Raw genomic sequence first — 121,871 nt, 5'->3', positions numbered from 1 at the left:
GGACTCATCTGTCACCACTGATGGACTTGCCTCCTCCCCGGGGACTGAGGGTACTGTCCTGTCTACTAGGTCTCTTCTTTTCCCAGTTTAGCAGGCAAGGATGCCCTGATGAAGCAGTCTTAGCCTCACCTGCCTTCCAATCATGTACATTACAAAAATGCATGCTTCTAAAGACAGGATTAGTAACCGAGGCTGAACAGTTATTTTCCTTCTGGCCTCTTCCGTGTGTGCAGCTAAGCAGATCTCATTTGGTTTGAACGAAGATTTCAAACAAGTCTTATTTTAAAAAATCAACCCTATTGTCCCTGCTTTATAATTTCCCTCCCCTTTGAAGCCACGGTATTGCTGTCTGTGGCACTTGTTCAGAGCAGGCTCTATGCACATATCAAATCATCTTTCTCCACCAGCAAACAGTATTGCCCTCTCTGAGATGGCAGCAAACCTCTGCTTCATGTTGTCATGTGCACACAAAGAAACAACAATGCCATGGACCTAGCAATGCCAAACCACTCTCTGCTCTAGACCAAAGCTGGAGGCACACTGAGAGATATGTGTGCTGTCCCATCACCTGCCTGGGACTTGAACCCCACCCTGGGACTCATGGGCACTTGGTTATGAATGGGCAAGGAAGGGTGAGTCTTGCCTTTACTGTGTTTACAGAGAATCAAAGCCAAGATGCTGGGCTGAGTGCTGGGGCTACTGAAGCCTCATCATCAGTGAGGGGAGCACATGTGGGTTCCCAAGACTTGAAGGACCTTGGTGGAGTAGGGCCTGCTTCCTTCCCTCCTGTAGCTGTAGAGGGATATGTCCCTGAGAGTTATGTCTGGCAGGGGAATCTCTGGGTGATCACATGTACTGAAGGGCCTGGAGTGGCCAGTGATGCAACTGGAAATGAGATGATCGAGTTTCCCAGCTCTCTTGGAGGTTAAGAAGGATCTTCCCCTTTGTGTGACCATCCATGACCACTGTTCTCTGCAGCACCCCCTGGGAACGTACAGAAGACATTTCAGCCCAGGAAGGCAAAGCTTCTGAAAGTCTTGCTTCCACAGGGATGGCATCTGTACTCCTCGGTGCTAGCCTTTTGAATCTGTCTACATCTTCATCTCCTGTATGATTCTCTAATCCTGTATGTTTTTCTAATGAATAAGGAAAGATTTTTTGGTGCCAATTTAAATAGTTTTATTATTCCATGTTGCTTGTTTTGGGTCCCTTTGGAACAATGCTATACCCTCTACTTTGACTTAATTCACCTCTTCAATGGTGGGGCCTGAAGAACCACCACCAGATGGAGGAGCTCCTCCACCAGGGAAGCCACCAGGCATTCCTCCAGGCTTGCCACCAGCACTCTGGTACAACTTGGTGATGAGAGGGTTGCAGACCTTCTCCAGTTCTTTCTGCTGATGCTCAAATTCTTCCTTCTACGCAGTCTGGTTCTTATCCAGCCAGCTGATGATTTCATTGCACTTGTCAAGAATCTTCTGTTTGTCTTCATCATTTATCTTGCCTTGAAGTTTCTCATCCTCAACAGTTGCTTTCATGTTGAAGGCATAAGACTCCAGCGAGTTCTTCTATAGACATGACTTGAAAATTGTCCATGAATTCTGCTGTTGAGGATTCAGCCAACATCAGAATGAAAATATGTGAGAATTGCATCTAGGATGAACATTTATGCCTTGCCTTCTGATTATTCTCAAAAAATAGAGCATAACAACTATTTATAAGGCATTTCTTTGACATATTACAAGTAACTTAAATATAGTTTAACTTACATAAGAGGCTATATGTATGTTATATGTAAATACGTCATTTTCTAGAAGGGATTTTTAATATTCATAGCTTTTGGTATTCATGGGATGCCTGAAACCAACCTCCAATGAATACTATGGAGAACTATTATTTATGTATGAGGATCAATAAAACCCCTGGGCATTATATATTTGTGACCAATATATACTACGAAAGAAATTCTTGGAGCTGTAATATTTTAACTCACACCCATATACTACAAGAATGAATCCACTAGGAATTTCTTAAATTACTTGAATAAGAAGGGTAATACCTAAATTAAGTTGGGATAGAAAAAAATGAAATGCCCAGAGATATCAAGCATTTATATTTGGTAATAGACTTAGAACTCTGGTGCTAGAACCAGATTAAGGAAGCATGCCATATGTCTATTACTACATAGACTTCACATTAGAGTTAATAAAAATTTCATAGACTATCCTAATGTAAACATTAGGATAACCCTCTAACCCTGAATGAACCGTGCCCTAGTTTGGTTTCTATTGCTATGATCAAACACGAAACAATATAGCACTTTCAAAAAATGGCACTGGTTCAACTGGGGATCACCATGTAGAAGAGTGCAAATCGATCCATTCATATCACCCTGTACCAAGCTCAAATACAGGGGGATCAAGGACCTCCACATAAAACCAGATACACTCAAATTAATAAAAGAAAAAGTGGGGAAGAGCCTCAAACACATGGGCACTGGGAAAAGTTTCCTGATCAGAATACCAATGGCTTCTGCTCTAAGATCGGGAAATGAGAAATGGGACCTCATAAAATTGCAAGGCTTCTGTAAGGCAAAGGACACTGTCATTAGGACAAAACAGCAAACAACATGTTTGGAAAAGTTCTTTACCAATCCTATCCAATAGAGGGCAAATATTGAACATATACAAAGAACTAAAGAAGTTAGACTCCAGAGAGTCAAATAACCCTATTAAAAATGGGGTGCAGAGCTCAAAAAAGAATTCTCACCTGAGGCATATTGAATGGCTGAGAAATACCTAAGGAAATGTTCAACAGCCTTAGTCAACAGGGAAATGCTAATCAAAACAATCCTGAGATTCCACCTCATACCAGTTAGAATGGCTAAGATCAAAAACTCAGGTGGCAAAAGTACCCGTTGAGGATGCTGAAAAAGAGAAACACTCCTCCATTGTTGGTGAGATTGCAAGCTGGTACAACCAATCTAAAAATCAGTCTGGAGATTCCTCAGAAAAATGGACGTAGTACTACCTGAGGACCCTGCCATACCATTCCTGAGCATATACCCAAAAGATGTTCCAACATATAAGAAGGACACATGCCCCACTATGTTCATACCAGTCTTATTTATATAATACCCAGAAGCTGGAAAGAAGCCAGATGTCCTTCATCAGAGAAATGGATACAGATAATCTGGTACATTTACACAATGGAATACTACTCAGCTCTTAAAAACAATGACTACATGAAATGCTTATGAAAATTAATGGAACTAGAAAATATCATCCTGAGTGAGGTAACCCAGTCACAAAAGAACACACATGGTACCACTCACTGATAAATAGATATTAGCTCATGAGCTCAGAATATGTTAGAAACGAGTCACAAACCATATGAAGCTCAAGAAGTGGGAAGATCAAAATGGTGATCTTCATTCCTTCACAAAAGTGAGAACAAAAAACTCATGGGAGGACATACAGGGACATAGAGTGTATCAGGAACTGAAGAAAAGGTCATCCAGAGACTGCCCCACCTGGGAATCCTTCCCATATTCAGCCTCTAAATCCAGTCACTATTGCTGATGACAAGATGTGCTTGCTGACAAGAGACAGATATGGGTGTCTTTGAGACGCTCTGCCAGAGCCTGACTGATACAGATGGGCTAACCTTTGGGTTGAACAATAGGACCCCAATTATGGAGTTAGAGAAAAGACAGAAGTAGGTGAAGCGGCTCGCAACACCTTAGGAAGAACAAAAATATCATCCAATGAGACCTCACAGATGAGCTTCCAAGGACTAAACCAGCAACCAATGAGTACACATGGAAGGACCCATGACTCCAGCCACATATGTAGCAGAGGATGGCATTGTCCCCATCAATAGGAAGGGAAGCCCTTGGTCCTGTGAAGGCTTGTTTCCTCAATGTAGGGAAATGCCGATGTTGAGTTTGGAATGGGTGGGTGGGAGTTGGAGCGTCTTCATAGAATCAGAGGGAGGGGGAGGGGATGGCCGAGGCTGGGAAAGGGAGTAACATTTAAAATGTAAATACATAAAATATCCAAGAAAAAATACAGTTGAAAAAACCAAATACACATAGTGATACCCTAACAACATGAAGCATTTATGCATTTGGTTTTGAAGCACTGAATTTGGACAATGGAACTTTGTAATACAAAGAGTAGATGGTTAAATATTCCCAGCTACCAGACTTGTTTCTATTTTTATTCTTTTTTCCCCTTACTCCATTTAATATTCTTTCTTTGTTTTCATTACTGTTTGGATTATCACATTGTTAATGCTCTTCGCTTTAGCTGTACGTACAATATTATTCAAGAGTAAAAAGGGTGAACAATCGGGTTGAAAAGTATGCAGTTTACTCACAAATGGTGTGTGGAATAGACAAAGATGAGCATGTAGATCTGGATCCTTTAGGTGTGTGGGGTGTGCAGGGCTTGCTGTGATGGGAGAACTGGGTTCTGATGTTGCCAAGTATTAACAGTTTCTGTTGCTTATGTCCTTGTGCTTGAGTGCTGCCATCTGTATATCTCTGGGTTTGATTGATCTAGCTGTCTCTCACTGGAGCCTGTCCCTACTGCAAGCCTGTTGACCTGTGAGCCTGTGATTCTGTGATGCTGGATACATCAGAACTTCTTGAGGGTCAAGCTGCTTCTACGGGTGGACTCAGTGGGGTCATCTAAAATTGTAAAAGCATTAATAAAAATATTAGTTTTCAAATTACTCTGTTCATATATAGAAGTAAATATTCATAAATACATACACACATATATAAATAAATAAATAATTAGACTCCAAATATCAAATGTGTTCCCACAATTTTATATCTCTTTTTTATCATTTTTAATTTAACCTGTGTATTATCCTAATTTTTAAACAGCCTTAAACTTCCTTGACCAATCTAGCAATTAGTTACAAAGTTTCTAATGGGAGAAATTGAGGAGAATACTCTCTGGCAACATTCCAGACCCCACTTGAAAATGCCTAGTGTCATCTGTGCCCTCTGAACACAGGGATCTAGGAGCATTCAGGGGCACGACCCTTCTAGTTCCTGCCCTCCCTGAGAGCTGAAAATCAGCTGCCAGGAGCAACTACAACCCTGAGAACAGAACACTCTGTTCTTGGAACTGGCTGAAAGTGAACAGGAAAAGAGGTCCACAGGAGTGCAGACACACGGGCCTACACGAGAATCAAGCCACAGCCAGAAACAGCAAGACAAGCTAACATCAGAGACAAACTGATGATGAGAAGTAAGCACAGGAAGACAAACAACAGAATCTAAGACTACTTGGCATCATCAGAGTCCAGTTCTCCCTTCAAAGGAAATATTGGATATCCAAACACACTGGAAAGGCAAGACTTAGATTTTAAATCCCGTTTTTATCATGACGATGGGGGACTTAAAGAAGGTCAGAATAACTCCCTTAAGGAAATACAGGACAACACTGGTAAACAAGTACAAGCCCTTAAAGAGGAAACACAAAAATCCCTTAAAGAATTACAGGAAAACACAACCAAGCAGTAGAAGGAATTAAACAAAACCATCCATGAGTGAAAAATGTAAATAGAAACAATAAAGAAAGCAAAAAGAGAGACAACCCTGCAGAGAGAAGATCTAGGGAAGAGATTAGGAGTCATAGATGTGAGATTCACCAACAGAATACAAGGAAGAGAAGATAGAATCTCAAGGGCAGATGATACCATGGAAAACATCAGAAGAACCGTCAAAGACAATGGAAAAAGCAGAAAGTTCTCAGCCCAAAACATACAGGAAATCCATGGAAGAATGAGAAGCTCAAACCTAAGGAATATAGGTATAAAGAGAGAGAAGACTCCAACCTTAAAGGGGCATTAAATATCTTCAACATATTATAGAAGAAAACTTCCCTAACCTAAAGAAAGAGATGCGCATAAAGATACAAGAAACATACAGAACTCCAAACAGACTGGAACAGAAAAGAAATTTCTCCTGTCACATAATAGTCAAAATACCAAATGCAGAAAACAATGAAAGAAATTTCAAAGAAGTAAGGGGAAAAGGTCAAGTAACATATGAAGGCAGACCTATAAGAATTACTCTGGACTACTCACCAGAGATTATGAGAGCCAGAAGTTCCTGGACAGAAGTCATACAGAACCTAAGAGAACACAACTGTGAGCCCAGGCTATTATATCCAGCAAAACTCTCAATTAACATAGAAGAAGAATCCAAGATATTCCATGACAAAAACAAATTTATAAAATCTCTTTCTACAAATACAGCCCTACAAAGGATATTAGGTGGAAAAGCCCAACACAAGGAGGGAAACCACACCCAAGGAAAAGCAAGAAAGTTAATCTCTTTGCAACCAAAATAAAGAAGAGAAACACACAAACATAATACCACCTCTAAATACAAAAATACCAGAAAGCAACAATCACTATTCCTTAATATCTATCAACAACAATGGACTCAATTCTCCAATAAAAAGATACAGACTGACAGATTGAATATGTAAAGAGTACCCAGCATTTTGCTCCATACAGGAAACACATCTAAGAGACAAATATTGACCCTACCCCCGAGTAAAAGACTTGAAAACGACTTTCCAAGCAAATGGTCCAAGGAAGCCAGTGAGAGTAGCCATTCTAATGTTGAATAAACCAAAAGTCAGTAAAAAAGATAAGAAAGAAAACGTCATATTCATCAAAGGAAAAATCCACCAAGATGAACTCTCAATCCTAAACGTCAATGCTCCAAATGCAAGGGCATATACATTCATAAAAGAAACCTTACTAAAGGTCTAATCACACCTTGTACCTCACACAATAATAGTAGAAGGGTTCAACACAGCTCTCTCATCAATGGACAGACCATGGAAATAGAAATTAAACAGAGACATAGAGAAATTAACAGAAGTTATGACCCAAATGTACTTAACAGATATTAATAGAACATTTCATCCTAAAACAAAAGGATACATCTACTTCTCAGCACCTCATGGTATCTTCTCGAAAATGAACCATTTAACCGATCATGGAAACAGAAATTCAACAGAGATGTAGAGAAACTAAAAGAAGTTAGGAAACAAATGGATTTAACAGATATTTATAGAATATTCCATCCTAAAAAAAAAGGTTATACCTTCTTCTCAGAACCTCCTGGACCCTTTTCCAAAATTAACGATATAATCAGTCACTGAACAGGCCTGAACAGATACAGGAAGATAGAAATAGTCCCATGCATTCCGTCATATGCCCACAGACTAAGGCTGATCTGCAATAACAACAATAACGAAAGAACGCCCATATATACATGGAAGTTGAACAACGCTCTACTCACTTATAACTTAGTCAAGGAAAAAAATGAAGAAATTAAAAGACTTCTTAGAGTTTAATGAAAATGAAGGTAAAACATATCCAAACTTTGGGACACAACAAAAGCTGTGTGAAGAAGAAAACTCATAACTGTGACTGACTGCAAAAAAGAAAAAGACAGGGGAGAACACACACCAGTTCCTTGACAGCACACATGAAAGCTCTAAAACAAAATGAAGCAAATGCACCCAAGAGCAGTAGAAGGTAGGAAATAATCAAACTCAGGGCTGAAATCAACCAAGTAGAAAGGAAAAAGGTCTATACAAAGAATCAACAAAACCAAGAGCTGGTTCTCTGAGAAAATCAACAAGATAGATAAACCCTTAGACAGACTAACCAGTGGGCACAGAGAGTGTGTCCAAATTAACAAAATCAGAAATGAAAAGGGAGACATAACAACAGAATCTGAGGAAATTAAAAAAATCATCAGGTCCTACTAAAAAAAAAGCCTATATTCAACAAAACTTAAAAATCTGGAGGAAATGGACAGTTTTCTAGACAAATATCAGGTACCAAGGTTAAACCATGAACAGATAAACCATCTAAATTACCCCATAACTCCTAAAGAGGTAGAACCAGTGATTAATAGTCTGTGAATCAAATAGAGCCCACCATGAGATTGGTTTAATGCAGAATTCTATCAGACTTTCATAGAAGACCTCATACCAATATTCTCCAAACTATTCCACAAATTAGAAACAGACAAAGCACAACAAATGTCTTCTATGAAGTCACAATTACTTATACTACAGAAAGACCCAAAAATGAAAGAGAATTATAGACCAAATTCCCTAATGAATATCAACACAAAAATACTCAATAAAATTCTAGCAACAAGATCCAAGAACACATCAAAATGATCATCCATCATGAGGAAGTAGACTTCATCCCAGGAATAGAGGGATGGTTCAATAAATGGAAGTCCATCGACATAATCCACTTTATAAGAAAACTCAAAGATAAACACTACATGATCATTTCATTAGATGCTGAGAAAGGAATTGATAAAATTCAATACCCTTGCATAATAAAAGTCCTGAAAGATGAGGAATTCAAGGCCCATACCTAAACACAGTAAAAGCAATATACAGGAAACCAGAGCCAACATCACACTAAATGGAGACAAATGTTAAACAGTCCCACTAAAATTAGGGAATAGAAAAGCTGCCCATTCTCTCGCTATTTAATACTAAATATAGTTTTTGAAGTCTAAGCCAGAATAATCAGAAAACAAAAGAAGGTCAAAGAGATAGAAATTGGAAAGTAAGAAATCAAAATATCACTATTTGCAGATGATATCATAGTATACTTAAGTGATGACAAGAGTTCCACCAGAAAACTACTAAGCCTGATAATGAGCAAAGTGGCTGGATATAAAAATTAACTCCAAGATATCAGTAGCCATCCTCTACTCAAAGGTTAAAGAGGCTGAGAAAGAAATCAGGGAATGATACCCTTCATATTACTCCCAAATAATACATAATACCATGGTGTGACTTTAACCAAGACAGGGAAAGATCTGTATGACAAGAACTTCCAGTCTCTGAAGAAAGAAATTGAAGAAGATCTCAGAAGATGGAAAGACCTCTCAAGCTCATGGATTGGCAGAATTAATATGGTAAAAATGGCCATTTTGTCAAACGCAATATACAGATTCAATATACTCTCCAAAATACCAACTGAATTCTTCATAGAGACAGTATGAGCAATTTGCATATTTGTTTGGAATAACAACAACAACAAACAAAACAAAACCAAACAAACAAACAAAAAGGAACGAAGGTAGTTAAAAGTACTCTCAACAATAAAAGAAAAGACCTTCTGGTGGAATCTCCATCCCTGACTTCAGCAGTATTACACAGCAGAAGTTATGAAAACTGCATGTTAGTTGTACAGAGACAGACAGATAGATCTGTGGAATTTAATTGAAAACCCAAAAATGAACCCACACACCTATGGTCACTTGATCTTTGACAAAGGAGCTAAAGCCATTCAATGGAAAAAAGATAGCATTTTCAAGAAATGGTGCTATTTCAACTTGATGTCAGTATGTAGAAGAATGCAAATAGATTCATTCTTATCACCCTGTACAAAGCTTAAGTCCAAGTGGATCAAGGACCTCCTCATCAAACCAGATACACTCAAACCAATAGAAAAAAAGTGGGGAAGAGTCTGAAACACATGGGCACTGGGGAAATTTTCCTGACTAGATCACCAATGGCTTATGCTCTAAGGTCAAGAATCTACAAATGGGACCTCATAAAACTACAAAGCTTCTGTAAGGCAAAGGACTTTATCATTAGGACAAAAAGGCAACCAACAGATTGGGAAAAGATCTTTACCAATCCTACAACTGAAAGAGGGCTAATATAAAAATATACAAAGAATTCAAGAAGTTAGACTCCAGTGAGTCAGAGAACCCATGAAAAAATGGGGTACAGTGTTAAACAGAGAATTCTCAGCTCGGGAATATTGAATGTCGGAAAAGCACCTAAAGAAATGTTCAACATACATCTGTAGTCATCCAGGGAATGCAAATTGAAACAACCGTGAGATTCCACCTCACACCAGTCAGAATGACTAAGAAAAAAAAACTCAGGTGACAGCAGATGCTGGCAAGGATGAGGAGAAAGAGGAACACTCCTGCATTGATGGTGGGATTTTAAACTGGTACAACCTCTCTGGAAATCCCTGGGTAGGTTCTTCAGAAAATTGAAAATTGGACTCTCTGAGGTTCCTGCTATATTTCTCTTGGCCATATTCCCAAAAGATGTTCCAACATAAAACAAAAACCCCAAAAGAACAACAATTCCAACCAACCAGAGCTCCTAGGGGGTAATCCACTACCCACAGAGTACACATAGACTGACCCATGGCTCTAGCTGCATATGTAGCCAAGCATGGCCTTGTTGGGTACCAATGGGAGGAGAAACCCTTTGTCCTGCCATGTCTGGACCTCCCACTGCAGTGGAATTTCAGGGCGGGGAGACAGGAAAGGTAGATATTTGGGGAGGGGGACAAGCTTATAGAAGAAGGGGGAGGGCAAATGGGATGGGGGATTATGAATATGATATCAGGAAAGAGAATAACATTTGAAATCTAAGTACAATTAAAAAAATAGAAAAGAAAAGAAAAATAAAGAAAAATTATCCAGTAAAAATAAAATAAAATAAAATAAAAAATATAAAAAGAGCAAACTACAAAAATACAGTTACATACAATCAGCCTTAAGGGAACTAGCTCGGTGTATATGGGTGTTTGCTGGGCAAATATAGACATGAGTTTAAATCTCCATAAAAATCACATCTGACTACATATGTGCCTCTAAACTAAGCCTTGAGAGCAGCAGACAAAATATTGGTGCTGGCATGCCAACCTAGCTTCAAGTTCAGACACCATCTCAAAGGACTAAGCAGGACAATGATAGAGCAGGACACCTGAACTCCTCCTCTAGACTGTGCATGCGAACAAATGCTCACAACCAGGTGTACACACACACACACACACACACACACACACACACACACACACACAAACACACACACACACGCATAAAATATTCTTTGAAGAGTATTGAAGACAATGTTAACATAACTAAGGTAAAGAGAGGAGCCAATAAAACACCCGGTGTAGTCTCAGAGTGTCTCCTCAACACATCACATTGCAAAGACATCATGTCTGGATTCAGCCTCCTTTACCAAACTCACTCCAGAGAGCTGCTGCAATCCTCCAGCCACATGAGGATGCAACAAAAGGCACAGCCCACAAGTTAATGTCCTGGCTGACTGGCCTGTGGCATTTTGTTGTAACCCATGAGTCTCATGCAACAACCCCAAAGCCACACTGTCAGGCTCTCTCACTGAAGCTCAGGCTTGCTGGCAGCTCCTGCTGAGACTAGTTTTCTGTTCTTTGATATTTCATGAGTGATACTCTAATTCATGCTCGTCTATACCACACACAGAGGCTGCATGCAAAACTCCTACGTTAGGTTGACCTCCTGAGCTGTTCAATAAGTTGCAAAATAGTGTTATGACTGAACATCTCACAATCCTCTGAGTTTCCCTCAGATGATGATGTGAGTTTGGTAAGCTCAAACATATGATTTCCTTGTTCTTTTACCAATAAAATGAATTATAGTTATATCAGATGTCTTCATAATATGTACCCCAAACCAAAAGTATACAGAAGAGACAAATACCCACGTTTTACATAAATAACAATGCAGCCCACACCCGCGGATCCCGGCCCGCAGCAGCTCTCTGCTCCCAGACCCGGTGAGAGAGAGACCCAACCGCCTGGTCAGGTGGGCACTCCTGAGGCTGCAGAGCGGAAGAGACCACCAACACTGCTCACCCCTGCCCACATCCCTGGCCCAAGAGGAAACTGTATAAGGCCTCTGGGCTCCCGTGGGGGAGGGCCCAGGAGCGGCAGGACTTCTGCGCCTGAGACATCGCCGGAACCTGAAAGAAACAGACCGGATAAACAGTTCTCTGCACCCAAATCCCGTGGAAGGGAGAGCTAAACCTTCAGAGAGGCAGACAAGCCTGGGAAACCAGAAGAGACTGCTCCCTGCACACACATCTCGGACGCCAGAGGAAAAGCCAAAGACCATCTGGAACCCTGGTGCACTGAAGCTCCCGGAAGGGGCGGCACAGGTCTTCCTGGTTGCTGCCGCTGCAGAGAGCCCCTGGGCAGCACCCCATGAGCGAACCTGAGCCTCGGGACCACAGGTAAGACCAAATTTTCTGCTGCAAGAAAGCTGCCTGGTGAACTCAAGACACAGGCCCACAGGAACAGCTGAAGACCTGTAGAGAGGAAAAACTACACGCCGGAAAGCAGAACACACTGTCCCCATAACTGACTGAAAGAGAGGAAAACAGGTCTACAGCACTCCTGACACACAGGCTTATAGGTCAGTCTAGCCACTGTCAGAAATAGCAGAACAAAGTAACACTAGAGATAATCTGATGGCGAGAGGCAAGCGCAGGAACCCAAGCAACAGAAACCAAGACTGCATGCCATCATCGGAGCCCAATTCTCCCGCCAAAACAAACATGGAATATCCAAACACACCAGAAAAGCAAGATCTAGTTTCAAAATCATATTTGATCATGATGCTGGAGGACTTCAAGAAAGACATGAACACACTTAGGGAAACACAGGAAATCATTAATAAACAAGTAGAGGCCTACAGAGAGGAATGGCAAAAATCCCTGAAAGAATTCCAGGAAAACACAATCAAACAGATGAAGGAATTAAAAATGGAAATAGAAGCAATCAAGAAAGAACACATGGAAACAACCCTGGATATAGAAAACCAAAAGAAGAGACAAGGAGCTGTAGATACAAGCTTCACCAACAGAATACAAGAGATGGAAGAGAGAATCTCAGGAGCAGAAGATTCCATAGAAATCATTGACTCAACTGTCAAAGATAATGTCAAGCGGAAAAAGCTACTAGTCCAAAACATACAGGAAATCCAGGACTCAATGAGAAGATCAAACCTAAGGATAATAGGTATAGAAGAGAGTGAAGACTCCCAGCTCAAAGGACCAGTAAATATCTTCAACAAAATCATAGAAGAAAACTTCCCTAACCTAAAAAAAGAGATACCCATAGGCATACAAGAAGCCTACAGAACTCCAAATAGATTGGACCAGAAAAGAAACACCTCCCGTCACATAATTGTCAAAACACCAAACGCACAAAATAAAGAAAGAATATTAAAAGGAGTAAGGGAAAAAGGTCAAGTAACATATAAAGGGAGACCTACCAGAATCACACCAGACTTCTCGCCAGAAACTATGAAGGCCAGAAGATCCTGGACTGATGTCATACAGACCCTAAGAGAACACAAATGCCAGCCCAGGTTACTGTATCCAGCAAAACTCTCAATTAACATTGATGGAGAAACCAAGATATTCCATGACAAAACCAAATTTACACAATATCTTTCTACAAATCCAGCACTACAAAGGATAATAAATGGTAAAGCCCAACATAAGGAGGCAAGCTATACCCTAGAAGAAGCAAGAAACTAATCGTCTTGGCAACAAAACAAAGAGAATGAAAGCACACAAACATAACCTCACATCCAAATATGAATATAAAGGGAAACAATAATCACTATTCCTTAATATCTCTCAATATCAATGGCCTCAACTCCCCAATAAAAAGACATAGATTAACAAACTGGATACGCAACGAGGACCCTGCATTCTGCTGCCTACAGGAAACACACCTCAGAGACAAAGACAGACACTACCTCAGAGTGAAAGGCTGGAAAACAACTTTCCAAGCAAATGGTCAGAAGAAGCAAGCTGGAGTAGCCATTCTAATATCAAATAAAATCAATTTCCAACTAAAAGTCATCAAAAAAGATAAGGAAGGACACTTCATATTCATCAAAGGAAAAATCCACCAAGATGAACTCTCAATCCTAAATATCTATGCCCCAAATACAAGGGCACCTACATACGTAAAAGAAACCTTACTAAAGCTCAAAACACACATTGCACCTCACACAATAATAGTGGGAGATTTCAACACCCCACTCTCATCAATGGACAGATCATGGAAACAGAAATTAAACAGTGATGTAGACAGACTAAGAGAAGTCATGAGCCAAATGGACTTAACGGATATTTATAGAACATTCTATCCTAAAGCAAAAGGATATACCTTCTTCTCAGCTCCTCATGGTACTTTCTCCAAAATTGACCATATAATTGGTCAAAAAACGGGCCTCAACAGGTACAGAAAGATAGAAATAATCCCATGCGTGCTATCGGACCACCACGGCCTAAAACTGGTCTTCAATAACAATAAGGGAAGAATGCCCACATATACGTGGAAATTGAACAATGCTCTACTCAATGATAACCTGGTCAAGGAAGAAATAAAGAAAGAAATTAAAAACTTTTTAGAATTTAATGAAAATGAAGATACAACATACTCAAACTTATGGGACACAATGAAAGCTGTGCTAAGAGGAAAACTCATAGCGCTGAGTGCCTGCAGAAAGAAACAGGAAAGAGCATATGTCAGCAGCTTGACAGCACACCTAAAAGCTCTAGAACAAAAAGAAGCAAATACACCCAGGAGGAGTAGAAGGCAGGAAATAATCAAACTCAGAGCTGAAATCAACCAAGTAGAAACAAAAAGGACCATAGAAAGAATCAACAGGACCAAAAGTTGGTTCTTTGAGAAAATCAACAAGATAGATAAACCCTTAGCCAGACTAACGAGAGGACACAGAGAGTGCGTCCAAATTAACAAAATCAGAAATGAAAAGGGAGACATAACTACAGATTCAGAGGAAATTCAAAAAATCATCAGATCTTACTATAAAAACCTATATTCAACAAAATTTGAAAATCTTCAGGAAATGGACAATTTCCTAGACAGATACCAGGTATCAAAGTTAAATCAGGAACAGATAAACCAGTTAAACAACCCCATAACTCCTAAGGAAATAGAAGCAGTCATTAAAGGTCTCCCAACCAAAAAGAGCCCAGGTCCAGATGGGTTTAGTGCAGAATTCTATCAAACCTTCATAGAAGACCTCATACCAATATTATCCAAACTATTCCACAAAATTGAAACAGATGGAGCCCTACCGAATTCCTTCTACGAATCTACAATTACTCTTATACCTAAACCACACAAAGACACAACAAAGAAAGAGAACTTCAGACCAATTTCCCTTATGAATATCGACGCAAAAATACTCAATAAAATTCTGGCAAACCGAATTCAAGAGCACATCAAAACAATCATCCACCATGATCAAGTAGGCTTCATCCCAGGCATGCAGGGATGGTTTAATATACGGAAAACCATCAACGTGATCCATTATATAAACAAACTGAAAGAACAGAACCACATGATCATTTCATTAGATGCTGAGAAAGCATTTGACAAAATTCAACACCCCTTCATGATAAAAGTCCTGGAAAGAATAGGAATTCAAGGCCCATACCTAAACATAGTAAAAGCCATATACAGCAAACCAGTTGCTAACATTAAACTAAATGGAGAGAAACTTGAAGCAATCCCACTAAAATCAGGGACTAGACAAGGCTGCCCACTCTCTCCCTACTTATTCAATATAGTTCTTGAAGTTCTAGCCAGAGCAATCAGACAACAAAAGGAGATCAAAGGGATACAGATCGGAAAAGAAGAGGTCAAAATATCACTATTTGCAGATGATATGATAGTATATTTAAGTGATCCCAAAAGTTCCACCAGAGAACTACTAAAGCTGATAAACAACTTCAGCAAAGTGGCTGGGTATAAAATTAACTCAAATAAATCAGTTGCCTTCCTCTATACAAAAGAGAAACAAGCCGAGAAAGAAATTAGGGAAACGACACCCTTCATAATAGACCCAAATAATATAAAGTACCTCGGTGTGACTTTAACCAAGCAAGTAAAAGATCTGTACAATAAGAACTTCAAGACACTGAAGAAAGAAATTGAAGAAGACCTCAGAAGATGGAAAGATCTCCCATGCTCATGGATTGGCAGGATTAATATAGTAAAAATGGCCATTTTACCAAAAGCAATCTACAGATTCAATGCAATCCCCATCAAAATACCAATCCAATTCTTCAAAGAGTTAGACAGAACAATTTGCAAATTCATCTGGAATAACAAAAAACCCAGGATAGCTAAAGCTATCCTCAACAATAAAAGGACTTCAGGGGGAATCACTATCCCTGAACTCAAGCAGTATTACAGAGCAATAGTGATAAAAACTGCATGGTATTGGTACAGAGACAGACAGATAGACCAATGGAATAGAATTGAAGACACAGAAATGAACCCACACACCTATGGTCACTTGATTTTTGACAAAGGAGCCAAAACCATCCAATGGAAAAAAGATAGCATTTTCAGCAAATGGTGCTGGTTCAACTGGAGGGCAACATGTAGAAGAATGCAGATCGATCCATGCTTATCACCCTGTACAAAGCTTAAGTCGAAGTGGATCAAGGACCTCCACATCAAACCAGACACACTCAAACTAATAGAAGAAAAACTAGGGAAGCATCTGGAACACATGGGCACTGGAAAAAATTTCCTGAACAAAACACCAATGGCTTATGCTCTAAGATCAAGAATTGACAAATGGGATCTCATAAAACTGCAAACTTCTGTAAGGCAAAGGACACTGTGGTTAGGACAAAACGGCAACCAACAGATTGGGAAAAGATCTTTACCAACCCTACAACAGATAGAGGCCTTATATCCAAAATATACAAAGAACTCAAGAAGTTAGACCGCAGGGAAACAAATAACCCTATTAAAAAATGGGGTTCAGAGCTAAACAAAGAATTCACAGCTGAGGAATGCCGAATGGCTGAGAAACACCTAAAGAAATGTTCAACATCTTTAGTCATAAGTGAAATGCAAATCAAAACAACCCTGAGATTTCACCTCACACCAGTGCGATTGGCTAAGATCAAAAACTCAGGTGACAGCAGATGCTGGCGAGGTTGTGGAGAAAGAGGAACACTCCTCCATTGTTGGTGGGATTGCAGACTGGTAAAACCATTCTGGAAATCAGTCTGGAGGTTCCTCAGAAAATTGGACATTGAACTGCCTGAGGATCCAGCTATACCTCTCTTGGGCATATACCCAAAAGATGCCTCAACATATAAAAGAGACACGTGCTCCACTATGTTCATCGCAGCCTTATTTATAATAGCCAGAAAATGGAAAGAACCCAGATGCCCTTCAACAGAGGAATGGATACAGAAAATGTGGTACATCTACACAATGGAATACTACTCAGCTATCAAAAACAACGAGTTTATGAAATTCGTAGGCAAATGGTTGGAACTGGAAAATATCATCCTGAGTGAACTAACCCAATCACAGGAAGACATACATGGTATGCACTCATTGATAAGTGGCTATTAGCCCAAATGCTTGAATTACCCTAGATCCCTAGAACAAACGAAACTCAAGACGGATGATCAAAATGTGAATGCTTCACTCCTTCTTTAAATGAGGAAAAAGAATACCCTTGGCAGGGAAGGGAGAGGCAAAGATTAAAACAGAGACTGAAGGAAAACCCATTCAGAGCCTGTCCCACATTTGGCCCATACATATACAGCCACCCAATTGGACTAGATGGATGAAGCAAAGAAGTGCAGACCGACAGGAGCCGGATGTAGATCGCTCCTGAGAGACACAGCCAGAATACAGCAAATACAGAGGCGAATGCCAGCAGCAAACCACTGAACTGAGAATAGGTCCCCTATTGAAGGAATCAGAGAAAGAACTGGAAGAGCTTGAAGGGGCTCGAGACCCCAAAAGTACAACAATGCCAAGCAACCAGAGCTTCCAGGGACTAAGCCACTACCTAAAGACTATACATGGACTGACCCTGGACTCTGACCCCATAGGTAGCAATGAATATCCTAGTAAGAGCACCAGTGGAAGGGGAAGCCCTGGGTCCTGCTAAGACTGAACCCCCAGTGAACTAGTCTATGGGGGGAGGGCGGCAATGGTGGGAGGGTTGGGAGGGGAACACCCATAAGGAAGGGGAGGGGGGAGGGGGATGTTTGCCCGGAAACCGGGAAAGGGAATAACACTCGAAATGTATATAAGAAATACTCAAGTTAATAAAAAAAAAAAAAAAGAAAAAAAAACATTAAAAAAAAAAAAAAACAATGCAGATGCTTCTGAAAAGCCTGACTTTTAAGTAAGGACACCTTTACTATTGGTGACATTTTTTTTCAATTTTTGTGTTTATTAACTTGAGTATTTCTTATTTACATTTCGAGTGTTATTCCCTTTCCCAGTTTCCAGGCCAACAATCCCCTAACCCCTCTTCCTCCTCCCCTTCTTTATGGTTGTTCCCCTCCCCATCGTCCCCCCTTTGCCGCCTCCCCCCAACAATCACGTTCACTGTGGGTTCAGTCTTAGCAGGATATTGGTGAATTTTGAAAATGTTTTGAAAAGAAATATTTGAATATAACAAAAGATTCTTAATTTTTGTTTTCTACTATATTTCAAAATCACCATAGTACTTTAACTTTTATACTCTATCTTATTAAATATGATTGAATAAATTTTTTCATACTTTGTCCTTTTCATTGGAAGTTTTCTTTGAAGACCTACAAAAATATAATATACTTTCTGATGAATATTAAATTTGTAAAATAAAACAGAAAAATGTTTATTTCTCCTATTCATAAAATTTACCAGCTATTAGAAATAAAATAATTTTCTACAAAAGAAATATGCGGTAGACAAGAAGGGGAACATTAATATACAATGAATACCATGACTGCAATCATAAAAAGATTGAAATTAAGACTGGAACACAGCTCAGGTTGACAGAAGGCACTGCTTGTGCACAGGAGTTGAGTTCAGTGGCCAGAAGCCATGCTGTGTGTCTCACAACCAACTCTAACTCCAGATCTACAAACACGTAAAACCTGTGGCTTCCACCACCAACTCTAGTCATGTCTGCATACAACTACAAGCACAGACATGTACATGTTATTTAAAATAATGATGATAATATTAACATTTTTAAAAATAATATATTTTGTTCAAATATTAAAGGCATTAAGACAAGGGAAAATGTCCTTCCTCATTTGTTTGATACAAGCAAATACACTAACATTTCCATTGTCATTTCCAGTAAGAACTTGGAATGAGGTAGACACAAACTGTACCAGGATTTTAAATCCAGAAGTGTTCAAAACACAATACAGAGCTAAGATCACAAAAGGGGTCAAGGGAGCTCCACTGGCCCAAACCTGCTCAGGGAAGACATGAGCAGTTGCTTTAGCCTGGAAATGTTCACTAAATCTTCATTTATGTCTTCACAGTTTTGGTTGGTGTGTGGTTGAGAACTTTTGCTCTATTTATCAAATCTTGGCGAAGAAAATCTTGTTTTGTTTAACAAACCATGTGTGCCTCTGCCTTCGGGGTTGAGGATTCTAAGATGACTATTGATCAGTTATTTTCTCTATCATTTAGAAACTATCAATCCTAGCTTTCTGTCTGGTGAGAAACTGGATGAAGACTCTATGGGAAAAACATGGGAAAGTCTCACCCCTAGGGATGGTAGTCACAGTGCAGTTTGGTCAAAGTATGCCAGGGTCAGTGAGAAGTTAACATTTTGTTCTTATGTGAGTCCAAGAAAATGATCTACTTTTCTCAAGTGCAGATGGGATAGCTTCCACAAACCAACAGTTGTTACAGAATGTTAGGGTCTAAGTGAAAAAATGAACCATGTTATCCATTGACTAATATATGAATGTTTCTGTGTGCCCTTTAGCTTGTGTCATATTAAATGCAAGCTGGAGTAATTTGAGAAAAAACTGAATTGAGTTTAGGTAAGGTCATGGAACCTTTTAATTGATTGATGACATTGGGTATAAGGTCATGGCTCCACATAAGTACGTAACTGTATAATATTACAAACAATAAAGCAAACTAATACACTGTCCATAAACCAGTGTTGGATATCAGTTGTGAATCGCTTATTATAATTCATATGATACCACTCATTATTTTTAAAGTAGAAAGAGGCTTTATTGGGGTTTGGATATCTACTATCAAGAGAGGATCCTGTGCTTGAACATTGGTCTCTGGCATGTGACCCTGTTTTCTGAGGTTGTAGAAAATCTGAAAAACATAACCTAGCAGAAAGAAGTAGGTCATAGGAGATATAGGGACTGCTAACTGGGTGTAACCATCTTCCTCAAGTCTCTACTGCCTCACTGACCTTAATTCTTTCCTGTCTGGAGGACAGAAAATAAAGAAAACAAGTGGACTGTGCCCAACCCTCATTGGTCCATTTCAGCTCTGACCTCAAAAGGAACCATTGTGAGGTCATTTACTTCCTTAGTTACTGAAAACACATCCTGTCTGTACAGGGCATTAGCTGTTGGTTGGTGGCTGGGTTAGTTGGTTGGTTTGGTTGGTTTGGTTGGCTGGTTGATTGGATGGTTGGTTGGTTGGTTGGTTGGTTGGTTGGTTGGTTGGACAGCAATTGCATTTATTCAGTTAGCCACTGAACTTGGATATTCATGAATTGTTGAATCTGAACACAGTGAGTTTTCCTCTATATTCCTATGTCTCACTTTAGACTTGTTTGTTTTCTGTATTTAAACTAAGTCTCTGTTCCTGTATATTTTTGTTTGAATATTGAATAGGTGAATTTTTCTTTGTTGATTTGATTTATCACCCGATTTTGCATTGTCATATTTTACATGTATTTATTCCATGAACTAATTTTGAACAATAGTTTATGATAAGAAAACAGCACGAACAATCTCCTAATGGCATTTCCAGACATGTACATAAAGAACTTTGACCATATTCCCATGATCACACTTTCCCTGGCTAGTCCCTTTCAGGTTCCTCAGTTTTTCCCTTTTAGTTTGTTCCCTTTCTTTCCAAGTACTGGCCCAATTGTTCAAGTTCTCCTATTCAGAGGACTGGTAGGCTACATTGGGTGGTCTATTAAGAAAAGGCACCAACAGATCTCTGTGATCTAGCAGGAAGCCTCCCCCTAGCGGGTTAACTTGGGATCTTCCTTGCAGTGCAAACTCATGACCCTATGCAAGCTACAAGGCAATGCTTAGATCCTAATTTTTTGACGATAACTATGAAAGTAGGTAGATGAATAGAATTCAAGGACAGAATAGATATAAGTCTAAGAAGATCCAGTTTTATACTGCCAAGAAGAACTTTCCAAAGTGAGACATATGATACTATGACCCTTCATTTACCTGGGTCATTCTGTTGGCAGCTGTCATTCCATTGAATTGCTATCTTCTATCTTCAGGAGAACAAATGTGACTCTGAAGCTAGTGTGGTACCAGGCACAGGAGGTCGGGCCAATAATGAACTTGAAGCAAAGGAACAAGCATGGGCCTTTGAGTCTTGCTGGCAAAACAGCTTAAAGTACACGTCCAGGAAAAAAAGTGCATAGTGCTGGAATGGTCTGCCCAGCATTCCACTGGACTCACTCAAACAACATTTAGAGAAAGAGAGGGAATTTTATATTGACAATGTGCCTCTCCAAATTTCCAAACCTAGGCTTGAATAAAACTACTTCCACCATTCCTATAGTTTTTATCTGCTAGTGGAATGGGAGTGCAGAACAGAACCTTCATAGTCAAGCAACAAAGAGCCTTTCAGGATCCTTTTTGCTTTCCATGACATTGCTGAGGAAGGAGGGTTGTATTCCCTGGGACATTCAAAAATCCAACATCTGATTAGAGACCTAACAAGTAGGACTTTGAAGCCCATGGCTGGACCATACCTGTACCTCTGTTTCATTGTTTGAAGGTTTAGCTTGTTAGCATTGCTAGGAAATGCTTTGTGTGCAATGTGTACACATGTGGTGTTTCTACATGACTATGAACATTTCAAGAGGGAATGTCCTTCCTTGACCTCTGCTAAACTGCAGTCCATTTCCTTTGGCATCTGTCATGGAGTTGGTTCTTAGTGAGTCCTGTCAGATTCCTTTAATGTGTAAAACTGATGAGTTGTGGTGAGAGGGGATAGCAGCATACATTCAAACACATGCAAATGGCTCACAAAAGCCCTTGCACCTCTGTCATTAATGTCATAATCTCATGTGTAAGCCCAATGGGTCTAAAGTTACTTTCTAGAGCTTTGGGAACATAGATCAAGCAAAAATACATAGCAGCCACTTCTTTCTTTCATTTCGCATGTTTGTTTTTGTTCCATGACACAGACGCTCCTGGACCACAGGCTGGAATCATCATTTCCGAGTAGCCAAAGATTACTTGAAGTGATGATCTTCCTCCTCCACTTTCACAAATTTTATAATTAACATGGGCTCATCTTTATGAGACTATCCTGACTTTAACTTTGTCCTATGTCTGTCAGAGGACCCTGAGGAACTCTCATCACTCTGGGTCCAGGTAGCTTACCCAAGTCTAGATTTTTCTTATCTGACTGTTTTGTGCCAATTCCTACTTCAACTTTCAACCCCAATTCAACAGCAGTAAGATGTGGATACACAGGAAACTGCTACAGGGCACAACATGTCACCTGCACCAAAGATACACTGATCTCATACTTTTTCTTGACTTTACTTTCTCTGGGAATACATACACAGGGCCAGTTAGAATTAGAAAGCAGCCTTGGTACATAATTAATTTGTTGGGTACTTGTCCTTGCCTTGCTAACATCCTGATGCACAAGTAATCAACTTCTGTTGTTTTGAAGGTCAAACAGAAGGCATTTTGTTTGAGAGCAGAAGGACCCAGAGTTCCAGAACAAGGCACCATCTACTACATCAGTTGTTTATAGGTTCCTGGCTTAGGGGTGTTTACTTGATCATTTGGAACATATCAGCTCACTGTTTCTAGATCTTGAGGTTTGTTCAGAAGTCTCAAGCCTGAGGGCAGGCAATATGGGATTAATGGTGTCATATTCCTCTCAGCCCCCAAAATGGTAGTCTCATGCCCAGGGGTGCAATGAGTAATAGCATTTTGTCACAACAATCAAGGTAGTCAGGACTTACAATCCTTTAGCAACCACTTGTCGGAGTTCAAAAAGTAAATAGAATACATTGAATATGGACATGAATTATTACAAACTTATGAAGTCTGGGGTCCATGTGAAAAGCAAGACAATGTCCATCAACTTGCCATTGAATATCAGAATCCATTAAAAACTGGAGTGCCAAAGCTCTGGCGTCCATTGTCATTCTCAGGATTCCTTGTTTGATTATTAATGACAAAAGTGTCCTTGTTAAAGATGGAGTGTTAAGTGTTTGAACATTGTTCCCATTAGGTGGTGTAATTTGGGGTTAATTATGGTCCTTGGGCAGGGGTACAAGTAGGAAGAAATGGGTCACTGGGTAACACTGGGGACAGACTCTTGAGTCAAACCTGCCCTCTAGTGCTCCAATGACCAAGACTAGCCTTCCTGTCCATGGAGACAGAAGCAGAGGAGAAGCAATGGACCGTGCCTAGCCACAGTGTTGGCTGCTCTTTGCTCTAACCTCCCAAGGAACCCTGTGACAATGGATAGACACCTGTCTACTTACAGCTCTGATTGAGGTTGCATTCTGTCCTTACAGGTACAGAAGCTGTTGCTTGGCTGGAAAGAAATTAGAGTTTGAAGACACAGAAATTAGACTTGGACAGTCAGGAGCTGTTGGACCCTGACATAGTGAGTTTCTCCAACTTTGGACACTTCAACTTGCTCTTTTTGACTTTGGTTTCTGTATTTGCTGGCTTGAGTTATGCATTTACATTTCCATGTTTTTTATTATCTTCTATTTCACGTTTTATTAAATTATGTTTGCTATGTTAGAGTATTGTATTTTTTCACTTCATATGTATGACAGATTTGCATCCTCATATGCCTTGAGTACCATATCCCAGATGCATTCTGTGGAGGTCAGAAGAGGGAGTCAGGTTTTCTGGGTCTGGAGTTACAGGTGGTTGTGAGTCTCTCACACCATCCCTAAGATTGATACAATAACATATTCACATAGCATAACTCAGTTGTGTAAGAAAATACAATCTCTCTATACCTGTCTATAGTTCCACTTCCCCGAAATCTGATTCCGTTGCTAACCTGACAGCTCATACTAATAAAATTATATAGAAAGACTTGTATCACTATTTTAAGTGGTGTATACCACCTGTGAGTGTGCTGTATAGGTGTGCTTAGAGTCGAGAGGTGTAGTAACCTCTGGAGCTGGAGTTAGGGTAGCTGTGGGCACCTGTGTTCTGAGAACCATCTACAGGTCCTCTGCCTGAGTAGCCAAATTTGGGAACTCCAGACGCAGATCGCCATCCTGCACAGTATAGGTTTTCGGGGATCCGTTCTCTTTACACCTTCTCTTGAAGCTGATATTCTAGATGCCTCTACTCAAAGAGAATGCTGAGATCAGGAGAGAGGATGGTGAGCTTTTCCAATTTAGTGGCTTTTAGTGTCTAGGATTCTCTCAGTTTGCAGTTGGACCCTGACAACCGCCTCTATGTCATATTTTGCATCTGCTCCTTTGCAGTAGGTCCTTGTCCTTCCCTTCCCAATATGTAAAGTACATGTCTAGATTGTCTGATGTTTTTCTGAGCTTTTTTTCTCATCTCTTTAATGTAGGAATTTGAGCGTATCAACATGTTCTGGGGCCTGTTTTTAAATGTCTGTTTTATTTCTCATTGCAAGTTTGCTTCTAGCCATATAAAGGAGGGCCTGATCATGGAGCAGGACCCAGAGAGCCGAGACTCTATCGAGAACTTTACCACTGACTATAAGATCATAAGAACCCTGGGAAGGGGACGATTTTCAGTGGTAAAAATGGCCTATCACGTCCCAACCCTCACCTGTGTAGCTATAAAAGTTCTCAAGAACACCGAGAAGTGCTCCTCAGTGATGAGCAGGGAAGTTGACATTCTAAAGTCCCTGGGCCATCCTAATATCATCAAGGTGGTCGAAGTGGTCCAGACAAGAGAGGCCACCCACCTGGTCATGGAGCATGCCTCTCAGGGAGACCTACTGGACCGAATCCGGGAATGTGGATATTTAAAATCGTGGGAGGCCCGAAGAATGTTTAGACAGATATTAGAGGCAGTACAATTCTGCCATGACAATAATATTGTCCACCGAGACATAAAGGCCAACAACATTTTGATAGACGGAAGGTCGAATGCCAAGCTCTGTGATTTTGGCCTAGCTGCTAAAACACTTCCTGGGCAGAAGCTGATTGATTTCTGTGGCACGCTGCCATACTGTGCGCCAGAATTCTTTGAAGCTGAGGAATATGAGGGCCGCCCATTTGACGTATGGAGTGTAGGTGTCCTCCTCTTCTTCATGGTGACTGGGCACTTGCCTTTCCTAGGCAAGTCATTTGCAGAGGTGAGGAGACAAATCAGTTCAGCCAATTTCAGCATTCCGCCTCACGTTGCCAACGATATTTTCAATGTTATAGTGGAAATGCTGATGATAAATCCCAGCAGGAGGCCCAGCATCCAGCAAATTATGATGCGCCCCATGATCAAAGACAGCCAGGCCTACTCACCACCGACATCCATACAGACGTTCACAGGAACACCAAGCCCTAGCACCATCAAAGCCATGAGAGTCATGAGGCATACACCTGAGAAAAGCACTGAGTCTCTGATAGACCAAAATATCAACGAGGTGCTGGCAACATACTTGATTCAACAGCACAAGCCACTCAGGAAAGTCTGCACACACCACCAAGTGGAGTCAGGTCTAGAAGATCTTCACTCCTTCCCTCGTTTTCTTAAGAGAAAGGGACCTCTTCTCTCCTCCTTCACCTTGTCCTCACATTCATCCAATATTCGGGAGAAGGAGGATAGGAAGAATTCCAGGAAGGTTGTCAGAAGGCATGCTGTAGGCTACCAGCAAACAAGGACCAACACCCTCCAGCTCGATCTCCTGGACTGTCCTATAGCTGAAGAATTCAGGGATAACAGGCTGCAAATCAGGAAGACATTCTCAGACTCCAAGACTGTGTTGTCTTGTAGTCTAACTGAACATATCCAGTCACCTCGACTTCAATACACCTATTCCACTACAGCAGACAGGAATGTGTCCTCCTTCATACCGCCACATGATTTCTGTGCATCACTGCAGACACCTAAGGGGATAAGCCTTGCAGGCTGCTCTGGAGATACCTGGCAGAGAGAGACACTCGTGGACAAAAACACCTTCATCAAGGAAGAGGCCATGGTTCATGAAGATACCGTCACTAGTGGCCAGCCACAAGTTCCTTGCCCAGCTTCCCGTCGGGGATGGCGTCACCACTGGAAGGGGTTTAAAAAGACAATTAGTAGAAGCCTTCGAAACCTGTGCTGCTGTCTGCCACCACCATCAGAAAATCAAGTCTCCTGCAATAACTTGGCTCTCAGGAAGAGAGGAGAACATTGTGTCACCCACAGAACCAGGTGGGTGCATGTCCTCATTCATTTCATCCATATTCCCTCCTGTCCTTTGTGACAAATGAGGATGGTCCTTGAGGCACACAGAAACTTGACAAACTGTAACTTCAGAAAGATTAAGTCCATAGACACCCCTGAAGGGTGATCTGATGCTTTGTGAGTCATAAGGGGAATCAGAGACACTGATTAAAGCAGGATGAGAGGGAGGTGGGGGCATGCCCAAAAGGGGCAGAGAGTCCTAAGACAACCAGTGGGGTGCTATGACTCTTTATGGAAAGCACAGGAAGTTCTCTGTTTTTCAGACACCAAGAGCCTCTTTTCTGTCTTTTTCTTTTCAAGTCCTGAAGAACAGCAGCCTCAGCTCCCTGGCTTTTAAGCCAGTGGTGGGGGTTGGCCTGGCTGAAAATTATACAGTCTCAGAGGAGCCAGGCCAGACGTCCAGGTGCTGTGTGCTTGCAGGCCCCTTCTCCAGAGGAAGAGCTGTCCACACCACAGCAAGGTCTCTCCAGGTAAAGCCCCAGGCAGGAAGGCCTGCCTTTTCACTGTGTCTTGCTCAGAAGGGAGGGATGAAGTAGAACAGTGCCTAAAAGTGTCAGTGGATCAGTAGCCCTCTGCCCTCTCTTCTAGCAGAGGTAAACATCAGAGATTGTTCTGTGGGACTGTACTGTTCTTTGCTTCCTGTTTCTTGCAGAGAACATGGTCTTCATCATGAAGTAGACTTCTCAGAAAAGTCTCCCTAGTCAGCCCATCAGACCTGAGCTAAAATGGGTTCCCAGGTGGAATATGAGACCTCTATGTCTCCTCTGAAGGGAATTCTCCAGTCAAACTTTGACCAGACCCTCACCCATCCCCACTGCCCTGCAAATGATATCACAGTTTATATTGCTTAAGTCCTCACACCCAACTCAGGGTAAAGCTTACAAAACCCATACTGTGGAGTGACTCCCAAGGCAGCTGTGCCCTCGCTCTCACCAGTTCTGCCCTGTAATTACTCACCTCTCTCTGTTTGCTCCCTCAAGGCCAACTTTCAAATGTCTAACTGGATTCCTACCTGTGTCACAGCCTCCTCGAAGGAGGAGGGACAGGTGTTATGAGCAGAGTCAAAAGAATAACTTAATGATGGAGAAGCAAACTGGTGTGGCCCTAGCTCATGACAGCTTCAGGCCTCCACTGGAGTATGCATCCCACTGGATAAATCTACCCAGGCTGCTTCCATTAACCTGAGAATTTGCACACTGCTTTTTTATGCCCAGTTAAACAGCCTTGCAATTCCTTTGTGAGAGCTTCTGGGAAGCTTTCCCTGTCCCTCCTACTGTTACATTTGTTAAGATATCATCTCCTGTGTTCTTTTTAACTAGACTGTATCAACATCTTCCACAGCATGAGGTGTACAGAATACCATATGACTGACATGGAGGGTCCCTCTGACCCAGTGTCTCTCTTAATTTGTTCAAAGGACATCAAGGATCCTGGCATAGTAATCCTGCAGTGATATGTGCTGAGTTTAACAGCATGTCCCTATAGTACTCCACCATTGTGATCACATACATATTTCTCATGTGCTTTATCCCCTGAGCTACAGGAAATTCTCTTACGACAGACAATCGTTTCCTGTCTAATTTGAGTGGGAAAGCATATCATATTCCACTCTGGAGCAAGAAGAGCACTATATGAACTCGTGTATCTGAACCCACAATGCACAAGTTTGGGAAAGTTCATTAAAGGGGTTCTTTGCTGGCCTCTAGCACTGAACCAGGTTAGCTACTCAGACAAAACCAAGGAAAACCTCTCACAGACACTGGCCAGCCTAGGTTTTAAGAGTTGGCCTCACACCCTGATGATTCCTTGTCATCCATACCCTGATATGTAGAAGCCCTGGAGTCTATATCTCTGTCAGTGTGTCTGTCTTTACTTTTACATGAACTACTTCCATGCAGGTGGGTCTCAATGGATGTTTCTTATACTGGACTCCTAGAGAGCCATGTACCCCTCAGGATGGTCTTAAGTGGAAAACACAAAATAGAAACATCAAGTATAAAATCCCAATTGATGGAAATAGATTCACAAAATTAAAAACCAACAGATGAAAAACACTAACCACTCCAATAAAAATCCTTAATATATCACTCTTAATTCTAACAGACTCACAGGTGTATGCTAAGGGAACATATTCCATGTACAATAGACAGAAGAAATTGGTTCTTATTTTCTGATATGTTTATGTAAATTAAGCATACTTTCATTTTTTTTCTTCTTACATTTGTTTTGTTTTTTTTTTCCTATTTTGGAATAGTGTTGCTATGCTGGTTTTAGTGTTCACACAGTCAAACCTAAAATTCAGAGAGAATACCACTCGGGATAGAATGAAAGCCCAGGCTACCTTTGTCTTCCTCTTGATCTTGCTGCCTCTGTTCCTCCTTTAGTGTAATGCTATGCTGTGAACATTTCTGTTTTCATCAAGGTCTCTTAAATCCCAACAGGCCACCTTGTAGCTAAAGATTACCTTGAGCACGATCCTCTTCTTCCTGTCTCTAATTCTGCAATGTAGAAGTTTCAGTTCTGAGCCACTCTACCCTGTCAAGTAACACAACTTCAAGGCCAGTATAGGCAAGAGGAAGTACCAGGCTGAGTGCAATCCTGTCAGAAAAAGGACATTCTAAATATTTTTACCTGGCAGATCTGGTCTCTGCAGCTGGGGAGATGGATGTTGGGTAAAGTGTCACAGTGCAACAAAAGGACTCTGGAAATCAGACAAGGAAGAATCATGGTGTCATCTTAGGCCTTGAGCTTAACAGAGGCAGGTGTGGCAGACTGATGAGCTGAGATTACTGACATATTACTCTGTCTCAATATTGAGGTAAAAAAGCATTTGATGATTATTCCTGGCCTTCAGGTATGAGGACAAACAGACAGACACCAACACACAAACACACACACACACACACACACACACAAACACACACACACACAGAGAGAGAGAGAGACAGACAGACAGACAGAGAGACAAAGAGACAGAGAGACAGAGAGAGACAGAGAGAGAAAGGGAGAGAGAGAGAGAGGGGTAACTCTGAGGTAATGTATGTATCATGCACACATTAACTCTTTATAGATCTATCTAGACTTTTCCAACTATGGACTGTCTAAATTTTATAGTCATGTCTGTCTATTTCTTGGCCAGTGAACATAAACCTATGTCCCGTGGCAAAAAACCTACTAGGGTTTGCTAGTGATGAATATTTTTTCTTTCTCTTGTTTAACTCCAGTTTTCTTTATGCAGTCCAGGCAGCCAAGGACTTTTGATGATGCTGGACAATGGACTGGACACAATGAGTGGCCTGATGAGTGGACCGTTGGACCATTTGGGACTCACCTGGACTAAAATCCATGTATAACAAAAGGGTCTCCAACATCCTGCTCCTTCCACTAGGAGGGCAGATGAAAGGAAGATGCTCCGAGATATAGATTTATTGTGGCTTTTTTTTTCTCTGTGTTTTCTTTTGAGCTTGTAAGGTTTGCTTTTCATTCCTCTTATTTGTATATAATTTTGTTCATACATTTGTATTTATCTAATATTTTAATGTTTTAATTGAAGCAGTGACATCACCTCCCTCTTTTGTGCCTGCTCTCCAAACTCTCCCAGCTATCCTATATCAAACATTTCTCATGCCTCACTCTTAAGTTGATGGACTCCTTTACGTGATTAAATTTGTTATATATTTTTACATATCTTGTGTATCCAGAAATAAATATAAATATACCTGCAGAGCCCATATTTGTTGCTTGTGTATATATTTGTTCAAGACTGACTACTCTGTATTTGACAACATGGTAATTTGTATTTTTACCTTTTGATATTTTCTCTTCCCCATCTTAAAATTCTTTTTCTGGCTAATGGTTTCTTGCCACTTTTATTTAACCTAAATTATTTATTTTCTTCTTTTGCCTCCTTTCTATACTCCCCCATCTTTTATTCTACTACAACAAAGACCACTGCCTGTGGGAAGGAATCACTCTTGAAAGAGCCGGAGGTGTGGGTCAATTGAAGACCAGTGGGAAAGTTCCACTGCCGACCTTCAAGCACATTGACCCATCCCATCCAGGGAATAGTCAGTTCCCACAAAACTGCAAGCCAAACTGTTAAACAAAGCTACCTGTGATTTCCAACTCACCTCTCCTTCCCCTCTGGAAAAGCAGGAATGGTTCATTGATCACTAGTCAGTAGGAGGTCACTTCGCCCCATCAATAATACCCTGCCTAGTTACCAACTGCTTGAATTCTGCCCCAATTCTTAGCAAGGTATATAACACCCTGTCAGAATCTGCCCAGGGTCATCTCCCTTTAAGCAGGAAGGCCTCAATAAGGCAGAATTATGCTATTGTATAGATCACTGTCTCCATGAATGTCAATCAAGAGGTCCTGGAATGGGTTCAGTTTGAACCTCACATTGGTGCATTCATCTGGAAACTTGCTTCTTCTGTGGGACCCATGGGAGAGTGGTGAAAGGGAGGAGTGGCAGTTACAACTAGGTACTGAGGTTGACTTCTCTGTGCTCTCTCTATCTAGCTTCATTGTGTTCTGCTTTTGGCTCCTTTCTTTCTTGCAAGCATCAGGAGGGCTCACAGAGGCTAGGTAACAGGGCTTTGACCTGTCCAGAGGCCAGCAATGTCAGAGAACTTTGATCCAGGGTGAGGCCAGCAAAGTCACCAGAACCTGTGTGCATCTCACTTCTGGCAGGAGCAGATAGTCTGAGTTATCCCATCCACAGCAGTGATGGGTTGGTCTGTGTACTTTGCCCTTAAAAAGGGACACTTGGTTTGTGTGTTAGTTGTTCTTTTTTTTGCATTCTTGTTTTCATGTTTTGGACTTGGACTGATGAAAATTTTGGACATGGGACCAGTTGTTTTCTCACCTTAATCTTATTCTGAGTCATTTTCAAGAATTTAGGACTAAGGACCACTTAATGAAACTTGGAGTGGCCTGCTTTTGATGTTAAATGGCACCAGGAGAGAGACCTTTTAACTCTCCAAGGTGTCAGCAATAGAAGATAAAATGTTTCAGACATTTTCCCTCCTCCTCAACCCCTACCTTCTAAACACTTCTTCTTCACTAGAAACAACAAAAGCCTACTTCAGCCCAGCAGCCAGCTCCTTCCTTATTGACAGTATCAGCCTTAGGGCTGGAGACATGGCACAGAGGTGAAGAGAACTGAGTGCTCTTCCAGAGCTCCCGAGTTTAATGCCCAGCAGACACTTGTTGAATTCTCTTTTTCTTCAGGATTGGTTCAGAGTTTCATGGCTCACAAGGTCACAAGGATTTAACCCCTTTTTCCCTGCTCCTCTGCTCATTGCTGACACAGTGCAAACTGGCATCCAGGATCGCTGACAGGAGAGGCTCCATGTGGGCAAAAGTATATTTCAACAGAGCTTACAAATGGCTCCTGGCCCCAAAAGGAACCCACCCAGATTAGGGCTTCAATTCAGTAAGGGGTAGGGAGTGTCTCCAGATTTGCCACCAGGTTCTATAAGCATATCTCAATATAATTTATCCCAGGCTCACATATGATATTAAATAAGAGCAAAGAGAAAATTCTCATATGATAGCCCTGACTTTCATCAATTAAGTTCGTACCAAATGTTAGAGAAAAGTTAAGTTGCAGGGAGATTGTAGAACAGTGCAGATCATGGCAGTAAGAATTAATTAGACCACTTCCAGCCAACACCCGATCCAGGACAAAAGAAATTCCAAGCTTCAATATATTTACATTGACACTCATGACTACCCCTACAATTCTGACTGATGATTCAGTAATGCCTACAGGTTTCATTATCAGAGTTTTCCCTGGCTGAGATGTTTTCTACCACCTGTTTTCCTAAACCTTGCAACTCTCCCACCTGACCCTGACTTGGGACTGTCCATTCCATCAATGTGACGAGGTTGTGGCACAGGTGTTCAGTACCTGACCTGACTTGAGGAACACACCTTTGTCAGAAACAGAACAGACCTGGGTTATGGACAGAAGCAGCTTCATCCATGGGGGTGAGAGGAGGGCAGGGGCAGTGGTGACAATACAAATGGAGGGAATCTGGACTCAGTGTCTTCCTCCAAGCACTTCATTTCAAATGGTCAAACTAAGAACATTAAAACAGGCCCTCATCATGGGAAGAGGACTGGTTGTTAACATCTTCAGGGACAGCCAGATAGACATTTACAACTGCTCATGTGCATGGAAACCTTTGCCAAAAGATCCAATGGCTAGAGATAACAGCTGGGCTGATAAGGCTGTTTAGGATGCAACCTTAAAGTAAAGAGTCATCTCTAGATTGGCCACTGTCCTAGCAAAACTGCCCAGAACAGCTGATATATGTAGAAAAAGAAATTAAATGGACTCATGACGATCGACTAAAGGTAAGGTAATAGTACCCACCTCTTTAACAAGAAGTGTTCCCAGAAAGATCCAGAGTCACGAACATGACAAACTTGAATGCTTGCCAGGTGACCCAGGTTTAGAGCACTTAAGGTAATAGGATCAGATAATGGGGACTGCCTTTGTATTTCAGGTAAGTCAGGGACTTGCTACGGTCTTGGGGCCTAGTTTGAAACTCCACTGTGTATATATATCGTCCCCGGAGTTCAGAAAAGTTAGAAAAGATTAATAAAATTCTAAAAGAGACCTTAATTAAAATAGCCTTGGAGACTGGTGGGGACTGCATGATGCTCCTTCCCTCTGCCCTATATTAGATATAGATGGCATTCTAGCCCCCATTGTGTCCAACCTATAGTTGACAGCTATTACAGATCTGAAAAATGATAATTTAATATTTAAGGTCAGAGCTCCCCAATAGGCTCATGAATATGTTTGGCCTAAATTATGTACCCTCTATGAAGTAGGCCTGGTTCCAAAAGCTCACAAGTTAAGATTTCACCAAGCTGAGCCTAAACCGAAGTGAAAAGGACTTTTCATCATCCTGTTGAACACAGTCACCACCTGGGTGCACTACAACCATTCCCGACCTGCTCCTCCACTGAAGAAGACTACCTGGCTCTAGCTGTAGGAAAATAAAGGTTCAAACGCACACCAACCCCGTCAAGTCAAGTTGACTCAGTCTCAGTCCTGACTCTATTCTCCCTGCTAACTATATGTCTGTATGGGCTGTGTGTCTTAATTTCCCCTGTTATGAAGGTACTCTAGCTGGACCCTTGCTAAGTGAATATAGTCCAGTTAATCATCTTAAGACAACACTAGGTGTAGCTGCAAATAGGGAGGCAAAATACAAGCTGGAGGACTGTAAGCTTCAAGATGGAAGCTGTGCTAAAAGACAATGGGGGAATGAAAGAGTTATAGTTGGAGTCGATCTAAGGCCAGTGGGAAAGTTTACCCTCAAACCTCCATGCACACAGACCCCTCCCTTCCAAGGAGTAGTTAGTTTCCTGAGCATCTATAAGCCAGACTGTCAGACAAACCCACCTGTAACTCCACAGACCTCCTTGACTCCCAACTGTGCCCGCTGGAAAGTCCACAATGGTCCACTGATCACGAGTCAGCTTGAATGTCACTTCACCCCATCATTAATGCCCTGCCTAGTTACCAATGTTTGAATTCTGTCCAATAGTTTTCAAGGTATATAACTCCCTATCAGAGACTGCTCAGGGTCATCTCCTTTGAACTGGGAAGACCCAGGCATGCCAGATTAAATTAAATTACTCTTGCTACTGCATAGATCACTGTTTCCATGAGTCTCACTGTAGGGACCCTGAAGAGCTTCATTTCGGACCTCACAAGATGAGGTGCAAGTATGATCAGGGAACACTACAACACATTACAATGAAGACAATGAAATTCAATATGATAAAAGTGGACAGTCAAAACTTTTAATACTCTTAAAAATGTGAAGCCCAACAAAATAGTCTCTACATGGACACTCAACATGCACACATCCACACAAATAAGTGCATACATATCTATTGTGGCTATTCCTAGTTGTCAACTTGACTATATCCGGAATGAACTACAATTCAGAATTGAAAGGTTCACCTTTGATACTGATCTTAAGGCTAGGAGATAGAAGTATTTGACGTGTATCTTGGCATGGAGATCTTGGGGCATAGTGCCTATGAATTCCAGGAGACTAAGGCTAGGCGATCTCAGAGTTCAAGGTCATCTGGGACAAAGCAAGTTCCAGACACCTTCTGGTGGAGACCTATATAAGGACTTTGGAATAAGGAAGGTTCTCTCTTCTTAGCCTGCCTGTCTTGTGGGACTAAGACACTGCTATATCCTTGGACAACATTTACAGCTGATGCTGATCATGGTTGGGGAGTTGGACTACAGACTGTATGTCATCAACAAGTTCCCTTACTATACAGAGACTACCTATAAATTCTGTGAGTCTAGAGAACTCTGACCAATACATAAGTTGGTACCTGGAATGGTTCTAGAGGAGCAGATGTGTAAATACGAGACTTTTAAGAATGTGGAGTTGGTTAATAATTCACCAGCTCCTTCAACTACTGAAACCTCCACTCATACTCTGTCTTCTGGGGGTCAGAAAATATTGAAGATCTGTGGTTGATACTGTCTTTCAAACTTAAAGAAGCCAATGCCTTTGATTATCTTCATGACTTTGGTGATTAGGTATACAAAATTTTCTACAAGTTGGGGGAAAAATCAGAAAATGATTTTGCTGGCTTGATGCTCTTAGTACCTCTGGACAAATGGATGAAGGAAATGAATGAGCTGCATGATAAAATTAAATGGCTCCAGATGCAAGTAAACAGTGTAAAATTTACTAAGTGTGTCCTTGGAGAGAAGTTATCTCTAGCAGTCATAGATCTTGAGTTGCAGAACATCAAACTTCAGCCCTCTTTAGTTTGGCTGAATTGGAGTGAAAATTCAAGCTTCAGCAGTTACAGTAAAGACATTAACTGACAAAGAATGGGATCCTATCACTTGAAATGGGGTGTGTGGAAGGACCCTGTTGAAGATGAGAATTTTGAATCTTCAGATTCTCACGGTTTGACCACACCAGTGGAAGTGGTAACCTCACCCTTGAAATAAAGCCTTTTTCACATGAGGAATTTAGTCCTACAGAGTGTGATAAACCAGCAGTGACTTTCACTGAAGAAAATGTCAGACAGACTTTCTGCCTCTACCTTTCTGCAGGGACAGACTGCTAGCTAGTCTGCTTCCTGGAAGATACTATATCTTGAGGCTTAACAGAGGATCCACTGCACTCTGAACATTAGGCGTAATATCCTGAAGTGTATCAGAAGAACTACTGCACTCAGAACATTTGATACCGCATGCTGAGGCATCCCAGGAAATCTGCTACAATCAGGGCATCTGACAACACAATTTGAGACATCCCAGGAGATGTAATGCACATAGGACACCACAGTTGAGGGCATCCCAAGAGGTCCTCTTTATACAGGGCAACTGGGTAATTGACACCACAATCTGGAGGCCTCCCAGGGTCTCTGTGACAGGCAGGGCAGTTGCCAAAATCAATAAAAGGCCTCCCTGTCCTGTGGCTGCCCTCAAGGAAAGAGAAACCACAGTCCATTGTCACCCCTCTCCATCTGTGTCCCCAGAACAGCTTCACAGAGGACACATTTTGAATGTTCCTCTGAAGAAGCCACAGTCTGAAGGCCTCCCAGGAGATCTACTGCAGGCTGGGCAACATATCAGCAGCTTCTCTGCCCCTTTGAATATCCTCCAGTTGGAAGGCCCTCACAGGAGGTCTGCTACAGACGGGACCACAGTCCTGACAGGAGCCCTGTTGGAAACCAGGGACCAAGGAGTCAGACTCCAGACTCACCTTTGTTTCAGCACCTCATGGTATCTTCTCACAAACTGACCATATGACGGGTCATAAAACACACCTCAACATATACAGGAAGATAGAAATAGTCCCATGCAATCTATCATATTCCCACAGACTAAGGCTGATCTTCAATAACAACAATAATGAAAGAACACCCACATATACATGGAAGTTGAACAATGTTCTACACACATATACCTTAGTCAAGGAAGGAATAAAGACAGAAATTAGAACACTCCTTAGAGATTAATGAAAATGAAGGTACAACATTCCCAAACTGATGGGACAATATTGAAGCTGTGTGAAGTGGAAAACTCATAGCTGTGACTGCCTGAAAAAAGCAAAAAACAGGAGAGAGCACAAATCAGCAGCTTGACAGCACACCTAAAATCTCCAGATCAAAACAAGGCAACTGCAACCAAGAGCAGTAGAAGGTAGGAAATAATCATTCTCAGGGCTGAAATCAACCAAGTAGAAACAAAAAGGTCTATACAAGGAACCAACAAAACCAAGAGCTGGTTCTCTGAGAAAATCAATAAGATAGATAAACTCTTAGACAGACGAACCAGAGGGCACAGAGAGTGTGTCCAAATAAACAAAATCAGAAATAAAAGAGGAGACATAACAACAGAATCTGAGGAAATGAAAAAAATCATCAGGTCCTATTAAGAAAGGCCAAATTTAACAAAACTTAAAAATCTGGAGGAAATGGACAGTTTTCTAGACAAATACCAAGTACCAAAGATAAACAAGGAACAGATAAACCACTGAAATTGCCTCATAACTCCTAAAGAATTAGAACCAGTTATTAAAAGTCTGCGAATCAAAAAGAGCCCACCACAAGATGGGTTTAATGCAGAATTCTATCAGACCTTAATAGAAGACCTCATACCAATACTCTCCAAACCATTCTACAAATTAGAAATGGAGAAAGCACTACCAAATGCCTTCTATGAAGTCACAATTACAAATACTGAAACCACAGAAAGACCCAACATTAAAGAGAATTACAGACCAAATTCCCTTTTGAATATCAATGCAAAAATACTTAATAAAATTCTCGCAACAGGATCAAAGAATACATAAAAATGAACAACCATCATGATCAAGTAAACTTCACCCCAGGAAGAGTGGGATGGTTCAATATATGGAAGTCCATTAACAGATTTCACTTTATAAAAAAACCTCAAAGATAAAAACCACATGATCATTTCATTAGATGCTGAGAAAGCAGTGGACAAAATTCAACACCCCTTCATAATAAAAGTCCTGGAATGATCAGGAATTCAGTGTCGGCACCTAAACGTAGTAAAAGCAATATACAGCAAACAGTTGCCAACATCAAACTACATGGAGAGAAACATGAAACAGTCCCAATAAAATCAGGGAGTAGACAAAGCTGCCCAATTTCTTGCTGCTTATTGAATATAGTTCTTGAAGTCTTAGCCAGAGTAATCAGACAACAAACGAAGGTCAAAGAGATACAAAGTGGAAAGGAAGAAGTCAAAATATCACTATTCGCAGATGATATGATAGTATACCTAAGTGACCACAGAAGTTGAACCAGAGAACTACTAAGCCTGAGAAACAGCAAAGTGGCTCGATATAAAATTAACTCAAACAAATCAGTAGCCATCTTCTATTCAAAGGACAAACAGGCTGAGAAAGAAATTAGGGAAATGATACCCTTCATATTAGTCCCAAATAATATATAATGCCATGGTGTGACTTTAACCAACAGATTGGGAAAAGATCTTTAACAATCCTACATCTGATAGAGGGCTAATATCCAAAATATACAAAGAACTCAAGAAGTTAGACTCCCGTGAGTCAGATAACCCTATGAAAAAAACGGGGTACAGAGTTAAACAAAGAATTCTCAGCTGAGGAATATCGAATGTCGGAGAAACACCTAAAGAAATGTTGAGCATACATCTGGAGTCATCCAGGGAATGCAAATTGAAACAACCCTGAGAATCCATCTCACAACAGTCAGAATGACTAAGATAAAAACTCAGGTGACAGAAGATGGTGGAGAGGATGTGGGGAAAGAGGAACACCCCTCCTTTGTTGGGTGGATTGCAAATGGGTACAACCTCTCTGGAAATCCCTCTGGAGGTTCGTCAGAAAATTGAAAATTGGACTATCTGAGGATCTTGCTATACCTGTCCTGGCCGTATTCCCAAAAGATGTTCCATCATAAAACAAAAAGCCCCAGGAAAACAACAATTCCAACCAACCAGAGCTCCTAGGGACGAATCCACTACCCACAGAGTACACATGAACAGACCCATGGCTCCAGCTTCATGTAGCAGAGCATGGCCTTGTTGAGTACCAATGGGAGGAGAAACCCTTTGTCCTGCCAAGTCTGGACCTCTCACTGTAGTGGAATTTCAGGGCGGGGAGACAGGAAAGGGAGATGTTTGGGGAGGAAAAAAAATTATGAAAGAAGGGAGAGGGTGAATGGGATGGGGGTTATGGATATGAAACCAGGAAAGTGAATAACATTTGAAATGTAAATACATTTTAAAAAAATAGAAAAGAATAGAAAAAGAGAAATACCCAATAAAAATTAAAATGAATAATAAAAATAAATAAAATAGGAGCAAATTTAGAAAAAAAGAAGTTATATACAATCAGCCTTAAGGGAACTAGGTCAGTGTATATGGGTGTTTGCTGGGCAAACATAAACCTGAGTTTAAATCTCCATAAAAAGCACATCTGACTACATATATGCCTCTAAACCAAGCCTTGAGAGCAGCAGACAAAATATTGGTGCTGGCATGCCAACCTAGCTTCAAGCTCAGACACCATCTCAAAGGACTAAGCAGGACAATGATAGAGCAGGACACCTGAACTCCTCCTCTAGACTGTGCATGCAAACAAATGCTAACAACCAGGTGTACACACACACACACACACACACACACACACAGATACACGCACTCACATGCGTAAAATATATTTTGAAAAGTATAGAAGACATCTAGTCCAATTGAAACCCATTTCTGGCTCTGCCTTCTCCCTGCTTTTTCTCTTAAGTCCTATAACATCATCTGACAAGGGCATATTCTATTTATTTATGATCTGAAGTTCTTCTAGAAGATAGATGCCCCAAGAGGTGATATTCACCTGCTTTTGAAAAGTGTCTCTTGCACAATAGATACTTAACAGATCTTTATTAAATACATATGCTGTATATGAAATTTATTGTTTGGGAAGTATCTTAAAGGAAACTAAATCAGAGAAACCCATCTCCCTCATGTCCTCTCACAAAGTCTCTCAATGTCTGTATGTATTAGTAAAAATGTGGATGACAGCAAAGAGCAACAGAAAAGTTACCTGCAAAGCTCTTTACATACGGACACCCCCTACCAATTAACTACATAACAACATCTGTATTACTATAAGGTTACTAGGTGTGGATTAGTATAAGGTTACTAGATGTGGAAGTTAACATAAGGGTAGAACATCCAAGGGACTTCAGGAAGAAAAGACACAAATCACTGTGCCTTACCAATCTGTTAAACAAACCCAGGAGTAAATGGAAAATGAATTTGATGCTTAAAGAAATACTGGCCAGAATTCAACATAAATGGCATTCAACGCGAACCAACAAATTTTTTCTCACATATCTATCAGGCAAGAGCAGATCTCTGTCTGTCTGTCTGTGGTGAGTGTGTGTGTGTGTGTATGTGTGTGTGTGTGTGTGTGTGTGTGTTAGAGAGAGACAGAGAGACAGATAGAGACAGAGATAGAGAAGAATGACTTGCTGTTTTGTTTGTCTCCCTCAGGATTGGAAAAAGACACTTTTCTTGATTGCCTGAGCTCCAACCCTTCATGAATGTTGGCTTCAGGTGGCAGAGGAAATCTCCCTGGTTCGTTTCCCTATAATATTAGCATCTCAGCCACCTCTCCAGAGATGAGCATGAACCAGGAAGGGTGGTGTGTGGAGTGCAGCAGCTGGTGTCACAGGCAGGTAAAGGAGAGCAGGAACTTGGAGCACATGAGTGAGAATGAGAGATGGGCCCAAGGCTCAAAGTGAGACACTCTCAACCTGTCAGTTCCCTCAATCACCTGCTGGGAAGGACCGGGCAGGCTGAGGGTAGGGAACTTCCAGTTGAGCACTACCTTGGGTGAAGAGACCCCTGAGGGCTCTGGCCTGCAGAACCAGCGCCCTGCTTAGTAAAGTTTGCATGGGGTCCTCACCACTGCCAGAGCCCTCGGGCCAAAGGACTGCCTCAGTAAGCAACCATGCAGGGCTCAACTTCAGTGAACCCGGGCCAGGACAAGCACTGGCCACCAACCTTTTCCCTGGCGCGGTACAACCCCGCAGAGTAGCCCTCCACCTTCCGCCATGCTCTCCTGAGGTCCAGACCCTGATCCTCTATAGCAGCCTGCTCCCTTCTTTACCTCAGCTCTGTGGTCCAAGGCGGGATATTCTCCTGGCAAGGGAATCCGGACCTGCCTAACCTGCCTGGTCAACCAGAGCTGTTACTCAGCTCTCTTAGGTAACCAAGGAAACAGGGTTTCCACACCTTCCATAGCCCTGACCCAGACTAGATCTCTATACCTGCACACACGCACCTTTTCCTGCGCTTTGATTCCCTCTCTGCTGGGAGGGCGGGCACAACCTGGTCGCCGGTGTGACGCGCTGAGAATCTCAGCCAATGAGAGGAAGAAGGCGGGACCAATGCAGAGGGGCGGGCCCCGTGCCGCTTCTCTGAGTCCCACCCCTCCCAGTGACTCTGCTTCTAAAAGCACCAAGTCTCTTGTTTCTAATTTAAGTGCGGGTTCACTGAAAAAACGACATCTGTGTTGAAGACTGCTCAAAGTGCCTGAATAGTACTTGAGCACTAAGCAGGGGATGAATCATCGGTAGCCAAAATTATCTTGTACTATCTTTGGGGTCTTTAAACTTCTTAATACCAACCTTTGTAGCTGACCTAGGATCTTTGTGCCTGTTATATAAAACATTTGAAATGTATTGTTGAACTCAGCCAACCACTGGCTTTTCAGTAATGCGGTAAAGAAGAATATCATCAGCGGGACATTTTCCTGCTGTGCTGTAGGCTGCCCACCAAATGTTCTTTGCCCTGTATTTTTGTATTGATTTATGTTCTTTTGTTCTATGGCTATAAGACCTCATGCCAACCTCTTCCCCAATAGAGTCATTAATTCTGGGAAACCCGAATCTGTACTCCTATGCAGTATTCACTCAGAGTTGCCTCAGAGTATAGTTCTCCTTGTTTTTGATTTTGGTTTTATTTTGTTCACGGTCAGTATGTACAATGAAATGTTGTCCTATCACCTGCTGGAGGTCATAGGATTAAAAAGGATGAGTAAAGTTTCACCGAGATGACAGCAGGGCTATCCTCAGATATCTTTGAGACCCAACCTTATATTTCTGTAGAGAAAGAGAGATTCTTGTATAAATTCTGGGTCCAGCTATAATACCCTTCGTAGCCCTGTCCAATTATGTTGCATACAATCGGGCACCTGACACAGATTCTTACATAAATCAAACTTTAGTCAGACTTTGAACCTGCTCCTTGGCCGGTGTACTTTGTGTGCCCATCTTTGTACACTCCAACTTTAGCAGTCGCCAAGGCAGTTTAGCATGAACCCACATATACACAATCACCCCCTCCCTATCTTACAAAAATGTTTCTGTCCCCACCCTTGATATCTGTGATGCTTTCCTACCTTCAGCAGGAAGCTTTCAAGGTCGGGGTTACTAAAATTGACCCATATTGCTATCAACCATGAGCTCCATATTTCTTGACTATACATCCCCATGTATCTCTCGTGTGTTTAGAAAGCAGGCCAGCTCAGTACCTGGGTCTCTTTTTTTATACTACCCTGGAAAAAATTGGACTTTGTCACTTTAACTTGTGCACAGCTTTGGCTTTCTCTGAGGACTGTTAAGGTTATGTACTTTAATATGCCAATCTCTTCTGAGTGTGGGAACTACAAATTAAATAATAGGATATCTGAGCCTCACTACAGACAGTCTAACTAAACCTAAGAGTAACAGGACGATCCTGCTCTAGGAACTTGACACATTCGTGGCCATCCTTCCTAATCTCCCAGTCACAGCTGTGAGATAACAGAAGCAGGGGGGAAAGTCAAAGATATACTGACATATTTGGTATACTTTGGCAGTTTTTAAAGTCTCCCCAAATAATACAATCAAAAACTAAATAGTCTGTGGCTTAATCAGGGAGCAGAAGCGTAAGGTGGAGAGATTTCAATCAAGGACAGAATAACCATGGAATCCCCATTTTCACCACCAAAGGATACATATAACTGTTCGAACATGTCTGAGAAAATCCCATAGCATAGGCATGTGAGGAAAGGTAGGATGTGTGTAAATGATTTATAAAGATGCACAACCCCCATGACCCATACTTTGAGCCTTTGATCTTACTCCAAGTTTAGCTCAAACTTTTCTTCCTTAATAAGAGAAGAAAACATCCCTTTCTTTCTACCAATATCCTATGTGTCCCTGGTCCAATTCCTTGCTCTTAGTCACAAAAGCCCGGAAATTCCAGTGGTAGCTTCCAAACTCCATAATCTATCAACAACGTGTGTGCACACTGTGTACTCGAACACACACAGACACAGACACAGACACAGACACACACACACACACAGACACACAGACACACACACACACACACACACACACACACACACACCCAGTGAGAACTCCAATCAACCTTGTCTACAGTGAGACTTGCCTATCACTTCTGGTTCACTGTTAGTAAATCGATGTCCACCTTATTTTATTGCCAGATATATTTAAAGTGTCAGCTGATGACCAAATGCAGACGATTCAATTTTTTCTTTAGATTTATTGGTATGAATGTCTTTCCTATAATGCCTGGTGCCTGCAGTGGTCAGAAGAGGGTGACAGATACACTAGAACTGGAGTTACAGAGTTTGCTTATCAATCTCCTGGTGGACCCTGGAAACTCTTGCTCTGCAAGAGGAAGGGGTGTGCTAAACTGCAGAGCCCATCTCTCCAGCCGCTAAACACACATATTTTTATAAATAGCTTCATAGGAAAGTCAGATGTTGTGAGCATCAATGATCTAGGCTCCCAGCAGAACATGGGGTCAGGCTCTAAACATTTCAGAGATGTGATTGGTTGCCTACTTTCTCATTAAGCTGTCCATGCATGATCTGGCTGTTTGCACAGGGTCTCCTAGCTCAAGATGCTTTCACACTCACTCTGTAGCAGAGGATGACCTGGAATTTCTGATCGACTGCCTCTGCCTTCCAAGTGCTGGACCACCATATCTGGTTTAGCTCTTACTTCTTAGAGCAGAAACAAATGCAGGGAAATGAGAGGGGTGCTGGAAATCACTGTGTACAAAGGAACTCAGGAGGTGAGGCTCAGAGATAGAGGGATGATGGAACTTAGGAAATGCCAGCCCTAGCATTCCAGTGTACCCCATAACTCCCAGAGGATGAAAGGAACATCTTCCAGGTTGACCTATATCTTGTTGACACTGTCTAGCCAGATGTTTCTAGAAAGCCCCTTCATTTCTATCTCTACCAAAGCAGACTTGTCACTTCAGCCCAATTTGTGACCACACCAGAGGCCTCATAGGTAGCAATGAATATCCTAGTGAGAACACCAGTGGAAGGGGAAGCTCTGGGTCCTGCTAAGACTGAACCCCCAGTGAACTAGATTGTTGGGGGGAGGGGGACAAGGGGGGAGGATGAGAAGGGGAATACCCATAAAGAAGGGGAGCGGGGAGGGGGATGTTTGCCCGGAAACCGGGAAAGAGAATAAAACTCGAAATGTATATAAGAAATACTCAAGTTAATAAAATAAAAAAGAACTCTCGCTGCTTTTAAGCTAGTTCCAAGTCCTCACATGGGGTGTGTCATGACTGCCTGTAGCACTAGCTACACACACAAACACACACCCACACACACCCACACACCCACACACACACACACACACACACACACACACACACACCCAGAGAGAGAGAGAGAGAGAGAGAGAGAGAGAGAGAGAGAGAGAGAGTAATTCTCTAAGAGATAATGTCAAGGTTGGTTTAGAATTTCGCACAGTTGGTAGAGTCCTTGCCTAGCATGCCAAAACGCCTGAGTTTGTTCCCAGCATGTACCAATGTGATGTTACATGTCTATAATTCAAGCACTTGCGGGCAGAAGTAGATGATCAGAAATTCAAAGTTATCATTAGCGATAAAGTGAGTGTGAGGTCAGCCTTCGATATATGAGCCCCTGCCTCAAGAAGAAAACAAAATGTCATGCAAGCCATGTGTGCTCATCCCAATTCATGTGGCCCCAGCATTTTACTCTGTGAGAATTTTTAACTAACAGGGGCACAGAATCATCAGAGAGATGAACTGAAAGGTTTCTTCAAGTTAACTCTGACTGTAAATGTAAGATGGCTTGGATCTGGGTTGCCCAAAGAAAGCCAAGGATTATTCTCAGCTACAGTACAAAATCAGTTTATTGAAAGGTAGCTTACAGTCAGTGATGTCTACAGAAGCATAAATACCCTGGAACGTCACAAAGGTGAGACAAGGGAGAAGGAGGTTACTTTATGATAAACTGATTAAATAATTATTGAAAGCTTGGTCATCATGTTTTAAATATCTGATCATTTTTAGTTACATATCTCTGCGTGATGTGTGCCCATGAGTATAGGTGTTTGTAGAGACCTTAGGTGTTGGAACCCCTGTAGGTGGAGTTGGTAGACACGGGTGTTGGGAACTGAACATGTCCTCAACAAAAGTAGTATGAGATCTTAACCAATGAGCCATTTCTCCACCCCATCATCATTAATCCTTAAGAACTTTTGGTCCTGGACACCCGTATTAAGGTGAACTGCTTGGGAATGAGATTGTTTTCCTATTAAAATGTCAAGATCTGCTTAACTATGTTTCCAAAGGCATTTTTCGTTAAGCAAAGTTTCCCCCTGTAAAGGTCTATAATGAGGTCATATATAATATACATTTTATTTGAGTGCAGTAGAGAAGAGTCAAATGAAAGGGAAGGTCCCAAAGCCACACTGGACAGCCATATACACAGAGACAGATTACACCGTCCGGTGGACCCACACATTGCATCATTTTAGCTTTACTTTTCCATACAGTTTTTATGAACTACTTTATTGATGATTCTAACAATTTTCACACAGAAGGTGATAGACTAGAAGTTACAGAATCCATCACTCCTGGAGACAGACTCATAGAAGATGTCTGTATTCACTTGATTTCATTGGGATCCAAAGCATTGATGACCCAAGTATGGACTGCTCCCCCACAGTGGCAATTTATCTTTCAGTATTGATTATTCTTAACTCTCAGCAAATATATCATAAATTTAAATAATTTATGTAAGAAATTATTCAATAATGTTCATAAGAATAGTCTGTTACTAAAGATCATTATAGAAAAATTTAAAAGAACTGTTATCAAACAGCATGTGGATTCTCTAGCAGTACACAGATAGGAAAACATACCAAATCAGGAGCCTAGCATCCAGAAGAAATGACTGGAGAAGTCTTCCTGAACACAGTCATACTGGCATTCTTGGTTACATGGCTTGTAGGCAGATAGAAGAGTGTGTCCATGGATGAGCTTCCAGTTCTCTACACCATTACCACCATTTTTATGCCATGCAATAAGGATAGTAACCTCTGTTGGACAGCGTTTCTGTTATTAGCTGTTCTCAAGGGCAGACTGTTTTTCCTCATACGATATTCTGCTTGTGCCTTTATGGGCAAAATGTTGTTATTCTTGTGCTGTTTATTTGTTCACCTTTTCCCCTATCTCAGGGCTAATGAGCCAGCCTCTCCCTGCACAAGAACCTTAGAAGGTACTTTCACACCATACATGCTCGGTTTGAAATAGGGGTGTGGTCTCTCTCCTGCTTCCAGATCCAGTTGTGATAGAAAGAAATGAAATGCCTAGAGATATCAAGCATTTATATCTGGTAACAGACTTAGAACTCTGGTGCTAGAACCAGATTAAGGTAGCATGCCATGTGTCTTTTACTACATAGACATCACATTAGAGTTAATAAAGATTCCATAGACTATCCTAATATAAACATTAGGATAACCCTGTAACCCTGAATGAACTGTGCCCTAGTTTGGTTTCTATTGTTATGATCAAACACGAAACAATACAGCATTTTCAAAAAACGGCACTGGTTCAACTGGGGATCACCACGTAGAAGAGTGCAAATCGACCCATTCTTATCACCCTGTACCAAGCTCAAGTACAGAGGGATCAAGGACCTCCACATAAAACCAGATACACTCAAATTAATAAAAGAAAAAGTGGGGAAGAGCCTCATGAAATTGCAAGGCTTCTGTAAGGGAAAGGACACTGTCATTAGGACAAAACAGCAAACAACTTGTTTGCAAAAGTTCTTTACCAATCCTATCCAATAGAGGGCTAATATCGAATATATACAAAGAACTAAAGAACTTAGACTCCAGAGATTCAAATAACCCTATTAAAAATGGGGTACAGAGCTTAAAAAAGAATTCTCACCTGAGGCATATTAAATGGCTGTGAAGTACCTAAGGAAATGTTCAATAGCCTTAGTCAACAGGGAAATGCTAATTAAAACAACCCTGAGATTCCACCTCATACCAGTTAGAATGGCTAAGATCAAAAACTCAGGTGGCAAAAGTACCCATTGAGGATGCTGAAAAAGAGAAAGACTCCTCCATTGTTGGTGAGATTGCAAGCTGGTACAACCAATCTAAAAATCAGTCTGGAGATTCCTCAGCAAAATGGATATTGTACTACCTGAGGACCCTGCCATACCATTCCTCGACATATACCCAAAAGATGTTCCAACATATAAGAAGGACACATGCTCCACTATGTTCATACCAGTCTTATTTATATAATACCCAGAAGCTCGAAAGAAGCCATATGTCCTTCATCAGAGAAATGGATACAGATAATCTGGTACATTTACACAATGGAATACTACTCAGCTCTTAAAAACAATGACTACATGAAATGCTTAGGAAAATTGATGGAACTAGAAAATATCATCCTGAGTGAGGTAAACCAGTCACAAAAGAACACACATGGTACCACTCACTGATAAATAGATATTAGCTCATAAGCTCAGGATATGTTACAAACGAGTCACAAACCATATGAAGCTCAAGAAGTGGGAAGATCAAAATGGTGATCTTAATTCCTTCATAAAAGTGAGAGCAAAATACTCATCGGAGGACATACAGGGACATAGAGTGTACCAGGAACTGAAGAAAAGGTCATCCAGAGACTGCCCCACCTGGGAATCCTTCCCATATTCAGCCTCTAAATCCAGTCACTATTGCAGATGACAAGATGTGCTTGCTGACAAGAGACAGATATGGGTGTCTTTGAGACGCTCTGCCAGAGCCTGACTGATACAGATGGGCTAACCTTTGGGTTGAACAATAGGACCCCAATTACGGAGTTAGAGAAAAGACAGAAGTAGGTGAAGCGGCTTGCAACACCTTAGGAAGAACAACAATATCATCCAATGAGACCTCACAGATGAGCTTCCAAGGACTAAACCAGCAACCAATGAGTACACATGGGAGGACCCATGACTCCAGCCACATATGTAGCAGAGGATGGCATTGTCCCCATCAATAGGAAGGGAAGCCCTTGGTCCTGTGAAGGCTTGTTTCCTCAATGTAGGGAAATGCCGGTGTTGAGTTTGGAATGGTTGGGTGGGAGTTGGAGTGTCTTCATAGAATCAGAGGGAGGGGGAGGGGATGGCCGAGGCTGGGAAAGGGAGTAACATTTAAAATGTAAATACATAAAATATCCAAGAAAATATACAGTTGAAAATACCAAATACACATAACAACATGAAGCATTTATGTGTTTGGTTCTGAAGCACTGAATTTGGACAATGGAAGTTTGTAATACAAAGAGTAGATGGTTAAATATTCCCAGCTACCAGACTTGTTTCGATTTTTATTCTTTTATCCCCTTACTCCATTTAATATTCTTTCTTTGTTTTCATTACTGTTTGGACTATCACATTGTTAATGCTCTTCGCTTTAGCTGTGCGTACAATATTATTCAAGAGGAAAAAGGGTGAACAATCGGGTTGAAAAGTATGCAGTTTACTCACAAATGGTGTGTGGAGTAGACAAAGATGAGCATGTAGATCTGGATCCTGTAGGTGTATGGGGTGTGCAGGGCTTGCTGTGATGGGAGAACTGGGTTCTGATGTTGCCAAGTATTAACAGTTTCTGTTGCTTATGTCCTTGTGCTTGAGTGCTGCCATCTGGTTATCTCTGGGTTTAATTGGTCTAGCTGTCTCTTATTGGAGCCTGTCCCTACTGCAAGCCTGTTGACCTGTGAGCCTGTGATTCTGTGATCCTGGATACATCAGAACTTCTGGAGGGTCAAGCTGCTTCTACGTGTGGACTCAGTGGGGTCATCTCAAATTGTCAAAGCATTAATAAAAATATTAGGAGAATCAAGCCACAGCCAGAAACAGCAAGACAAGCTAACATCAGAGACAAACTGATGATGAGAAGAAAGCACAGGAAGACAAACAACAGAATCGAAGACTACTTGGCATCATCAGAGTCCAGTTCTCCCTTCAAAGGAAATATTGGATATCCAAACACACTGGAAAGGCAAGACTTAGATTTTAAATCCCGTTTTTATCATGACGATGGGGGACTTAAAGAAGGTCAGAAATGACTCCCTTAAGGAAATACAGGACAACACCGGTAAACAAGTACAAGCCCTTAAAGAGGAAACACAAAAATCCCTTAAAGAATTACAGGAAAACACAACCAAGCAGTAGATGGAATTAAACAAAACCATCCATGAGTGAAAAATGTAAATAGAAACAATAAAGAAAGCACAAAGAGAGACAACCCTGGAGAGAGAAGATCTGGGGAAGAGATTAGGAGTCGTAGATGTGAGATTCACCAACAGAATACAAGAAAGAGAAGATAGAATCTCAGGGGCAGAAGATACCATGGAAAACATCAGAAGAACCGTCAAAGACAATGGAAAAAGCAGAAAGTTCTCAGCCCAAAACATACAGGAAATCCATGGAAGAATGAGAAGCTCAAACCTTAGGAATATAGGTATATAAGAGAGAGAAGACTCCACACTTAAAGGGCCAGTAAATATCTTCAACATATTATAGAAGAAAACTTCCCTAACCTAAAGAAAGAGATGCGCATAAACATACAAGAAACATACAGAACTCCAAACAGACTGGAACAGAAAAGAAATTTCTCCTGTCACATAAAAGTCAAAACACCAAATGCAGAAAAAAATGAAAGAAATTTCAAAGAAGTAAGGGGGTAAGGTCAAATAACACATGAAGGCAGACCTATAAGGATTACACTGGTCTACTCACCAGAGATTATGAGAGCCAGAAGGTCCTGGAGAGACATCATACAGAACCTAAGAGATCACAACTGTGAGCCCAGGCTATTATATCCAGCAAAACTCTCAATTAACATAGACAAAGAATCCAAGATATTCCATGACAAATCCAAATTTACAAAATCTCTTTCTACAAATACAGCCCTATAAAGGATATTATGTGGAAAAGCCCAACACAAGGAGGGACACCACACCCAAGGAAAAGCAAGAAAGTTAATCTCTTTGCAAGCAAAATAAAGAAGAGAAACACACAAAGATAATACCACCTCTAAATACAAAAATACCAGAAAGCAACAATCACTATTCCTTAATATCTCTCAACAACAATGGACTCAATTCTCCAATAAAAAGATACAGACTGACAGATTGGATACGTAAAGAGTACCCAGCATTTTGCTCCATAGGAAACACATCTAAGAGACAAATATTGACCCTACCCCAGAGTAAAAGACTGGAAAAGGACTTTCCAAGCAAATGGTCAAAGGAAGCCAGTGAGAGTAGCCATTCTAATGTTGAATAAACCAAAAGTCAGTAAAAAAGATAAGAAAGAAAACGTCATATTCATCAAAGGAAAAATCCACCAAGATGGACTCTCAATCCTAAATGTCTATGCTCCAAATGCAAGGGCATATACATTCATAAAAGAAACCTTACTAAAGGTCAAATCACACCTTGTACCTCACACAATAATAGAGCAAGGTTTCAACGCCGCTCTCTCATCAATGGACAGACCATGGAAATAGAAATTAAACAGACATAGAGAAATTAACAGAAGTTATGACCCAACTGTACTTAACAGATATTAATAGAATACTTCATCCTAAAACAAAAGGATACACCTACTTCTCTGCACCTCATGGTATCTTCTCAAAAATGAACCATATAACCGATCATGGAAACAGAATTTCAACAGAGATGTAGAGAAACTAACAGAAGTTATGAGACAAATGGATTTAACAGATATTTATAGAATATTCCATCCTAAAAAAAAAGGTTATACCTTCTTCTCAGAATTTCCTGGACCCTTTCCCAAAATTAACCATATAATCAGTCACTGAACAGGCCTGAACAGATACAGGAAGATAGAAATAGTCCCATGCATTCCATCATATTCCCACAGACTAAGGCTGATCTGCAATAACAACAATAACGAAAGAACGCCCATATATACATGGAAGTTGAACAACGCTCTACTCACTTATAACTTAGTCAAGGAAAAAATGAAGAAATTAAAAGACTTCTTAGAGTTCAATGAAAATGAAGGTAAAACATATCCAAACTTTGGGACACAACAAAAGCTGTGTGAAGAAGAAAACTCATAACTGTGAGTGACTGCAAAAAAGAAAAAGACAGGGGAGAGCATACATCAGTTCCTTGACAGCACACATGAAAGCTCTAAAACAAAATGAAGCAAGTGCATCCAAGAGGAGTAGAAGATAGGAAATAATCAAACTCAGGGCTGAAATCAACCAAGTAGAAAGGAAAAATGTCTATACAAAGAATCAACAAAACCAAGAGCTGGTTCTCTGAGACAATCAATAAGATAGATAAACTCGTAGACAGACTAACCAGAGGGCACAGAGAGTGTGTCCAAATTAACAAAATCAGAAATGAAAAGGGAGACATAACAACAGAATCTGAGGAAATTAAAAGGATCATCAGGTCCTACTAAAAAAAAGCCTATATTCAACAAAATTAAAAATCTGGAGGAAATGAGTAGTTTTCTAGACAAATATCACGTACCAAAGTTAAACCATGAACAGGTAGACCATCTAAATTACCCCATAACTCCTAAAGAAGTAGAACCAGTGATTAATTGTCTGCAAATCAAAAAGAGCCCACCACAAGATGGGTTTAATGCAGAATTCTATCAGACCTTCATAGAAGACCTCATACCAATATTCCCCAAACTATTCCACAAATTAGAAACAGACAAAACACAACAAATGTCTTCTATGAAGCCACAATTACTTATACCACAGAAAGACCCAACAATGAAAGAGAATTATAGACCAAATTCCCTAATGAATATCAACACAAAAATACTCAATAAAATTCTAGCAACCAGATCCAAGAACACATCAAAATGTTCATCCATCACGAGGAAGTAGACTTCATCCCAGGAATAGAGGGATGGTTCAATAAATGGAAATCCAACGACATAATCCACTTTATAAAAATACTCAAAGATAAACACTACATGATTATTTCATTAGATGCTGAGAAAGGAATTGACAAAATTCAACACCCTTGCATAATAAAAGTCCTGAAAAATCAGGAATTCAAGACCCATACCTAAACACAGTGAAAGCAATGTACGGGAAACCACAGCGAACATCAAACTAAATGGAGACAAATGTTAAACAGTCCCACTAAAATCAGGGAATAGACAAAGCTGCGCATTCTCTCGCTATTTAATACTAAATATAGTTTTTGAAGTCTAAGCCAGAATAATCAGACAACAAAAGAATGTCAAAGAGATACAAAGTGGAAAGTAAGAAATCAAAATATCACTATTTGCAGATGATGTCATAGTATACTTAAGGGATGACAAGAGTTCCACCAGAAAACTACTAAGCCTGATAATGAGCAAAGTGGCTGTGTATAAAATTTACTCAAAGATATCAGTAGCCATTTTCTACTCAAAGGTTAAACAGGCTGAGAAAAAAATTAGGGAATGATACCCTTCATATTACTCCCAAATAATACATAATACCATGGTATGACTTTAACCAAGACAGTGAAAGATCTGTATGACAAGAACTTCCAGTCTCTGAAGAAAGAAATTGAAGAAGATGTCAGAAGATGGAAAGACCTATCATGCTCATGGACTGGCAGAATTAATATGGTAAAAATGGCCATTTTGTCAAACGCAATGTACAGATTCAATATACTCTCCAAAATACCAAGTGAATTCTTCATAGAGACAGTATGAGCAATTTGCATATTTGTTTGGAATAACAACAACAACAAACAAAACAAAACCAAACAAACAAACAAAAAGGAACGAAGGTAGTTAAAAGGACTCTCAACAATAAAAGAAAAGACCTTCTGGTGGAATCTCCATCCCTGACTTCAGCAGTATTACACAGCAGTAGTTATGAAAACTGCATGTTAGTTGTACAGAGACAGACAGATAGATCAGTGGAATTTAATTGAAAACCCAAAAATGAACTCACACACCTATGGTCACTTGATCTTTGACAAAGGAGCTAAAGCCATTCAATGGAAAAAAGATAGCATTTTCAAGAAATGGTGCTATTTCAACTTGATGTCAGTATGTAGAAGAATGCAAATAGATTCATTCTTATCACCCTGTACAAAGCTTAAGTCCAAGTGGATCAAGGACCTCCTCATCAAACCAGATACACTCAAACCAATAGAAAAAAAAGTGGGGAAGAGTCTGAAACACATGGGCACTGGGGAAATTTTCCTGACTAGATCACCAATGGCTTATGCTCTAAGGTCAAGAATCTACAAATGGGACCTCATAAAACTACAAAGCTTCTGTAAGGCAAAGGACTTTATCATTAGGACAAAAAGGCAACCAACAGATTGGGAAAAGATCTTTACCAATCCTACAACTGAAAGAGGGCTAATATCCAAAATATACAAAGAATTCAAGAAGTTAGACTCCAGTGAGTCAGAGAACCCATGAAAAAATGGGGTACAGTGTTAAACAAAGAATTCTCAGCTCGGGAATATTGAATGTCGGAAAAGCACCTAAAGAAATGTTCAACATACATCTGTAGTCATCCAGGGAATGCAAATTGAAACAACCGTGAGATTCCACCTCACACCAGTCAGAATGACTAAGAAAAAAAACTCAGGTGACAGCAGATGCTGGCAAGGATGAGGAGAAAGAGGAACACTCCTGCATTGATGGTGGGATTTTAAACTGGTACAACCTCTCTGGAAATCCCTGGGTAGGTTCTTCAGAAAATTGAAAATTGCACTCTCTGAGGTTCCTGCTATATTTCTCTTGGCCATATTCCCAAAAGATGTTCCAACATAAAACAAAAACCCCAAAAGAACAACAATTCCAACCAACCAGACCTCCTAGGGAGTAATCCACTACCCACAGAGTACACATAGACTGACCCATGGCTCTAGCTGCATATGTAGCCAAGCATGGCCTTGTTGGGTACCAATGGGAGGAGAAACCCTTTGTCCTGCCATGTCTGGACCTCCCACTGCAGTGGAATTTCAGGGCAGGGAGACAGGAAAGGTAGATATTTGGGGAGGGGAACAAGCTTATAGAAGAAGGGGGAGGGCAAATGGGATGGGGGATTATGAATATGATATCAGGAAAGAGAATAACATTTGAAATCTAAGTACAATTAAAAAAATAGGAAAGAAAAGAAAAATAAAGAAAAATTATCCAGTAAAAATAAAATAAAATAAAATAAAAAAATATAAAAAGAGCAAACTACAAAAATACAGTTACATACAATCAGCCTTAAGGGAACTAGCTCGGTGTATATGGGTGTTTGCTGGGCAAATATAGACATGAGTTTAAATCTCCATAAAAATCACATCTGACTACATATGTGCCTCTAAACTAAGCCTTGAGAGCAGCAGACAAAATATTGGTGCTGGCATGCCAACCTAGCTTCAAGTTCAGACACCATCTCAAAGGACTAAGCAGGACAATGATAGAGCAGGACACCTGAACTCCTCCTCTAGACTGTGCATGCAAACAAATGCTCACAACCAGGTGTACACACACACACACACACACACACACACACACACACACACACACACGCATAAAATATTCTTTGAAGAGTATTGAAGACAATGTTAACATAACTAAGGTAAAGAGAGAAGCCAAGAAAACACCCGGTGTAGTCTCAGAGTGTCTCCTCAACACATCACATTGCAAAGACATCATGTCTGGATTCAGCCTCCTTTACCAAACTCACTCCAGAGAGCTGCTGCAATCCTCCAGCCACATGAGGATGCAACAAAAGGCACAGCCCACAAGTTAATGTCCTGGCTGACTGGCCTGTGGCATTTTGTTGTAACCCATGAGTCTCATGCAACAACCCCAAAGCCACACTGTCAGGCTCTCTCACTGAAGCTCAGGCTTGCTGGCAGCTCAAGCTGAGACTAGTTTTCTGTTCTTTGATATTCCATGAGTGATACTCTAATTCATGCTCGTCTATAGCACACACAGAGGCTGCATGCAAAACTCCTACGTTAGGTTGACCTCCTGAGCTGTTCAATAAGTTGCAAAATAGTGTTATGACTGAACATCTCACAATCCTCTGAGTTTCCCTCAGATGATGATGTGAGTTTGGTAAGCTCAAACATATGATTTCCTTGTTCTTTTACCAATAAAATGAATTATAGTTATATCAGATGTCTTTATAATATGTACCCCAAACCAAAAGTATACAGAAGAGACAAATACCCACGTTTTACATAAATAACAATGCAGATGCTTCTGAAAAGCCTGACTTTTAAGTAAGGACACCTTTACTATTGGTGACATTTTTTTCAATTTTTGTGTTTATTAACTTGAGTATTTCTTATTTACATTTCGAGTGTTATTCCCTTTCCCAGTTTCCAGGCCAACAATCCCCTAACCCCTCTTCCTCCTCCCCTTCTTTATGGTTGTTCCCCTCCCCATCCTCCCCCCTTTGCCGCCTCCCCCCAACAATCACGTTCACTGTGGGTTCAGTCTTAGCAGGATATTGGTGAATTTTGAAAATGTTTTGAAAAGAAATATTTGAATATAACAAAAGATTCTTAATTTTTGTTTTCTACTATATTTCAAAATCACCATATTACTTTAACTTTTATACTCTATCTTATTAAATATGATTGAATAAATTTTTTCATACTTTGTCCTTTTCATTGGAAGTTTTCTTTGAAGACCTACAAAAATATAATATACTTTCTGATGAATATTAAATTTGTAAAATAAAACAGAAAAATGTTTATTTCTCCTATTCATAAAATTTACCAGATATTAGAAATAAAATAATTTTCTACAAAAGAAATATGCGGTAGACAAGAAGGGGAACATTAATATACAATGAATACCATGACTGCAATCATAAAAAGATTGAAATTAAGACTGGAACACAGCTCAGGTTGACAGAAGGCACTGCTTGTGCACAGGAGTTGAGTTCAGTGGCCAGAAGCCATGCTGTGTGTCTCACAACCAACTCTAACTCCAGATCTACAAACACGTAAAACCTGTGGCTTCCACCACCAACTCTAGTCATGTCTGCATACAACTACAAGCACAGACATGTACATGTTATTTAAAATAATGATGATAATATTAACATTTTTAAAAATAATATATTTTGTTCAAATATTAAAGGCATTAAGACAAGGGAAAATGTCCTTCCTCATTTGTTTGATACAAGCAAATACACTAACATCTCCATTGTCATTTCCAGTAAGAACTTGGAATGAGGTAGACACAAACTGTACCAGGATTTTAAATCCAGAAGTGTTCAAAACACAATACAGAGCTAAGATCACAAAAGGGGTCAAGGGAGCTCCACTGGCCCAAACCTGCTCAGGGAAGACATGAGCAGTTGCTTTAGCCTGGAAATGTTCACTAAATCTTCATTTATGTCTTCACAGTTTTGGTTGGTGTTTGGTTGAGAACTTTTGCTCTATTTATCAAATCTTGGCGAAGAAAATCTTGTTTTGTTTAACAAACCATGTGTGCCTCTGCCTTCGGGGTTGAGGATTCTAAGATGACTATTGATCAGTTATTTTCTCTATCATTTAGAAACTATCAATCCTAGCTTTCTGTCTGGTGAGAAACTGGATGAAGACTCTATGGGAAAAACATGGGAAAGTCTCACCCCTAGGGATGGTAGTCACAGTGCAGTTTGGTCAAAGTATGCCAGGGTCAGTGAGAAGTTAACATTTTGTTCTTATGTGAGTCCAAGAAAATGATCTACTTTTCTCAAGTGCAGATGGGATAGCTTCCACAAACCAACAGTTGTTACAGAATGTTAGGGTCTAAGTGAAAAAATGAACCATGTTATCCATTGACTAATATATGAATGTTTCTGTGTGCCCTTTAGCTTGTGTCATATTAAATGCAAGCTGGAGTAATTTGAGAAAAAACTGAATTGAGTTTAGGTAAGGTCATGGAACCTTTTAATTGATTGATGACATTGGGTATAAGGTCATGGCTCCACATAAGTACGTAACTGTATAATATTACAAACAATAAAGCAAACTAATACACTGTCCATAAACCAGTGTTGGATATCAGTTGTGAATCGCTTATTATAATTCATATGATACCACTCATTATTTTTAAAGTAGAAAGAGGCTTTATTGGGGTTTGGATATCTACTATCAAGAGAGGATCCTGTGCTTGAACATTGGTCTCTGGCATGTGACCCTGTTTTCTGAGGTTGTAGAAAATCTGAAAAACATAACCTAGCAGAAAGAAGTAGGTCATAGGAGATATAGGGACTGCTAACTGGGTGTAACCATCTTCCTCAAGTCTCTACTGCCTCACTGACCTTAATTCTTTCCTGTCTGGAGGACAGAAAATAAAGAAAACAAGTGGACTGTGCCCAACCCTCATTGGTCCATTTCAGCTCTGACCTCAAAAGGAACCATTGTGAGGTCATTTACTTCCTTAGTTACTGAAAACACATCCTGTCTGTACAGGGCATTAGCTGTTGGTTGGTGGCTGGGTTAGTTGGTTGGCTGGTTGGTTGGATGGTTGGTTGGTTGGTTGGTTGGTTGGACAGCAATTGCATTTATTCAGTTAGCCACTGAACTTGGATATTCATGAATTGTTGAATCTGAACACAGTGAGTTTTCCTCTATATTCCTATGTCTCACTTTAGACTTGTTTGTTTTCTGTATTTAAACTAAGTCTCTGTTCCTGTATATTTTTGTTTGAATATTGAATAGGAGAATTTTTCTTTGTTGATTTGATTTATCACCCGATTTTGCATTGTCATATTTTACATGTATTTATTCCATGAACTAATTTTGAACAATAGTTTATGATAACAAAACAGCACGAAAAATCTCCTAATGGCATTTCCAGACATGTACATAAAGAACTTTGACCATATTCCCATGATCACACTTTCCCTGGCTAGTCCCTTTCAGGTTCCTCAGTTTTTCCCTTTTAGTTTGTTCCCTTTCTTTCCAAGTACTGGCCCAATTGTTCAAGTTCTCCTATTCAGAGGACTGGTAGGCTACATTGGGTGGTCTATTAAGAAAAGGCACCAACAGGTCTCTGTGATCTAGCAGGAAGCCTCCCCCTAGCGGGTTAACTTGGGATCTTCCTTGCAGTGCAAACTCATGACCCTATGCAAGCTACAAGGCAATGCTTAGATCCTAATTTTTTGACGATAACTATGAAAGTAGGTAGATGAATAGAATTCAAGGACAGAATAGATATAAGTCTAAGAAGATCCAGTTTTATACTGCCAAGAAGAACTTTCCAAAGTGAGACATATGATACTATGACCCTTCATTTACCTGGGTCATTCTGTTGGCAGCTGTCATTCCATTGAATTGCTATCTTCTATCTTCAGGAGAACAAATGTGACTCTGAAGCTAGTGTGGTACCAGGCACAGGAGGTCGGGCCAATAATGAACTTGAAGCAAAGGAACAAGCATGGGCCTTTGAGTCTTGCTGGCAAAACAGCTTAAAGTACACGTCCAGGAAAAAAAGTGCATAGTGCTGGAATGGTCTGCCCAGCATTCCACTGGACTCACTCAAACAACATTTAGAGAAAGAGAGGGAATTTTATATTGACAATGTGCCTCTCCAAATTTCCAAACCTAGGCTTGAATAAAACTACTTCCACCATTCCTATAGTTTTTATCTGCTAGTGGAATGGGAGTGCAGAACAGAACCTTCATAGTCAAGCAACAAAGAGCCTTTCAGGATCCTTTTTGCTTTCCATGACATTGCTGAGGAAGGAGGGTTGTATTCCCTGGGACATTCAAAAATCTAACATCTGATTAGAGACCTAACAAGTAGGACTTTGAAGCCCATGGCTGGACCATACCTGTACCTCTGTTTCATTGTTTGAAGGTTTAGCTTGTTAGCATTGCTAGGAAATGCTTTGTGTGCAATGTGTACACATGTGGTGTTTCTATATGACTATGAACATTTCAAGAGGGAATGTCCTTCCTTGACCTCTGCTAAACTGCAGTCCATTTCCTTTGGCATCTGTCATGGAGTTGGTTCTTAGTGAGTCCTGTCAGATTCCTCTAATGTGTAAAACTGATGAGTTGTGGTGAGAGGGGATAGCAGCATACATTCAAACACATGCAAATGGCTCACAAAAGCCCTTGCACCTCTGTCATTAATGTCATAATCTCATGTGTAAGCCCAATGGGTCTAAAGTTACTTTCTAGAGCTTTGGGAACATAGATCAAGCAAAAAATACATAGCAGCCACTTCTTTCTTTCATTTCGCATGTTTGTTTTTGTTCCATGAGACAGACGCTCCTGGACCACAGGCTGGAATCATCATTTCTGAGTAGCCAAAGATTACTTGAAGTGATGATCTTCCTCCTCCACTTTAACAAATTTTATAATTAACATGGGATCATCATTATGAGACTATCCTGACTTTAACTTTGTCCTATGTCTGTCAGAGGACCCTGAGGAACTCTCATCACTCTGGGTCCAGGTAGCTTACCCAAGTCTAGATTTTTCTTATCGGACTGTTTTGTGCCAATTCCTACTTCAACTTTCAACCCCAATTCAACAGCAGTAAGATGTGGATACACAGGAAACTGCTACAGGGCACAACATGTCACCTGCACCAAAGATACACTGATCTCATACTTTTTCTTGACCCTCTGGGAATACATACACAGGGCCAGTTAGAATTAGAAAGCAGCCTTGGTACATAATTAATTTGTTGGGTACTTGTCCTTGCCTTGCTAACATCCTGATGCACAAGTAATCAACTTCTGTTGTTTTGAAGGTCAAACAGAAGGCATTTTGTTTGAGAGCAGAAGGACCCAGAGTTCCAGAATAAGGCACCATCTACTACATCAGTTGTTTTTAGGTTCCTGGCTTAGGGGTGTTTACTTGATCATTTGGAACATATCAGCTCACTGTTTCTAGATCTTGAGGTTTGTTCAGAAGTCTCAAGCCTGAGGGCAGGCAATATGGGATTAATGGTGTCATATTCCTCTCAGCCCCCAAAATGGTAGTCTCATGCCCAGGGGTGCAATGAGTAATAGCATTTTGTCACAACAATCAAGGTAGTCAGGACTTACAATCCTATAGCAACCACTTGTTGGAGTTCAAAAAGTAAATAGAATACATTGAATATGGACATGAATTATTACAAACTTATGAAGTCTGGGGTCCATGTGAAAAGCAAGACAATGTCCATCAACTTGCCATTGAATATCAGAATCCATTAAAAACTGGAGTGCCAAAGCTCTGGCGTCCATTGTCATTCTCAGGATTCCTTGTTTGATTATTAATGACAAAAGTGTCCTTGTTAAAGATGGAGTGTTAAGTGTTTGAACATTGTTCCCATTAGGTGGTGTAATTTGGGGTTAATTATGGTCCTTGGGCAGGGGTACAAGTAGGAAGAAATGGGTCACTGGGTAACACTGGGGACAGACTCTTGAGTCAAACCTGCCCTCTAGTGCTCCAATGACCAAGACTAGCCTTCCTGTCCATGGAGACAGAAGCAGAGGAGAAGGAATGGACCGTGCCTAGCCACAGTGTTGACTGCTCTTTGCTCTAACCTCCCAAGGAACCCTGTGACAATGGATAGACACCTGTCTACTTACAGCTCTGATTGAGGCTGCATTCTGTCCTTACAGGTACAGAAGCTGTTGCTTGGCTGGAAAGAAATTAGAGTTTGAAGACACAGAAATTAGACTTGGACATTCAGGAGCTGTTGGACCCTGACATAGTGAGTTTCTCCAACTTTGGACACTTCAACTTGCTCTTTTTGACTTTGGTTTCTGTATTTGCTGGCTTGAGTTATGCATTTACATTTCCATGCTTTTTATTATCTTCTATTTCACATTTTATTAAATTATGTTTGCTATGTTAGAGTATTCTATTTTTTCACTTCATATGTATGACAAATTTGCATCCTCATAAGCCTTGAGTACCATATCCCAGATGTATTCTGTGGAGGTCAGAAGAGGGAGTCAGGTTTTCTGGGTCTGGAGTTACAGGGGTTGTGAGTCTCTCACACCATCCCTAAGATTGATACAATAACATATTCACATAGCATAACTCAGTTGTGTAAGAAAATAAAATCTCTCTATACCTGTCTATAGTTCCACTTCCCCGAAATCTGATTCCTTTGCTAACCTGACAGCTCATACTAATAAAATTATATAGAAAGACTTGTATCACTATTTTAAGTGGTGTATACCACCTGTGAGTGTGCTGTATATGTGTGCTTAGAGTCGAGAGGTGTAGTAACCCCTGGAGCTGGAGTTAGGGTAGCTGTGGGCACCTGTGTTCTGAGAACCATCTACAGGTCCTCTGCCTGAGTAGCCAAATTTGGGAACTCCAGACGCAGATCGCCATCCTGCACAGTATAGGTTTTCGGGGATCTGTTCTCTTTACACCTTCTCTTGAAGCTGATATTCTAGATGCCTCTACTCAAAGAGAATGCTGAGATCAGGAGAGAGGATGGTGAGCTTTTCCAATTTAGTGGCTTTTAGTGTCTAGGATTCTCTCAGTTTGCAGTTGGTCCCTGACAACCGCCTCTATGTCATATTTTGCATCTGCTCCTTTGCAGTAGGTCCTTGTCCTTCCCTTCCCAATATGTAAAGTACATGTCTAGATTGTCTGATGTTTTTCTGAGCTTTTTTTCTCATCTCTTTAATGTAGGAATTTGAGCGTATCAACATGTTCTGGGGCCTGTTTTTAAATGACTGTTTTATTTCTCATTGCAAGTTTGCTTCTAGCCATTTAAAGGAGGGCCTGATCATGGAGCAGGACCCAGAGAGCCGAGACTCTATCGAGAACTTTACCACTGACTATAAGATCATAAGAACCCTGGGAAGGGGACGATTTTCAGTCGTAAAAATGGCCTACCACGTCCCAACCCTCACCTGTGTAGCTATAAAAGTTCTCAAGAACACCGAGAAGTGCTCCTCAGTGATGAGCAGGGAAGTTGACATTCTAAAGTCCCTGGGCCATCCTCATATCATCAAGGTGGTCGAAGTGGTCCAGACAAGAGAGGCCACCCACCTGGTCATGGAGCATGCCTCTCAGGGAGACCTACTGGACCGAATCCGGGAATGTGGATATTTAAAGTCGTGGGAGGCCCGAAGAATGTTTAGACAGATATTAGAGGCAGTACAATTCTGCCATGACAATAATATTGTCCACCGAGACATAAAGGCCAACAACATTTTGATAGACGGAAGGTCGAATGCCAAGCTCTGTGATTTTGGCCTAGCTGCTAAAACACTTCCTGGGCAGAAGCTGATTGATTTCTGTGGCACGCTGCCATACTGTGCGCCAGAATTCTTTGAAGCTGAGGAATATGAGGGCCGCCCATTTGACGTATGGAGTGTAGGTGTCCTCCTCTTCTTCATGGTGACTGGGCACTTGCCTTTCCTAGGCAAGTCATTTGCAGAGGTGAGGAGACAAATCAGTTCAGCCAATTTCAGCATTCCGCCTCACGTTGCCAACGATATTTTCAATGTTATAGTGGAAATGCTGATGATAAATCCCAGCAGGAGGCCCAGCATCCAGCAAATTATGATGCGCCCCATGATCAAAGACAGCCAGGCCTACTCACCACCGACATCCATACAGACGTTCACAGGAACACCAAGCCCTAGCACCATCAAAGCCATGAGAGTCATGAGGCATACACCTGAGAAAAGCACTGAGTCTCTGATAGACCAAAATATCAATGAGGTGCTGGCAACATACTTGATTCAACAGCATAAGCCACTCACGAAAGTCTGCACACACCACCAAGTGGAGTCAGGTCTAGAAGATCTTCACTCCTTCCCTCGTTTTCTTAAGAGAAAGGGACCTCTTCTCTCCTCCTTCACCTTGTCCTCACATTCATCCAATATTCGGGAGAAGGAGGATAGGAAGAATTCCAGGAAGGTTGTCAGAAGGCATGCTGTAGGCTACCAGCAAACAAGGACCAACACCCTCCAGCTCGATCTCCTGGACTATCCTATAGCTGAAGAATTCAGGGATAACAGGCTGCAAATCAGGAAGACATTCTCAGACTCCAAGACTGTGTTGTCTTGTAGTCTAACTGAACATATCCAGTCACCTCGACTTCAATACACCTATTCCACTACAGCAGACCGGAATGTGTCCTCCTTCATACCGCCACATGATTTCTGTGCATCACTGCAGACACCTAAGGGGATAAGCCTTGCAGGCTGCTCTGGAGATACCTGGCAGAGAGAGACACTCGTGGACAAAAACACCTTCATCAAGGAAGAGGCCATGGTTCATGAAGATACCGTCACTAGTGGCCAGCCACAAGTTCCTTGCCCAGCTTCCCGTCGGGGATGGCGTCACCACTGGAAGGGGTTTAAAAAGACAATTAGTAGAAGCCTTCGAAACCTGTGCTGCTGTCTGCCACCACCATCAGAAAATCAAGTCTCCTGCAATAACTTGGCTCTCAGGAAGAGAGGAGAACATTGTGTCACCCACAGAACCAGGTGGGTGCATGTCCTCATTCATTTCATCCATATTCCCTCCTGTCCTTTGTGACAAATGAGGATGGTCCTTGAGGCACACAGAAACTTGACAAACTGTAACTTCAGAAAGATTAAGTCCATAGAAACCCCTGAAGGGTGATCTGATGCTTTGTGAGTCATAAGGGGAATCAGAGACACTGATTAAAGCAGGACGAGAGGGAGGTGGGGGCATGCCCAAATGGGGCAGAGAGTCCTAAGACAACCAGTGGGGTGCTATGACTCTTTATGGAAAGCACAGGAAGTTCTCTGTTTTTCAGACACCAAGAGCCTCTTTTCTGTCTTTTTCTTTTCAAGTCCTGAAGAACAGCAGCCTCAGCTCCCTGGCTTTTAAGCCAGTGGTGGGGGTTGGCCTGGCTGAAATTATACAGTCTCAGAGGAGCCAGGCCAGACGTCCAGGTGCCTGTGTGCTTGCAGGCCCCTTCTCCAGAGGAAGAGCTGTCCACACCACAGCAAGGTCTCTCCAGGTAAAGCCCCAGGCAGGAAGGCCTGCCTTTTCACTGTGTCTTGCTCAGAAGGGAGGGATGAAGTAGAACAGTGCCTAAAAGTGTCAGTGGATCAGTAGCCCTCTGCCCTCTCTTCTAGCAGAGGTAAACATCAGAGATTGATCTGTGGGACTGTACTGTTCTTTGCTTCCTGTTTCTTGCAGAGAACATGGTCTTCATCATGAAGTAGACTTCTCAGAAAAGTCTCCCTAGTCAGCCCATCAGACCTGAGCTAAAATGGGTTCCCAGGTGGAATATGAGACCTCTATGTCTCCTCTGAAGGGAATTCTCCTGTCAAACTTTGACCAGACCCTCACCCATCCCCACTGCCCTGCAAATGATATCACAGTTTATATTGCTTAAGTCCTCACACCCAACTCAGGGTAAAGCTTACAAAACCCATACTGTGGAGTGACTCCCAAGGCAGCTGTGCCCTCGCTCTCACCAGTTCTGCCCTGTAATTACTCACCTCTCTATGTTTGCTCCCTCAAGGCCAACTTTCAAATGTCTAACTGGATTCCTACCTGTGTCACAGCCTCCTCGAAGGAGGAGGGACAGGTGTTATGAGCAGAGTCAAAAGAATAACTTAATGATGGAGAAGCAAACTGGTGTGGCCCTAGCTCATGACAGCTTCCGGCCTCCACTGGAGTATGCATCCCACTGGATAAATATACCCAGGCTGCTTCCATTAACCTGAGAATTTGCACACTGCTTTTTTATGCCCAGTTAAACAGCCTTGCAATTCCTTTGTGAGAGCTTCTGGGAAGCTTTCCCTGTCCCTCCTACTGTTACATTTGTTAAGATATCATCTCCTGTGTTCTTTTTAACTAGACTGTATCAACATCTTCCACAGCATGAGGTGTACAGAATACCATATGACTGACATGGAGGGTCCCTCTGACCCAATGTCTCTCTTAATTTGTTCAAAGGACATCAAGGATCCTGGCATAGTAATCCTGCAGTGATATGTGCTGAGTTTAACAGCATGTCCCTATAGTTCTCCACCATTGTGATCACATACATATTTCTCATGTGCTTTATCCCCTGAGCTACAGGAAATTCTCTTAGGACAGACAACCTTTTCCTCTCTAATTTGAGTGGGAAAGCATATCATATTCCACTCTGGAGCAAGAAGAGCATTATATGAACTCGTGTATCTGAACCCACAATGCACAAGTTTGGGAAAGTTCATTAAAGGGGTTCTTTGCTGGCCTCTAGCACTGAACCAGGTTAGCTACTCAGACAAAACCAAGGAAAACCTCTCACAGACACTGGCCAGCCTAGGTTTTAAGAGTTGGCCTCACACCCTGATGATTCCTTGTCATCCATACCCTGATATTAGAAGCCCTGGAGTCTATATCTCTGTCAGTGTGTCTGTCTTTACTTTTACATAAACTACTTCCATTCAGGTTGGTCTCAATGCATGTTTCTTATACTGGACACCTAGAGAGCCATGTACCCCTCAGGATGGCCTTAAGTGGAAAACACAAAATAGAAACATCAAATATAAAATCCCAATTGATGGAAATAGATTCACAAAATTAAAAACCAACAGATGAAAAACACTAACCACTCCAATAAAAATCCTTAATATATCACTCTTAATTCTAACAGACTCACAGGTGTATGCTAAGGGAACATATTCCATGTACAATAGACAGAAGAAATTGGTTCTTATTTTCTGATATGTTTATGTAAATTAAGCATACTTTCATTTTTTTCTGACATTTGTTTTTTTTTTCCTATTTTGGAATAGTGTTGCTATGCTGGTTTTAGTGTTCACACAGTCAAACCTAAAATTCAGAGAGAATACCACTCGGGATAGAATGAAAGCCCAGGCTACCTTTGTCTTCCTCTTGATCTTGCTGCCTCTGTTCCTCCTTTAGTGTAATGCTATGCTGTGAACATTTCTGTTTTCATCAAGGTCTCTTAAATCCCAACAGGCCACCTTGTAGCTAAAGATTACCTTGAGCACGATCCTCTTCTTCCTGTCTCTAATTCTGCAATGTAGAAGTTTCAGTTCTGAGCCACTCTACCCTGTCAAGTAACACAACTTCAAGGCCAGTATAGGCAAGAGGAAGTACCAGGCTGAGTGCAATCCTGTCAGAAAAAGGACATTCTAAATATTTTTACCTGGCAGATCTGGTCTCTGCATCTGGGGAGATGGATGTTGGGTAAAGTGTCACAGTGCAACAAAAGGACTCTGGAAATCAGACAATGAAGAATCATGGTGTCATCTTAGGCCTTGAGCTTAACAGAGGCAGGTGTGGCAGATTGATGAGCTGAGATTACTGACATATTACTCTGTCTCAATATTGATGTAAAATAGCATTTGATGATTATTCCTGGCCTTCAGGTATGAGGACAAACAGACAGACACCAACACACAAACAGACACACGCACGCACACACGCACACACACACACACAGAGGGACAGACAGACAGAGAGAGACAGAGAGAGAAAGGGAGAGAGAGAGACTTGTAACTCTGAGGTAATGTATGCATCATGCACACATTAACTCTTTATAGATCTATCTAGAGTTTTCCAACTATGGAGTGTCTAAATTTTATAGTCATGTCTGTCTATTTCTTGGCCAGTGAACATAAACCTAAGTCCCGTGGCAAAAAACCTACTAGGGTTTGCTAGTGATGAATATTTTTTTCTTCCTCTTGTTTAACTCCAGTTTTCTTTATGCAGTCCAGACAGCCAAGGACTTTTGATCCTGCTGGACAACGGACTGGACACAATGAGTGGCCTGATGAGTGGACACTTGGACCATTTGGGACTCACCTGGACTAAAATCCATGTATAACTAAAGGGTCTTCAACATCCTGCTCCTTCCGCTAGGAGGGCAGATGAAAGGAAGATGCTCTGAGATATAGATTTCATGGGGCTTTTTTTTTCTGTGTGTTTTCTTTTGAAGATTGTAAGGTTTGTTTTTTTATTCCTCTTATTTGTATATAATTTTGTTCATACATTTGTATTTATTTAATATTTTAATGTTTTAATTGAAACAGTGACATCACCTCCCTCTTTTGTACCTCCTCTCCAAACTCTCCCAGCTATCCTATATCAAACATTTCTCATGCCTTCACTCTTAAGTTGATGGACTCCTTTACGTGATTAAATTTGTTATATATTTTTACATATCTTGTGTATCCACAAATATAAGTATACCTGCAGAGCCCATATTTGTTGCTTGTGTATATATTTGTTCAAGACTGACTACTATGCATTTGACAACATGGTACTTTCTATTTTTACCTTTTGATATTTTCTCTTCCCAATCTTAAAATTCTTTTTCTGGCTAATGGTTTCTTGCCACTTTTATTTAACCTAAATTATTTATTTTCTTCTTTTGCCTCCTTTCTATATTCCCCCCCATCTTTGATTCTACTACAACAAAGACCACTGCCTGTGGGAAAGACTCACTCTTCAAAGAGCCAGAGTTGTGGGTCAATTGAAGACCAGTGGAAAAGTTCCACTGCTAACCTTCAAGCACAATGACCCCTCCCTTCCAGGGAATAGTCAGTTCCCACAGAACTGCCAGCCAAACTGTTAAACAAAGCTACCTGTGATTTCCAACTCACTTCTCCTTCCCCTCTGGGAAAGCAGGAATGGTTCACTGATCACTAGTCAGTAGGAGGTCACTTCGCCCATCAATAATACCCTGCCTATTTACCAACTGTTTGAATTCTGCAGCAATTGTTAGAAAGGTATATAACTCCCTGTCAAAGTCTATTCAGGGTCACCTCCCTTTAAGTGGGAAGGCCTCAATAAGACAGAATGAACTCCTCTTGCTATTGTATAGATGACTTGTCTCCATGAATCTCAATCAAGAGGTCCTGGAATCGGTTCAGTTTGGACCTCACATTGGTGTATTCAACTGGAAACTTGCTTCTTCTGTGGGACCCATGGGAGAGTGGTGAAAGGGAGTAGTGGCAGTTACAGCTATGTACTGAGGTTGACTTCTCTGTGCTCTCTCTATCTAGCTTCATTGTGTTCTGGTTTTGGCTCTTTTCTTGCTTGCAAGCATCAGGAGGGCTCACAGAGGCTAGGTAACAGTACTTTGATCTGGCAAGAGGCCAGCAATGTCAGAGAACTTTGATCCAGTGTAGGGCAGCAAAGTCACCAGAACCTGTGTGCATCTCACTTCTGGCAGGAGCAGATAGCCTGAGTTATCCCATCCATGGCAGAGATGGGTTGGTCCGAGTACTTCGCCGTTGAAAAGGGACACTTGGTCTGTGTGTTAATTGTTCTTTTGTTGCATTCTTGCTTTCATGCTTTGGACTTGGACTGATGAAAATTTTGGACATGGGACCAATTGGTTTCTCATCTTAACCTTATTCTGAGTCATTTTCAAGAATTTAGGACTAAGGACCACTTAATGAAACTTGGAGTGGGCTGCTTTTGATGTTAAATGGCCACCAGGAGAGAGACCTTTTAACTCCCCAAGGTGTCAGCAATAGAGGATAAAATGTTTCAGACATTTTCCCTCCTCCCCAACCCCTACCTTCTAAACACTTCTTCTTCACTAGAAACAACAAAAGCCTACTTCAGCCCAGCACCCAGCTCCTTCATTATTGACAGTATCAGCCTTAGGGCTGGAGAGATGGCACAGAGGTGAAGAGAACTGTGTGCTCTTCCAGAGCTCCTGAGTTTAATGCCCAGCAGACACTTGTTGAATTCTCTTTTTCTTTAGGATTGGTTCAGAGTTTCATGGCTCACAAGGTCACAAGGATTTAACCCCTTTTTCTCTGCTCTTCTGCTCATTGCTGACACAGTGAAAACTAGCATCCAGCATCCCTGACAGGAGAGGCTCCATGTGGGCAAAAGTATCTTTCAACAGAGCTTACAAATGGCTCCTGGCCCCACAAGGAACCCACCCAGATTAGGGCTTCAATTCAATAACAGGTAGGGAGTGTCTCCAGATTTGCCACCAGGCTCTATAAGCATATCTCAATAATAATTTGTCACAGGTTCACATATGATATTAAATGAGAGCAAACAAAATTCTCATATGATAGCCCTGACTTTCATCAATTAAGTTCGTACCAAATGTTAGAGAAAAGTTAAGTTGCAGGGAGATTGTAGAAGAGTGCAGATCACGATAGAAAGAATTAATTAGACCACTTCCAGCCAACAAACCACCTGATCTAGGACAAAAGAAATTCAAAGCTTCAATAAATTTACATTGACACTCATGACTACCCCTACAATTCTGACTGATGATTCAGTAATGCCTACAGGCTTCATTATCAGAGTTTTCCCTGGCTGAGATGTTTTCTACCACCTGTTTTCCTAAACCTTGCAACTCTCCCACCTGACCCTGACTTGGGACTGTCCACTCCATCAATGTGACGAGGTTGTGGCACAGGTGTTCAGTACCTGACCTGACTTGAGGAACACTCCTTTGTCAGAAACAGAACAGACCTGGGTTATGGACAGAAACAGCTTCATCCATGGGGGTCAGAGGAGGGCAGGGGCAGTGGTGACAATACAAATGGAGGTAATCTGGACTCAGTGTCTTCCTCCAAGCACTTCATTTCAAATGGTCAAACTAAGAACATTAAAACAGGCCCTCATCATGGGAAGAGGACTGGTTGTTAACATCTTCAGGGACAGCCAGATAGGCATTTACAACTGCTATGTGCATGGAAACCCTTGCCAAAAGATCCAATGGCTAGAGATAACAGCTGGGCTGATAAGGCTGCTTAGGATGCAACCTTAAAGTAAAGAGTCATCTCTAGATTGGCCACTGTCCTAGCAAAACTGCCCAGAACAGCTGATATATGTAGAAAAAGAAATCAAATGGGCTCATGACGATCGACTAAAGGTAAGGTAACAGTACCCACCTCTTTAACAAGAACTGTTCCAAGAAAGATCCAGAGTCACTGACAAATGACAAACTTGAATGCTTGCCAGCTGACCCAGGTTTAGAGCACTTAATGTAATAGGATCAGATAATGGGGACTGCCTTTGTATTTCAGGTAAGTCAGGGACTTGCTGAGGTCTTGGGGACTAGTTTGAAACTCCACTGTGCATATCATCCCCAGAGTTCAGAAAAGTTAAAAAAGATTAATAAAATTCTAAAAGAGACCTTAATTAAATTAGCCTTGGAGACTGGTGGGGACTGCATGATGCTCCTTCCCTCTGCCCTATATTAGATATAGATGGCCTTCTAGCCCCCATTGTGTCTAGCCTACAGTTGACAGCTATTACAGAACTTAAAAATGATAATTTAATATTTAAGGTCAGAGCTACCCAATAGATTCATGAATATGTTTGCCCTAAATTATGTACCCTCTATGAAGCAGGCCTGGTTCCAAAACCTCACAAGTTAAGATTTCACCAAGATGAGCCTAAACTGAGGTGAAAAGGACATTTCATCATCCTGTTGAACACAGTCACCACCTGGGTGCACTACAACATGCCGGACCTGCTCCTCCACTGAAGGAGACTACCTGGCTCTAGCTGTAGGAAAATAGAGGTTCAAACGCACACCAACCCCCTCAAGTCAAAGTTGACTCAGTCTCAGTCCTCAGTCTATTGTCCCTGCTAACTATATGTCTGTATGGACTGTGTGTCTTAATTTCCCGTTATGAAGGTACTCTAGCTGGACCCTTGCTAAGTTAATATAGTCCAGTTAATGATCTTAAGACAACACTAGGTGTAGCTGCAAATAGGGAGGCAAAATACAAGCTGGAGGACTGTAAGCTTCAAGATGGTAGCTGTGGTAAAAGACAATGGGGGAATGAAAGAGTCATAGTTGGGGTCGATCTAAGGCCAGTGGGAAAGTTTCCCCACAAACCTCCATGCACACAGACCCCTCCCTTCCAAGGAGTAGTTAGTTTCCTGAGCATCTATAAGCCAGACTGTCAGACAAACCCACCTGTAACTCCACAGACCTCTCCTTGACTCCCAACTGTGCCAACTGGAAAGTCCACAATGGTCCACTGATCACGAGTCAGCTTGAATGTCACTTCACCCCATCATTAATACCCTGCCTAGTTACCAATGTTTGAATTCTGTCCCAATAGTTTTCAAGGTATATAACTCCCTATCAGAGACTGCTCAGGGTCATCTCCTTTGACCTGGGAAGACCCAGGCATGCCAGATTAAATTACTCTTGCTACTGCATAGATCACTGTTTCCATGAGTCTCACTGGAGAGACCCTGAAGAGCTTCATTTCGGACCTCACAAGATGAGGTGCATGTATGACCAGGGAACACTACAACACATTACAATGAAGACAATGAAATTCAATATGATGAAAGTGGAGAGTCAAAACTTTTAATACTCTTAAAAATGTGAAGCCCAACAAAATAGTCTCTACATGGACACTCAACATGCACACATCCACACAAATAAGTGCATACATATCTATTGTGGCTATTCCTAGTTGTCAACTTGACTATATCCAGAATGAACTACAATTCAGAATTGAAAGGTTCACCTTTGATACTGATCTTAAGGCTGGGAGATAGAAGTATTTGACGTGTATCTTGGCATGGAGATCTTGGGGCATAGTGCCTATGAATTCCAGGAGACTAAGGCAAGGCAATCTTAGAGTTCAAGGTCATCTGGGACAAAGTAAGTTCCAGACACCTTCTGCTGGAGACCTACATAAGGACTTTGGAATAAGGAAGGTTCTCTCTTCTTAGCCTGCCTGTCTTGTGGGACTAAGACACTGCTATATCCTTGGACACCATTCACAGCTGCTGCTGACCATGGTTGGGGAGTTGGACTACAGACTGTATGTCATCAACAAGTTCCCTTACTATACAGAGACTACCTATAAATTCTGTGAGTCTAGAGAACTCTGAGCAATACATAAGTTGGTACCTGGAATGGTTCTAGAGGAGCAGATGTGTAAATACGAGACTTTTAAGAATGTGGAGTTGGTTTAATAATTCACCAGCTCCTTCAACTACTGAAACCTCCACACATACTCTCTCTTCTGGGGGTCAGAAAATATTGAAGATCTGTGGTTGATACTGTCTTTCAAACTTAAAGAAGCCAATGCCTTTGATTATGTTCATGACTTTGGTGATTAGGTATACAAAATTTTCTACAAGTTGAAGGAAAAACAGAAAATGATTTTGCTGGCTTGATGCTGTTAGTATCTCTGGAAAAATGGATGAAGGAAACGAATGAGGTGTATGATAAAATTAAATGGCTCCAGATGCAAGTAAACAGTGTAAAATTTACTAAGTGTGTCCTTGGAGAGAAGTTTTCTTTAGCAGTCATAGATCTTGAGTTGCAGAACATCAAACTTCAGTCCTCTTTAGTTTGGCTGAATTGGAGTGAAAATTCAAGCTTCAGCAGTTACAGTAAAGACATTAACTGACAAAGAATGGGATCCTATCACTTGAAATGGGGTGTGTGGAAGGACCCTGTTGAAGATGAGAATTTTGAATCTTCAGATTCTCATGGTTTGATCACACCAGTGGAAGTGGTAACCTCACCCTTGAAATAACGCCTTTTTCACATGAGGAATTTAGTCCTACAGAGTCTGATAAACCAGCAGTGACTTTCACTAACGAAAATGTCAGACAGACTTTCTGCCTCGACCTTTCTGCAGGGACAGACTGCTAGCTAGTCTGCTTCCTGGAACATACTATATCTTGAGGCTTAGCAGAGGATCCACTGCACTCTGAACATTAGACGTAATATCCTGAAGTGTATCAGAAGAACTACTGCACTCAGAACATTTGATACCGCATGCTGAGGCATCCCAGGAAATCTGCTACACCCAGGGCATCTGACAACACAATTTGAGACATCCCAGGAGATGTAATGCACACAGGACACCACAGTTGAGGGCATCCCAAGAGGTCCTCTTTATACAGGGCAACTGGGTAATTGACACCACAATCTGGAGGCCTCCCAGGGTCTCTGTGACATGCAGGGCAGTTGCCAAAATCAATAAAAGGCCTCCCTGTCCTGTGGCTGCCCTCAAGGAAAGAGAAACCACAGTCCATTGTCACCCCCCTCCATCTGTGTCCCCAGAACAGCTTCACGCAGGACACAGTTTGAATGTTCCTCTGAAGACGCCACAGTCTGAAGGCCTCCCAGGAGATCTACTGCAGCCTGCGCAACATATCAGCAGCTTCTCTGCCCCTTTGAATATCCTCCAGTTGGAAGGCCCTCACAGGAGGTCTGCTACAGACAGGGCCACAGTCCTGACAGGAGCCCTGTTGGAAACCAGGGACCAAGGAGTCAGACTCCAGAGTCACCTTCTTTTCAGCACCTCATGGTATCTTCTCAAAAACTGACCATATGACGGGTCATAAAACACACCTCAACAGATACAGGAAGATAGAAATAATCCCATGCAATCCATCATATTCCACAGACTAAGGCTGATGTTCAATAATAATAATAATGAAAGAACACCCACATATACATGGAAGTTGAACAATGCTCTACACACATATACCTTAGTCAAGGAAGGAATAAAGAAAGAAATTAGAACACTCCTTAGAGTTAAATGAAAATGAAGGTACAACATACCCAATCTGATGGGACACCATTGAAGCTGTGCAAAGAGGAAAACTCATAGCTGTGATTGCCTGAAAAAAGCAAAAAACAGGAGAGAGCACAAATCAGCAGCTTGACAGCACACCTAAAATCTCCAGATCAAAACAAGGCAACTGCAACCAAGAGCAGTAGAAGGTAGGAAATAATCATTCTCAGGACTGAAATCAACCAAGTAGAAACAAAAAGGTCTATACAAAGAACCAACAAAACCAAGAGCTGGTTCTCTGAGAAAATCAATAAGATAGATAAGCTCTTAGACAGACTAACCAGAGGGCACAGAGAGTGTGTCCAAATTAACAAAATCAGAAAGAAAACGGGAGACATAACAAGAGAATCTGAGGAAATTAAAGAAAATCATCAGATCCTATTAAGAAAGGCCAAATTTAACAAACTTAAAAATCTGGAGGAAATGGACAGTTTTCTAGACAAATACCAAGTACCAAAGATAAACAAGGAATAGATAAACTACTGAAATTACCCCATAACTCCTAAAGAATTAGAACCAGTTATTCTAAGTCTGTGAATCAAAAAGAGCCCACCACAAGATGGGTTTAATGCAGAATTCTATCAGACCTTAATAGAAGACCTCATACCAATGCTCTCCAAACCATTCTACAAAATAGAAAGGGAGAAAGCACCACCAAACGCCTTCTATGAAGTCACAATTACTTATACCTAAACCACAGAAAGACCAAACAAATAAAGAGAACTACAGATCAATTTCCCTTTTGAATATCAATGCAAAAATACTCAATAAAATTTTCGCAACAGGATCAAAGAATACATAAAAATGAACAACCGTCATGATCAAGTAGCCTTCACCCCAGGAAGAGAGGGATGGTTCAATATGTGGAAGTCCATTAACAGAATTCACTTTATAAAAAATCCTCAAAGATAAAAACCACATGATCATTTCAGTAGATGCTGAGAAAGCAATGGACAAAATTCAACACCCCTTCATAATAAAAGTCCTGGTATAAAGGTCGGTACCTAAACGTAGTAAAAGCAATATACAGCAAACAGTAGCCAACATCAAACTACATGGAGAGAAACATGAAACAGTCCCAATAAAATCAGGGAGTAGACAAAGCTGCCCAATTTCTTGCTGCTTATTGAATATAGTTCTTGAAGTCTTAGCCAGAGTAATCAGACAACAAATGAAGGTCAAAGAGATACAAAGAGGAAAGGAAGAAGTCAAAATATCACTATTCGCAGATGATATGATAGTATACTTAAGTGACCGCAGAAGTTGAACCAGAGAACTACTAAGCCTGACAAACAGCAAAGTGGCTCGATATAAAATTAACTCAAACAAATCAGTAGCCATCCTCTATTCAAAGGATAAACAGGCTGAGAAAGAAATTAGGGAAATGATACCCTTCATATTAGTCCCAAATAATATATAATGCCATGGTGTGATTTTAACCAACAGAGTGGGAAAAGATCTTTAACAATCCTACATCTGATAGAGGGCTAATATCCAAAATATACAAAGAACTTAAGAAGTTAGACTCCAGTGAGTCAGATAACCCTATGAAAAAAATGGGGTACAGAGCTAAACAAAGAATTCTCAGGTGAGGAATATCGAATGTCGGAGAAACACCTAAAGAAATGTTCAGCTTACATCTGGAGTCATCCAGGGAATGCAAATTGAAACAACCCTGAGAATCCATCTCACACAAGTCAGAATGACTAAGATAAAAACTCAGGTGACAGAAGATGGTCGCGAGGATGTGGGGAAAGAGGAACACTCCTCCTTTGTTGGGTGGATTGCAAATGGGTACAAACTCTCTGGAAATCAGTCTGGAGGTTCGTCAGAAAATTGAAAATTGGACTATCTGAGGATCTTGCTATACCTGTCCTGGCCGTATACCCAAAAGATGTTCCATCATAAAACAAAAAGCCCAAAAGAACAACAATTCCAACCAACCAGAGCTCCTAGGGACTAATCCACTACCCACAGAGTACACATGAACAGACCCATGGCTCCAGCTTCATGTAGCAGAGCATGGCCTTGTTGGGTACCAATGGGAGGAGAAACCCTTTGTCCTGCCAAGTCTGGACCTCTCACTGTAGTGGAATTTCAGGGCGGGGAGACAGGAAAGGGAGATGTTTGGGGAGGAAAAAACATTATAAAAGAACTGGGAGGGTGAATGGGATGGGGGTTATGGATAGGAAACCACGAAAGGGAATAACATTTGAAATGTAAATACATTTTAAAAAAATAGAAAAGAAAAGAAAAAGAGAAATGTAAATAAAAATACCCAATAAAAATTAAAATGAATAATGAAAATAAATAAAAAAAGGAGCAAATTCGGAAAAAAAAGAAATCATATACAATCAGCCTTAAGGGAACTAGGTCAGTGTATATGGGTGTTTGCTGGGCAAACATAAACCTGAGTTTAAATCTCCATAAAAAGCACATCTGACTACATATATGCCTCTAAACCAAGCCTTGAGAGCAGCAGACAAAATATTGGTGCTGGCATGCCAACCTAGCTTCAAGCTCAGACACCATCTCAAAGGACTCAGCAGGACAATGATAGAGCAGGACACCTGAACTCCTCCTCTAGACTGTGCATGCGAACAAATGCTCACAACGAGGTGTACACACACACACACACACACACACACACATAGATACACACACTCGCATGCGTAAAATATTTTTTGAAAAGTATAAAAGACATCTAGTCCAATTGAAACTCATTTCTGGCTCTGCCTTTTCCCTGCTTTTTCTCTTAAGTCCTATAACATCATCTGACAAGGGCATATTCTATTTATTTATGATCTGAAGTTCTTCTAGAAGACGGCTGTCCCAAGAGGTGATATTCACCTGCTGTTGAAAAGCGTCTCTTGCACAATAGATACTTAACAGATCTTTATTAAATACATATGCTGTATATGAAAGTTATTGTTTGGGAAGTATCTTAATGGAAACTAAATCAGAGAAACCCATCCCCCTCATGTCCTCTCACAAAGTCTCTCAATGTCTGTATGTGTTAGTAAAAATGTGGATGACAGCAAAGAGCAACAGAAAAGTTACCTGTAAAGCTCTTTACGTACAGACATCCCCTACCAATTAACTACATAACAACATCTTCATTACTATAAGATTACTAGGTGTGGATTAGTATAAGGTTACTAGATGTGGAAGTTAACATAAGGGTAGAACATCCAAGGGCCTTCAGGAAGAAAAGACACAAATCAATGTGCCTAATCAATCTGTTAAACAAACCCTGGAGGAAATGGAAAATGAATTTGATGCTTACAGAAATACTTGCCAGAATTCAACATAAATGGCATTCAACACGAACCAACAATTTTTTTCTCACACTTCTATCAGGCAGGAGCAGATCTCTGTCTGTCTGGGTTGTGGTGTGTGTGTGTGTGTGTGTGTGTGTGTGTGTGTGTGTGTGTGTGTGTGTGTGTGTGTGTGTTTGTGAGAGAGAGAGAGAGAGCGCGCAGAGACAGAGAGACAGAGTGACAGAGACGGAGACAGAGAGACAGATAGAGACAGAGCCAGAGAGAAGAATGATTTGCTGTTTTGTTTGTCTCTCTCAGGATTGGAAAAAGACACTTTTCTTGACTGCCTGAGCTCCAACCCTTCATGAATGTTGGCTTCAGGTGGCACAGGAAATCTCCCTGGTTCGTTTCCCTATAATATTAGCATCTCAGCCACCTCTCCAGAGATGAGCATGAACCAGGAAGGGTGGTGTGTGGAGTGCAGCAGCAGGTGTCACAGGCAGGGAAAGGAGAGCAGGAACTTGGAGCACCTGAGTGAGAATGAGATGGGCCCAAGGCTTAAAGTGAGACACCCTCAACCTGTCAGTTCCCTCAATCACCTGCTGGGAAGGACCAGGCAGGCTGAGGGTAGGGAACTTCCAGCTGAGCACTACCTCGGGTGAAGAGACCCCTGAGGGCCCTGGCCTGCCCCACCAGCGCCCTGCTTAGTAAAGTTTGCATGGGGTCCGCCCCAGTGCCAGAGCCCTTGGGGCAAGGGACCGCCTCAGTAAGCAACCATGCAGGGCTCAAGTTCAGTGAACCCGGGCAGGACAAGCACTGGCCACCAACCTTTCCCCTGGCGCGGTACAACCCCGCAGAGTAGCCCTCCACCTTCCCGCCACGACCTGCTGAGGTAGAGACCCTGATCCTCTAAAGCAGCCTGCTCCATTCTTTACCTCAGCTATGTGGTCCGAGGTGGATTATCACCCTGGCAAGGGAATCCCGACCTGCCTAACCTGCCTGGTCAACCAGAGCTGTTACTCCGCCCTCTCAGGTAACCAAGGAAACAGGGTTTCCACACCTTCCATAGCCCTGACCCAGACTAGATCTCTATACCTGCACACAGGCGCCTTTTCCTGCGCTTTGATTCCCTCTCTGCTGGGAGGGCGGGCACAACCTGGTCGCCGGAGTGACGCGCTGAGAATCTCAGCCAATGAGAGGAAGAAGGCGGGACCAGTGCAGAGGGGCGGGCCCTGTGCAGCTTCTCCCAGTGACTCTGCTTCTAAAAGCACCAAGTCTCTTGTTTCTAATGTAAGTGCAGGTTCACTGAAAAAACGACATCTGTGTTGAAGACAGCTCAAAGTGACTGAGGAGTACTTGACCACTACACAGGGGATGAATCATCGGAAGCCAAAATTATCTTGTACTATCTTTGGGGTCTTTAAACTTATTACCAACCTTTGTAGCTGACCTAGGATCTTTGTGCCTGTTATATAAAACATTTGAAATGTATTGTTGAACTCAGCCAACCACTGGCTTTTCAGTAATGTGGAAAAGAAGAATATCATCAGCGGGACATTTTCCTGCTGTGCTGTAGGCTGCCCACCAAATGTTCTTTCCCCTGTATTTGTGTATTGATTTATTATCTTTTGTTCTATGGCTATAAGACCTCATGCCAACCTCTTCCCCAATAGAGTCTTTAATTCTGGAAAACCCGAATCTGTACTCCTATGCAGTATTCACTCAGAGTTGCCTCAGAATATACTTCTCCTTGTTTTTGATTTTGGTTTTATTTTGTTCACGGTCAGTATGTACAATGAACTGTTGTCCTATCACCTGCTGGAGGTCATAGGATTAAAAAGGATGAGTAAAGTTTCACTGAGATGACAGCAGGGCTATCCTCAGATATCTTTGGGGCCCAACCTTATATTTCTTTAGAGAAAGAGAGATTCTTGAAAAATTCTGGGTCCAGCTACAATACCCTTTGTAGCCCTGTCCAATTACATTGCATACAGTCGGGTATCTGACACAGATTCTTACACAAATCAAACTTTAGTTAGACTTTGAACCTTCTCCTTGGCCTGTGTGCTTTGTGTGTACATCTTTGTTCACTCAAGATTTAGCAGTCGCCAAGGCAGTTTAGCAAGAACCCACATATACACACTCACCCCCTCCCTATCTTACAGAAATGTTTCTATCCACATCCTTGATATCTGTGCATGCTTGCCTGCCTTCAGCAGGAAGCTTTCAAGGTAGGGGTTACTAAAATTCACCCATGTTGGTATCAACCATGATCTCCATGTTTCTTGACTATACATCCCCATGTATCTCTCGTGTGTTTAGAACACAGGCCAGCTCAGTACCTGGGTCTCTTTAGTTATACTACCCTGAATAAAATTGGACTTTGTCACTTTAACTTGTGCACAGCTTTGGCTTTCTCTGAGGACTGTTAAGGTTATGTACTTTAATATGCCAATCTCTTCTGAGTGTGGGAACTACAAATTAAATAGTAGGATATCTGAGCCTCGCTACAGACAGTCTAACTAAACCTAAGAGTGACAGGACGATCCTGCTCTAGGAATTTGACACATTAGTAGCCATCCTTCCTAATCTTCCAGTCACAGCTGTGAGATACCAGGAGCATGGGGGAAAGTCAAAGCTACACTGACATATTTGGTATACTTTGGCAGTTTTAAACGTCTTCCCAAATAATACAATCAAAAGTTAAATAGTCTATGGACTCAGGATCAAGGAGCAGAAGCGTAATGTGGAGAGATTACAATCAAGGACAGAAAAATCGTGGAACCCCCATTTTCTCAACCAAAGGATACATATAACAATTAGAACATGTCTGAGAAAATCCCATACCATAGGCATTTGAGGAAAGGTAGGATCTGTGTAAATGATTTATAAAGATGCACAACCCCCATGACCCATACTTTGAGCCTTTGATCTGACTCCAAGATTGGCTCTAACTTTTCTTCCTTAATAAGAGAAGAAAACATTCCTTACTTTCTACCAATATCCTATGTGTCCCTGGTCCAATGCCTTGCTCTTAGTGACAAAAGCCTGGAAATTTCAGTGGTAACTCCAAACCCCACAATTTATCAACAACATGTGTGCACACTGTGTTCACACTGTGTGAAAACACACACACACACATACACACACACACACACACTCACACACCGACACACACCCAGCGTGAACTCCAATCAACCTCGTCTACAGTGAGACTTGCCTATCACGTCTGTTTCACTGTTAGTAAATCGATGTCTAACTTATTTTATTGCCAGATATATTTAAAGTGGCAGCTGATGACCAAATGCAGTCGTTTCAATGATTTTTTTCAGATTTATTGGTATGAATGCATGGTGCCTGCAGTGGTCAGAAGAGGGTGACAGATACCCTAGAACTGGAGTTACAGAGTTTGCTTATCAATCTCGATGTGGACCCTGGAAACTCTTGCTCTGCAAGAGGAGCCGGTGTGCTTAACAGCAGAGCCCATCTCTTCAGCCGCTAAACACAGATATTTTTATAAATAGCTTCGTAGGAAAGTCAGATGTTGTGAGCATCAATGATCTAGGCTCCCAGCAGAAAGAGGGGGCGGGCTCTAAACATTTCAGAGATGTGACTGGTTGCCTACTTTCTCATTAAGCTGTCCATGGAATGATCTGGCTGTTTTCACAGGGTCTTGTAGCTCAAGATGCTTTCACACTCACTCTGTAGCAGAGGATGACCCTGAATTCCTGATCGACTGCCTCTGCCTTCCAAGTGCTGGACCACCATATCTGGCTTAGCTCTTATTTCTTAGAGCAGAAACAAATGCAGGGAAATGTGCTGGAAATCACTGGGTACGAAGGAACTCAGGAGGTGAGGCTCAGAGATAGAGGGATGATGGAACTTAGGAAATGCCAGCCCTAGCATTCCAATGTACCCCATAACTCCCAGAGGATGAAAGGAACATCTTCCAGGCTGACCTATATCTTGTTGACACTGTCTAGCCAGATGTTTTTGATAAGCCCCTTCATTTCCATCTCTACCAAAGCAGACTTGTCACTTCAGCCCAATTTGTGGCCACACCAGAGGCACTGGACTAGGGGAACCTCTATCCTGTTCCTTCTACCTCTGAGCCTGCCATTTCCCCACACAGAGAAAAGAAGGGAGAGGAGGAACTCCAACTCTTTGTCTCTGCTAAGAAGATAGAAAGATACCCTTGTTCCTAAACACTCGTCTTCCTGGAAGGGGCAAGGGGAGAGGCACAGCAGAAGGCCCAGGTAGAAGGGCATGAGTTAGCTCCTGCCTGCCTACCTATGTCCACAGTTCAGTAGAAACTCTGCTCTACCTAAAGTATTGGGACAGACTCTATGGTTTGGACACAGCAGCTAAAATGATGGCTTCCAACACTCTCCTGTGGAGCACACTAGAAAAAAAAAACCCCAAAACTAAAAAACTTCCTAATGCTACTGATTTTACACCAGGAACTAAGATGAAAAATACTCTGATAGAAACAACTGATTAGTGGAGATTAGGTATATAAGGTTTCACATAGCCCAGAGTCTCCTCAAACTTGGTATGTAGCTGAGGCTGCTCTTCAGCTCATGATCCTCCTGAATTCACCTCCTGAGTAGGGGGAGGGGGGATGTGCTACCATACCGAGCCAAACACAATTTACATACACCAGAAATTTCCAGAGTGAGTACTGTTCATGACTGGCCTGGGGCAGCTGATCATCTCAGCCATCACTGTCACAGCCCTTCAGTCTTGAATCTGAACTGGTCACGATGCATCTCCAGAACACAGCTGTGCTTGTAAGTGTTCACTGAACTTGCATTTCTACCCTTGGATTGAAACTGTCTAGCAGGGCTAGAGGGATGGTTCAGCACTTAAGAACTCTTGCTCCTTTTAAGCTAAGTTCCAAGTCCTCACATGGGGTGAGTCATGACTGCCTGTAACACTAGCTACACACACACACACACACACACACACACACACACACACACACACACACACGCACACACACAGAGTAAGTCTCTAAGAGATAACGTCAAGGATGGTCTGGAATGTAGCCCAGTTGGTAGAGTCCTTGCCTAGCATGACAAAAGGCCTGAGTTTGTTCCCAGCATGTACCAATGTGATGTTACATGTCTATAATTCAAGCACTTTTGGGCAGAAGTAGATGATCAGAAATTCAAAGTTATCATTAGCAATAAAGTGAGTGTGAGGTCAGCCTTCGATATATGAGCCCATGCCTCAAGAAGAAAACAAAATGTCATGCAAGCCATGTGTGCTCGTCCCAATTCATGTGGCCCCAGCATTTTACTTTGTGAGAATTTTTAACTAACAGGGGCACAGAATCATCAGAGAGATGAACTGAAAGATTTCTTCAAGTTAACTCTGACTGTAAATGTAAGATGGCTTGGATCTGGGTTGCCCAAAGAAAGCCAAGGATTATTCTCAGCTACAGTACAAAATCAGTTTATTGAAAGGTAGCTTATAGTCAGTGATGTCTACAGAAGCATAAATACCCTGGAACGTCACAAAGGTGAGATGAGGGAGAAGGAGGTTACTGTATGTTAAACTGATTAAATAATTAAGAAAGCTTGGTCATCATGTTTTAAATATCTGATCATTTTTAGTTACATATCTCTATCTGATATGTGCCCATGAGTATAGGTGTTTGTAGAGACCTTAGGTATTGGAACTCCTGGAGCTGGAGTTGCTAGACATGGGTGTTGGGAACTGAACATGTCCTCAACAAAAGTAGTATGAGATCTTAACCAATGAGCCATTTCTCCAACATATCATATTCACGCTTAAGAACTTTAGGTCCTGGACACCCGAATTAAGTGAGCTGCTTGGGAATGATGTTGTTTTCCTAGTAAAGTGTCAAGATCTGCTTAAATATGTTTCCAAAGGCATTTTTCTTTAAGCAAAGTTTCCCCCTATAAAGGTCTATAATGAGGTCATATATAATATACATTTTATTTCTGTGCAGTAGAGAAGAGTCAAATGAAAGGGAAGGGCCCAAAGCCACACTGGACATCCATATACACAGAGACAGATTACACAGTCCTGGGGACCCACACCAGAGGGGCAGACAAAAACACAGCATGCAATATTAGCACCATGAGCTTTTAACTAGTTAGGGCTCGGGGCTCTGCTGGAATGTCCAACCTGTGCCTCTAAGAACAAATAAACAAATAACCTCTGTACAAAGCAGCCACCTACTGGAAATACTGTAATCTGTAATAATACTTAGTAATAATAGTGGAAATCTGGACATCTCAAACAATAATTTTATGTAGTGCTGCCCCCTGCTGGAGGACACAGAGTCTGGCTTGGTTGGGTGTCTTCCAAGCCTTCCAAGCGGACCCAACTAAGACAGAAAGAAAAAGCATGAATTTTCTCTGTGACTTGGCAGACAAAGGCACTATAACACTGGCATGGCTGAGACTGAGTCTACTGTCACCAGGATGTGCCCAGCACAGTGACCTGGGACTCATCTGTCACCACTGATGGACTTGCCTCCTCCCCGGGGACTGAGGGTACTGTCCTGTCTACTAGGTCTCTTCTTTTCCCAGTTCAGCAGGCAAGGATGCCCTGATGAAGCAGTCTTAGCCTCACCTGCCTTCCAATCATGTACATTACAAAAATGCATGCTTCTAAAGACAGGATTAGTAACCGAGGCTGAACAGTTATTTTCCTTCTGGCCTCTTCCGTGTGTGCAGCTAAGCAGATCTCATTTGGTTTGAACGAAGATTTCAAACAAGTCTTATTTTAAAAAATCAACCCTATTGTCCCTGCTTTATAATTTCCCTCCCCTTTGAAGCCACGGTATTGCTGTCTGTGGCACTTGTTCAGAGCAGGCTCTATGCACATATCAAATCAGCTTCCTCCACCAGCAAACAGTATTGCCCTCTCTGAGATGGCAGCAAACCTCTGCTTCATGTTGTCATGTGCACACAAAGAAACAACAATGCCATGGACCTAGCAATGCCAAACCACTCTCTGCTCTAGACCAAAGCTGGAGGCACACTGAGAGATATGTGTGCTGTCCCATCACCTGCCTGGGACTTGAACCCCACCCTGGGACTCATGGGCACTTGGTTATGAATGGGCAAGGAAGGGTGAGTCTTGCCTTTACTGTGTTTACAGAGAATCAAAGCCAAGATGCTGGGCTGAGTGCTGGGGCTACTGAAGCCTCATCATCAGTGGGGGGAGCACATGTGGGTTCCCAAGACTTGAAGGACCTTGGTGGAGTAGGGCCTGCTTCCTTCCCTCCTGTAGCTGTAGAGGGATATGTCCCTGAGAGTTATGTCTGGCAGGGGAATCTCTGGGTGATCACATGTACTGAAGGGCCTGGAGTGGCCAGTGATGCAACTGGAAATGAGATGATCGAGTTTCCCAGCTCTCTTGGAGGTTAAGAAGGATCTTTCCCTTTGTGTGACCATCCATGACCACTGTTCTCTGCAGCACCCCCTGGGAACGTACAGAAGACATTTCAGCCCAGGAAGGCAAAGCTTCTGAAAGTCTTGCTTCCACAGGGATGGCATCTGTACTCCTCGGTGCTAGCCTTTTGAACCTGTCTACATCTTCATCTCCTGTATGATTCTCTAATCCTGTATGTTTTTCTAATGAATAAGGAAAGATTTTTTTGGTGCCAATTTAAATAGTTTTATTATTCCATGTTGCTTGTTTTGGGTCCCTGTGGAACAATGCTATACCCTCTACTTTGACTTAATCCACCTCTTCAATGGTGGGGCCTGAAGAACCACCACCAGATGGAGGAGCTCCTCCACCAGGGAAGCCACCAGGCATTCCTCCAGGCTTGCCACCAGCACTCTGGTACAACTTGGTGATGAGAGGGTTGCAGACCTTCTCCAGTTCTTTCTGCTGATGCTCAAATTCTTCCTTCTACACAGTCTGGTTCTTATCCAGCCAGCTGATGATTTCATTGCACTTGTCAAGAATCTTCTGTTTGTCTTCATCATTTATCTTGCCTTGAAGTTTCTCATCCTCAACAGTTGCTTTCATGTTGAAGGCATAAGACTCCAGCGAGTTCTTCTATAGACATGACTTGAAAATTGTCCATGAATTCTGCTGTTGAGGATTCAGCCAACATCAGAATGAAAATATGTGAGAATTGCATCTAGGATGAACATTTATGCCTTGCCTTCTGATTATTCTCAAAAAATAGAGCATAACAACTATTTATAAGGCATTTCTTTGACATATTACAAGTAACTTAAATATAGTTTAACTTACATAAGAGGCTATATGTATGTTATATGTAAATACGTCATTTTCTAGAAAGGATTTTTAATATTCATAGCTTTTGGTATTCATGGGATGCCTGAAACCAACCTCCAATGAATACTATGGAGAACTATTATTTATGTATGAGGATCAATAAAACCCCTGGGCATTATACATTTGTGACCAATATATACTACGAAAGAAATTATTGGAGCTGTAATATTTTAACTCACACCCATATACTACAAGAATGAATCCACTAGGAATTTCTTAAATTACTTGAATAAGAAGGGTAATACCTAAATTAAGTTGGGATAGAAAAAAATGAAATGCCCAGAGATATCAAGCATTTATATTTGGTAATAGACTTAGAACTCTGGTGCTAGAACCAGATTAAGGAAGCATGCCATATGTCTATTACTACATAGACTTCACATTAGAGTTAATAAAAATTTCATAGACTATCCTAATGTAAACATTAGGATAACCCTCTAACCCTGAATGAACCGTGCCCTACTTTGGTTTCTATTGCTATGATCAAACACGAAACAATATTGCACTTTCAAAAAATGGCACTGGTTCAACTGGGGATCACCATGTAGAAGAGTGCAAATCGATCCATTCATATCACCCTGTACCAAGCTCAAATACAGGGGGATCAAGGACCTCCACATAAAACCAGATACACTCAAATTAATAAAAGAAAAAGTGGGGAAGAGCCTCAAACACATGGGCACTGGGAAAAGTTTCCTGATCAGAATACCAATGGCTTCTGCTCTAAGATCGGGAAATGAGAAATGGGACCTCATAAAATTGCAAGGCTTCTGTAAGGCAAAGGACACTGTCATTAGGACAAAACAGCAAACAACATGTTTGGAAAAGTTCTTTACCAATCCTATCCAATAGAGGGCAAATATTGAACATATACAAAGAACTAAAGAAGTTAGACTCCAGAGAGTCAAATAACCCTATTAAAAATGGGGTGCAGAACTCAAAAAATAATTCTCACCTGAGGCATATTGAATGGCTGAGAAATACCTAAGGAAATGTTCAACAGCCTTAGTCAACAGGGAAATGCTAATCAAAACAATCCTGAGATTCCACCTCATACCAGTTAGAATGGCTAAGATCAAAAACTCAGGTGGCAAAAGTACCCGTTGAGGATGCTGAAAAAGAGAAAGACTCCTCCATTGTTGGTGAGATTGCAAGCTGGTACAACCAATCTAAAAATCAGTCTGGAGATTCCTCAGAAAAATGGACGTAGTACTACCTGAGGACCCTGCCATACCATTCCTGAGCATATACCCAAAAGATGTTCCAACATATAAGAAGGACACATGCCCCACTATGTTCATACCAGTCTTATTTATATAATACCCAGAAGCTGGAAAGAAGCCAGATGTCCTTCATCAGAGAAATGGATACAGATAATCTGGTACATTTACACAATGGAATACTACTCAGCTCTTAAAAACAATGACTACATGAAATGCTTATGAAAATTAATGGAACTAGAAAATATCATCCTGAGTGAGGTAACCCAGTCACAAAAGAACACACATGGTACCACTCACTGATAAATAGATATTAGCTCATAAGCTCAGAATATGTTAGAAACGAGTCACAAACCATATGAAGCTCAAGAAGTGGGAAGATCAAAATGGTGATCTTCATTCCTTCACAAAAGTGAGAACAAAAAACTCATGGGAGGACATACAGGGACATAGAGTGTATCAGGAACTGAAGAAAAGGTCATCCAGAGACTGCCCCACCTGGGAATCCTTCCCATATTCAGCCTCTAAATCCAGTCACTATTGCTGATGACAAGATGTGCTTGCTGACAAGAGACAGATATGGGTGTCTTTGAGACGCTCTGCCAGAGCCTGACTGATACAGATGGGCTAACCTTTGGGTTGAACAATAGGACCCCAATTACGGAGTTAGAGAAAAGACAGAAGTAGGTGAAGCGGCTTGCAACACCTTAGGAAGAACAACAATATCATCCAAGGAGACCTCACACAAGAGCTCCCAAGGACTAAACCAGCAACCAATGAGTACACATGGAAGGACCCATGACTCCAGCCACATATGTAGCAGAGGATGGCATTGTCCCCATCAATAGGAAGGGAAGCCCTTGGTCCTGTGAAGGCTTGTTTCCTCAATGTAGGGAAATGCCGGTGTTGAGTTTGGAATGGGTGGGTGGGAGTTGGAGCGTCTTCATAGAATCAGAGGGAGGGGGAGGGGATGGCCGAGGCTGGGAAAGGGAGTAACATTTAAAATGTAAATACATAAAATATCCAAGAAAAAATACAGTTGAAAAAACCAAATACACATAGTGATACCCTAACAACATGAAGCATTTATGCATTTGGTTTTGAAGCACTGAATTTGGACAATGGAACTTTGTAATACAAAGAGTAGATGGTTAAATATTCCCAGCTACCAGACTTGTTTCTATTTTTATTCTTTTTTCCCCTTACTCCATTTAATATTCTTTCTTTGTTTTCATTACTGTTTGGATTATCACATTGTTAATGCTCTTCGCTTTAGCTGTACGTACAATATTATTCAAGAGTAAAAAGGGTGAACAATCGGGTTGAAAAGTATGCAGTTTACTCACAAATGGTGTGTGGAATAGACAAAGATGAGCATGTAGATCTGGATCCTTTAGGTGTGTGGGGTGTGCAGGGCTTGCTGTGATGGGAGAACTGGGTTCTGATGTTGCCAAGTATTAACAGTTTCTGTTGCTTATGTCCTTGTGCTTGAGTGCTGCCATCTGTATATCTCTGGGTTTGATTGATCTAGCTGTCTCTCACTGGAGCCTGTCCCTACTGCAAGCCTGTTGACCTGTGAGCCTGTGATTCTGTGATCCTGGATACATCAGAACTTCTTGAGGGTCAAGCTGCTTCTACGGGTGGACTCAGTGGGGTCATCTAAAATTGTGAAAGCATTAATAAAAATATTAGTTTTCAAATTACTCTGTTCATATATAGAAGTAAATATTCATAAATACATACACACATATATAAATAAATAAATAATTAGACTCCAAATATCAAATGTGTTCCCACAATTTTATATCTCTTTTTTATCATTTTTAATTTAACCTGTGTATTATCCTAATTTTTAAACAGCCTTAAACTTCCTTGACCAATCTAGCAATTAGTTACAAAGTTTCTAATGGGAGAAATTGAGGAGTATACTCTCTGGCAACATTCCAGACCCCACTTGAAAATGCCTAGTGTCATCTGTGCCCTCTGAACACAGGGACCTAGGAGCATTCAGGGGCACGACCCTTCTAGTTCCTGCCCTCCCTGAGAGCTGAAAATCAGCTGCCAGGACCAACTACAACCCTGAGAACAGAACACTCTGTTCTTGGAACTGGCTGAAAGTGAACAGGAAAAGAGGTCCACAGGAGTGCAGACACACGGGCCTACAGGAGAATCAAGCCACAGCCAGAAACAGCAAGACAAGCTAACATCAGAGACAAACTGATGATGAGAAGTAAGCACAGGAAGACAAACAACAGAATCTAAGACTACTTGGCATCATCAGAGTCCAGTTCTCCCTTCAAAGGAAATATTGGATATCCAAACACACTGGAAAGGCAAGACTTAGATTTTAAATCCCGTTTTTATCATGACGATGGGGGACTTAAAGAAGGTCAGAAATAACTCCCTTAAGGAAATACAGGACAACACTGGTAAACAAGTACAAGCCCTTAAAGAGGAAACACAAAAATCCCTTAAAGAATTACAGGAAAACACAACCAAGCAGTAGAAGGAATTAAACAAAACCATCCATGAGTGAAAAATGTAAATAGAAACAATAAAGAAAGCACAAAGAGAGACAACCCTGGAGAGAGAAGATCTAGGGAAGAGATTAGGAGTCGTAGATGTGAGATTCACCAACAGAATACAAGGAAGAGAAGATAGAATCTCAAGGGCAGATGATACCATGGCAAACATCAGAAGAACCGTCAAAGACAATGGAAAAAGCAGAAAGTTCTCAGCCCAAAACATACAGGAAATCCATGGAAGAATGAGAAGCTCAAACCTAAGGAATATAGGTATAAAGAGAGAGAAGACTCCAACCTTAAAGGGGCATTAAATATCTTCAACATATTATAGAAGAAAACTTCCCTAACCTAAAGAAAGAGATGCGCATAAAGATACAAGAAACATACAGAACTCCAAACAGACGGAACAGAAAAGAAATTTCTCCTGTCACATAATAGTCAAAATACCAAATGCAGAAAACAATGAAAGAAATTTCAAAGAAGTAAGGGGAAAAGGTCAAGTAACATATGAAGGCAGACCTATAAGAATTACTCTGGACTAGTCACCAGAGATTATGAGAGCCAGAAGTTCCTGGACAGAAGTCATACAGAACCTAAGAGAACACAACTGTGAGCCCAGGCTATTATATCCAGCAAAACTCTCAATTAACATAGAAGAAGAATCCAAGATATTCCATGACAAAAACAAATTTATAAAATCTCTTTCTACAAATACAGCCCTACAAAGGATATTAGTTGGAAAAGCCCAACACAAGGAGGGAAACCACACCCAAGGAAAAGCAAGAAAGTTAATCTCTTTGCAACCAAAATAAAGAAGAGAAACACACAAACATAATACCACCTCTAAATACAAAAATACCAGAAAGCAACAATCACTATTCCTTAATATCTCTCAACAACAATGGACTCAATTCTCCAATAAAAAGATACAGACTGACAGATTGAATATGTAAAGAGTACCCAGCATTTTGCTCCATAGGAAACACATCTAAGAGACAAATATTGACCCTACCCCCGAGTAAAAGACTTGAAAACGAGTTTCCAAGCAAATGGTCCAAGGAGGCCAGTGAGAGTAGCCATTCTAATGTTGAATAAACCAAAAGTCAGTAAAAAAGATAAGAAAGAAAACGTCATATTCATCAAAGGAAAAATCCACCAAGATGAACTCTCAATCCTAAATGTCTATGCTCCAAATGCAAGGGCATATACATTCATAAAAGAAACCTTACTAAATGTCTAATCACACCTTGTACCTCACACAATAATAGTAGAAGGGTTCAACACTGCTCTCTCATCAATGGACAGACCATGGAAATAGAAATTAAACAGAGACATAGAGAAATTAACAGAAGTTATGACCCAAATGTACTTAACAGATATTAATAGAACATTTCATCCTAAAACAAAAGGATACACCTACTTCTCAGCACCTCATGGTATCTTCTCGAAAATGAACCATTTAACCGATCATGGAAACAGAAATTCAACAGAGATGTAGAGAAACTAAAAGAAGTTAGGAAACAAATGGATTTAACAGATATTTATAGAATATTCCATCCTAAAAAAGGTTATACCTTCTTCTCAGAACCTCCTGGACCCTTTTCCAAAATTAACGATATAATCAGTCACTGAACAGGCCTGAACAGATACAGGAAGATAGAAATAGTCCCATGCATTCCGTCATATGCCCACAGACTAAGGCTGATCTGCAATAACAACAATAACGAAAGAATGCCCATATATACATGGAAGTTGAACAACGCTCTACTCACTTATAACTTAGTCAAGGAAAAAAATGAAGAAATTAAAAGACTTCTTAGAGTTTAATGAAAATGAAGGTAAAACATATCCAAACTTTGGGACACAACAAAAGCTGTGTGAAGAAGAAAACTCATAACTGTGACTGACTGCAAAAAAGAAAAAGACAGGGGAGAACACACACCAGTTCCTTGACAGCACACATGAAAGCTCTAAAACAAAATGAAGCAAATGCACCCAAGAGCAGTAGAAGGTAGGAAATAATCAAACTCAGGGCTGAAATCAACCAAATAGAAAGGAAAAAGGTCTATACAAAGAATCAACAAAACCAAGAGCTGGTTCTCTGAGAAAATCAACAAGATAGATAAACCCTTAGACAGACTAACCAGAGGGCACAGAGAGTGTGTCCAAATTAACAAAATCAGAAATGAAAAAGGAGACAAAACAACAGAATCTGAGGAAATTAAAAAAATCATCAGGTCCTACTAAAAAAAAGCCTATATTCAACAAAACTTAAAAATCTGAAGGAAATGGACAGTTTTCTAGACAAATATCAGGTACCAAGGTTAAACCATGAACAGATAAACCATCTAAATTACCCCATAACTCCTAAAGAGGTAGAACCAGTGATTAATAGTCTGTGAATCAAATAGAGCCCACCACGAGATTGGTTTAATGCAGAATTCTATCAGACTTTCATAGAAGACCTCATACCAATATTCTCCAAACTATTCCACAAATTAGAAACAGACAAAGCACAACAAATGTCTTCTATGAAGTCACAATTACATATACCACAGAAAGACCCAAAAATGAAAGAGAATTATAGACCAAATTCCCTAATGAATATCAACACAAAAATACTCAATAAAATTCTAGCAACCAGATCCAAGAACACATCAAAATGATCATCCATCATGAGGAAGTAGACTTCATACCAGGAATAGAGGGATGGTTCAATAAATGGAAGTCCATCGACATAATCCACTTTATAAAAAAACTCAAAGATAAACACTACATGATCATTTCATTAGATGCTGAGAAAGGAATTGATAAAATTCAATACCCTTGCATAATAAAAGTCCTGAAAGATGAGGAATTCAAGGCCCATACCTAAACACAGTAAAAGCAATATACAGGAAACCAGAGCCAACATCACACTAAATGGAGACAAATGTTAAACAGTCCCATTAAAATTAGGGAATAGAAAAGCTGCCCATTCTCTCGCTATTTAATACTAAATATAGTTTTTGAAGTCTAAGCCAGAATAATCAGAAAACAAAAGAAGGTCAAAGAGATAGAAATTGGAAAGTAAGAAATCAAAATATCACTATTTGCAGATGATATCATAGTATACTTAAGCGATGACAAGAGTTCCACCAGAAAACTACTAAGCCTGATAATGAGCAAAGTGGCTGGATATAAAAATTAACTCCAAGATATCAGTAGCCATCCTCTACTCAAAGGTTAAAGAGGCTGAGAAAGAAATCAGGGAATGATACCCTTCATATTACTCCCAAATAATACATAATACCATGGTGTGACTTTAACCAAGACAGGGAAAGATCTGTATGACAAGAACTTCCAGGCTCTGAAGAAAGAAATTGAAGAAGATCTCAGAAGATGGAAAGACCTCTCAAGCTCATGGATTGGCAGAATTAATATGGTAAAAATGGCCATTTTGTCAAACGCAATGTACAGATTCAATATACTCTCCAAAATACCAACTGAATTCTTCATAGAGACAGTATGAGCAATTTGCATATTTGTTTGGAATAACAACAACAACAAACAAAACAAAACCAAACAAACAAACAAAAAGGAACGAAGGTAGTTAAAAGTACTCTCAACAATAAAAGAAAAGACCTTCTGGTGGAATCTCCATCCCTGACTTCAGCAGTATTACACAGCAGTAGTTATGAAAACTGCATGTTAGTTGTACAGAGACAGACAGATAGATCAGTGGAATTTAATTGAAAACCCAAAAATGAACCCACACACCTATGGTCACTTGATCTTTGACAAAGGAGCTAAAGCCATTCAATGGAAAAAAGATAGCATTTTCAAGAAATGGTGCTATTTCAACTTGATGTCAGTATGTAGAAGAATGCAAATAGATTCATTCTTATCACCCTGTACAAAGCTTAAGTCCAAGTGGATCAAGGACCTCCTCATCAAACCAGATACACTCAAACCAATAGAAAAAAAGTGGGGAAGAGTCTGAAACACATGGGCACTGGGGAAATTTTCCTGACTAGATCACCAATGGCTTATGCTCTAAGGTCAAGAATCTACAAATGGGACCTCATAAAACTACAAAGCTTCTGTAAGGCAAAGGACTTTATCATTAGGACAAAAAGGCAACCAACAGATTGGGAAAGATCTTTACCAATCCTACAACTGAAAGAGGGCTAATATCCAAAATATACAAAGAATTCAAGAAGTTAGACTCCAGTGAGTCAGAGAACCCATGAAAAAATGGGGTACAGTGTTAAACAAAGAATTCTCAGCTCGGGAATATTGAATGTCGGAAAAGCACCTAAAGAAATGTTCAACATACATCTGTAGTCATCCAGGGAATGCAAATTGAAACAACCGTGAGATTCCACCTCACACCAGTCAGAATGACTAAGAAAAAAAAACTCAGGTGACAGCAGATGCTGGCAAGGATGAGGAGAAAGAGGAACACTCCTGCATTGATGGTGGGATTTTAAACTGGTACAACCTCTCTGGAAATCCCTGGGTAGGTTCTTCAGAAAATTGAAAATTGGACTCTCTGAGGTTCCTGCTATATTTCTCTTGGCCATATTCCCAAAAGATGTTCCTACATAAAACAAAAACCCCAAAAGAACAACAATTCCAACCAACCAGAGCTCCTAGGGAGTAATCCACTACCCACAGAGTACACATAGACTGACCCATGGCTCTAGCTGCATATGTAGCCAAGCATGGCCTTGTTGGGTACCAATGGGAGGAGAAACCCTTTGTCCTGCCATGTCTGGACCTCCCACTGCAGTGGAATTTCAGGGCAGGGAGACAGGAAAGGTAGATATTTGGGGAGGGGAACAAGCTTATAGAAGAAGGGGGAGGGCAAATGGGATGGGGGATTATGAATATGATATGAGGAAAGAGAATAACATTTGAAATCTAAGTACAATTAAAAAAATAGAAAAGAAAAGAAAAATAAAGAAATATTATCCAGTAAAAATAAAATAAAATAAAATAAAAAAATATAAAAAGAGCAAACTACAAAAAACCAGTTACATACAATCAGCCTTAAGGGAACTAGCTCGGTGTATATGGGTGTTTGCTGGGCAAATATAGACATGAGTTTAAATCTCCATAAAAATCACATCTGACTACATATGTGCCTCTAAACTAAGCCTTGAGAGCAGCAGACAAAATATTGGTGCTGGCATGCCAACCTAGCTTCAAGTTCAGACACCATTTCAAAGGACTAAGCAGGACAATGATAGAGCAGGACACCTGAACTCCTCCTCTAGACTGTGCTTGCGAACAAATGCTCACAACCAGGTGTACACACACACACACACACACACACACACACACACACAAACACACACACACACACACGCATAAAATATTCTTTGAAGAGTATTGAAGACAATGTTAACATAACTAAGGTAAAGAGAGGAGCCAATAAAACACCCGGTGTAGTCTCAGAGTGTCTCCTCAACACATCACATTGCAAAGACATCATGTCTGGATTCAGCCCCCTTTACCAAACTCACTCCAGAGAGCTGCTGCAATCCTCCAGCCACATGAGGATGCAACAAAAGGCACAGCCCACAAGTTAATGTCCTGGCTGACTGGCCTGTGGCATTTTGTTGTAACCCATGAGTCTCATGCAACAACCCCAAAGCCACACTGTCAGGCTCTCTCACTGAAGCTCAGGCTTGCTGGCAGCTCCTGCTGAGACTAGTTTTCTGTTCTTTGATATTTCATGAGTGATACTCTAATTCATGCTCGTCTATAGCACACACAGAGGCTGCATGCAAAACTCCTACGTTAGGTTGACCTCCTGAGCTGTTCAATAAGTTGCAAAATAGTGTTATGACTGAACATCTCACAATCCTCTGAGTTTCCCTCAGATGATGATGTGAGTTTGGTAAGCTCAAACATATGATTTCCTTGTTCTTTTACCAATAAAATGAATTATAGTTATATCAGATGTCTTTATAATATGTACCCCAAACCAAAAGTATACAGAAGAGACAAATATCCACGTTTTACATAAATAACAATGCAGATGCTTCTGAAAAGCCTGACTTTTAAGTAAGGACACCTTTACTATTGGTGACATTTTTTTTCAATTTTTGTGTTTATTAACTTGAGTATTTCTTATTTACATTTCGAGTGTTATTCCCTTTCCCAGTTTCCAGGCCAACAATCCCCTAACCCCTCTTCCTCCTCCCCTTCTTTATGGTTGTTCCCCTCCCCATCCTCCCCCCTTTGCCGCCTCCCCCCAACAATCACGTTCACTGTGGGTTCAGTCTTAGCAGGATATTGGTGAATTTTGAAAATGTTTTGAAAAGAAATATTTGAATATAACAAAAGATTCTTAATTTTTGTTTTCTACTATATTTCAAAATCACCATATTACTTTAACTTTTATACTCTATCTTATTAAATATGATTGAATAAATTTTTTCATACTTTGTCCTTTTCATTGGAAGTTTTCTTTGAAGACCTACAAAAATATAATATACTTTCTGATGAATATTAAATTTGTAAAATAAAACAGAAAAATGTTTATTTCTCCTATTCATAAAATTTACCAGATATTAGAAATAAAATAATTTTCTACAAAAGAAATATGCGGTAGACAAGAAGGGGAACATTAATATACAATGAATACCATGACTGCAATCATAAAAAGATTGAAATTAAGACTGGAACACAGCTCAGGTTGACAGAAGGCACTGCTTGTGCACAGGAGTTGAGTTCAGTGGCCAGAAGCCATGCTGTGTGTCTCACAACCAACTCTAACTCCAGATCTACAAACACGTAAAACCTGTGGCTTCCACCACCAACTCTAGTCATGTCTGTATACAACTACAAGCACAGACATGTACATGTTATTTAAAATAATGATGATAATATTAACATTTTTAAAAATAATATATTTTGTTCAAATATTAAAGGCATTAAGACAAGGGAAAATGTCCTTCCTCATTTGTTTGATAGAAGCAAATACACTAACATCTCCATTGTCATTTCCAGTAAGAACTTGGAATGAGGTAGACACAACTGTACCAGGATTTTAAATCCAGAGGTGTTCAAAACACAATACAGAACTAAGATCACAAAAGGGGTCAAGGGAGCTCCACTGGCCCAAACCTGCTCAGGGAAGACATGAGCAGTTGCTTTAGCCTGGAAATGTTCACTAAATCTTCATTTATGTCTTCACAGTTTTGGTTGGTGTTTGGTTGAGAACTTTTGCTCTATTTATCAAATCTTGGCGAAGAAAATCTTGTTTTGTTTAACAAACCATGTGTGCCTCTGCCTTCGGGGTTGAGGATTCTAAGATGACTATTGATCAGTTATTTTCTCTATCATTTAGAAACTATCAATCCTAGCTTTCTGTCTGGTGAGAAACTGGATGAAGACTCTATGGGAAAAACATGGGAAAGTCTCACCCCTAGGGATGGTAGTCACACTGCAGTTTGGTCAAAGTATGCCAGGGTCAGTGAGAAGTTAACATTTTGTTCTTATGTGAGTCCAAGAAAATGATCTACTTTTCTCAAGTGCAGATGGGATAGCTTCCACAAACCAACAGTTGTTACAGAATGTTAGGGTCTAAGTGAAAAATGAACCATGTTATCCATTGACTAATATATGAATGTTTCTGTGTGCCCTTTAGCTTTTGTCATATTAAATGCAAGCTGGAGTAATTTGAGAAAAAACTGAATTGAGTTTAGGTAAGGTCATGGAACCTTTTAATTGATTGATGACATTGGGTATAAGGTCATGGCTCCACATAAGTACGTAACTGTATAATATTACAAACAATAAAGCAAACTAATACACTGTCCATAAACCAGTGTTGGATATCAGTTGTGAATCGCTTATTATAATTCATATGATACCACTCATTATTTTTAAAGTAGAAAGAGGCTCTATTGGGGTTTGGATATCTACTATCAAGAGAGGATCCTGTGCTTGAACATTGGTCTCTGGCATGTGACCCTGTTTTCTGAGGTTGTAGAAAATCTGAAAAACATAACCTAGCAGAAAGAAGTAGGTCATAGGAGATATAGGGACTGCTAACTGGGTGTAACCATCTTCCTCAAGTCTCTACTGCCTCACTGACCTTAATTCTTTCCTGTCTGGAGGACAGAAAATAAAGAAAACAAGTGGACTGTGCCCAACCCTCATTGGTCCATTTCAGCTCTGACCTCAAAAGGAACCATTGTGAGGTCATTTACTTCCTTAGTTACTGAAAACACATCCTGTCTGTACAGGGCATTAGCTGTTGGTTGGTGGCTGGGTTAGTTGGTTGGTTTGGTTGGTTTGGTTGGCTGGTTGATTGGATGGTTGGTTGGTTGGTTGGTTGGTTGGTTGGACAGCAATTGCATTTATTCAGTTAGCCACTGAACTTGGATATTCATGAATTGTTGAATCTGAACACAGTGAGTTTTCCTCTATATTCCTATGTCTCACTTTAGACTTGTTTGTTTTCTGTATTTAAACTAAGTCTCTGTTCCTGTATATTTTTGTTTGAATATTGAATAGGAGAATTTTTCTTTGTTGATTTGATTTATCACCCGATTTTGCATTGTCATATTTTACATGTATTTATTCCATGAACTAATTTTGAACAATAGTTTATGATAATAAAACAGCACGAACAATCTCCTAATGGTATTTCCAGACATGTACATAAAGAACTTTGACCATATTCCCATGATCACACTTTCCCTGGCTAGTCCCTTTCAGGTTCCTCAGTTTTTCCCTTTTAGTTTGTTCCCTTTCTTTCCAAGTACTGGCCCAATTGTTCAAGTTCTCCTATTCAGAGGACTGGTAGGCTACATTGGGTGGTCTATTAAGAAAAGGCACCAACAGGTCTCTGTGATTTAGCAGGAAGCCTCCCCCTAGCGGGTTAACTTGGGATCTTCCTTGCAGTGCAAACTCATGACCCTATGCAAGCTACAAGGCAATGCTTAGATCCTAATTTTTTGACGATAACTATGAAAGTAGGTAGATGAATAGAATTCAAGGACAGAATAGATATAAGTCTAAGAAGATCCAGTTTTATACTGCCAAGAAGAACTTTCCAAAGTGAGACATATGATACTATGACCCTTCATTTACCTGGGTCATTCTGTTGGCAGCTGTCATTCCATTGAATTGCTATCTTCTATCTTCAGGAGAACAAATGTGACTCTGAAGCTAGTGTGGTACCAGGCACAGGAGGTCGGGCCAATAATGAACTCGAAGCAAAGGAACAAGCATGGGCCTTTGAGTCTTGCTGGCAAAACAGCTTAAAGTACACGTCCAGGAAAAAAAGTGCCTAGTGCTGGAATGGTCTGCCCAGCATTCCACTGGACTCACTCAAACAACATTTAGAGAAAGAGAGGGAATTTTATATTGACAATGTGCCTCTCCAAATTTCCAAACCTAGGCTTGAATAAAACTACTTCCACCATTCCTATAGTTTTTATCTGCTAGTGGAATGGGAGTGCAGAACAGAACCTTCATAGTCAAGCAACAAAGAGCCTTTCAGGATCCTTTTTGCTTTCCATGACATTGCTGAGGAAGGAGGGTTGTATTCCCTGGGACATTCAAAAATCTAACATCTGATTAGAGACCTAACAAGTAGGACTTTGAAGCCCATGGCTGGACCATACCTGTACCTCTGTTTCATTGTTTGAAGGTTTAGCTTGTTAGCATTGCTAGGAAATGCTTTGTGTGCAATGTGTACACATGTGGTGTTTCTATATGACTATGAACATTTCAAGAGGGAATGTCCTTCCTTGACCTCTGCTAAACTGCAGTCCATTTCCTTTGGCATCTGTCATGGAGTTGGTTCTTAGTGAGTCCTGTCAGATTCCTCTAATGTGTAAAACTGATGAGTTGTGGTGAGAGGGGATAGCAGCATACATTCAAACACATGCAAATGGCTCACAAAAGCCCTTGCACCTCTGTCATTAATGTCATAATCTCATGTGTAAGCCCAATGGGTCTAAAGTTACTTTCTAGAGCTTTGGGAACATAGATCAAGCAAAAAATACATAGCAGCCACTTCTTTCTTTCATTTCGCATGTTTGTTTTTGTTCCATGAGACAGACGCTCCTGGACCACAGGCTGGAATCATCATTTCCGAGTAGCCAAAGATTACTTGAAGTGATGATCTTCCTCCTCCACTTTAACAAATTTTATAATTAACATGGGCTCATCTTTATGAGACTATCCTGACTTTAACTTTGTCCTATGTCTGTCAGAGGACCCTGAGGAACTCTCATCACTCTGGGTCCAGGTAGCTTACCCAAGTCTAGATTTTTCTTATCGGACTGTTTTGTGCCAATTCCTACTTCAACTTTCAACCACAATTCAACAGCAGTAAGATGTGGATACACAGGAAACTGCTACAGGGCACAACATGTCACCTGCACCAAAGATACACTGATCTCATACATTTTCTTGACCCTCTGGGAATACATACACAGGGCCAGTTAGAATTAGAAAGCAGCCTTGGTACATAATTAATTTGTTGGGTACTTGTCCTTGCCTTGCTAACATCCTGATGCACAAGTAATCAACTTCTGTTGTTTTGAAGGTCAAACAGAAGGCATTTTGTTTGAGAGCAGAAGGACCCAGAGTTCCAGAACAAGGCACCATCTACTACATCAGTTGTTTATAGGTTCCTGGCTTAGGGGTGTTTACTTGATCATTTGGAACATATCAGCTCACTGTTTCTAGATCTTGAGCTTTGGTCAGAAGTCTCAAGCCTGAGGGCAGGCAATATGGGATTAATGGTGTCATATTCCTCTCAGCCCCCAAAATGGTAGTCTCATGCCCAGGGGTGCAATGAGTAATAGCATTTTGTCACAACAATCAAGGTAGTCAGGACTTACAATCCTTACCACTTGTCGGAGTTCAAAAAGTAAATAGAATACATTGAATATGGACATGAATTATTACAAATTTATGGAGTCTGGGGTCCATGTGAAAAGCAAGACAATGTCCATCAACTTGCCATTGAATATCAGAATCCTTTAAAAACTGGAGTGCCAAAGCTCTGGCGTCCATTGTCATTCTCAGGATTCCTTGTTTGATTATTAATGACAAAAGTGTCCTTGTTAAAGATGGAGTGTTAAGTGTTTGAACATTGTTCCCATTAGGTGGTGTAATTTGGGGTTAATTATGGTCCTTGGGCAGGGGTACAAGTAGGAAGAAATGGGTCACTGGGTAACATTGGGGACACACTCTTGAGTCAAACCTGCCCTCTAGTGCTCCAATGACCAAGACTAGCCTTCCTGTCCATGGAGACAGAAGCAGAGGAGAAGCAATGGACCGTGCCTAGCCACAGTGTTGGCTACCCTTTGCTCTAACCTCCCAAGGAACCCTGTGACAATGGATAGACACCTGTCTACTTACAGCTCTGATTGAGGCTGCATTCTGTCCTTACAGGTATAGAAGCTGTTGCTTGGCTGGAAAGAAATTAGAGTTTGAAGAAACAGAAATTAGACTTGGACATTCAGGAGCTCTTGGACCCTGACATAGTGAGTTTCTCCAAATTGGACACTTCAACTTGCTCTTTTTGACTTTGGTTTCTGTATTTGCTGGCTTGAGTTATGCATTTACATTTCCATGTTTTTTATTATCTTCTATTTCATGTTTTATTAAATTATGTTTGCTATGTTAGAGTATTCTATTTTTTCACTTCATATGTATGACAGATTTGCATCCTCATATGCCTTGAGTACCATATCCCAGATGCATTCTGTGGAGGTCAGAAGAGGGAGTCAGGTTTTCTGGGTCTGGAGTTACAGGTGGTTGTGAGTCTCTCACACCATCCCTAAGATTGATACAATAACATATTCACATAGCATAACTCAGTTGTGTAAGAAAATAAAATCTCTCTATACCTGTCTATAGTTCCACTTCCCCAAAATCTGATTCCGTTGCTAACCTGACAGCTCATACTAATAAAATTATATAGAAAGACTTGTATCACTATTTTAAGTGGTGTATACCACCTGTGAGTGTGCTGTATAGGTGTGCTTAGAGTCGAGAGGTGTAGTAAACCCTGGAGCTGGAGTTAGGGTAGCTGTGGGCACCTGTGTTCTGAGAACCACCTACAGGTCCTCTGCCTGAGTAGCCAAATTTGGGAACTCCAGATGCAGATCGCCATCCTGCAAATTATAGGTTTTCGGGGATCTGTTCTCTTTACACCTTCTCTTGAAGCTGGTATTCTAGATGCCTCTACTCAAAGAGAATGCTGAGATCAGGAGAGAGGATGGTGAGCTTTTCCAATTTAGTGGCTTTTAGTGTCTAGGATACTCTGTTTGCAGTTGGTCCCTGACAACCGCCTCTATGTCATATTTTGCATCTGCTCCTTTGCAGTAGGTCCTTGTCCTTCCCTTCCCAGTATGTAAAGTACGTGGCTAGATTGTCTGATGTTTTTCTGAGCTTTTTTCCTCATATCTTTAATGTAGGAATTTGAGCGTATCAACATGTTCTGGATCCTGATTTTAAATGTCTGTTTTATTTCTCATTGCAAGTTTGCTTCTAGCCATATAAAGGAGGGCCTGATCATGGAGCAGGACCCAGAGAGCCGAGACTCTATCGAGAACTTTACCACTGACTATAAGATCATAAGAACCCTGGGAAGGGGACGATTTTCAGTGGTAAAAATGGCCTATCACGTCCCAACCCTCACCTGTGTAGCTATAAAAGTTCTCAAGAACACCGAGAAGTGCTCCTCAGTGATGAGCAGGGAAGTTGACATTCTAAAGTCCCTGGGCCATCCTCATATCATCAAGGTGGTCGAAGTGGTCCAGACAAGAGAGGCCACCCACCTGGTCATGGAGCATGCCTCTCAGGGAGACCTACTGGACCGAATCCGGGAATGTGGATATTTAAAGTCGTGGGAGGCCCGAAGAATGTTTAGACAGATATTAGAGGCAGTACAATTCTGCCATGACAATAATATTGTCCACCGAGACATAAAGGCCAACAACATTTTGATAGACGGAAGGTGGAATGCCAAGCTCTGTGATTTTGGCCTAGCTGCTAAAACACTTCCTGGGCAGAAGCTGATTGATTTCTGTGGCACGCTGCCATACTGTGCGCCAGAATTCTTTGAAGCTGAGGAATATGAGGGCCGCCCATTTGACGTATGGAGTGTAGGTGTCCTCCTCTTCTTCATGGTGACTGGGCACTTGCCTTTCCTAGGCAAGTCATTTGCAGAGGTGAGGAGACAAATCAGTTCAGCCAATTTCAGCATTCCGCCTCACGTTGCCAACGATATTTTCAATGTTATAGTGGAAATGCTGATGATAAATCCCAGCAGGAGGCCCAGCATCCAGCAAATTATGATGCGCCCCATGATCAAAGACAGCCAGGCCTACTCACCACCGACATCCATACAGACGTTCACAGGAACACCAAGTCCTAGCACCATCAAAGCCATGAGAGTCATGAGGCATACACCTGAGAAAAGCACTGAGTCTCTGATAGACCAAAATATCAACGAGGTGCTGGAAACATACTTGATTCAACAGCACAAGCCACTCAGGAAAGTCTGCACACACCACCAAGTGGAGCCAGGTCTAGAAGATCTTCACTCCTTCCCTCGTTTTCTTAAAAGAAAGGGACCTCTTCTCTCCTCCTTCACCTTGTCCTCACATTCATCCAATATTCGGGAGAAGGAGGATAGGAAGAATTCCAGGAAGGTTGTCAGAAGGCATGCTGTAGGCTACCAGCAAACAAGGACCAACACCCTCCAGCTCGATCTCCTGGACTGTCCTATAGCTGAAGAATTCAGGGATAACAGGCTGCAAATCAGGAAGACATTCTCAGACTCCAAGACTGTGTTGTCTTGTAGTCTAACTGAACATATCCAGTCACCTCGACTTCAATACACCTATTCCACTACAGCAGACCGGAATGTGTCCTCCTTCATACCGCCACATGATTTCTGTGCATCACTGCAGACACCTAAGGGGATAAGCCTTGCAGGCTGCTCTGGAGATACCTGGCAGAGAGAGACACTCGTGGACAAAAATACCTTCATCAAGGAAGAGGCCATGGTTCATGAAGATACCGTCACTAGTGGCCAGCCACAAGTTCCTTGCCCAGCTTCCCGTCGGGGATGGCGTCACCACTGGAAGGGGTTTAAAAAGACAATTAGTAGAAGCCTTCGAAACCTGTGCTGCTGTCTGCCACCACCATCAGAAAATCAAGTCTCCTGCAATAACTTGGCTCTCAGGAAGAGAGGAGAACATTGTGTCACCCACAGAACCAGGTGGGTGCATGTCCTCATTCATTTCATCCATATTCCCTCCTGTCCTTTGTGACAAATGAGGATGGTCCTTGAGGCACACAGAAACTTGACAAACTGTAACTTCAGAAAGATTAAGTCCATAGAAACCCCTGAAGGGTGATCTGATGCTTTGTGAGTCATAAGGGGAATCAGAGACACTGATTAAAGCAGGACGAGAGGGAGGTGGGGGCATGCCCAAATGGGGCAGAGAGTCCTAAGACAACCAGTGGGGTGCTATGACTCTTTATGGAAAGCACAGGAAGTTCTCTGTTTTTCAGACACCAAGAGCCTCTTTTCTGTCTTTTTCTTTTCAAGTCCTGAAGAACAGCAGCCTCAGCTCCCTGGCTTTTAAGCCAGTGGTAGGGGTTGGCCTGGCTGAAAATTATACAGTCTCAGAGGAGCCAGGCCAGACGTCCAGGTGCCTGTGTGCTTGCAGGCCCCTTCTCCAGAGGAAGAGCTGTCCACACCACAGCAAGGTCTCTCCAGGTAAAGCCCCAGGCAGGAAGGCCTGCCTTTTCACTCTGTCTTGCTCAGAAGGGAGGGATGAAGTAGAACAGTGCCTAAAAGTGTCAGTGGATCAGTAGCCCTCTGCCCTCTCTTCTAGCAGAGGTAAACATCAGAGATTGTTCTGTGGGACTGTACTGTTCTTTGCTTCCTGTTTCTTGCAGAGAACATGGTCTTCTTCATGAAGTAGACTTCTCAGAAAAGTCTCCCTAGTCAGCCCATCAGACCTGAGCTAAAATGGGTTCCCAGGTGGAATATGAGACCTCTATGTCTCCTCTGAAGGGAATTCTCCTGTCAAACTTTGACCAGACCCTTACCCATCCCCACTGCCCTGCAAATGATATCACAGTTTATATTGCTTAAGTCCTCAGACCCAACTCAGGGTAAAGCTTACAAAACCCATACTGTGGAGTGACTCCCAAGGCAGCTGTGCCCTCGCTCTCACCAGTTCTGCCCTGTAATTACTCACCTCTCTCTGTTTGCTCCCTCAAGGCCAACTTTCAAATGTCTAACTCGATTCCTACCTGTGTCACAGCCTCCTCGAAGGAGGAGGGACAGGTGTTATGAGCAGAGTCAAAAGAATAACTTAATGATGGAGAAGCAAACTGGTGTGGCCCTACCTCATGCCAGCTTCCGGCCTCCACTGGAGTATGCATTCCACTGGATAAATCTACCCAGGCTGTTTCCATTAACCTGAGAATTTGCACACTGCTTTTTTATGCCCAGTTAAACAGCCTTGCAATTCCTTTGTGAGAGCTTCTGGGAAGCTTTCCCTGTCCCTCCTACTGTTACATTTGTTAAGATATCATCTCCTGTGTTCTTTTTAACTAGACTGTATCAACATCTTCCACAGCATGAGGTGTACAGAATACCATATGACTGACGTGGAGGGTCCCTCTGACCCAGTGTCTCTCTTAATTTGTTCAAAGGACATCAAGGATCCTGGCATAGTAATCCTGCAGTGATATGTGCTGAGTTTAACAGCATGTCCCTATAGTACTCCACCATTGTGATCACATACATATTTCTCATGTGCTTTATCCCCTGAGCTACAGGAAATTCTCTTACGACAGACAATCGTTTCCTGTCTAATTTGAGTGGGAAAGCATATCATATTCCACTCTGGAGCAAGAAGAGCACTATATGAACTCGTGTATCTGAACCCACAATGCACAAGTTTGGGAAAGTTCATTAAAGGGGTTCTTTGCTGGCCTCTAGCACTGAACCAGGTTAGCTACTCAGACAAAACCAAGGAAAGCCTCTCACAGACACTGGCCAGCCTAGGTTTTAAGAGTTGGCCTCACACCCTGATGATCCCTTGCCATCCATACCCTGATATGTAGAAGCCCTGGTGAGTCTATATCTCTGTCAGTGTGTCTGTCTTTACTTTTACATGAACTACTTCCATGCAGGTGGGTCTCAATGGATGTTTCTTATACTGGACTCCTAGAGAGCCATGTACCCCTCAGGATGGCCTTAAGTGGAAAACACAAAATAGAAACATCAAGTATAAAATCCCAATTGATGGAAATAGATTCACAAAATTAAAAACCAACAGATGAAAAACACTAACCACTCCAATAAAAATCCTTAATATATCACTCTTAATTCTAACAGACTCACAGGTGTATGCTAAGGGAACATATTCCATGTACAATAGACAGGAGAAATTGGTTCTTATTTTCTGATATGTTTATGTAAATTAAGCATACACTCATTTTTTTCTGACATTTGTTTTTTTTTCTATTTTGGAATAGTATTGCTATGCTGGTTTTAGTGTTCACACAGTCAAACCTAAAATTCAGAGAGAATACCACTCGGGATAGAATGAAAGCCCAGGCTACCTTTGTCTTCCTCTTGATCTTGCTGCCTCTGTTCCTCCTTTAGTGTAATGCTATGCTGTGAACATTTCTGTTTTCATCAAGGTCTCTTAAATCCCAACAGGCCACCTTGTAGCTAAAGATTACCTTGAGCACGATCCTCTTCTTCCTGTCTCTAATTCTGCAATGTAGAAGTTTCAGTTCTGAGCCACTCTACCCTGTCAAGTAACACAACTTCAAGGCCAGTATAGGCAAGAGGAAGTACCAGGCTGAGTGCAATCCTGTCAGAAAAAGGACATTCTAAATATTTTTACCTGGCAGATCTGGTCTCTGCAGCTGGGGAGATGGATGTTGGGTAAAGTGTCACAGTGCAACAAAAGGACTCTGGAAATCAGACAAGGAAGAATCATGGTGTCATCTTAGGCCTTGAGCTTAACAGAGGCAGGTGTGGCAGATTGATGAGCTGAGATTACTGACATATTACTCTGTCTCAATATTGAGGTAAAAAAGCATTTGATGATTATTCCTGGCCTTCAGGTATGAGGACAAACAGACAGACACCAACACACAAACACACACACACACACACACACACACACACACAGAGAGAGAGAGAGAGAGAGAGAGAGAGAGAGAGAGAGAGACAGAGAGAGAGACAGAGAGAGACAGAGAGAGAAAGAAAGAGAAAGGGAGAGAAACGGAGAGAAAGAAAGAGAAAGGGAGAGAAACGGAGAGAGAGAGAGAGAGAGAGAGAGAGAGAGAGAGAGAGAGAGAGAAAGGGAGAGAGAGAGACAGAGAGGGAGAGACAGAGAGACAGAGAGAGACAGAGAGAGAAAGGGAGAGAGAGAGAGAGAGAGGGGTAACTCTGAGGTAATGTATGTCTCATGCACACATTAACTCTTTATAGATCTATCTAGACTTTTCCAACTATGGACTGTCTAAATTTTATAGTCATGTCTGTCTATTTCTTGGCCAGTGAACATGAACCTATGTCCCGTGGCAAAAAACCTACTCGGGTTTTCTAGTGAATATTTTTTCTTTCTCTTGTTTAACTCCAGTTTTCTTTATGCAGTCCAGGCAGCCAAGGACTTTTGATCCTGCTGGACAACGGACTGGACACAATGAGTGGCCTGATGAGTGGACCGTTGGACCATTTGGGACTCACCTGGACTAAAATCCATGTATAACAAAAGGGTCTCCAACATCCTGCTCCTTCCACTAGGAGGGCAGGTGAAAGAAAGATGCTCCGAGATATAGATTTCTTGGGGCTTATTTTTTTTTCTGTGTGTTTTCTTTTGAAGATTGTAAGGTTTGCCTTTTATTCCTCTAATTTGTATATAATTTTGTTCATACATATGTATTTATCTAATATTTTAATGTTTTAATTGAAACAAGACATCACCTCCCTCTTTTGTACCTCCTCTCCAAACTCTCCCAGCTATCCTATATAAAACTTTTCTCATGCCTTCACTCTTAAGTTGATGGACTTCTTTACGTGATTAAATTTGTTATATATTTTTACTTATCTTGTGTATCCAGAAATAAATATAAATATACCTGCAGAGCCTATATTTGTTGCTTGTGTATATATTTGTTGAGACTGACTACTCTGTATTTGACAACATGGTACTTTGTATTTTTACCTTTTGATATTTTCTCTTCCCCATCTTAAAATTCTTTTTCTGGCTAATGGTTTCTTGCCATTTTTATTTAACCTAAATTATTTATTTCCTTCTTTTGCCTCCTTTCTATACTCTCCCCATATTTGATTCTACTACAGCAAAGACCACTGCCTGTGGGAAGGAATCACTCTTGAAAGAGCCAGAGGTGTGGGTCAATTGAAGACCAGTGGGAAAGTTCCACTGCCGACCTTCAAGCACAATGACCCATCCCATCCAGGGAATAGTCAGTTCCCAGAGAACTGCAATCCAAACTGTTAAACAAAGCTACCTGTGATTTCCAACTCACCTCTCCTTCCCCTCTGGAAAAGCAGGAATGGTTCACTGATCACTAGTCAGTAGGAGGTCACTTCGCCCCATCAATAATATCCTGCCTACTTACCAACTGCTTGAATTCTGCCCCAGTTCTTAGCAAGGTATATAACTCCCTGTCAGAGTTTATTCAGGGTCACCTCCCTTTAAGCGGGAAGGCCTCAATAAGGCAGAATGAACTCCTCTTGATATTGTATAGATGACTGTCTCCATGAATCTCAATCAAGAGGTCCTGGAATCGGTTCAGTTTGGACCTCACATTGGTGTATTCAACTGGAAACTTGCTTCTTCTGTGGGACCCATGGGAGAGTGGTGAAAGGGAGGAGTGGCAGTTACACCTAGGTACTGAGGTTGACTTCTCTGTGCTCTCTCTATCTAGCTTCATTGTGTTCTGCTTTTGGCTCCTTTCTTTCTTGCAAGCATCAGGAGGGCTCACAGAGGCTAGGTAACAGGGATTTGACCTGTCCAGAGGCCAGCAATGTCAGAGAACTTTGATCCAGGGTGAGGCCAGCAAAGTCACCAGAACCTGTGTGCATCTCACTTCTGGCAGGAGCAGATAGCCTGAGTTATCCTATCCATGGCAGGGATGGGGTTGGTCTGTGTACTTTGCCCTTGAAAAGGGACACTTGGTTTGTGTGTTAGTTGTTCTTTTTTTGCATTCTTGTTTTCATGTTTTGGACTTGAACTGATGAAAATTTTAGACAGGGGACCAATTGTTTTCTCACCTTAATCTTATTCTGAGTAATTTTCAAGAATTTAGGACTAAGGACCACTTAATGAAACTTGGAGTGGCCTGCTTTTGATGTTAAATGGCCACCAGGAGAGAGACCTTTTAACTCTCCAAGGTGTCAGCAATAGAGGATAAAATGTTTCAGACATTTCCCCTCCTCCCCAACCCCTACCTTCTAAACACTTCTTCTTCACTAGAAACAACAAAAGCCTACTTCAGCCCAGCAGCCAGCTCCTTCCTTATTGACAGATTCAGCCTTAGGGCTGGAGACATGGCACAGAGGTGAAGAGAACTGAGCGCTCTTCCAGAGCTCCTGAGTTTAATGGCCAGCAGACACTTGTTGAATCCTCTTTTTCTTTAGGATTGGTTCAGAGTTTCATGGCTCACAAGGTCATAAGGATTTAAGCCCTTTTTCCCTGCTCTTCTGCTCATTGCTGACACAGTGCAAACTGGCATCCAGCATCCCTGACAGGAGAGGCTCCATGTGGGCAAAAGTATCTTTCAACAGAGCTTACAAATGGCTCCTGGCCCCACAAGGAACCCACCCAGATTAGGGCTTCAATTCAGTAAGGGGTAGGGAGTGTCTCCAGATTTGCCACTAGGCTCTATAAGCATATCTCAATAATAATTTGTCCCAGGTTCACATATGATATTAAATAAGAGCAAACAAAATTCTCATATGATAGCCCCGACTTTCATCAATTAAGTTTGTACCAAATGTTAGAGAAAAGTTAAGTTGCAGGGAGATTGTAGAATAGTGCAGATCATGACAGAAAGAATTAATTAGACCACTTCCAGCCAACAAACCACCGATCCAGGACAAAAGATTACAAGCTTCGATAAATTTACATTGACACTCATGACTACCCCTACAATTCTGACTGATGATTCAGTAATGCCTACATGCTTCATTATCAGAGTTTTCCCTGGCTGAGACGTTTTCTACCACCTGTTTTCCTAAACCTTGCAACTCTACCACCTGACCCTGACTTGGGACTGTCCATTCCATCAATGTGACGAGGTTGTGGCACAGGTGTTCAGTACCTGACCTGACTTGAGGAACACTCCTTTGTCAGAAACAGAACAGACCTGGGTTATGGACAGAAGCAGCTTCATCCATGGGGGTGAGAGGAGGGCAGGGGCAGTGGTGACAATACAAATGGAGGTAATCTGGACTCAGTGTCTTCCTACAAGCACTTCATTTCAAATGGTCAAACTAAGAACATTAAAACAGGCCCTCATCATGGGAAGAGGACTGGTTGTTAACATCTTCAGGGACAGCCAGATAGGCATTTACAACGGCTCATGTGCATGGAAACCTTTGCCAAAAGATCCAATGGCTAGAGATAACAGCCGGGCTGATAAGGCTGCTTAGGATGCAACCTTGAAGTAAAGAGTCATCTCTAGATTGGCCACTGTCCTAGCAAAACTGCCCAGAACAGCTGATATATGTAGAAAAAGAAATTAAATGGGCTCATGACGATCGACTAAAGGTAAGGTAATAGTACCCGCCTCTTTAACAAGAACTGTTCCCAGAAAGATCCAGAGTCACTAACATGACAAAATAGAATGCTTGCCAGTTGACCGAGGTTTAGACCACTTAAGGTAATAGGATCAGATAATGGGGACTGCCTTTGTATTTCAGGTAAGTCAGGGACTTGCTAAGGTCTTTGGGACTAGTTTGAAACTCCACTGTGTATATTGTCCCCCGAGTTCAGAAAAGTTAGAAAAGATTAATAAAATTCTAAAAGAGACCTTAATTATATTAGCCTTGGAGACTGGTGGGGACTGCATGATGCTCCTTCCCTCTGCCCTATATTAGATATAGATGGCATTATAGCCCCCATTGTAGCCAGCCTACAGTTGACAGCTATTACAGATCTGAAAAATGATAATTTAATATTTAAGGTCAGAGCTCCCCAATAGGCTCATGAATATGTTTGGCCTAAATAATGTACCCTCTATGAAGCAGGCCTGGTTCCAGAACCTCACAAGTTAAGATTTCACCAAGCTGAGCCTAAACCAAGGTGAAAAGGACATTTCATCATCTGTTGAACACAGTCACCACATGGGTGCACTACAACCATGCCAGACCTGCTCCTCCACTGAGGAAGACTACCTGGCTCTAGCTGTAGGAAAATAGAGGTTCAAACGCACACCAACCCCCTCAAGTCAATGTTGACTCAGTCTCAGTCCTCAGTCTATTGTCCCTGCTAACTATATGTCTGTATGGACTGTGTGTCTTAATTTCCCGTTATGAAGGTCCTCTAGCTGGACCCTTGCTAAGTGAATATAGTCCAGTTAATGATCTTAAGACACACTAGGTGTAGCTGCAAATAGGGAGGCAAAATACAAGCTGGAGGACTGTAAGCTTCAAGAAGGAAGCTGTACTAACAGACAATGGGGGAATGAAGAGTCATAGTTGGGTCGATCCAAGTCCAGTGGGAAAGTTTCCCCACAAACCTCCATGCACACAGACCCCTCCCTTCCAAGGAGTAGTTAGTTTCCTGAGCATCTATAAGCCAGACTGTCAGACAAACCCACCTGTAACTCCACAGACCTATCCTTGACTCCCCACTGTGCCCGCTGGAAAGTCCACAATGGTCCACTGATCACGAGTCAGCTTGAATGTCACTTCACCCCATCATTAATACCCTGCCTAGTTACCAATGTTTGAATTGTGTCCAATAGTTTTCAAGGTATATAACTCCCTATCAGAGACTGCTCAGGGTCATCTCCTTTGAACTGGGAAGACCCAGGCATGCCAGATTAAATTACTCTTGCTACTGCATAGATCACTGTTTCCATGAGTCTCATTGGAGAGACCCTGAGAGCTTCATTTCGGACCTCACAAGATGAGGTGCATCTATGACCAGGGAACACTACAACACATTACAATGAAGACAATGAAATTCAATATGATGAAAGTGGACAGTCAAAACTTTTAATACTCTTAAAAATGTGAAGCCCAACAAAATAGTCTCTATATGGACACACAACATGCACACATCCACACAAATAAGTGCATACATATCTATTGTGGCTATTCCTAGTTGTCAACTTGACTATATCCGGAATGAACTACAATTCAGAATTGAAAGGTTCACCTTTGATACTGATCTTAAGGCTGGGAGATAGAAGTATTTGACCTGTATCTTGGCATGGAGATCTTGGGGCACAGTGCCTATGAATTCCAGGAGACTAAGGCTTGGCGATCTCAGAGTTCAAGGCCATCTGGGACAAAGCAAGTTCCAGACACCTTCTGCTGGAGACCTACATAAGGACTTTGGAATAAGGAAGGTTCTCTCTTCTTAGCCTGCCTGTCTTGTGGGACTAAGACACTGCTATATCCTTGGACACCATTCACAGCTGCTGCTGACCATGGTTGGGGAGTTGGACTACAGACTGTATGTCATCAACAAGTTCCCTTACTATACAGAGACTACCTATAAATTCTGTGAGTCTAGAGAACTCTAACCAATACATAGTGGGTACCTGGAATGGTTCTAGAGGAGCAGATGTGTAAATATGAGACTTTTAAGAATGTGGAGTTGGTTTAACAATTCACCAGCTCCTTCAATTACTGAAACCTCCACTCATACTCTGTCTTCTGGGGGTCGGAAAATATTGAAGATCTGTGGTTGATACTGTCTTTCAAACTTAAAGAAGCCAATGCCTTTGATTATCTTCATGACTTTGGTGATTAGGTATACAAAATTTTCTACAAGTTGGGGGAAAAATCAGAAAATGATTTTGCTGGCTTGATGCTCTTAGTATCTCTGGAAAAATGGATGAAGGAAACGAATGAGGTGTATGATAAAATTAAATGGTTCGAGATGCAAGTAAACAGTGTAAAATTTACTAAGTGTGTCCTTGGAGAGAAGTTTTCTCTAGCAGTCATAGATCTTGAGTTGCAGAACATCAAACTTCAGCCCTCTTTAGTTTGGCTGAATTAGAGTGAAAATTCAAGCTTCAGCAGTTACAGTAAAGACATTAACTGACAAAGAATGGGATCTTATCACTTGAAATGGGGTGTGTGGAAGGACCCTGTTGAAGATGAGAATTTTGAATCTTCAGATTCTCACGGTTTGACCACACCAGTGGAAGTGGTAACCTCACCCTTGAAATAAAGCCTTTTTCACATGAGGAATTTAGTCCTACAGAGTGTGATAAACCAGGAGTGACTTTCACTGAAGAAAATGTCAGACAGGCTTTCTGCCTCTCCCTTTCTGCAGGGACAGACTGCTAGCTAGTCTGCTTCCTGGAAGATACTATATCTTGAGGCTTAACAGAGGATCCACTGCACTCTGAACATTAGGCGTAATATCCTGAAGTGTATCAGAAGAAGTACTGCACTCAGAACATTTGATACCGCATGCTGAGGCATCCAAGGAAATCTGCTACACCCAGGGCATCTGAAAACACAATTTGAGACATCCCAGGAGATGTAATGCACACAGGACACCACAGTTGAGGGCATTCCAAGAGGTCCTCTTTATACAGGGCATCTGGGAAATTGACACCACAATCTGGAGGCCTCCCAGGGTCTCTGTGACATGCAGGGCAGTTGCCAAAAACAATAAAAGGCCTCCCTGTCCTGTGGCTGCCCTCAAGGAAAGAGAAACCACAGTCCATTGTCACCCCCCTTTATCTGTGTCCCCAGAACAGCTTCACAGAGGACACAGTTTGAATGTTCCTGTGAAGACGCCACAGTCTGAAGGCCTCCCAGGATATCTACTGCAGCCTGGGCAACATATCAGCAGCTTCTCTGCCCCTTTGAATATCCTCCAGTAGGAAGGCCCTCACAGGAGGTCTGCTACAGACAGGGCCACAGTCCTGACAGGAGCCCTGTTGGAAACCAGGGACCAAGGAGTCAGACTCCAGAGTCACCTTCTTTTCAGCACCTTATGGTATCTTCTCAAAAACTGACCATATGACGGGTCATAAAACACACCTCAACAGATACAGGAATATAGAAATAATTGCATGCAATCCATCATATTCCACAGACTAAGGCTGATCTTCAATAACAACAATAATGAAAGAACACCCACATATACATGGAAGTTGAACAATGTTCTACACACATATACCTTAGTCAAGGAAGGAATAAAGAAAGAAATTATAACACTCCTTAGAGTTTAATGAACATGATGTTACAACATTCCCAAACTGATGGGACACAATGGAAGCTGTGTGAAGAGGAAATCTCATAGGTGTGACTGCCTGAAAAAAGCAAACAACAGGAGACAGCACAAATCAGCAGCTTGACAGCACACCTAAAATCTCCAGATCAAAACAAGGCAACTGCAAACAAGAGCAGTAGAAGGTAGGATATAATCATTCTCAGGGCTGAAATCAACCAAGTAGAAACAAAAATGTCTATACAAAGAACCAACAAAACCAAGAGCTGGTTCTCTGAGAAAATCAATAAGATAGATAAACCCTTAGACAGACTAACCTGAGGGCACAGAGAGTGTGTCCAAATAAACAAAATCAGAAATAAAAGAGGAGACATAACAACAGAATCTGAGGAAATTAAAAAAATCATCAGGTCCTATTAAGAAAGGCCAAATTTAACAAAACTTAAAAATCTGGAGGAAATGGACAGTTTTCTAGACAAATACCAAGTACCAAAGATAAACAAGGAACAGATAAACCACTGAAATTGCCCCATAACTCCTAAAGAATAAGAACCATTTATTAAAAGTCTGCGAATCAAAAAGAGCCCACCACAAGATGGGTTTAATGCAGAATTCTATCAGACCTTAATAGAAGACCTCATACCAATGCTCTCCAAACCATTCTACAAAATAGAAATGGAGAAAGCACTACCAAATGCCTTCTATGAAGTCACAATTACTTATACTGAAACCACAGAAAGACCCAACAAATAAAGAGAACTACAGACCAAATTCCCTTTTGAATATCAATGCAAAAATACTCAATAAAATTTTCGCAACAGGATCAAAGAATTCATAAAAATGAACAACCGTCATGATCAAGTAGACTTCACCCCAGGAAGAGAGGGATGGTTCAATATATGGAAGTCCATTAACAGATTTCACTTTATAAAAAAAAAACCTCAAACATAAAAACCACATGATAATTTCATTAGATGCTGAGAAAGCAATGGACAAAATTCAACACCCCTTCATAATAAAAGTCCTGGTATAAAGGTCGGTACCTAAACATAGTAAAAGCAATATACAGCAAACAGTAGCCAACATCAAACTACATGGATAGAAAAATGAAACAGTCCCATTAAAATCAGGGAGTAGACAAAGTTGCCCTATTTCTTGCTGCTTATTGAATATAGTTCTTGAAGTCTTAGCCAGAGTAATCAGACAACAAATGAAGGTCAAAGAGATACAAAGTGGAAAGGAAGAAGTCAAAATATCACTATTCGCAGATGATATGATAGAATACTTAAGTGACCACAGAAGTTGAACCAGAGAACTACTAAGCCTGACAAAGAGCAAAGTGGCTCGATATAAAATTAACTCAAACAAATCAGTAGCCATCCTCTATTCAAAGGATAAACAGGCTGAGAAAGAAATTAGGGAAATGATACCCTTCATATTAGTCCCAAATAATATATAATGCCATGGTGTGACTTTAACCAACAGATTGGGAAAAGATCTTTAACAATCCTACATCTGATAGAGGGCTAATATCCAAAATATACAAAGAACGCAAGAAGTTAGACTCCAGTGAGTCAGATAACCCTATGAAAAAAATGGGGTACAGAGCTAAACAAAGAATTCTCAGCTGAGGAATATCGAATGACGGAGAAACACCTAAAGAAATGTTGAGCATACATCTGGAGTCATCCAGGGAATGCAAATTGAAACAACCCTGAGAATCCATCTCACACAAGTCAGAATGACTAAGATAAAAACTCAGGTGACAGAAGATGGTCACGAGGATGTGGGGAAAGAGGAACACTCCTCCATTGTTTGGTGGATTGCAAATGGGTACAAACTCTCTGGAAATCAGTCTGGAGGTTCTTCAGAAAATTGAAAATTGGACTGTCTGAGGACCCTGCTATACCTGTCCTGGCCGTATTCCCAAAAGATGTTCCATCATAAAACAAAAAGCCCAAAAGAACAACAATTCTAATCAAACAGAGCTCCTAGGGACTAATCCACTACCCACAGAGTACACATGAACAGACCCATGGCTCCAGCTTCATGTAGCAGAGCATGGCCTTGTTGGGTACCAATGGGAGGAGAAACCCTTTGTCCTGCCAAGTCTGGACCTCTCACTGTAGTGGAATTTCAGGGCGGGGAGACAGGAAAGGGAGATGTTTGGGGAGGAAAGAAAATTATAAAAGAACTGGGAGGGTGAATGGGATGGGGGTTATGGATAGGAAACCACGAAAGGGAATAACATTTGAAATGTAAATACATTTTAAAAAAATAGAAAAGAAAAGAAAAAGAGAAATGTAAATAAAAATACCCAATAAAAATTAAAATGAATAATAAAAATAAATAAAAAAGGAGCAAATGCAGAAAAAAAGAAGTCATATACAATCAGCCTTAAGGGAACTAGGTCAGTGTATATGGGTGTTTGCTGGGCAAACATAAACCCGAGTTTAAATCTCCATAAAAAGCACATCTGACTACATATGTGCGTCTAAACCAAAGCCTTGAGAGCTGCAGAAGAAATATTGGTGCTGGCATGCCAACCTAGCTTCAAGTTCAGACACCATCTCAAAGCACTAAGCAGGATAATGATAGAGCAGGACACCCGAAATCCTCCTCTAGACTGTGCATGCGAACAATGCTCACAACCTGGTATACACACACATACACACACACACACACACACATACACACAAACACACACACACACAAACACACACACACTCGCATGCATAAAATATATTTGAAAATATAGAAGACATCTAGTCATATTGAAACCCATTTCTGGCTCTGCCTTCTCCCTGCATTTTCTCTTAAGTTCTTTAACATCATCTGACAAGGGCATATTCTATTTATTTATGATCTGAATTTCTTCTAGAAGACGGCTGTCCCATGAGGTGATATTCACCTGCTTTTGAAAAGCGTCTCTTGCACAATAGATACTTAACAGATCTTTATTAAATACATATGCTGTATATGAAAGTTATTTTTTGGGAAGTATCTTAATGGAAACTAAATCAGAGAAACCCATCTCCCTCATGTCCTCTCACAAAGTCTCTCAATGTCTGTATGTATTAGTAAAAATGTGGATGACAGCAAAGAGCAACAGAAAAGTTACCTGCAAAGCTCTTTACATACAGACACCGCCTACCAATTAACTACATAACAACATCTTTATTACTATAAGATTACTAGGTGTGGATTAGTATAAGGTTACTAGATGTGGAAGTTAACATAAGGGTAGAACATCCAAGGGCCTTCAGGAAGAAAAGACACAAATCACTGTGCCTTACCAGTCTGTTAAACAAACCCTGGAGTAAATGGAAAATGAATTTGATGCTTAAAGCAATACTGGCCAGAATTCAACATAAATGGCATTCAACACGAACCAACAATTTTTTTCTCACACATCTATCAAGCAAGAGCAGATCTCTGTCTGTCTGTGTTGTGGTGTGTGTGTGTGTGTGTGTGTGTGTGTGTGTGTGTGTGTGTGTGTGTGAGAGAGAGAGAGAGAGAGAGAGAGAGAGAGAGAGAGAGAGAGAGCAGAGAGACAGAGAGACAGATAGAGACAGAGCCAGAGAGAAGAATGACTTGCTGTTTTGTTTGTCTCTCTCAGGATTGGAAAAAGACACTTTTCTTGACTGCCTGAGCTCCAACCCTTCATGAATGTTGGCTTCAGGTGGTAGAGGAAATCTCTCTGGTTCATTTCCCTATAATATTAGCATCTCAGCCACCTCTCCAGAGATGAGCATGAACCAGGAAGGGTGGTGTGTGGAGTGCAGCAGCAGGTGTCACAGGCAGGGAAAGGAGAGCAGGAACTTGGAGCACCTGAGTGAGAATGAGATGGGCCCAAGGCTTAAAGTGAGACACCCTCAACCTGTCAGTTCCCTCAATCACCTGCTGGGAAGGACCAGGCAGGCTGAGGGTAGGGAACTTCCAGTTGAGCACTACTACCTCGGGTGAAGAGACCCCTGAGGGCCCTGGCCTGCCTCACCAGCGCCCTGCTTAGTAAAGTTTGCATGGGGTCCGCCCCACTGCCAGAGCCCTTGGGGCAAGGGACCGCCTCAGTAAGCAACCATGCAGGGCTCAAGTTCAGTGAACCCGGGCAGGACAAGCACTGGCCACCAACCTTTCCCCTGGCGCGGTACAACCCCGCAGAGTAGCCCTCCACCTTCCCCCCATGACCTGCTGAGGTCCAGACCCTGATCCTCTAAAGCAGCCTGCTCCCTTCTTTACCTCAGCTATGTGGTCCGAGGTGGATTATCACCCTGGCAAGGGAATCCCGACCTGCCTAACCTGCCTGGTCAACCAGAGCTGTTACTCCGCCCTCTCAGGTAACCAAGGAAACAGGGTTTCCACACCTTCCATAGCCCTGACCCAGACTAGATCCTCTACACCTGCACACACGCGCCTTTTCCTGCACTTTGATTCCCTCTCTGCTGGGAGGGCGGTCACAACCTGGTCGCCGGAGTGACGCGCTGAGAATCTCAGCCATTGAGAGGAAGAAGGCGGGACCAGTGCAGAGGGGCGGGCCCTGTGCAGCTTCTCCCAGTGACTCTGCTTCTAAAAGCACCAAGTCTCTTGTTTCTAATGTAAGTGCAGGTTCACTGAAAAAACGACATCTGTGTTGAAGACTGCTCAAAGTGACTGAGGAGTACTTGACCACTACACAGGGGATGAATCATCGGAAGCCAAAATTATCTTGTACTATCTTTGGGGTCTTTAAACTTATTACCAACCTTTGTAGCTGACCTAGGATCTTTGTGCCTGTTATATAAAACATTTGAAATGTATTGTTGAACTCAGCCAACGACTGGCTTTTCAGTAATGTGGAAAAGAAGAATATCATCAGCGGGACATTTTCCTGCTGTGCTGTAGGCTGCCCACCAAGTGTTCTTTCCCCTGTATTTGTGTATTGATTTATTATCTTTTGTTCTATGGCTATAAGACCTCATGCCAACCTCTTCCCCAATAGAGTCTTTAATTCTGGAAAACCCGAATCTGTACTCCTATGCAGTATTCACTCAGAGTTGCCTCAGAATATACTTCTCCTTGTTTTTGGTTTTGGTTTTATTTTGTTCATGGTCAGTATGTACAATGAACTGTTGTCCTATCATCTGCTGGAGGTCATAGGATTAAAAAGGATGAGTAAAGTTTCACCGAGATGACAGCAGGGCTATCCTCAGATATCTTTGGGGCCCAACCTTATATTTCTTTAGAGAAAGAGAGATTCTTGAAAAATTCTGGGTCCAGCTACAATACCCTTTGTAGCCCTGTCCAATTACATTGCATACAGTCGGGTATCTGACACAGATTCTTACACAAATCAAACTTTAGTTAGACTTTGAACCTTCTCCTTGGCCTGTGTGCTTTGTGTGTACATCTTTGTTCACTCAAGATTTAGCAGTCGCCAAGGCAGTTTAGCAAGAACCCACATATACACACTCACCCCCTCCCTATCTTACAGAAATGTTTCTATCCACATCCTTGATATCTGTGCATGCTTGCCTGCCTTCAGCAGGAAGCTTTCAAGGTAGGGGTTACTAAAATTCACCCATGTTGGTATCAACCATGAGCTCCATGTTTCTTGACTATACATCCCCATGTATCTCTCGTGTGTCTAGAACACAGGCCAGCTCAGTACCTGGGTCTCTTTAGTTATACTACCCTGAATAAAATTGGACTTTGTCACTTTAAATTGTGCACAGCTTTGGCTTTCTCTGAGGACTGTTAAGGTTATGTACTTTAATATGCCAATCTCTTCTGAGTGTGGGAACTACAAATTAAATAGTAGGATATCTGAGCCTCACTACAGACAGTCTAACTAAACCTAAGAGTGACAGGACGATCCTGCTCTAGGAATTTGACACATTAGTAGCCATCCTTCCTAATCTTCCAGTCACAGCTGTGAGATAACAGAAGCATGGGGGAAAGTCAAAGCTACACTGACATATTTGGTATACTTTGGCAGTTTTAAACGTCTTCCCAAATAATACAATCAAAAGTTAAATAGTCTATGGACTCAGGATCAAGGAGCAGAAGCGTAATGTGGAGAGATTACAATCAAGGACAGAAAAATCGTGGAACCCCCATTTTCTCAACCAAAGGATACATATAACAATTAGAACATGTCTGAGAAAATCCCATACCATAGGCATTTGAGGAAAGGTAGGATCTGTGTAAATGATTTATAAAGATGCACAACCCCCATGACCCATACTTTGAGCCTTTGATCTGACTCCAAGATTGGCTCTAACTTTTCTTCCTTAATAAGAGAAGAAAACATTCCTTACTTTCTACCAATATCCTATGTGTCCCTGGTCCAATGCCTTGCTCTTAGTGACAAAAGCCTGGAAATTTCAGTGGTAACTCCAAACCCCACAATTTATCAACAACATGTGTGCACACTGTGTTCACACTGTGTGAAAACACACACACACATACACACACACACACACTCACACACAGACACACACCCAGTGTGAACTCCAATCAACCTCGTCTACAGTGAGACTTGCCTATCACGTCTGTTTCACTGTTAGTAAATCGATGTCTAACTTATTTTATTGCCAGATATATTTAAAGTGGCAGCTGATGACCAAATGCAGTCGTTTCAATGATTTTTTTCAGATTTATTGGTATGAATGCATGGTGCCTGCAGTGGTCAGAAGAGGGTGACAGATACCCTAGAACTGGAGTTACAGAGTTTGCTTATCAATCTCGATGTGGACCCTGGAAACTCTTGCTCTGCAAGAGGAGCCGGTGTGCTTAACAGCAGAGCCCATCTCTTCAGCCGCTAAACACAGATATTTTTATAAATAGCTTCGTAGGAAAGTCAGATGTTGTGAGCATCAAAGATCTAGGCTCCCAGCAGAAAGAGGGGGCAGGCTCTAAACATTTCAGAGATGTGACTGGTTGCCTACTTTCTCATTAAGCTGTCCATGGAATGATCTGGCTGTTTTCACAGGGTCTTGTAGCTCAAGATGCTTTCACACTCACTCTGTAGCAGAGGATGACCCTGAATTCCTGACCGACTGCCTCTGCCTTCCAAGTGCTGGACCACCATATCTGGTTTAGCTCTTACTTCTTAGAGCAGAAACAAATGCAGGGAAATGTGCTGGAAATCACTGTGTACGAAGGAACTCAGGAGGTGAGGCTCAGAGAAAGAGGGATGATGGAGCCTTAGGAAATGCCAGCCCTAGCATTCCAATGTACCCTATAACTCCCAGAGGATGAAAGGAACATCTTCCAGGCTGACCTATATCTTGTTGACACTGTCTAGCCAGATGTTTTTGATAAGCCCCTTCATTTCCATCTCTACCAAAGCAGACTTGTCACTTCAGCCCAATTTGTGGCCACACCAGAGGCACTGGAGTAGGGGAACCTCTATCCTGTTCCTTCTACCTCTGAGCCTGCCATTTCCCCACACAGAGAAAAGAAGGGAGAGGAGGAACTCCAACTCTTTGTCTCTGCTAAGAAGATAGAAAGATACCCTTGTTCCTAAACACTCGTCTTCCTGGAAGGGGCAAGGGGAGAGGCACAGCAGAAGGCCGAGGTAGAAGGGCATGAGTTAGCTCCTGCCTCTCTACCTATGTCCACAGTTCAGTAGAAACTCTGCTCTACTTAAAACATTGGGACAGACTCTATGGTTTGGACACAGCAGCTAAAATGATGGCTTCCAATGCTCTCCAGTTGAACACAGTAGAAAAAAAAACCCAAAAACTAAAAAACTTCCTAATGCTACTGATTTTACACCAGGAACTAAGATGAAAAATACTCTGATAGAAACAACTGATTAGTGGAGATTAGGTATATAAGGCTTCACATAGCCCAGAGTCTCCTCAAACTTGGTATGTAGCTGAGGCTGCTCTTCAACTCATGATCCTCCTGAATTCACCTCCTGAGTAGGGGGAGGAGGGATGTGCTACCATACCGAGCCAAACACAATTTACATACACCAGAAATTTCCAGAGTGAGTACTGTTCATGACTGGCCTGGGGCAGCTGATCATCTCAGCCATCACTGTCACAGCCCTTCAGTCTTGAATCTGAACTGGTCACGATGCATCTCCAGAACACAGTTGTGCTTGTAAGTGTTCACTGAACTTGCATTTCTAGCCTTGGATTGAAACTGTCTAGCAGGACTAGAGGGATGGTTCAGCACTTAAGAACTCTTGCTCCTTTTAAGCTAAGTTCCAAGTCCTCACATGGGGTGAGTCACGACTGCATGTAACACTAGCTACACACACACACACACACACACACACACACACACACACACAGAGTAAGTCTCTAAGAGATAACGTCAAGCATGGTCTGGAATGTAGCCCAGTTGGTAGAGTCCTTGCCTAGCATGACAAAAGGCCTGAGTTTGTTCCCAGCATGTACCAATGTGATGTTACATGTCTATAATTCAAGCACTTTTGGGCAGAAGTAGATGATCAGAAATTCAAAGTTATCATTAGCAATAAAGTGAGTGTGAGGTCAGCCTTCGATATATGAGCCCATGCCTCAAGAAGAAAACAAAATGTCATGCAAGCCATGTGTGCTCATCCCAATTCATGTGGCCCCAGCATTTTACTTTGTGAGAATTTTTAACTAACATGGGCACAGAATCATCAGAGAGATGAACTGAAAGATTTCTTCAAGTTAACTCTGACTGTAAATGTAAGATGGCTTGGATCTGGGTTGCCCAAAGAAAGCCAAGGATTATTCTCAGCTACAGTACAAAATCAGTTTATTGAAAGGTAGCTTACAGTCAGTGATGTCTACAGAAGCATAAATACCCTGGAACGTCACAAAGCTGAGACAAGGGAGAAGGAGGTTACTGTATGTTAAACTGATTAAATAATTAC

General features: G+C 41.4%; 3 protein-coding genes and 2 long non-coding RNA genes across 12 annotated transcripts; 3 read left to right on the top strand and 2 right to left on the bottom strand.

Moving 5' to 3' along the window:
* Window positions 1-1,164: 1,164 nt before the first annotated feature.
* Window positions 1,165-77,644, bottom strand: LOC148000321 (uncharacterized). Of its 4 annotated transcripts, none has more exons than XR_015641943.1 (3): window positions 77,615-77,644; window positions 4,381-4,693; window positions 1,165-1,604 (listed from the first exon to the last, which is right to left on the bottom strand). It is a non-coding gene; the product is annotated as an uncharacterized LOC148000321 (long non-coding RNA). The 4 variants fall into 4 exon arrangements; XR_015641942.1 differs by lacking the exon at window positions 77,615-77,644 and adding an exon at window positions 40,709-40,770; XR_015641941.1 differs by lacking the exon at window positions 77,615-77,644 and adding an exon at window positions 40,535-40,738.
* LOC148000323 (sperm motility kinase X-like) lies at window positions 20,251-30,070 on the top strand. 2 transcript variants are annotated; one of them, XM_087591899.1, is made up of 5 exons: window positions 20,251-20,452; window positions 23,465-23,556; window positions 24,562-26,306; window positions 26,640-26,809; window positions 29,578-30,070. In XM_087591899.1, the coding sequence occupies exons 3-4, from the start codon at window positions 24,595-24,597 to the stop codon at window positions 26,674-26,676; spliced, it is 1,749 nt and encodes a 582-aa protein (XP_087448025.1). In that variant the 5' UTR covers window positions 20,251-20,452; window positions 23,465-23,556; window positions 24,562-24,594; the 3' UTR covers window positions 26,677-26,809; window positions 29,578-30,070. The 2 variants fall into 2 exon arrangements, with proteins under 2 accessions (XP_087448025.1, XP_087448024.1); XM_087591898.1 differs by lacking the exons at window positions 20,251-20,452; window positions 23,465-23,556 and having other exon boundaries at window positions 24,473-26,306.
* On the top strand, window positions 57,204-66,918 carry LOC148000322 (sperm motility kinase X-like). 2 transcript variants are annotated; one of them, XM_087591901.1, is made up of 5 exons: window positions 57,204-57,359; window positions 60,366-60,457; window positions 61,462-63,206; window positions 63,540-63,709; window positions 66,427-66,918. In XM_087591901.1, exons 3-4 carry the CDS (start codon window positions 61,495-61,497, stop codon window positions 63,574-63,576), a joined length of 1,749 nt encoding a protein of 582 aa, XP_087448027.1. In that variant the 5' UTR covers window positions 57,204-57,359; window positions 60,366-60,457; window positions 61,462-61,494; the 3' UTR covers window positions 63,577-63,709; window positions 66,427-66,918. The 2 variants fall into 2 exon arrangements, with proteins under 2 accessions (XP_087448027.1, XP_087448026.1); XM_087591900.1 differs by lacking the exons at window positions 63,540-63,709; window positions 66,427-66,918 and having other exon boundaries at window positions 57,302-57,359; window positions 61,462-63,333.
* A 4,831-nt stretch (window positions 77,645-82,475) lies between the features above and the next one.
* On the bottom strand, window positions 82,476-117,367 carry LOC148000319 (uncharacterized). Of its 2 annotated transcripts, XR_015641945.1 has the most exons (3): window positions 117,254-117,367; window positions 87,378-87,690; window positions 82,476-84,601 (listed from the first exon to the last, which is right to left on the bottom strand). It is a non-coding gene; the product is annotated as an uncharacterized LOC148000319 (long non-coding RNA). The 2 variants fall into 2 exon arrangements; XR_015641946.1 differs by lacking the exon at window positions 117,254-117,367 and having other exon boundaries at window positions 84,150-84,598.
* Window positions 100,189-106,712, top strand: LOC148000320 (sperm motility kinase 2B-like). 2 transcript variants are annotated; one of them, XM_087591896.1, is made up of 4 exons: window positions 100,189-102,807; window positions 103,141-103,311; window positions 103,822-103,977; window positions 106,222-106,711. In XM_087591896.1, the coding sequence occupies exons 1-2, from the start codon at window positions 101,015-101,017 to the stop codon at window positions 103,175-103,177; spliced, it is 1,830 nt and encodes a 609-aa protein (XP_087448022.1). In that variant the 5' UTR covers window positions 100,189-101,014; the 3' UTR covers window positions 103,178-103,311; window positions 103,822-103,977; window positions 106,222-106,711. The 2 variants fall into 2 exon arrangements, with proteins under 2 accessions (XP_087448022.1, XP_087448023.1); XM_087591897.1 differs by lacking the exon at window positions 103,822-103,977 and having other exon boundaries at window positions 106,222-106,712.
* Window positions 117,368-121,871: the final 4,504 nt, after the last annotated feature.

Source organism: Rattus norvegicus, chromosome 17 (assembly GCF_021556685.1).
Source record: "Rattus norvegicus strain SHRSP/BbbUtx chromosome 17, alternate assembly SHRSP_T2T, whole genome shotgun sequence".
NCBI lineage: Eukaryota > Metazoa > Chordata > Mammalia > Rodentia > Muridae > Rattus > Rattus norvegicus.
The sequence above is the reverse complement of the archived record's forward strand: the minus strand, read 5'-3'. Positions and strand labels throughout refer to the sequence as shown.

What these genes read in the sequence shown, in the direction of transcription:
- LOC148000323 (XM_087591898.1), top strand. Translation starts at nt 24,514, where the DNA reads ATGTTCTGGGGCCTGTTTTTAAATGTCTGTTTTATTTCTCATTGCAAG. An exon ending in TGTGTCACCCACAGAACCAG is followed by an intron (nt 26,307 to 26,639) that starts GTGGGTGCATGT and finishes TTTCTTTTCAAG; the next exon opens with TCCTGAAGAACAGCAGCCTC.
- LOC148000320 (XM_087591897.1), top strand. Translation starts at nt 101,015, where the DNA reads ATGTTCTGGATCCTGATTTTAAATGTCTGTTTTATTTCTCATTGCAAG. An exon ending in TGTGTCACCCACAGAACCAG is followed by an intron (nt 102,808 to 103,140) that starts GTGGGTGCATGT and finishes TTTCTTTTCAAG; the next exon opens with TCCTGAAGAACAGCAGCCTC.
- LOC148000322 (XM_087591900.1), top strand. Translation starts at nt 61,495, where the DNA reads ATGGAGCAGGACCCAGAGAGCCGAGACTCTATCGAGAACTTTACCACT.